We start from the raw sequence: 144,179 nt of genomic DNA on the forward strand, positions 1-144,179 counted from the left end.
TGAAAGAGAACCTTACTTTTAATAATTGACTTATCTTGGCTTTTCTTTCTATTTGTGACAGATGGGAAAAGACAATTCCTACCTGTTTGTTCTCTCCCTAAATTTCCACATTGTCTGGGGGCAGGGCTCAAGCCAAACCCAGGAGCCAGGAACACAATCCACATATTTCAACTAGATGACAAGGACCCAACTAAGCAAGCCATCATCTGCTGCACCCCAGGCAGCTGGAATTCAGAACCTATGCATTCTGGTAAGAGAGAACAGCATCTTAGCTTATAGGCCCAATGTTGTTCTCAGTCTTTGAACTAATTGCAAACCACTTTCCTCAAACATCAAAGTGTGCTATTAGTAATAACCTTGCAAAACGAAACAGGAAAGTGCTGACAAATACCAAATCTACTGTCCAGTATTTCTTAAGGAAAAAATAGGTTTAAGAAAAATGCAAGGATTGGGGCCAGCACCTTGGCGCAGTAGGTTGATCTTCTGCCTGTGGTGCCAGCATCCCATATGCACGCCAGGTTCGAGTCCCGGCTGCTCCATTTCCAATCCAGCTCTCTGCTGTGGCCTGGGAAAGCAGCAGAAGATGGCTCAAGTGCTTGGGCCCCTGCACCCGCATGGGAGACCAGGAAGAAGCACCTGGCTCCTGACTTTGGATCAGCGCAGCTCTGGCTATAGTGGCCATCTGGGGAGTTAACCAGCAGAAGGAAGACCTTTCTCTCTGTCTCTCCCTTTCATTGTCTGTAACACTACCTCTCAAATAAATAAATAAAATCTTTTAAAAAAAATGCAAGGATAGACTTTTTCCATTGAAACCATCAAGAACCCTCAATATTCTAAAGAGTATTAGACCACTTTTATTATCTTTGACCAATTACTTTACACTAATTAAAGTTATTTTATTTTCATGTTTAGAATATGGACTAATTAACCCCAAAAAAATTGTTTTCCAGAAACATGAATACAGGGTTTCAGATTCTATCTCCTGACATAACCAGGCCCACTTTCTCTGTAAACTCCTCCTTTGACTTTCTATTTTATTTCCAAGTAATAGTCACTGGGGAGAAGGGGCAACTTTCTTATGTCATGAGCTGCAATTTCTATGACATTCAGTCAGGCTCACACCAATAATTCACTGACGTAAGAACTGACCTCAAATCAGATTTACTGTAGAGGAACCAGCATGTTTTTTCAACAAGCGAGCATTTACTGTGTCCATTCTATGGAAAGTACTGTATGGGCTTGTGAGCCCGGGTAAGGAAGAATGACAGAAAGCTTGTCTTCACAGATGCTACCAGAAGGGACAGGGACATAGACACGCATGTGGTTAAAGAAGGGGGAAAATTAACTGTCAGGAAAAGGACATTCTCAATGCAGCCTAAGAGCACGGGTAGGGCCCTTAACTTCTGTTCCAACAATATGGCAGAGTGAAAGAGCTGGAGTAAAAGGAATGTTCTTATTTAAATTTGATACTAACACAAATTATTGTGATTTAAATACTGAAAATGTCTTGTTATTACTCAGGGGGAAAAGTGCTAAAAAAAGAAGAGCTGTATTTTCCAACATAATCTTTCTTAATTTTCAAACAGTATCATAGTCATCCAACAAATATTGAATGTTTATTGACTAGTTTTTCTAATCTTCAATTTACCATTTGTTGTCTCCTTTAACGCTTGGGCAGAATTAGTGAAGACATGGGATGCTAGATACATGATAATAAAATCTTTCTCAGTATTAAAAGTCATATTAAGTAAGTCTAGAAGCAAGAAACTCCATGCATAAATATGTCACATTTAGTTCATCATTAGAAAATGTGCTAAAAATATTATCTCCTCACCCCAACAAAATAATGAGATGACATAAAATTTACTTGAACCTTTTAACCTTAGCTAAGATCTGACACAAAATGCAAAGTTGGAGGTGACCTAATGGCTTTTTCAAGCTTATTAAATTGCCAACAAGCATCACAAAGTTCAGTAGCTAATTTCTTACTTATATTTTTAAGACCAAAAGTCTGAATCTCAGTGGAGAATCAAGGACAAATATTGGAGGGAATAGTATGCCCTGGGTATAGACACTGTCTGTAAAAGAATAAAACCAGAAAGAAAATCAACTTAAAGTCAATGTACTTGTCATTTTCCACATGCTGGTGACTGTACACAGTTATTCAAAGTGGAGATGACCACTTCTCTCCAACTCATCACCCTACCCATCCACCCACTAAATGTGCCTCTTAGCTATAAAATCCACTGTTGACTGAAAAGGAAAATCCAGCCTTTATAAAATACATTCACCCATACGATCTCTCACAGAGAATCATCAACTGCTTTAATTAAGACAGAAAATATCATTTCAAGCAAACAAATACAACCAAATAATGCTAGATCAGTTATTCAATGTGCTGACTGCTATTCCCTGCGGTACTTAGAGCTGTTTAAAGGACTGAAGTAAAAGCTTCTTTGTATCGTGACAAAAGTAACTTCTGATGGCCTGCACTCACCAAGATAAAAAGAAACCATAAGTTCCATGATAGCTTTGTTGCAATCCACTAACTTCAAACAAATGATCTCTGAAGTGAATTTATTCACTGTAGAATATGCAAACTTAAACCCATAGACTCTCACAGTTTATGTGTGAAAAATGTAAGAAATATACAACATGCCAGGAATGCCATCTTGGCCCAAATGAGAAGCAGTTGAGGAAAACAGGCCAAAGGGAAGTACTTCCAATTAGCCTCTGCAGAAAACTCAAGTGGAATGTACCAGTCATGTGGCAGTTTGCACATATCCATGTAAACAGTTGGTGCTTAACATGTGTATATAGGGAGTCTAAACATTGTGTGTTGAGATCATGGCTTTGGTAAACCACATGCAAAACCCACAAAAAAACTGAGATAGGGACCAGCTTGTGAAGAGTGGTAACTAGCTTGTTTTTGTTGATGGTGCTGTTCTGTTTATTTTGTTTCAGTCTTATTTATTTTCATTTTATTTCAAAAAGCTGAGAGAGACAGATGGAGAGGGTTCTTTTGTCCAGTGATTCACTTTCCAAATGCCCTCAACAAACAGGGCTGAGCAAGGCTGACTTCTACCCAGATTTCCCACATGGGTGACAGGAATCCAAGTACTTAAGCTATCACTTGCTGCTTCCCAGGGTGTGCATGATCCAGAAGCTGGATTAGAAGCAGAGTAGCCAGGATTCCACCCAGGCATTCTTGATATGGGATGTGGGTGTTGCCAGCACTCACTGAACTGCTGCACCACACGCCTGCCCCAACTGCTGTTGTTTAGGAAACAAGAGAGAAGACATAAAAACAGGGATGGCCTAAGCCTGCAAAACTCTCACAATAATTAATCTGATGCTCTGAGGTACTTCAAAAAATTTATGGAAAATGGAATTAAAATATGAGTTTAATTTTGGTGCAAAAAATTGAAATCCACACATAGGTGGGTATTAAAAAGTTCATAGGAAATATGTTACAAAAACCTATGCATATATTTCAGAACGTTTTACCCCAAAATAAATTCACTTTTTTATTCCAATTTTCTGCACATTTTTTGAAGCACCTTTGTGCTAAAGATCCCTTCATCCTATATCAAGCACTGTTCCCTTTTCTAGGGCAAAAGTATGTCAAAACACAAAGAAAGGAAGTAGCCCATAGAGCAAAGGTCTTCTAAGTATGGGTGTCATATATACCTCCTTTGTACACACACACCTATACGCTGAATTGACTTTGAACTTGACTTCATACTGCCACTCTCTCATTCAAATATTTAAAGAATATCTACCATGCAGTGAACTGGAGAGAGGGCAAAACAGACAGGGCCTTGTAAAAATAGACATCCCCACGCCCGACCATGAGTCACGGCAACAGAGGACACAAAAAAGCCCACACGAGAATTCAGTGGAATGAAGAGTTCCAGCTGACATTAATGATAAACTCAAATTATTCAAGGTCATTTAAAACATGATGATTTGATTGGTGAGACAGACAGATGCTCCGGACCAGTTATTCTCAAAGTATGTGGCTCAGCTAAGGGACAGTTCAGAGTTTTTTTGATTTCGTACTTGTGTTTCAATTTTTTTAGCTGATAATTTTGTCAAATATAGTGAAAATGAACCACTAAAAATGAAATTACTAAAAATGAATTTCCACACAACGTACAAGCCAATCTCTTTTTTTTATTGGACATAACATTCACCAACATAAAATTACTCTGTCAAATTGCCCTGAAACTCTCTGAAAGGTCACTTTCAATTTCTGTGCTCAGCATGTCAGAAACCAATAACAAAAAGTCCACAGACAACCATCAGCCCGTGGATCACACACCTGGGCAACCAGCCCTACTCCAGACTGCACATCGGGATGTGAGCAAAGAGGAAGAAACACAGGCAGAACTGTCTTTCACAGAGGAAGGATCAAAACTAGCTTGGAGCTGTCCCAAGAGAGAATTGATTTGTGGATCAATATAAGTCTAAAAACAAGGTAGTAGGAAAACTTAATTTTCATTGCCAGCCATAAAGTAGAAGAGTTCCTGGCGCAGAAGAAGCACTTAACAAAAACATGCTGGCTGAATGAGGAAATGCGTTGGCTGACAGCTCCAGCCTTTGTTGAGAACACAGAGGTGGAGGAAGGCCCCTTGGAGAAGTCAGTGGGGGGATTATGACGCTTCTTGCATGCCTGGGAAATGGGAGCAGTGGCACAGACGTTATCTGATAAAGTGGAGATGCAAAAGTTGTGAATGTTGATGAGTAAAGCAAACGAGATAAAACACAGATGTAGATTCAGTGCTTCTAGAAAAAGTGAAACACACACTGAATCAACCACATGAAAAAGAAAAATATCTGATGGCCTTCGTTGGTGGCAAGCTCAAAAGTGAGATGAAGCTGCCCAGGATTAAGTCTCATTGATAAAAGCACTGTGCCCATAAGGGGAAATGTCGAAACCCTGAAATACCCAGCTCACGTTGTCATCTTACAAGAGGTTCTGATAGATTAGAGAATAAATATCTAAGCATGTTTTTAGGATTCCGATTTATGGATTCACTACTTAATGAGGAAGAGTTAGCCTTCCAGATACAGTGCATTTGGCTTTTAATTGTCATTTTTTGCATTAGTTATTTTTAAAATTTTATTTAGGCTATACAATTTTCATATCGCTCCTGTATTTAGCAACATAGTGATACTTTACACCCTACCCTCCCTCTCACTCATGCTTCAACTCTCTTTCCTCTTTCCTTTCCCACTCCCACTCTTAATTTTTGCAAAGATCTATTTTCAGTTTACTTTATGCTCATAAGGTTGACCCTACACCAGAATGGCAATGTATTTGCAAAGGAACTGACTTGGAGGTCAGTGAAGAACTAGTGACATTGAGTCTGTTGGGGGTTAGTCTTGACTGGGATGGAGAGAAGCTGGTAAGGCAGTTCTCCTCACATACTTCATGTTCTGTCACATGGAGAAATAAGATTATTTTTTTCATGGTAGAGGGAGAAGGGAAGGTTGGACCTAGCTATGTTGTATGGTGATTTTAATGCCAATAGCAGGAAAGAATTTGTTGTAATAAAACTGGTTCATAACTAAAGTAAAATTTCCTTTTCAGAGTGGTGAGTTCCTTGCCACACAGGGATTTTCAAGCACACCCTGAGCGAGTATGCATCAGAATGTTATCGAGAGGAGTCCTGAGCTGGGTGGAAAACCTGTTGAAAATGGTACCTGTACCTATTGCCTGGGAAGCTCTCCATGACAGAGACCATTCTTTCATTTAAGAAACACTTCCTGTGGCTGGCGCTATTACACAGCAGGCTAAGGCTCCACCTGCCGCTGGCTTCCCATAGGAGCGGCAGTTTGTGTCCCAGCTGCTCCACTTTCCATCCAGCTCTCTGCTAATGTGCCTGGGAAAGCAGTGGATGATGGCCTGACTGCTTGAGTCCCGCACTTGCATGGGAGACCCGGAAGAAGCTCCTAGCTCCTGGCTCCTGGCTTCAGGTCAGCCCAGCTCCAGCCATTGCAGACATTTGAGGAGTGAACCAGCAGATGGAAGACCTCTCTCTCTGTCTCTCCCTCTCTCTGTCTGTAACTCTACCTCTCAAATAAATAAATAAAATCTTTTTTTTTAAAGAAACTTATTGAGCAATTTGTTTGTGGCAGCATTGTTCTGGGCACTTGAGATATGGTGGGGAAAAAAAAACAAAAAAAGCTTATACCTCTCTGAGCTCACTTTCTACCAGGCAAATTATAAACCCATACCTACATAGAAATTATATTTTGAGAATTATATCCAACTTTTTATTAGTAGCAAGACTATTTTTTTAAGATTTATTTTATTTATTTGAAGAATTACAGAGAGAGGTAGAGACAGAGAGAGGTCTTCCATCCACTGGTTCCTTCCCCAAATGGCTGCAATGGCCAGAGCCAAGCCAATCCGAAGCCAGGAGCCAGGAGCCAGGAGCCCCTTCTGGGTCTCCCAAGTGGGTGCAGGGGCCCAAGGACATTCCCAGGCACATTAGCAGGGAAGTGGATCAGAATTAGAGCAGACAGGTCTAGAACTAGTACCCAAATGGGATGCCAGCACTGCAGGCCAGGGACTTCAACCCACTGTGCCACAGGACCGGCCCAAGAATATTTTTAAAAACTAGGATTTGTGGGGCCGGCATTGTGATGTAGCGAGTAAAGCAGTGCTGGCATCCATCCCATATGGGTGCCTGTTCGAGTCCTGGCTGCTCCACTTCCAATTCAGCTCTCTACTATGCCCTGGGAGGGCAGTAAAAGATGGTCCAAGTCCTTGCGCCCCTGCACCAGCATGGGAGACCCGGAAGAAGCTCCTGGCTCCTGGCTTTGGATCAGCACAGCTCCGGCCGTTGTGGCCAACTGGAGACTGAACCAGAGGATGGAAGACACCTCTCTCTCTCTCTCTCTCTCTCTCTGCCTCTCTTTCTTTCTGTATGTAACTCTTTCAAAAAAATAAATAAGCCAGGATTTGTGGGAAATTGCAAAGCCCTTCCATTAATGTGTTTGAGAGTGGGTCCAGCAATGTAGATTGTATAGCTATTCACAGTGGTGGGAATCCTTCCACACAGGAAGAAGAAAGAAGACGGCTCTCTTCTTCTTGCCTCAAGGCATTGTGGGAAGGTCAAGGGAGATAGAGAATTAGTTGATGCCAAATTCTCAGCTGATCCTTGCTCTTAGTAACAAGCAAAAGTGGCTGTAGACATGTTCAGGGAAGGATGGGCATGGATAAGTCACATGCTTTCTCAGGGGGCCACACAGTAGGGTAACTGCAGTGCAATGTGACCTTCAAGACTGGACCTCAGGCTACGTTACTGTGCTGTCCACACACACATCAAGATTCTAGAATGAAGGAGAGAATTGGGAGGAGGTGAAGGTTGGGAGGTGATAAGAGTGAAGGGTCAAACATTTAACTGATGACCGAATCACCTGAAATAATTTAGAAATTTGAACAGAAAATCAGGTCAGCAAGAATATTTCCAAAAAGTAATCACAAGCAATTTAATTTTTTGAAATGATAAATTTTTAGAAATCTAAATACTTCAGAAAAGTAGAAGTTTTTTTTTTAAGTTAATGAATTAACGGATGTGTTCCTAATTCTAGTTTTTTTTTAAAGATTTATTTATTTATTTGAAAGTCAGAGTTACACAGAGAGAGAAGGAGAAGCAGAGAGGGAGAGAGGTCTTCCTTCCACTGGTTCACTCCCCAATTGGTTGCAACAGCCAGGACTGTTCTGATCCGAAGCTAGGATTAGGAGCTTCTTCCACATCTCCCACGCAGGTACAAGGGCCCAAGCATTTGGGCCATCTTTCACTGCTTTCCCAGGTCATAGCAGAGAGGTGGATGGGAAGTGGGGCAGCCAGGACTCGAACCAGCACCCATATGGGATGCTGGCATTGCAGGCAGCAGCTTTACCGGACGTACCACAGGGCTGGCACCCTCAATTCAACTTCTTGGCCAGATTCTCAAAACACTTTTACCTAATGTAATACCAGTAAACACAAAGGAAACAGGGCAGAGAAAACCAAAGAACAAAATTCATGGTCCTTATCCGTTTCTTAAAAATGTGTTAGCTTTGTAGGTTGTAAACAGGGGTCTATGCTAATATGTAACCTTGAATCTTTTAACTCCACATAAACCCACTTTACCTAGATAGAAAATTGAGGGCTGGCGCCGTGGCTCACTTGGCTAATCCTCCACCTGCAGTGTTAGCACCCCGAGTTCTAGTCCCGGTTGGGGCGCCGGGTACTCCCTTCCAGTCCAGCTCTCTGCTGTGGCTCGGGAGGGCAGAGGAGGATGGCCCAAGTGCTTGGGTCCCTGCACCCGCATGGGAGACCGGGAGGAAGCACCTGGCTCCTGGCTTTGGATAGGTGCAGTGCCAGCCATACTGGCCATTAGGGGAGTGAACCAATGGAAGGAAGACCTTTATCTCTGTCTCTCTCTCACCGTCTAACTCTGCCTGGCCAAAAAAAAAAAAAAAAAAAAATTGAGACATTCACAGTTAATGATTTTATTTGCTTTTTTAAAGGTTTTTTTTTTTAACTGCTTTTTATTTTATTTGAAAGCATACAGACAGACAGATGCACAGACAGAAAACTCCTGCCTGTCCATCATTGCCCAAATGCCCTTAACAATCAAGGGCTAGGCCAGGCGAATGTCAGGAGTCGAGGATTCAGTCCGGGTCTCACACATGAGTGGCACAGACCCATGTGTGGCAGCATCGCCCACTGCTTCCCAGGGTGTCCGTTAGCAGGAATCTGGAATTGGGATAGCTATCTCAGCACAGTCTTAAATACTGCACAAATGCCTGGCCTATTTGCTTTCCCTTTTCCTGCTTTGGGTAAGGATAAAACATCCTGACTGTTATTCATAATCATTTTTCCTTAATGTAATATAAAGCTAGCATTTCATCCCTAATATTTAACTGTTAGTTCAAGAAGTGTTTTAATCAGCCATGGTCTGCAAGGCAATCATCCCACATGAGTACCAGTTCTAGTCCCGGCTTCCACTTTCAATCCAGCTCCTTGCTAATGTGCCTGGGAAGGCAGGGAAAGATGGCCCAAGGCTTGGCCCCTGGCAAGCCCTGGGAGACCGGGACGGAGTTCCTGGCTCCTGACTTCAGCCTGGCTGAGCCCAAAATGTTGTGGTCATTTGGGAGTGAACCAGCAAATGGAAGATATTCTCATTCTCTCTCTCCCTCCCTCCCTCCCTCCCTCTCTCTCTCTCCTTCTCCTCCTTCTCCCCCCATCCTCCCTCTCTGTCTTTCTCATTCTTCCTTGCAGAAATAAAGAAGTATTTTAATCAAATATGGGTGCTCAATCTCATAAACATGTTTGGTAATGAAATTTTTTATTAATACTTCCCAAAGCCCTTTTTAAAACTTTTGTGGAGGCAAGTGTGTGGGCTAGAATTAAGATGCTGGTTAGAATGCCTGTGTCCCACGTTAATGTGCCTAGGTTCAATTCCCAACTGTAGTTCCAGACTCAAGCTTCCTAACAATACAGACCTTATGAGACACAGGGAATGGCTCAAGCCATTGGGTGTCTGTCATCCTTGTGAGAGACCTGGATTATCCTGGCTTCCAAATTCCATGTCCTGCCCACCCTACTGGCATCTAGGAAGTGAGGCAGTGAAGGGAGACTATCTCTGTCTCTCTACCTCTGAGGTAAATAAATGATTAAATAAAATAAACATTTTTTTTTTAACCCTGCCATGGAAATCCACTTCAGAAATGTCCTTCTAGATGCTTCTAGAAACATATAATACTTTTGATACTTTCCCTCACAATTATCATATCTCCCATGGAACCCAGTACTTTGCATTCTTGTTCCTGTACGTCAGCAACATTAAATGATGTCTAGCTCTTTTCTGTCGGAACCTAGAGACTGGATTAAAGAGCTGGAATGAAACTGGTTGTCTCATTTGTTCTCAGAAGCAATGGAAAAGTTTGAAATGAATGTGTACTGCACGTTGTGTCTTTTAAATTTGTCTTAAATTTCAAAGATGAGAGCACTGGGTTAAGTCATTTCTTATTCCACACTTAGATGATTTGGCTTCCTGTGCTACAGCGAGTCAAGGATGACTTTGGCTATAAGAATGCCTGTTGGCTGTTGTTTCTGATAGGACAAATCAGCAGTGGGTGATGAACAGTAACAGTGATACCACTTAGCCTCTCTGGAACACTTACAGGAAGGGATGATGTCCTGTGCTCTCTGCTCGCGTCCAGCTCCCAGAACTGCCCTTTGTGCCTGAATCCTTGCCTAGGAGGTGCTCTCACCCTAAGGATTTGCCTCACCCAAGATTTATGCCCTCTCCCTAAGGATCACTGAATCTGATCTCCGGGAGAGGCAGCAAAGGCCCAGGAACCTTGCCTCAACTCTCGAGTCCCCAGAAGGTCCGTGCACAGCTGCACACGCAGCAGCATCTAGCTCAGCTTCTCCCTCTGCCCATTTCCCCCTCACTCCTTTCCCTGTATTTTCCCCAGAACATCTGCATCTCAGCATTGCCTATCAAGAGCCTAGCCTACGACACTTGCTGTAAGCCAAGAACGTGCTGATCCCTTCACATGTACCTGTTGTCTTCTCTGTGTAAACAGGTTACATGGCTGCGTGTCATTGTCTCAACACAAATATTGCTGTATCCATTTGAGAGATGAGGAGCAGAATGAGACTCAAATATCATTATAAACAAACGTCAGGGTGAAGATTCAAAATTGTGCCCACCCACAGTTTGTACCACGTCACAGCAGCTGCCCTCTCAGTCTCCAGGATTTCTTTCAGAGTCTTTTTGAAGTTTGGCAAACACACAAAAAGATCAGTTCCAAATCCTACAGAATTCTTATATTTTAAAAAAATCATCATTGCCCACTTAAATAAAGGGAAGCATCCGCAGATGGAACAGCGGATCCTGGTGAAAGATCATCTCTAACTTTCCCTCCCTGGGTTCATTGATCCCCTGTACAATGCACCCCCAAGTGAGCAGAATTCTCGGAGGCTCTGGCGTCATCCCCAAAGATCAGGTTTGGAAGCTCCGGAATGTGAGTTTTCCACATCAGCACCATTGCTCGAGAGTCGGAGCAATGTCGGGGAAAGAGATTGAGTCTCAGGTCAGTCTGAATGGGCTCCTGCTCAAAAATGTGGCCTCCTTAACAAGACCCTTAAAATTCTAAGTCTCAGCTTTGGGACCTGTCTTTGTGATCTACTCCTTTGTGCTGTAGTAGGGATTAGGTGGCGAATGTATTAGTCTTTCACTAAAGAGGTTCATTACCTGCTATGTTTAACTAATGATTCAAATTCATATAAAAATAAGATCTTGGCCACCTACAACAATTTCTACAATAAATAGAAATTAAAATGTTGATGTGTGCTGTGATCAGTCTTTTAATATGCTTATTGAAATAAACCAGGCCCAAAAGGACAAATATCATGATTTCTCTGATTTATTGTATCACACATATTTAAAAAAAACTGAATGTCTAACAGTGAAATTAGCATCCTATGGTTTCATTATTATTTATAGCCCTTGTCTGTGTTCCTGTGGAAGAGTGGTCTGTCCTCAGAAGTCTAAATCAGAAACGGTAGGAAGAGTACACAAATGGAGCTTAAATTAGAATACTGTCCTCAAAAGCAAGAACATACATTTGAAGAATAAGAACAAAGTCTGGATTTGTGCAGAGTAGCAAACAATGTCTGTTTGAACTGAAGCAGATTAGTAGTTCTTGCTCGATAACCCTGGAAATGTAAATAGTACTTTGTTCTGAAGAATTCTCAATAATAGCACAGGTATTTAGGGGTAAGGGAGCGGTAAAAATTCACCAGCTGGAGATAGAGGATAGAGAGAAGATTGAGTGAGTAAGACAGGTTGTGGAGGTAGGTGTTTGAGCACAGAGGTTAAAACACTGTTTGGAACACCTGTATCTCAAATCAAAATGCCTCAGTCCAAGTCTCAGCTCTGCTTCTGGTTCCAGCTTCTTGGTAATGCGCACCGTGGGAGACAGTAAGTAATGGCTCGTAAATGCATCTCAACTGCCCACATGGGAGACCAGGATGGCATTCTGGCTTCCTGGCTTTGCCCAGCTTGGACCTGGTGACTGTGAGCATCTGGGGAGTGATCCAGCGGATGAAACATCTGTCTCTGTCTCAGTGTGTGTGTGTGTGTGTGTGTGTGTGCATGTCTGCCTTTGAAATAAATAAATAGAATCAGACAGGCTGTGTATTTGTTGGACATTTCTCTTTTGTGATCCTTGTAATGGCGCAGGAGGTATTCTTAGAGCCCTTTCTTAAAGTAGAGGGGGCAGAAAACTCATCAACTCTCTTCCTAGAAATAATTTTAGGCAACTAGAACTATTTTTATCTGAAATTCAGGAGGTAATGTTAATATAATGACCAAAAAGAAATGAAAACCTAAGTAAAAACAGAAATGTCCATTGTGTGTTTTCATTGTATTGAATTCTCTCTCCAGAGGCAAGATTTGCTTAGTCATAGCACAGATGCCAAAGATGTTCTCTTAAGAGGAGTTTACAGCCACAATAGACCCGTATTAAGTAAAGCGTAAACCCAGTGTCACATGGAAATACAACCCACTATGATAAAATTGAAGTTAACGTTTAAGAAATGGAAGCCAGATGCAACCTAGCCAAGTGCCATCTGTAAAATCTTTGGGGCGTAAAAGGCCGCACTAAATGTTTCAACCATTATCATGCAAACGTTCTGCAGAATTCCAGATGGCCTTAGGTTCCTATGGGCTGAGTCTGGAAGGAGATGATTCCCACATGAGGTTTCTGACAACGGAGCAGGTCAACACAGGAGCCTGCGTGCCCTGGGGACAGACTGAATACCAGAGACTTCTGCAGCTCTGCTCTGCACTCACCGAATCAAGCTGCCTCTCTAGGGAGAAGAGGAGTAGTGATGAGCATTCCTTCCGTGTCCTCCCAGCTTCACGTGTGCTCGCACACCCAAGGGCACGAGCTGGACTCTCTGCAGGCGGCAACAACGTGGTGGCAACTTTGCAATTTCCGTTTACACAGAAATCGAATCAACACATAATGAAATCCCCTAGGAAGGTATTGTTTTTCCTTCCATCTCTCTTTCTTTTTCCTTTTCTGAGCGCATCATTCCATCTGACTTCCACGGTCAGCTGTGTAGCAGTGGAGTGGGGAACAGTGAGGGAAGGAAAGACAAATGGTTTACAAATATTTTCCTTTGGTTTTTGGTTGCCACACAAATTGCTCTCCAAAAAGCATTATGGGAAGCAAAAAGATGTGACTGCTTTTGCAGTATCCTTTGTTAAATAAACTAGACCCAAGAATAATCTGTATTAATATCAAATGCAGCATTTTTTTCCTTTTCTTCCCACTACAGATAAATTAGATCCTTAGTATGTTAGTGCATTTTGTTTTGCTGTAAGAATACCATCTAGTAGTTTATAAAGAAAAGAACTTTTTTTTTTTTTTTTTTTTTTTTTTTTTACAGTCTGGAGCCTGGGAAATTCAAGACCAAGGGGCCCACACTGGATAGGAACTTCTTGCTGCCTCATCCCATGGTGGAAAACAGAAAGAAAAGATGGCACATTGAGAGGCAGAGCGCAAACTCAGAGCCCTGAGTTCTTTCATTACCGGCATTACTGCATTCATAAGAAAGCTACCCTCATGGCCTCATTACCTCCCATTAGGCCCCATCTCTCAAAACTGTTGCATTGGGAATTCATTTTCTTTTCTTTTTTAATCTTCACTTATTCATTTTATTTGAAAAGCAGAGCAACTGAGAGAGGGAGAGAAAGTGAGAGTAAGAAAGAGAGAGATCTATCTATAGGTTCGCTTCACAAGTAACCACACCAGCCAGGGCTGGCCCAGGATGAAACCAGGAACCAGGAATTCCATTTGAATAGTTCACATGGGTGGCAGGGGCACAAGTATGTGGGCCATGTTCTGCTGCCTTCCCAGGGATATTAACAGGGAACTAGATTGGAAGCAGAGAAGCCAGGATTCAAACTGGCCCTCTGATATGGGATGCCAGTGTCCCAAGCAGCAGCTTAACCCACTGAAACACAACTCTAGCCCAGAAATTAAGTTTTCAACCTATTTTTTGAGGGGTACACATTCAAACCATGCACTTAACATCTAGTGCAGCAATTGAAACAATAAAATTCCTAAGAAGTTCCTTTCAAATGACACAAGGTATCTAGTAGCATATTTATGAAAAAGAAATTCCTCTTTTTCTAAAAGTAAAATGGGTGCAATTCCTATTGAAAGAATCTATTTTTCTTTGTTTGTTTTTAGTTTATCTACTTGACCTGCAATTGTTATGTTCTGCACTTAAAATAAGACAAAAATCACCAGCATTCCTGATCAGATTTGGATGGCCACAAGATTCCAGCTCTGCCATCCTGGATTAGGAAAAACTAACATGGATAAATTCCCTGTTTTTAACTTATTTATGCTTCATTTTTCATTTTTGTGTATTTTTGTTATGAGTAAAATATCAGTAACTCCTGCAGTCCAAAGAATTGAAAAGGAATCTGATTTCACAAAAAATTAGACTATATTTAAGAAATACAAATATCATCTTGCTATTTTGATTTGTTCCCTGTTGCTTAATCATATCCTAAAAACTTTTGCATAAGTAGTCTATTAACTACATACATAGAGATCAACCTTGTACAAAAATATGCCTCAGTATACCAGGGTATTTCAAAGTGTTCTTGAAAAAAAAGAAATTAAAGGATAATTTTATTTTGGTGAAAATTTTCTAATCCACACATTGTTTTTTCATAATAAGCATTTTCCATAAATTTCTTTTAAGTTTTATTTTCATTTTTTTATTTATTTGAGAGGCAGAGGTAGAGAGAGAGAAAGAGAGGGAGAGACAGAGAGAGAGGGAGAGAGATCTTCCATCCACTGGTACACTCCCCAAATGGCCCCAGTGGCCAGAGCTATGCCAATCCAAAGCCAGGATCAGGAGCTTCTTCCAGGTCTCCCACAAGCACTTGGGTCATCTTCCACTGCTTTCCCACGCCATAGCACAGAGCTGGATCAGAAGAGAAACAGCTGAGACTCAAACCAGTGTCCATTTGGGATTCTGGCACTGCAATCAGCAGCTTTGCATACTACACCACGCACTGGCCCCTCCATAAATCTTTTGGTTATTCCTCATTTGTTTTCGAAATCTCCCTGGGGAATATAATTTGTAATAGAATGGTGTTCCCCTTGAATTTGAACAGAATAGTCCCATGTTAATAGAGCGGCGCCTTTATTCTTTAGAATGATGAGCATGTGTTTCTCCCAGCGAAGCTATGACTGCCCCTAGGGTGACCAGGATGAAGTTTTGGTCTTTGGTTTCCATCCCATGGTATGCATTCACTTCTCTATGGAACTGTATACTTGTACACTTACGCTTAGTCCAGGGGCAGGTCTTTCTCAAGATGTATTAAGTACAGAATTGACTTTTGAACACTGGCCCCAAATAAGTCTTAGAGTCTGAATGGAATATTGTTTGTCCTGTGGTATCCGTTTAGAGGGTGGAACATATATTTTCAAAGATTTTAATGCAAAATTACCTTAACATATTGAGACAAGAATTTGCAAGGGGCCAGATCATATGTCAGAATTAAATTGTTATCAAGAAAAAGGTCAAATAAATTGGTCTGTTCTCCAGTAACACTGGCTTGGCCTCACTTAGAGTTCTCATGCATTTGATTTTGATCACTAGCTGCTCAGGGAAAGCACCACTTTTGTGTGTGTGTTTCCTGGTTTAGAAGTTTCTTTGGATATTTCCTATTGCTTATACATAATAATAATTTTCAGAGAATATTATTTGCGACAGCTGTTCGTGTTTTTTGATTGGGTGTAATCATTTTTAAGTAGAATGCAGATATATTAAACTCCTTTATCCCAATGACTATTTGAGCCAAAAATAAAATCTAGCTATGGGAATTTAAAACTGGATTCCCCAGAATTTAAATCTGGAAACATACAATTAATAATTTATTTGCTTTGAGTAAAGCTACAGTTTAAAATAATATAGCAATGTACTCTTCTGTCCCTTTCCTATCCCAACAAGGTGCAGAAGGCACACTGGAAAAATGTTTGAATTAAAGGCTGAGTTACTGGGGCTGGCGTTGTGGCGTGGTGGGTTAGGTTACTGCCTGTGACAGTGGCATCCCTTAAGGGAGCCAGTCTGTGTCCTGGCACCTCTGATCCAGCTCCCTGCTAATGGCCTGGGAAAAGCAGCAGAAGATGGCCCCATGGCTCAGGCTCCTGTCACCCATGTGAGAGACCCAGATGAAGCTTCTGACTCCTGGCTTGAGCCATTGTAGCCATCTGAGCAGGGAACCAGAGGATGGAAGATCTCTCTCTCTCTTTCTGCCTCTGCCCCTCTCTCTCTCTGTCACTCTTTCAAATAAATAAATGTATAAATCTTTTTTTTTTCTTTTTAAGGCCAAGTTACTAAGTCACTGACTGACCTGTGCTTTCCTGACAAAAGTCCCTCTCAGAGGACAAGGAAACATTATTCATTTGGGTTCCATACATTGTACACTGTTGTTGTAGGTCATGGTTGTAGCTTACTAAGAAATACCATAAAATCCTATTGAGATTTTGACAGAAATTCCCCTTTTTAGCAAAATGACCTTAACTTTTATTTTATTTTATTTTATTTTACTCTTTTATATACTGGAGAGGCAGAGAAATTTCCATCTGCTTGTTCACTCCCCAAAATGTCCACCAGACCAGGCCAAAGCCAGGAGCCAGGAACTCCACCTGGGTCTCCCATATGGTTTTCAGGGGTCCACATATTGGACCCTTTTCTGCTGCGTTCTTTTTTTTTTTTTTTTTTTTTGACAGGCAGAGTTAGTTTTTTTGTTTGTTTTTTTTTTGTTTGTTTTTGTTTGTTTTTTTTTTCCCCAGGAGAAAGAGAGAGAGACAGAGAGAAAGGTCTTCCTTCCGTTGGTTCACCCCCCAAATGGCTGCTACAGCTGGCACGCTGCGTCGATCCAAAGCCAGGAGCCAGGTGCTTCCTCCTGGTTTCCCATGCAGGTGCAGAGCCCAAGCACTTGGGCCATCCTCCACTGCACTCTCGGGGCACAGCAGAGAGCTGGCCTGGAAGAGGAGCAACAGGGACAGAATCCAGCGCCCTGACCGGGACTAGAACCCGGGGTGCCGCAAGGCGGAGGATTAGCCTAGTGAGCCGCGGCGCCGGCCTCTGCTGCCTTCTCAGACACATTTGCAGGAAGCTAGATTGGAAGCAGAGCACCCAGGACTCAAACCAGCGCTCATATAGGATATAGGCATGGCAGGCAGCAATTTAACCCACTGCTCAGGGGACACAGGAACTCCAAGAGCAGAGAAAGGTGTCTTAACCATTAGGCTGCATGCCTGCCCCAGTTGACAAGAATGTCAGTAAAAGCCTTGGATGACTGTTGATAAAACCAAAGGAGAGCAGAAGAAATACTTAGATAGTTCTTTCATCATTCAGATGACATTTCAGCTCTTAAGTAAATTGCCATTCTAATGAGCACAATACTGTAGCAGGAAGGGGGGAGGTGTGAGATAAAAATAAAAATAATTTTTAAATTTCTGGGTCCTTGGCCGGCGCCGCGGCTCACTAGACTAATCCTCCGCCTTGCGGCGCCGGCACACCGGGTTCTAGTCCCGGTCGGGGTGCCCGATTCTGAGCCGGTTGCCCCTCTTCCAGGCCAGCTCTCTGCTGTGGCCAGGGAGTGCAGTGGAGGATGGCCCAGGTGCTTGGGCCCTGCACCCCATGGGAGACCAGGAGAAGTACCTGGCTCCTGCCATCAGATCAACGCGGTGCACCGGCTGCAGCGTGCCGGCCGTGGCGGCCATTGGAGGGTGAACCAACAGCAAAGGAAGACCTTTCTCTCTGTCTCTCTCTCTCTCACTGTCCACTCTGCCTGTCAAAAAATTTAAAAAAAAAGAAAAAAAGAAAAAAAAATGTCTGTGTCCTTGCTTTTGGGAGTAGGGAGGGGAAAGCCTTAGGTAGACTTGTAGAACAAGTGTACCCTGTGGGTATTACGACTGGGCTACACTACACACACACACACACACACACACACACAGAGCAGGAAGTGTTGAAAGAGTCCCTCACTCGTTCTCCACCATGCTTCTGCCAGCCTATTCCCGAAAATTCACCCAGCAGGTGCTCAGAGCACACAGTTGAGCACTCACACTTGACTGCCTTGCTTCACTCCCGTGGGACAGAACCCATCCCAGAAAGCAAGCTCACTTTTGGCTAAACACCCACGATGCAGCAGATGTAAGATGACAGATTTTCACGAAATGAAACAGAACTCATTCCTTGACCAGAAAATTTCCCAGTGAGAGGATGTTTAATCAGACAAAAGGACATTGCGGACAGAGGCCATCAACCAAGGGGCTACGTGACGGGTGGTCAGTTTGCTGTTGATCTCTGCCTACCAGATTTCAAAGTCAGGGAATGAGCTAGAGACTTTCTAAGACTTCTTGTATATTTACATTTTATGCATTGCAGAGAGATGCAGCTTACAGGTAAGTAACGTGCTTAATAAGCATTCTTGTACACTTGTGTTGAGTTTGTGGGTACAAAAGTTTTTGACTCTCTTATTTGCTTATAACATGAAACTAAAAAGAAGACGACATCTTTCAGGATGATTGATTATTTTGTTTCTACTGGGGACTTTCATTCAGCTCCTGAAATGCAGACCAAGGAATGCTGAATATTATGCTGACATCTAAAGAGGGCCAGAAAGAAGTTTCACTGTTTCATGATAAACCATCTTCTATTGAACATGCCACCAACCTCTGTTCACCACTGCAGCACGTCTGTAACCATGACCTTCTCTCCTAAGAAAGATCCACTGGGCCAGGCATTTGGCCTAGCCATCAAGACCCCTGTATCCCATATCAGAATATGTGAGTTCAATTCCTTGCCCTGGGCTCTTGCTTCCAGCTTCCTGCTAATGCCATCTCCAACAGACAAAAGGTGACGGCTCAGAAGGTTCCATCCCTACCACCCACCAGGTGGTGGGAGCACAAAGACTTCACCTGAAATTCCCTCGCTAACTTGACCACCTGTCTTCATTCACATGAGACAGAGCTGACCCTAGGGACGTTTGCTTTCGGGGAGGCCTGGATTGAGGTCCCAACTCCTGGGTCTAGCCCAGGCCTTTGCAAAGCATTTCATGAGTGAACCAGCAGATGGGACCTCTTTCTGTCTATCTGTCAAATTTTAAGAAACAAGTCATATTTGCACACATGAAGATAAAACTGTGTGGGCCACAGAGTGGTTAAGAACATGGGCTCTAGCCGGCACCTCGCCAGGTTCTAGTCCCGGTTGGGGCACCTGATGATTCTGTCCTGGTTGCCCCTCTTCCAGTCCAGCTCTCTGCTGTGGCCCGGGAAGGCAGTGGAGGATAGGCCAACTGCTTGGCCACAGCTGCCATTTCGGGGGTGAACCAACGGAAAAGGTTCTCTCTCTCTCTCTCTCTCTCTCACTGCCTAACTCTGCCTGTCAAAAGAAAGAAAGAAAGAAAGAAAGAAAGAAAGAAAGAAAGAAAGAAAGAAAGAAAGAACGAACATGCATGGTGGGACATCAACTGAATGAAACTGTACTTCATTCTCAGGCTTAATACTGTCTCTCATCTCAGCTTCCTCATGCATGAAGCACTGCCAATCATCACAGTTTCCCACTTTGTAGGCTTGTTATATGGATGAAGCAAGAATGTTTTTCTTCCCTTAGGACAAGGCCCCAAAAGCTAGATGAATGTCAGTCCCTAGGGGACACAAATATACTCACCTATGGACTCTCTAAGTTAAGACCAATTATAATTGTTCTTATTGCTTTGGGATTAAGTATCTTGAAAAGGAGTGCGGGCTGCAGTAAGTTCCACAAGCAACTGGAATTCCATTGAATCACTAAAAACCCACGTTTTGTTTTCCTGCAGATTTAAATTTTTTTTAATTTTGCAGCAATTACTTTTGTGTACTATGTGACTTTTTTTAATTTAATTTTAATTTTTTTATTTTTTTAATTTTTAATTTAATTTAATTTTTTTAATTTTAATTTAATTTTTATTTATTTTAAAGTTGGAGTTACAGAGAGAGAGGAAAAGACAGAGAAAAAGAGAGATCTTCCATTCTCTGTTTCACTCCCCCAGATGGCCACAGTGGCCAGGGCTGGTCTAGGAGAAAGCCAGGAGCCAGGAGCTTCATCTGGTTCTCCCATGTGGGAGATCGGCTCCCAGACACTTGGACCATCTTCTGCTGCTTTTTTTCCAGGCCATTAGCAGGGAGCTGGATCAGAAGTGGAGCAGCTGGATCTTAAACTGTTGCCCATTTGGGATGCAGGCATCTCAGGTGGAGACTTAACCTGTTACACCACAATGCTGGCCCCATTGTTCATTTACTCTTTAAATTATTTACAGAAATCACAGAGACACGAAACATTCTCCAAATATTATCCAACTCTGGGATACAGTTCCACAGTGAGGGAGAAGTATATTTTTATCAAATTTGTATAATATATTCATAGAATTGCATTGGTTTAATTAAATTTTATCACAGAAAACTAGATATCTTGTTATTACAAAAATACTTTCAGAGCATAAATATCAATATAAAATTTTTACTGAGTTTCCAAGGCTGAGTAATATTATAGAGCATACTTCATAAATAGGAAATCATTAAACTTTTGTTATAAATCCACTAATAATTTCTAGGAAAAGGTGAAACTGCCTCAGACTGGACAGTGAAAGTGAGGAAAGCGATGTTAATTGTCTTATTACCCTTCGCTTGGAGAAAAATCTGAGACTAAGTCCCTGAGAAAATACATTGCCCCTATTATGGGGTGATTATTCAGTCTGTACCAACTCAGGTAGCTATAACCACCGCTTTCCGCAAGCAGAGTGGAGCCGAGAGGCTCAGCTCGGCAGTTGGAAGAGAAGGGAGAGGGCTTTCCCACTCTTACACGGGGCTGCTGCTAATTCCCTGTGTCCCTGAGCAACGGGCTAAGGCATCTTTGTCTTCATTTATGGATTCATAAAATCAGAAATAAAACACGCTCCTGAAATTACTTAAAGACCCCCAATAGAAAGGTGAAGAATTCCGCTGGCGTCTTTATGGAGCCGTACATCAAAGGAATAAAGACTGTAGAGAAAAAGGGCATTGCTTGAGAATAAATGGTTTCAAAGGCAATACCAAATTAAATGTAAATTAAAACTAAATGTAATCTCCTTCTGTCAGGTCCTCCTAAAAGCCATTTCCTTGGATGTTTCAAACTGAAGGATACATTTACTTTGAGGGTATATAATTAAAAGCTAGTTATTTATAAATTATTTATCTTTATAAATTAGTAGTTGAAAATGTTGCAAGTTAAACTGAATGGGTTAAGTCATGGAACACAAAGCTGTTGGAATAATGTGGCTAAGTCACGTTCAAGGTGTCTACACTTTTATCATTCTTTTCTGTTGTTAATAAAATAATGCCACAGACTGAGTAAGTCATCTGGAAGGAGGTTCATTGCGACTCATAGTCGTAGAGCTGCAAGGTTGAGGGTCCACAGATAGTAATGGTGTTCTTGCTGCTGAATGCCAAAGTGACATCAGATATTACAGAGCCAGTGACAGAAGTGCAGTTGTGTACCTATGTCTCTTTGGGACAGTCTCTTATAAGTGTACTAGCACTCAATCCTGGGGAACCCACCTTACAGCGTTAGCATATTATCACTGTCAAAATTTCCCTCCTGTTAGCACTTCATATCAGAGATTAAATTTCAACACAAGTGTGTGGAGGGACACACACAAACCACAGTCAAGCCATAGCAAAAGGCACGTAGAATCTATTCTGTTTGTGTGTTAAACTTGAGAAAACAAGTTTGTGAAGCTGTTCCCTAACGTGGGTGAAAGCTTTTAAGTTTCTATGTCTATAAAGTAGTCCACTGCTATAGAACAGGGTGTTAATATATGGTTTAGTTGACTTAACTTTCTAATTGTTGATGTATACTGTTTCCTATGAAAGGGATAATATAACTGAAAGTGATTTTTATTGAGTGTTCAGAAATTTCCCTGTTCTCTGGCTTCCATAGCCTTGGAAACTCATGACTGGTGCATAGGGAGATTACTGATGCCATAAACAGGAGTGTCAATTTGTAAAGTCAACAACAGGAGTCACTGTGCACTTACTCCTCATGTAGGATCTCTGTCCTTAATGTGCTGTACACTGAGGCTTAATGCTATAACGAGTACTCAAACAGTATATTTCACTTTGTGTTTCTATGGGGGTGCAAACGATTGAAATCTTTACTTAATGTACACTAAACTGATCTTCTGTTAAAAAAAAAAAAAAAAGAAATTATCAATTCCCAACTTGACTCTCACTGGGATTAAACATGACAATAAGTCTGATCTGATTTCATCATCATTTAAAAAAAAATCATTTATTATTTTTCACTTTATGTTTCTGTGTGGGAGCAAACTGTTGAAATCCTTACTTACGGTATACTAAGCTGATCTTCTGTATATTAAGATAATCGAAAATGAATCTTGATGTGAATGGAAGGGGAGAGGGAGTGGGAAAGGGGAGGGTTGTGGGTGGGAGGGACGGTATGGGGGGGGGGAAGCCATTGTAACCCATGAGTCGTACTTTGGAAATTTATATTCATTAAATAAAAGATAAAAAAAAAAAAGAAATTTCCCTGTTCTCGGCCATATTGTTGAATGTGGCTTTTAAGATTTTTTTTAATGTTTTAAAATTATGTTGGTTTTATAACATAGGTCTCAAATTTCTTAACACATCTCCTTTCAAGAATTAGGGTTTGTGTCCCAGATCCTTGAACATAAGATCCGAGACTACCTGAATGATAGAATATGATGGCTGGGATGCTGCCCCACTTTGGGTTCAGGTGCTGAGAATTATCATCATTTATTCCTTCTTTCTTTGGAAAGTCCAAGTAACTCAGAGACCCAAGAAGAAAGAAATCAAAACCCTCAGCCCCCAGCTACAGTGGAGTTCACAGCCAACAACCACTCTGAACCCACTGGCCATCTTAGCATGCCGTCTTAGAAGAGAGTCTCACAGTTCACACAGCTGGTACTCTGTAGAGCTGATGAGGCCTCGCTCAGACTGCAGAGTCCCCAAGCAAAATAAATTACTATTCTTGCTTTAAACCATTAAGTTGTGAGGTGATTCGTTATGCAGTTGTGAATAAGTAGAACAGAATTTTGCATCTGGAGGCAGGGTGCTGCCATAATAAATGACTACAGTATGGGACATTAGTTTTTGGATAGTGTTAGGTAGAGCTACAAGGGTTTTGAGAAGAGATTTAGTAGACTCCTAAAAAGCCTCAGTATGTGCAACAACAAAAATATAAAGATCCTCCAGGATAGTGTTAGTGATAGTCTAAGACCTTGGGGCAGCTCTCTGTGGCAACTTCAAGAAAGTGAGAGGGGCCAGCACTCTGGCGCAGTGGGTTAAAGCCCCAGCCTGCAGCGCCAGTATCCCATATGGGCACTGGTTCAAGACCAGCTGCTCCACTTCCAATCCAGCTCTCTGCTATGGCCTGGAAAAGCTGTAGAAGATGGCCCAAGTCCTTGGGCCCCTGCACCCATGTGGGAGACCTGGAAGAAGCTCCTGGCTTTGGATCTGCTCAGCTCTGGCTGTTGCAGTCATTTGGGGAGTGAACCAGCGGTTGGAAGACCTCTCTCTCTGTCTCTCTGCCTCTCCTCTCTCTGTGTAACTCTGACTTTCAAATAAATAAAATAAATAAATCTTAAAAAAAAGAATCTTAAGCATGTCAGATCTACAGGTCTTACTCAGGGAAGAGAAGAGCTCATTGCAGAGATATTTGTCATTTGACCTTTGTCTAATGGTGTAAATTGAAATAAAATTTGTAGAGATCCCATTATGTTACTAAAAATATTTTTACTAGTGGAAGCACCCCTACTTTAGACTAAAATGGGACACACATAATTTTAGTATATGAGGCCTTTTGATCCTCAGCATTTTATGGGCAGAAACAGGCTGAGGAGGTCACAAGGTTGCAAATGCAACTTAAAAAGAATGATGATCCAGAGGAGTGACTCTAAAAGCCCAAAAATTAGAACCATGAGTGGTGGAAAAACACACCCTGGGACTATAGCTAATCCTCATCAGGGAAAAGGCAGAGCCTAAATGCATTTCAGCACCATTACAGAACAGTGGCTGCGTACCTTTTCCTCTGAACAGGAGGTTCTGTAGAAGGCACCCTTTGCCTCTCCTATAATTGTTTGTCAACTATGCTGGGGCAGATGAGTTGTGTTTTGGGTTCATAAGTCTTCCGATCAAGAGGAGCTATAACTCAGAACTGAATTTAAAAAACTGCATTTGAGGAGCTTCATCCAAGCAAGGACGTGAGTTTTGAAATAAATTCTGAACCTCAAGACTCAGTCAGATGTGGTGGGAGAATGAAATTCTTGGAGCCACATATTTTGTGTGTAGAGGAATGCAGAAGATGTATGTTTGCCATGTACCAAAATGGTTTGTTTTACCTGTAATAATGTTTGTAATAATAAAATTTAGCTTCTCAAAAAATTATGACTAGATGGGAAACTAGAGATTTAAGTAATCCCAAATAGTACCTTTACTGAGAGGTGAGGTCTAGGCCCTTTCTCCTTGGCGAGGGGTCCTAGGACGATGTGACCCATAGAATATGGTGGAAGTGACCATGTTTCGGTTTCTGGTCCAGTTTCTTGAGAAACTAGCAGCTTTCATTTCCTCTCTGGGAAGCTTGTTTGTGAAACTGGGAAAAAGCCAGAGTAGCTTCTGAAGAACACAATATGAAGAACTGAGGCTTCAGCCTCTGTTCCGTGCTTCCTGAGTTCCCAGGCAGCAGCCAGCTGCACCTGTCTGTCATGTGAGTGTGCCATCTTGGAAGTGGACTCTCCAGCCCCACACCACCATCCCATTTTATACCACATGGAAGAGGGGAGTCTTCCACTCTGAGCCTTGCTCCAACTGCAGATTCAAGAGCAATATACTCACAAATGTGAATGTAGCTTTTTTAAATCTTTTTAATATTCTGTCTTCATGTGTTTTATTATTTTATTTAAGCATTTCATATATACAGACTTAGGAGCATAGTAACTACATTTTGGGGTGTTCACTTGCATGACAGTAGATAATCAGAATTTTTTTTTTTTTAATGAAACAATGATTCATTCTGAGGTTTGACATTTTCCTTTTCCTCGATTCTTTTCTGTGGCCATGTTTTCCAGTTTATCATACGTGCATAATAATCCTCCCATTTATTACATTGTCTCCTAATAGTTCCCCAATGAAAATCATAGAATTGAGAACTTTAAACAAAATAGAGGGAAATGTAGTTACTATTTAAATCATGAAGCACTGATACAGAGCCCTGATACAGATAATCACTCAATGCTTAATCTTTAAAGAGAGAATAGGCATACTATGTGTATTTATTGAATACATATCAATCATATGATACCTGTTCTTTACAACTTATAGCAAGATAGAATGCTACAATAATGACATCAGTGATTCAGTCAATTAGAATTGACTGGAATTGAGTCTGGAATTATCGATGTGGATTCCACGATCAATATTCACATCCAGTTGTGATATTATTTGCATGAGTTGCATTTGCTTTCTAAGGAGTTTGGCTTTTTTATTACCAAAAGTCAGCTTCTCTAGGTAAATATTTTTTAGAATCTTATACAAGGATGGTTCTCAAACTCTTCTGAGCAAAATTGTTATTGCTGCCAATGGATCTAATTTGGCCCTCGTGGTGTTGTCAGTAGGGAATCAAACCTGTGGATTTTTCCAACTGTGCCATGTGAGTAACACAAAATCAATTCATGCAAATTAGCCTCAGCGTTTCATGTATGTACAACTTGATTCAAGTGTTGTTATTATTTGCAAGTTTTTTTTTTTTCTGTAACTTTTGTTTGAAGGGCAGAGAGGGAGAGAGAGAGATCTCCTATGTACTGATTCACTCCTCTAAATGCCTACAACAGCTGTCACTTGGTAGAGAACAAAGCTGGGAGTTGGGAACTGAATCCCAGTTTTCCTTGTGGATAGCAGGAGCACAATTACTTGTACTGCTGCATCTAAGGGTCTGCATTAGCACGAAGCCAGAGTGAGGAACTAGAGCCAGTAATCAAACCCAGGCACTCAGATGTGGGATGCAATGTCTTAACCTGTAGGCCAAACACCTGCCCATCAAATATTTTCTCCACTACAAAGAACAATGATAGGGTAACTCATTAACATCAACAATAATAGTAAGAACAACCTCCACAACAAAAGTCATTGACTTAAAGTTTACAAACACTGTGCTAGGGACGCAGGCAAGAATCCAAGCAGTTTTTCTTTATTAACTAACTCAACTCTTATAACAAACTATGAGTTGTCTTTTCTTAAAGATTTATTTGTTTATTTAAAAGAAAGTGACACAAAGGGAGGAAAAGGTAGAGAGAAACATCATCTGTTCCCACACCAAATGCCCGCGTCATCCAGAGTTGGCCAGGCTAAAGGCAGGAGTCAAAAACGCCATTCAGATATTCCACGTGGGTGGCAGAAACCAACGTGTTTGGGCCATCCATCTGCTGACTCAAAGATGTGTTATTTGGATCAGCCACATTTGAACCCAAGCAGCGGCTTACCTCACTGCTCACAATACCTCTCCATGTTATGACCCACGTTTTACGATACTTAAACTGAGGCACAGAGTTTAAGTATCCTGATTGTGTGTGTGAACCCTGTAGATGATTGAGCCACAATTTAAACCACTCTAAAAGTTAAGAGTATCCCATTTAGGCCGGTGCCGTGGCTCACTAGGTTAATCCTCCGCCTGTGGCGCTGGCACCCCGGGTTCTAGTCTCAGTGGGGTGCCGGTTCTGTCCTGGTTGCTCCTCTTCCAGTCCAGCTCTCTGCTGTGGCCCGAGAGTGCAGTGGAGGATGGCCCAAGTCCTTGGGCCCTGCATCCACATGGGAGACCAGGAGAAGCACCTGGCTCCTGGCTTTGGATCAGCGTAACGTGCTGGCCGTAGTGGCCACTTGGGGAGTGAACAAATGAAAAAGGAAGACCTTTCTCTCTGTCTCTCTCTCTCTCACTATCTAACTCTGCCTGTCAAAAACAAACAAACAAACAAACAAAAAACAACAACAACAAAAATATCCCATTTAAGAAAACAAGATACTTAGAGAGGCACAAATCTACTACTCAACTGATATTGTCAGCTTAAGTTAATAATAGAAAAATTGTGCTTCAAACTCCTCTTACGTGAAAAACAGGAGATATTTAAGTCATACTTTGTGGCTGCATTGCTTTATAAATATCTTCATTAGCATTTATGATATTTCATTACAAGCCCTGTGTGCCTGTGTTTCTGTCTTATCGATATGTCACCTATGGCAAGAATAAGACATTCAAAGTTAGTTTCATGAGTGTGTAGTATGGTAACTGAAATGCTGATAGTTCTGAAATCTATTCAAAGATTCAGAAAATAAGAGGTTAAGCTAATATTCCACAGGCTAAATTAAACATTGCAGTTGGGTCAATTTAAAGCTAGATGTTTGTGAACAACTGTGCGTGTGTGTGTGTGTGTGTGTGTGTGGCAGAGTAGAGTTCTTCTTGCTACCTTATGGAGGGATGGCACACACCTAAGTCCATTTTTAAAGGTTGATTTCTGAGATTAGGGCATTTGTAATAAAACTAAAGACTGATAAAGAGAAGGAACTTTACTTTCAGCCAAAAAAAAAAAAGAAAGAAATTACTAAAAGAGATATCTTAAGATCATCCACGTTGCCTGATACATATTGTCTTTCCCTGTCACAATCCACACCAGTCCACATCTCAAAAATGGGGCCAGACAACTGGGTCCCAGTTGGTAGAGACATCCATGAGGAATGAGAGGAGATCCAGGGGAGAGAGAAAACAAAGCTGAACAGAGAAAAGAATGGAGCCCTTAAGAAGTTCGGATCTCTGTGGGTCTGCAGTGCTGTCGCAGGGCAGGCAGCAAGTGCTGAACAGATGCAGGGGTGATAAGAAGGGGTCAGGAGGCCCTCGCCTAGACTGTGGACACTGCCTAGACAGGAAGATGCCACCAGACCCTGGGCTGTAGGACTCGTTGCACATGTTCTAGAATCTTCTGCATTCATGCTTTGCTAAATGCTGTCTAATAAACAGCACCATTCACCTCCTCTACAAAGTCCACAAGGGTTGCAGGTGCAGTCAGACAGCGGGCAGCCCGGTGTCTCGATTTCATAGCACAGCTGCAATTTCTTTGCTTGCACTGGTAAAAGTTTTCGCTCTTCATGCTGTTCCTATCTTCTCAAAATATAACCACACGAAGTTGCTTTCAAAAATCAGTGAAAAGAGAAGCATAAACCTTTTACCTTGTCTTGTCTGCTTCACTGATCTTTTCTTGGTACCTAGATTTCTTGATCTTGTCCCAGGCCCACTCCCCAGGGATTTGCTACAGCTTCCTGGGAAGCTTCCCTCAAGAGTTCAAAAGCAAGGGCAGAAAACCTCATGCAGGACCCTACTGGAGGGTGAGTTCTGATAACACACACAGCCTATGAGATCTCACCCACCAGTCAGTACCACTGGAGGCTCAGTACCGCCAGAGCTTGAGCCCTCGTTCCCCAAAACTCCAGCGTGAGGTGGGAGACTTCACACACCGCACTGCTGAAGGAATAAAAGAAACGTTTTCTCCCTGGTCTGGTCTGATTTTGGATTTCTCTGTTAAAACCGGAGTGCGGTGTCCTGGCAGGCAGCTAACCCTTTTTCCTTTTTCAAGAAGTACAAATGGATACAGGAAAAAGGGGAATCTGAAAATAGAAACCAGTCATCTCATCAGAAAGAAATCCCACCAGCCTGACAGAGTTCATGTGTGTAGAGTTGGCTTACAATGCTTAAAAAAGTTTTTTTTTTTTTAATTCTGTGTTTGGTTCATTTTTTTTTCTGAAGATCAATTCCTAAAGCATTAAAAAGAGATGCTATTTTGTGTGTCTGAACTTTCAAAAATCAGCCCCATATTGCCTGAGAGAGAAAGCAAATGGAAGGTTATCCTGCAAAAAGGTGTCTAATTTTATACCCCAGCAGCAGCAACAGCAATTACAAAAGTAACCACCACTCCATGAAGAAACCATGATAAACCAAGTCGTTTTCCAATGATTCCAAACACAGGCTGAGTTCGCTGAGTCTCCCTTAACTGCCAAAGTGCCTTTCAGCACTGAGGATCAATCTGAAATGTGTTTTCCTTATTAAAATGGTAAGTTCATTAAGTATTTATGGCAAGTTTCCCCTCTGTGTCTTTTCTGAATTATATTCATATTTTATGGGAGTTTTGAATTGTTTTACTCTGTGTGTGTGTGTGTGTGTGTTTAGTAAACAGATGATAGTGAAAACATCATCGGTCAATCTTGTAATAATGAAAGGTAGTGGAGCCTGCACTGTGATGAAGTGGGTGAAGTCTCCGTCTGCAGTGCTGGAATCTCGTATGGGTGCTGCTTCGTGTGCCGGCTGCTCCACTTACGATCCGGTTCCCTGCTAATGGCCTGGGAAAGCAGTAGAAGATGGCTCACGTGCTTGGGCTCCTGCACTCCTGCGGGAGACCTGAGAAAAGGCTCCTGGCTCCTGGCTTTGGATTGGCTGAGCTGCGGCTCTAGTGGCCATTTGGGGAGTGAACCAGTGGTTGGAAGACCTCTCTGTATGTGTCTCCGTCTCTTTGTAACTCTGCCTCTCAAATAAATAAATAAATCTTTAAAAAAATAGTGAAAGGTAATGTTTGGAGACTACTTGTTATATAGTCCAAAATACATCTATCAATCAACCAATTCATCTTTCACAGCAAAACAGCCAGAGGGGGTGACATTAGGACATCCTCATTTTCTCATTGCAAAAGTTAAGGCACAGAGGGTTTACATAACTCCCTCCAGATCACAGAACTGGTAAGGGACAGGGCAAGGATTCGCACTCAGGGTCCCAGGCTGTGGGGAGTTTGTTCTTAAGGGGCATACCTGCTTTTTCTGAATCAAGTCCTCCCTTACATAAAGGAAGATCATTCCTCTAGCTCATGGCCTAAGTGTCTGGCTTCTCTTCAGACTGTATTCCATCGGGAAGCCAAAACAACCCTTTCAGAAGGAAGACTTGTGCTTCAGAATGATGGCCGCACTATCCACAGGCTGTGTGTGGTACTTTTGCATGCACACTTGTCTTGAGAGTCATCATGGTGCTGCCGACCTCCACAGTGTGTTCTCCAGATAAAGTCTGTCTATGGTGGGAAAAGTCAGATCATCAGCTAACACAGCAGAGCAGTGCAGCGATCAGCTAAACACAAAGGGGTGGGAAGACTATTCTCAATCTAATGCCAAAGTTGCACAGATTGAATAGGTCAAAACTTACTGACCTGTGCATTTCACTGAAAGTTCTACCTCCGTCAATAAAACACTGTGCAAGAAACTATTTAAAAGAAGTCAATGTTCTCATAGCACTTACTTGTTTAAAAAGCTTAAATAATCTACGGCTGTTCTCACGCAATCCAGCCCCACCTCCTGTCCAGCCTCACCACCTCCAGGGCTTTCCCTACTTTCTGAAGCCCAGCCACACCCACTCAAGGACTCATGGTCACCTCCATATGTGCCAAACCCTACTCTCTCCTACCGTTGGCCTCTGGCTAGATATCTCATGTGGTGGCAAAGATCCAGGTTTGGGGGCCATCTACTGTCTTTCCAGGCATATTAGCAGGAAGTTGTTTTAGAAGCAGAGCAGCCAGGAGGCAAACTGATGCTCATATAAGATTTTGGTGTTGCAGACAACAGCTTAACTAATTGTACTACAATTTTAGTCCCTCAAGTTCAATTCCTAATCCAATTTATTTTGCAGATCAATACATTTTATTCCATCAGCTATTTTTAGAGGTATGAAAATAAAATTTTATTTTACTCTTGGGAGAAGGGATATAGTGATGAAAGGATTTTTTTTTAAAAAGTGGGTCAGGAGTGAGTGTTTCGTCAAGGTGGTAGAACCCAAAACCAAGAAATCAGAAGCTTTGAGGTTTAGAATTTATTCTTCATAGTCAAATGAAAGAAGTTTATGTGATATTGTTATTTCCTCTCTTCCAAAAGATCACACAATTTCTTTAGGATTGTGAGATAAAAATGTGATGAATTTTCTATTCTATGTATATCTAGAATCAGAGGTTCAGTTTGTCAGTGACTCATCATCATGGAGGGAGGAAAGAAAGAAGGAATGGAAGGAGGAAGGGGGAAGAAGACAGGAAGGTGAGAGGGGGAGGCGTGAAGAAGAGAGAGGATAAACAAGAATGAAAGTAAAAATCAAAAAATGAAGAAGATAGGGAAAAAAGGACAGTCTCTCCCCTGCCAATTAAGGAAACAAAAGAATGATATATGATATATAACTACTCCCTCCAGCACCACCCTGGTCCCCAGCTGCTTAGAACATTGACTCTCCACATCATTGCATAAAATAAGACTGACTGCCTACCCTTACTGCAAGTCCTGTTCTCTATTTTATTCTATTCTATGCAATTAAAATATAATTCATGATATTTTAATCTATTATCTTCTCACTTCAACATTAAAACTCTTGGTAACCCCTAAATTAACTTAACAATATGACAAGCCTTTTCAAACAACCCGCAAGATGCTAAAATCAGTGTTCCTGAAGTAGAACTAACTCAAACAGAACAAAACAAAAATCTGGTCAAATTGGTTTGCAGCCACAGTGGAAATCAAGCAACCTGATTTTAATTGGCTGCATTTCCATTCTTTAGTGACTTGTTTTGTTGAAATGCCTTTTCCTCCCCAGAGATATGAACTACAATGGTTGTAGAAGCTTAGCATAAATCTCATAAATAAATACAGAAGAAACCTTTCTGAAAGTTTCCCTGAAGTTTGATGCTAATCAGAGAAGCACATGGTCGCAAACATCTGTTCAGTGACGAGAAGTCCTTTTCCAGTTGAGAGCTGTTCAGAAACTTTAACCTAAATTATGCACCAGCTTAAAAGCTCTGCACTGAGTCAAACACCATACAAATCAATTGTCAGATGAAAACCACATATCCATCTGTTCCATCCTGTGACTCGGAGTTAGAGCCACACAACCACCACCAGTCAACACTGTGCCAGCAAGGCACAAGGACATTGGAGTGACTTGATCAGTTAGTAAAAGGGATAGACACATTTATGTAAGATGTTTCCTATGGATGGCTGGAGGAATTGACTGAATGTTTCATTTTAAAGCCAATTGTTATGGCAACCACTGTAAACAACAGCTTTGACTACTGCAACAGAACAAGGCTGAATCCATCTGTTTGGTGCTATCTCTGAACAAGGACAGGTGAAGACTCTCATGTTAACTGATTTCTAGAGCTCAACAGAGTGTGTTGCACTCAATAACTCACCGCTGAGTAAATTACCGCATGCATGGTTAAAGGTTTTTTTTTGAATATCTGGCTAGATGTCAATGGAGATGAATCCAAAATTCCTTTAACTCTAATATCCAGGAGTAATTCTGAGAAAAGATTCTTTCAGCACTATCTCTTTTCTGGCCTCACAGCAAGTCCTGTCAAGGTGCATGGGTCTCCTGACCAATAATGACTTCTCTTCTCTGGTTTAAAATGCTCCAATCAGATTATCAACTTCATGGGATCCAACCTTGTCCATTGCATTCTGTTCTGCTTGGAAACTTTTTTTAGCTTTTTTTTTTTAAAGATTTATTTATTTATTTGAAAGTCAGAGTTACACAGAGAGAGGAGAGGCAGAGAGAGAGAGAAAGAGAGAGAGAGAGGTCTTTCATCCGATGGTTCACTCCCCAGATGGCTGCAATAGCCGGAGTTGCGCTGATCTGAAGCCAGGAGCCAGGAGCTTCTTCTGGGTCTCCAATGCGGGTGCAGGGGTCCAAGGACTTGGGCCATCTTCTACTGCTTTCCCAGGCCATAGCAGAGAGCTGGATTAGAAGTGGAGCAGCCGGGTCTTGAACCGGTGCCCATATGGGTTGCTGGCGCTTCAGGCCAGGACATTAACCTGCTGTGCCACAGCACTGGCCCCCTGCCTGGAATCTTGTATACCGGAACTAGCTAATCTCTGAACTCACAGAGGTCCTGTCCATCAGCTTTGAACATTGGCCACCTAACGTCTTCTTCCTACAGAGGTGGATGGGTATCTCCTTATGTCCTTTCTTTTTTTTTTTTTTTTTTTTTTTTTTTTTTGACAGGCAGAGTGGACAGTGAGAGAGACAGAGACAGAGAGAAAGGTCTTCCTTTGCCGTTGGTTCACTCTCCAATGGCCGCCGCAGCCAGCGCACTGCAGCCGGCACACCGCGCCAATCCGATGGCAGGAGCCAGGTACTTATCCTGGTCTCCCATGGGGTGCAGGGTCCAAGCACTTGGGCCATCCTCCACTGCACTTCCTGGCCATAGCAGAGAGCTGGCCTGGAAGAGGGGCAACCGGGACAGAATATGGTGCCCTGACCGGGACTAGAACCCTGTGTGCCGGCGCCGCTAGGAGGAGGATTAGCCTAGTGAGCTGCAGCGCCGGCCTCCTTATGTCCTTTCTCTTAAGCTTCATAGAACTAGAATCCTTGGATTTTATCTTGACACGTGATTGCTCAGAATGGATTCTGTATATGGCAACAAAATATGAAAGCAAGCATCATGTAGCAGCTTCCAGGAGCATTCTTTAAAAGATGTGGTCCTTTCCACTTTATTCTGTATCTCCTCTTACGCTGCTGGCTTGGAACGTGAATGTGATGACAGTTCAAGTTGCCTCTTTGGACTATGTTACACCCTAGAAATGGCAGAGTCTGGGTATCTCAGGGCTTCATGGAACCGAGCTTCCTTACTAGGTCTTGGTGACATACTTCCTTACTGCTTTTTATGTGAAAAAAACACAACAGCAAGGCAGCCTCCAATCTTGTTCAAGCTTTTCTGCTTCTGGTCCTTTCTACTCAAAGCAAAACTTCGTCCTAGCTCATACATTATACATATTGACTTCCCCATCTCTGTTTTGCTGAATTCACCTGACAAATCTCATTTCTCATTCTCCACACCAGCCACTCAGCAGAGGAATTAGGTCCAAGGAACCAAGCAACCCTGATGACCGGCCTCACTTTGAATTTATGGCCACAAATCTCAGGTGAGAACACAACATTACACACAATTTTTCGTTCATCGCTGTCTACAATTCCAAATATTCTCTTTTCTTCTGCAAGTATATCCAAGGGCTTCTCCCTGAAACATACGCATATGCTCAGTCAACAAACATGCCTTCAACTTCATTGAAAAATAGAAATATAAGTTCAGGGACATCCTAGTTTGCCAAGAATTGAATTTACCAGTCCATTGCTTCACTGCAGTACTGTGGGACTACTTTCATTCCCGTGAGTGAAAAAGCGAGGCTCTATCAAATATCAAGTCCCAAATGTACTCTGAATCCATCCAGCCCTCCTCACCTTCCCAAGAATTCTGCTGAAAATATTCCTCCCCTTTTCACATGATAAGTTTCTCTCTCCCCATCTTCTGCATCATCATGACATCAACAGAAACATGATTCGGTACCACCTACCAATGAAACAGAGCAGGTGATCTCTCCCTTACTCCGCATTCACCATTTTCTCAGTCCCACATATCTGCTATACTTTCCACAGGCACTTTTTCCAGAAATCATCTGTATTTGTTTTCTCCAGCTGCTCACCTCACATTCTTCATCAGTCCACACACTGTCTCCATCCACTCATGGAAATTGCTCCTTTCAGCCCAAGACCCGAAACACCTTGTCTACTGAGAACCATTCTCAAGGTTGAACTCACTTGACTTCTCAGAATTAAACTCAGTTGGCTTAACGTTCTCTCTCTTGAAACACATTTATCTCTTTCAGATTTTATGTTACTTGGGGGCACTCCTTAGCTGCCTTGTCCCCTTCTTGGGTGTGATATCTACAGAAAGATCAGCCTAGATTGTCTTTTTCTTCTCTGGTCTCACACTCAGCCTCAGCGGTCACACTAAATCACTTGACACTAAACACTTCTTTCTCTAGATTTCAATGCTATCCATAGAGTTCTGTCTCCCCAGAATTCGACCCCTGTCCATCCTTCCACCTTCTTGGCATCTCCATGTCTTGATTTCTCCCCAACTGTCTTCTCTCAATTCCAATTTAATAGGCTAGTTGATAATTTAGTGCCTTCAATCCCTCTGCTTTTCTCTTAGTCTCACTACTTAATCTTTTAGTAATCTTAACAACTCTAAAATCATACAGTAAGCTTCACACATGTCTTTAATCTCTAAAACTGTGCCTGGCTCTGAGTCACCAACATCTCACTGTCCTGTACTACAGTTTATTTTTCATCACTGTTTCTGTCTTATCTTTTTATTATTTTCCTATTTGCTCTTTCCCATATTGTTTTCCAGGATTATCAACTGTACAACAGGCAACGTGCATGTGGTTCCCCTCAGAGTCCTCCATATCCCCACCATCTTGAGACACTCTGAGGCACTTAGTAGACCCTCAGTTTTTATTGAAAGCATGGATGGCACATTGTGCATTTGCAAAATGCACTGGCTCTGTTTAAGTCTTGAATCCTGCACAGTTCCTACCATGCCTGCATTTCTGGTCTGCAAAAGGAAGGTTGTTGGGTGGTTCAAAGTGCTAAGCTAGAGGAGAGCACTGGGCTGTGGGATTGTCTGGTCTTCAGGCGAAGCACAAGAGGGAGAAAACAGCCGCTCTAAGGATCAAGGGCAGAAGATGGCGAACTGTGTACGTGTCAAATGCAGTATGTGTTACACAGTGCAGGGCTTCAGAGACTTAAATTTATTATTTTCCTCTTTTATAGTCTTTTTTCTTTATTTCACATTTAGAATTTGTCAGCATTCATTCATTCATTATTACATGCAGCACCCTTGTAAATGCACTCTTAGTTCTATCTTTAGCATCTGAAGCTTTCAAGTATGTGTTGGGCCTCTTTACTGCTGTGAACTCCCTTTTCAAAGTCAATATTCAAAGAAAAATCAGTGCCAGTTAATCAAATTGTCTTTCTTATTTAACTTGTATTTGATGTATGAAATCTTCCCAGATGAATGGTAACATTTTGTTTTATTACAGATTAGCTCCCATTACTGCTTCCAGAGAACTTTCCGGCTTCTTTCCTCAGGAACTTGCTTTTAAATAGGTCTCAGAGACTTCAAACTCAAAAACTCTTAGCAAAGGGCATGTGAAGCAGCTTCTGGTTTGCTGCCTCCAGAGTAAGAGCTCCCCTTTTATGTCTTCCAGTTCCTGAATGCGTGCATCAGCTCCCCCAATATTTCGACGCCTAAGACCCACAGAGCAGAATCATTCTGTGAGAAACAGTGGAGAAACATAAATCACTCCTGGACAAACAATGGACAGCAGCATCCTCTTTCTAGAGTATTAGTCGTGCTTTTTGGCTGCCCTTCCCTGGGTCCTATCCAGACAAAAGCTCCTAGCTCTCTTGTACTTCCACTGGCTTAACAGAAATGATTTCTGTTTGTTCCAAGTTTACTGAGGTATAATTGACAAATAAGCATTGTATGTATTCAATATATATATATATATATATATATATAGTAGGGTACTTTAAGAGAAATACATATTGCAAAATGATTATGACAATCAAGCTAAGCAACACATCCGTCACCTTGAATAGTTACTGCTGTGTGTGTATGTGTGTGTGTGATGAGACTACTTAAAATCTATTCTCTTAAGAACTTTCAAGTATGCATTAAACCGTTTTAGAATCCACATATGAGTGAGATAACACAGGGTTTGTCTTTCTGTTTCTGGCTTATTTCACTTAGCATAATGTCCTTCAGTTCCATCCAAGTTGATACGAATAGCAGGACTCCCTTCCTTTTCTAGGCCAAATAATATTCCACTTCATATATTTTATGAAGTTCCATTTTATGTATAGATATAACATCTCATTGTGTGTGTGTGTATATATATATATATATACACACACACATGCCACAACTAGAAAGTTTTTGTATCAGCAAAATGGCAAGAAAGAGTGTTCTCCAATATTTTCACAGCTTTCATATTTAAGAACTGGAATTGTTTTCACATTTTTAATGAATGGTGATGATGAAAGACATTCAACTTCATGAGATGATCCAGCATGCAAAGTTTGACAAATGCTGTGTGAAGGTCGTGCACACGTGTTGTCTAATTGAGCAGGGGAAGAGTTCCCAGGAAATGGCTGCTACAGTTGACACACTTTCCTAACTCCTTAGAAGCCAACAGCCAATGTTATCATAAGCCTTGCTGATCGACTCTCTCTGTGGCAATGAGGAAACTGGGTCTCCATGAGGGAGTCCAGAGCCACCTCCCTTCATTCCTGCAAAGAGGACAGCTCTAGGTTTCTGGGATCTTGTTCCTGTTTAGGTGGCCAGCATGCCAGGGCTGTAGATCTCTTTGCTTCTTCACTCAATTGCTATCAGTCAAGTGGCTCCCAGAATCTGTCACCAAAGATAGACGGGTCCCAAACTCTAAAACATGGATTAAGGACACACAAACCCAGCTGTGATGAAAAGGGACTTGGCTCCCTCTGCGCCCGGACCCCTTGGGCTCAAGGACAGTCAAGGTGACTTCAACAGCAATGCCAACCAAGGAAGGGAAGCTCTGGCTCAGTAGGTCCGTTATTCAGTATTTGCTTTTATTGTAGGGTCCTGTGTTTAACAACACAGGAGACTACTCTGACTGCAGAGGTACCCACTTCCTGTGGGGTGTGGCTGGGCTCCAGCTCCTACCAGAATAACAGCAGCTGCACGAGAACGGATATCTTCCAGCAAAAAATGACAACGGGATAGTTTGGGCGAAAAGGTGAAAGGCAAAGCTACATTCCGAAAGGAATTTTTGTGTGGTGAGGAAACACATTACTAAGCCATCTTTTCCACACAGATCTACTGAAGGCTACATACCTGGCTTTATGGCAGATATTTGGAGGTATGGGATGGCGAAGGCTACACCTTCAGGGTGATGGGGCCAACGATAGCCCTGGAATGGAGCTGAAAGCATTCATTGCTCAGGTTGCTGTGGGTGGAATTTGCCCAAATAGCCATCTAACTGCCATAAGGTACACAGGTGCAGGTGCAGAAAAGACCTGGGGGGACTGGGAGGGCCAAGCTCAACATTATAGTGCCCAGGACCCAGAACGTGGGATGCAGGAAAGAGACAGGGATGGGCACGGAGCTCTCTTCCCTACAGATCTTACAGAAGGCTCCACCCTGAAGGAGTTAACACAGAAGATGAGGCTGCTGAAGTCAGAGAGTTTGACCTCAGAAACTAAAACTGAATGGAGCGTGGTGGAGTCAGCTAATTTTGGAACTTGCAGACTCACCTGTTACATTACTTGCCCTGCAGCAGGAATACTCTTGGGAAATGCAATGAGCAGCGTTTAGCCAACAGCTCTGCTACTTTGTCAGTCCTGTGATTGGAGAGATAACTATTAGTGCCCCGAACCTGAGACCCATCACACATAAAACAGGTAATAGCAGAGCCCCTGCACGGGATGCAAGTCAGAAATAAATGAAGTAACATGTGGGATGCAGGGAACAGAGGAAATCTTCAACAAATAATTGTACTACATATTCCAAAAAATTACATATATATAATATAATATATATGTTAATATATTACATATAAAATAAATAATATATTACAGAAATATATATATATATGCCTATGAGTATGATAAGAAGAAAATTTGTTGGGAAGGTGACTACTGAATTATCCTACAGGGGAATTAGATGCCACTTGATCTTAGCCAAAAGGCCGAGAAACAATGGAATTAGACTCAACTATGATAATTAGGCAGTGTATCTGTCTTTATGACTATTTTGTTCAACACTGATACTTGACCATTATATAAAAGCAATTATCTCTATCACATTTTTCTTCATTTAGACTGCCTTAATATGTGAGCCCATGTAAGTCATATTCTAGCTATGGTACTGTGATATCCAGGGTGGTGGGAAGGTGTCTTCCATTTGAGCTGTGATAATAAACACAGTGGCTTAAACAATGCACTCTTACTTTTCACAGTTCTGACGCTGGAAGTTCAAAATGCTTATACCAGTAGATCTGAGGTCTGATGAGGGCTTACTTCCTGGTTCATTACATCACCTGTTCTAGTGACTTCATAAAGTATAAGAGGCAAGGGATCTCTCTGGGGCCTTTTATAAACACTAATCCCAACTGAAAGAATTGTACCCTCATGAGCTAATAATCTCCCAAAGGACCCACCTCTTACCACCTCTATCTTGTGGGTTAAAATATCAATACATGCATTTCAGGAGGATACAAACATTCAGCCTACGGCAGGTGGTATGCAGAATAAGATTCCTGAATTCAGTATAATAAATACCTCTATTGTCAATCATTCACCACAGCAATAACTGAAGTGATTTCTTTTTCAAAATTTATATTTATTGATTTATTTGTTTTTATTTCAAAGGCAAAGAATGAGAAAGAGAGAGAGAGAGAGAGAGAGAGAGAATCTTCCATCTACCAGTTCATTTCTCAAATGCCCACAACAGCCAGCGTTGGACGAGGCCAAAGTCAGGGCCCCAGAGCTCCATCTAGGTAGTCTACGTGGGCGGCAGGGACCCAGCTATTTCAGACATCACTGGAACCTCCCAGGGTGCTCGTTAGCAGGGAAGTACATGATGATCCAAGAAGTTGTGTCCCTGCCACTCATGTGGAAGACCCGGATGGAGTTCCGTGCTTCTGGCTTTGGCCCCACCAGCCCTAGCTATAGCAGACAACTAGAGGGTGAACTAGCAGAGGCAAGGTCATTCTCTCTCTCCTTTTCAAATAATAAATAATTTTTTAAAAATCAGGGCCTGGATTCAAGCTGAGGTACTCCAGTATGGGAGGGGATGTGTGTATTACATGTGATATGTTAACCGCTGTCCCAAAGGCCCCAGCATTCTTTCTTTTGATATTTGGATGCCTTTTTACTTTGGCTCTGATGTTCTTGAGAGTATCCAAGGAAATCAACCATACAAGAAGTCCTGGATTTCATCCTACATCATAAGAAGTACTTTTTAAAGTTTTCTTTCTGGTAATTAAGGTATCCCAAAGCAAATTACTTTCTCTGATTTTTCTAGCAGCCCAAACTCTTTCATCTCTTAACACAAAACAAAACTGCTAGTTCTCATCTCGGCATAATTGCTACCTGGAAGTAATAGGATACCATCTCCAGGGCTCAGTAGAATCACTAGGGTAGCATGAACTCTCCCTGAGAACAGAGAGTCCCATATGTGCAAGAAACATGGCAGCATTTGGCACCAACACCACCCTAAGGCAGAGGGTCTCCTCATCTTGCACCTTGCTCAACTGCTCAACATTCATTCCTCCCTCAGCACCTGCAGAGATACCCACCAGGAGTTCATGCCTTGGTCTCTGTGGCCCTGTGCCTCATAGTCATGGCCTGACTTGGTCCCCTGTGAACATGCACAAATTATTCAGCTGTACAGGTCTTTTTGATAGCATTGACTGTTTTGCATCCATTGTTAGCTCTCAACATTGGCAATTTTAGCCTACAAATATGTGATGTGGGTCTAATAAGCACATTTTATTCACCAAGTATCTTGAGTATATTTATGTACTCCGGTGCTAAGAATACAGCTAAGAAACTGTAGAAAACATCCAGGCTCTTATAAAATTGAACTCTAATTCCATTTACATTCTACTCAGTACAGAAGTAGATAAAGAAGCAAGGGGGTAATTGTAGATTCATTGTGAAGAAAAACCACACAACTGTGTGACAGATGATGATACAAGGACATAGGTTTGGGGGACAGCGGTTATGTTTTGCATATTTTTGGAGGTTTTGGGAGAGTTTGCTTTCACAACATTTAATTGGGAAGCAAACGTTTGGAGCAGCAGTGAAGGCAGCACTTGGGATGCCTGTATCCCATATCACAACAGCCAGGTTCAAATCCTGCTCCGCTTCCAATTCCAGCTTCCTGCTAGTGTGCACCCTCCAAGGCAGCAGATGATGGCTCAAGTACCCGGGTCCCTGCCACCCCGGTAAGGCTCCTAGATTCAGCCTGGTGTAGCCCCTTACCATTTAGGAAGTGAACCAGCAGACTGAAAATTAATCTCATTCTTGCCGGCGCCGTGGCTCAATAGGCTAATCCTCCACCTAGCGGCACCGGCACACCGGGTTCTAGTCCCGGTCGGGGCACCGGATTCTGTCCCGGTTGCCCCTCTTCCAGGCCAGCTCTCTGCTGTGGTCAGGGAGTGCAGTGGAGGATGGTCCAAGTGCTTGGGCCCTGCACCCCATGGGAGACCAGGAGAAGCACCTGGCTCCTGCCTTCGGATCAGCGCGGTGCGCCGGCCGAAGCGCGCTGGCCTCAGCGGCCATTAGAGGGTGAACCAATGGCAAAAGGAAGACCTTTCTCTCTGTCTCTCTCTCTCACTGTCCACTCTGCTTGCCTGTCCAAAAAAAAAAAAAAAAAAAAAAAGTACCTAATCTCATTCTTTTTAAAAAATTTTAAAGTTTTTATTTTTTAATGTTAATTTTAATAGACTCAATTGATTTGTAGATACAATTCTAAGACCCTAACAATTGTCCCTCCCTTCTCCCTCCCACCCTCCTTCCTTCCCCTTTCTTTTTTTTTAGTTTTTGAGATAACTTATTTTAAAATTAAATTACAGTAAAAAGGTATAATACTTCACTGAATAAGCAAAAAGACCCTAGTTTAGTGGGAATAAAAACAGCTATTAACAATAATTGAATGGAAAAAATACCATTTCACCCATTAGCAGTGAATTTTAAAATAGTCACAGATCATTAAAACTATAGTAGTATAATATTCTTAACCATTTGTTTCACAAAGGTTTAAAATAAAGTTTAACAAAGCTATATTTGCAGCTATACTATTATATCCAGACATTTCTTTTTCTCTCTTTTTTGTTTGGTTTTTAAGTTTTAACTCACACATATAAGGGAGAACATGTGATATTTATACTCGCACATATAAGGGAGAACATGTGATATTTATACTCGCACATATAAGGAGAACATGTGATATTCATACTCGCACATACAAGGGGGAACATGTGATATTTATACTCGCACATATAAGGGAGAATATGTGATATTTATACTCGCACATATAAGGGAGAACATGTGATATTCATACTCGCACATATGAGGGAGAACATGTGATATTTGACTTTCTGGATCTGGCTTATTTCACTCAACAGGATGTTCTACAGTTGTGTCAGTTTTGCTGCAAATGGTAGACTGTCTTTCTTTTTCATAGCTGAATAATATTCCTTTGTGAAAATATAACATGGTTTCTTTATCTAGTCATCTGATCATGGACACCTTGGTTGGTTCCAAATTTTAGCTATTGTGAACAGTGCTGCTATAAACGTGGTGGCACAGGTATCTCTTTGATACATTGCATTCCAGACTTTTGGCTATAGACCTAGTAGTGGGATTGCTGGATCACACGGCAAGTGTATTTCTTGTTTTCTAAGAAATCTCCACACTGCTCTTCCACAGTGGCTGCACTAATTTACATTCCCACCCACAGTGTTTAAGTGTTCCTCATTCTCCACATCCTGGCCAGCATTTGCTACTCCCTGTGTTTTGAATTTTAGCAATCTGACAGAGGTGAGGTGATACCTCATTGTGGTTTTGACTTGCATTTCCTTGATGATTATTGATATTGAATATGTTTACATATATTTGTTGCCATTTGTATTTCTTCTTTTGAGAGCTTCTGTTGAAGTCCTTTACCCATTCCTCAACTGGACTAGTTGGTGTTTTGTTGTTGCTGAGTTTTTTTAAGTTGGTGATATATTGGAGATATTAATCTTTTACATTGGTGATTTGTAAATATTTTTCCCATTCTACTGGATGTTTCTTCACTCTATTGATAATTTCCTTTTCTGTGAAAAGCTTCTGAGTTGTACATAGTGTCATTTGTTTAGTTTTGCTTTTGTTGCCTGTGTTCTAGGGATCTTATCTAAGAATCACTCCCCACACCAATGTCTTAGAGTGTTTCACCTGTGTTTTCTTCCAGCAACTTCAGTCTTAGGTCTTATATTTAGATCTTTGATCCATCTTGAGTTTATTTTTGTGTATAGTAAGAGGTATGGATCGAATTTAATTCTTCTACATGTGTACCTTCAGTTTTGCCAGAATCATTTGTTGAAAATATTATCCTTATTCCATTGTATGCTCTGGACACTTCTGTCAAAAATCAGTTGGCTATATTTCCATAGATTAATTAATTAATTTCTGGGCTTTCTATCCTGTTCCATTGATTTATGTGTCAGTTTTTATGCCAGGACCAAGCTGTTTTAATTACTATAACTTTGAAGTATGCTTTGAAATCAGGTATTGTGATGTATCTGGCTTGGTTATTCTTGCCCAGGGGGTGAGCAACTGATGATGGAATACTTTGGGAGATGTTTCTTGGAGCAAGTACAATCTGAAATGAGATATGAGCAGAGAGAAGGAGCCAGCCACATATGAGATAAGAAAGGATTTTCCCAGCAGAGGGAAACAGTAGAAGTTCTGAGTTGAGAAGTAACTTGAAACATTGCAGGAACAAAAAGAGTATTGGTATCTCTTGGGTCTGATAGCTTGACTGAGAAGTAGAGGGAGGAGATAATATTTAGGCAGAGGCAATGGCATCTACTGGTTCTTGATGCGCACAGTGAGAAATCTGAATTTTATTCCAAGGAAATGAGTTATATTATGTAATAAAAGAGAGATATGATCTCCTTTAGATTTTACAAATAACACACAGGACACAGAGAATATTGATGTGGCTGGATATGTTTAAATTGATTTTTAAAAGAATATGTAGGTCTCCTATGTACTTATAACAGTGCATATGAACACATCACCAAAATTTAATAACTTCAAAATAACTCAAAAAAAAAAAAAAACCCTCAAAATTCCAAGGCTCCCTCCCCGTCCCAGTTGGGGAATAAGTTCTGGAAGAGCCACTGTGTGACAATAAGGCAGCCACTTCGAATTGGGTATGGCACTACTGAGCAGCAATGGCAAGGGAAATACATAAAATGCTAAATGCATCTGATGGGATTTCAGTAATCAAATATCATCGTTTGTACAGCCCTGCATTACAGAAGGGATACTTGATAGCTAGCCCGTTGCCCCTCCTGTTCCTGCAAGAGTTTTGTTCTTAGAGTAAATTTACATCCAGCCCCCTGGGGCCAGGTCCAGGCTTGTGTTTCACTTTTCATTATAAGCCATGTTTACCAAAGGTTTACAACTTGGCTGTAAGAAACCATTGGCACTGAAATTGGAAACTTGGCATGAACAGTTTGGCATAAACATTGCCCGGAAGCAGTTTTTCTATCTAAATCTGAGAAAAACAGGCTAGGTCATTTTCAAGTTATTTGTGTTATTCATGCATAAATAAAATGAAGTCTGACAGCTTCAAGCAGTTGTTTGCTTTTGCACTCCTCAAAAATAGAACTGATCCAAGAAAAGTAACATTTGGTAAACAAATACTCCATGACAAACTGAAAAAAAATGAAGAAAAAAAGGAAGAGTGGAGTATCTTATTAAATAGAAAGGGAAAATGGAAGTATGTAACCAGTCACTTCATTTCAGAAAATAGGAATCAGGAAAGGTATTATTAGATGATTATACAAATTCCAGAGGAAAATTTAGAGAATCCCATGCATTCTGAATTAAAAGTGTGTAAACATGTGAAAGATACACTTTCACATGAAATATTCTCTTAAAAACTCTGAGGTACACTTAACCAAACACACCAAGTAAGTAAATATACTATGTTAGGGCAAAAAAATAAACAAATTATTGTTAAAGATATGTTCTATGAGGAATGGGCTGGGGGAGAGAGAGAGAGAGAGAGGAGAGAGGAGAGAGGAGAGAGGAGGGGAGAGCAGGGGAGAAGAGGGGAGAGGAGAGGAGAGGGGAGGGGAGGGGAGGGGAGGGGAGGGGAGGGGAGGGGAGGAGAGAGAAGAAAATCTGTGTCCTGAAATGAGTTTGGAAATTCAATTTGTGGGCTTTGAATTCCAACAGCCAGTAGCAGCTCTCTAAAGAGGGAAAGTGATGGTGTTGACTGCTCCCCCAAAGAACGCCTTTCTGGCAAATTTAAAAGTCAGTCTTGACGTCAAGTGACTCTTGACAACCCTCCTCATTGAGTCCTGTGAAGCGTGGGCAGAATGGACTTTCACTCTCGCAGCCCTATCGGGATGACTCAAGAGACGGGTTAGGGAGAAATAAAACCAAGCCAATGCAAACAGAAAGTAAAAATAAGTCAGAGAGGAAAGAATGTAGGATGTAGCACAATGCGGCAAGTCCGATAGGCTTGTATTCTAAAAACAAGCGCTGTTTATGGAAGGAATCATTTTCCTAGGCTTGTTGTTCAGTTGATGCTTTCAAATAGACTTCTAGCTGCTGTTTTTTTCTCCAATAAGATGCAGCTAGATTCATATGGTTGTTCTTGGCAAAAGTACTCTAGTCCTCTATTTATAAAGTATGTTTCGCCAGACTGGATGCAGATTAATAGAATTCTATCGTTTGACAAGTGGAAGAATTTTCCACCTGAGGATTCTATCGAATGACACCCTTTGGTCGTTATTGGTCCCAAAGGATCAGCTTGGTTCAATCCCAGGTAGCAATTCACGTTAAAAAGAGTCCCCTGACACAGTTCAAAGCGAGTGGCTCTCTGGAACAATCCATGTCACTTTCTTCAGGAACGGAGAGCCCTGGCATTTGCAGCTGCAGAGAGAGTCTGACATCATTTGTTTACCCTAATATCAAGATTGTTCCCATAGCGATGTCATGGCATTTAGAATTCCAGTTTATTGCGTGATTTATAGATAAGTTTTTACATCAGAGAGAGATCATCCTCCACATTGAGAAATATTAATAAACATACAGAGTAATTTAATTGAGATGATTCTTTGCATAAGCAGAAGTAAAAGATCTAGGGAGCATTATTTGTAACTCATAAGCCAAATATAGCCTAGAATTGATTCTGTTATATTCATAAGTATTTATAACAAGTAGTGTAGACAGAGAGAACAGTCTTCTGTTTGTTGTTTTTAATAGACTGGGGGAAAATGTTTGCAGGGTAAAATAAAATTTATGCCATTGAGTATACACACATGAGTTATTTTGAAATACTATATGCTGGTCCCCTATCTATTTGGCATGTTCCCAATGAAAAAGGACTATTTGGAGACCATGATTAGAAAAAGTGGAAAACTTCAGAAGCAACTACTTACAGACTTTGGGTTTTGTGGGGGCTAATAGAGCAGTCCAATGGGGAGGGCGGCCCTGAGGCGGAAGCACAGCTTATAAAATTATTCCAACTTCTAGTACACAACCTTATTATACAACTGGGGAAGAGTACTATACTTGTGTTTGTCATTTCGACTCAGAGAAAAACAGAAAGGGCTGAAGCATGACATCTGTGAAAACAGCATGTACAACTTCAGCTCGTTCTACTTCCCACCGAAGGTGTGGCGCCGACGGTCCTTTGCCACCTTGTCGTTGTGCAACTGTGCATCGTTTGTGCTGAAATCCAGAGTATGGGAACCACAGATTTGACAGAAAATTGGGCTGGCCCAGTGATCCATGTTCCAAAGGGACTCGGTGGATCATTTCTTATTTCTTTAGTGCTACATAGTACCTCGTGGGAAATGAAAGAGAAAGCTAACCGTTGTGTTAATTCTTGGAACTGTGAAGAGAACGCGGAGGAGAAGTGGGACAGTGGAAGTTGCTTAGGTTTCAGAATTAGAAAACTCTGGGTTCATTTTCAGCCTTTGTACTTACAAGATTTGTGATCTGGGGCAACTGACTTAACCCATCAGACCCCGCAAGAAGCTCCACCAAAAAATAAGGCCACCCTGTCTACCTCTGCACATGTCATGCAATGCCTGGAGCCTAGAAGAAATTAGCCATGATTCTCTTTTCTCTTTCAGCACATGTATAATTATACTCCTTCAGCAAAATCAGCAGCCTCTACCTCTAAATTTATCCTGACTCTGCCCTGCACTGTTCACGTCTTCTTCCCAGTCACAGTCATAGTTTTCCTGATCTATGTTCACCCACTCCTAAGTATTCTCCCTGCTTCCTGTCTTCCCTACCATCCACTCTGCACATCATCCGCGTGATCCTACAGAAGCAACCTATCACTTTACTCTCTGCTTACGGCCTTGCAATGGCTTTATAACATTCTTTAAATAGGAGTTAGCAAATGCCTAAGTCACACCTGACCCCCACCTGGTTCTGACCTCTTGTCACATCCTCTCTGCTCTTTCCCCTCCACCCATTCTGTCTCCATCCTCACCCCAAGATTATCATTCATACATATTCCCCTGTCTGGAGCACTTGCCACAAAACTTCCATTGCTTTACACTTTCTGATCTTCCTCATTGTGTAAAATCTCTCCTCTTTGGAAATTTCCTGGTTCTGAAAAGTGAAAAAGCCTTCCCAATCCCTCATTCATTTCCTTTCTAGCGTTCATCTGAGTTCTGTTGTTCTGCATGTCTGTCTGTTTGTCCATTCCCCCAGAATGAAAGTGCAGGAACGCTACACAATCTTAGAGGGCAGAGCCTCCTGGAGGTGTGTGGAGCCTGAGCCACACAGGCAGATGGAACTGCCTGAATCCTTGTACCTGGTGCAGTTCTGGGTGCCAAGGAGTTGCTGAATGACTACTGTGTAACTGAACTTGTTATTATAGAAATCACATTTTTCTGCTATAAATTTATAATATCCTGTTTAAAATAGAATAAAGAGAATCAGAAGAAGTGAAGCAGTAGAATCTTGAGTTCAGCAGTGGCTCCCACACATGCTGTAGATCGCTGCACCACAAGCTATCCACAGGAAAAAAAAAGTGATGGTGATTTGTGAATAGTTTTGGCCGAGGCTCCTGCTGGATCGTATTTTCACAGGTTTATAAATTACTTTATTACTTGTGTGTAAGAACTTTAATGATGTGAAGAGGTCAGTTACAGTTTCAGTGCTACTTTATTGCGTTTTAAGGGACAATTATGTGTTACAGTAGATTTTGCAAAGTTGGGTATTTTCAAAGGTCATGGGCTATATGTCTCACAGATGCAAAGGCACATTATGTTTTACTAGCTGTCTGAGGAATTACCCACTTTTGATTTAATCCCCAAACTTCCTAACCAGTCTGCTTCACGTTCTCTTATTGTGTATGTGGTCAGTGGGCCATTTTTGGAGATGAATATTAAAGTAGTATTGTCTAAGCTACCAAATATTCTGCAATTTTGGCACAAGCCAGGGATAGGAGTGGTTAGCAGGAGTGGGTCATGCATGGGTTGCAGGAATGACCTTGTGAGATAACTCCTTTTCCATGTCTCACAATAGATGAGAAAAAGATGTGCTCTGAGCTAGCACCAATTTTCAAGGGGTTCAGGCTGCTCAATGTAGATTGCTTTGAGCACTGACAAAAGGGTCAACTCCAACTTTGAGTGTCTACTATGAACCATGTACTGGTCACCTTGCTAAGTTCTTAAAATTTATACACACTGGTCCACCCGATAATCTATGAGGGCACTATTTTCTTTTAATGGATAAGAAATCACCAACACAGAGCATGAGACGAAGATAAAGAGTGGCAATAATCAGACTGAATACCAGGCCTGTAATTAGAGAGAGTCAGCAAATAGTGGTATCTCCCCAGAGCCCCAAATAACAAATCCAAACAGCAGATTTCACAGAACCACAGCACTGGCCCCAGCTTAGTCCTCCAGGAAGCTTAAAACACCACACATGTCCCAGGGTTGGCGGCAAGCACAACCGGAGCCTTCTCTGACCTGACACAAAATTTACTATGCGCTTGGTACATGTGCACAAAGAAAGGCCAAGGACGATCCGTATTCCTCCTCTCTCACTGAGAGTCAGAACAAAGAAGAATGGAGAAGGTGAGCAGTATAACCAAGTGCTCTGTTGCGGAGGCGTCTACAGAACTGAACCCAGCACCTTCCCTGTCTCAGCTCTAACACACAGCCCAGCTCCTCCGAGCCTTCTAGGTGTCATGATCTTGCCTCAGTTCCCTTCAGTCTGTTCCTTTGAGCTCTAATGCCTCTCTCCTCCTGTTAGAAACACTGAAATACTACTCCATCTTCAAGGCTCAAGCCAATGCTACAGTGGTGGGGGCGGGGAGTGCTTCCTGAACCCACCCTGGAATGAAGGACTTCCTTTAGTCTCTAAGGCATTCTGCTGTCCGTTTTATGACAACACAACACTTACTTTTATTCTTATCTCTTCTTACCCACCCTTGCTGCTCCCAGGCCCTTTTTGCATATGGGATTAGGAAAGGCAAGTCTACTCATTGAGCCTAGTCCTTGTAGCTGTCAAATGATCTCCCCAACCACAGTGCTCTTCATTCTTTGAACGTTTTCCCCACAATCACTTCCTCCCGCACACCGGATACTGTTCGTTGTTTACACTTTTCTTTCTGCTCAATTGTAAATCCACCGAGCACAACAGCAGAACTTACTCATTCCATTCCTTAGGGTATCTAGCCTGATGTTTAGTTCATAATTGTGTTCAACAAAAAATTAGCTAAGAACATAAGAAATGAGGTGTGGGAAAAGCTCATTCTCTCCAGGACTAAGGAAATATGTATTTCCTGCCCCCAAGAAGGGAGTATGCTTGGGAAACTATTTCAACACCAATCAAACTGTAATTCAGAGTTAATGCAGCTCTTCCTAGATAGATCAAATCAAATCATATCAAAAAGTCTTTTTGTTTCAAAAAAAAATCTAGCAAAGCATAGTTGTTACCAATGTTCTGAAACCTGAGGCAAAGCCCCATAAGAGAATATCTATACAAACCCGAAGTCTGAAAAGTATCTTGTGTTGTTCATCCTTCCTTTCCATTCCCTTCTCATCCCAGCGCCCTCCCACCCAGCGGCCTGACATACTACCAAGCAATCTGGGAACCCTGAAGTCACTTGAAAGGAAGCAGGATTTCCACATTTGTGTAGGAATCTACAGACCATGAAAATCCCTTTATTTTGACAGAGAGGAAGGCATTTGCCATATTTGCATGGCAAAATTGCTATTCTTTTTTTCTATTTAGATTAAATTTTGAGACACCCCATGTCTTCTCTTTGTGTTATCCTGAGCACCACCGAATAGAAAGAGTATGGTCAATAGGTGAGAAACTTATATTCCTGTATTTAGAACATCATTGAGATATATTTTCCAAGATATGTATAGAATCTTGCTACAGCCAAGTTTACACTCTGTCATGAGGATATTTAATTATTAAAATATATTAATACTTAGTAATCCTCCCTTTTGTTGCTGTGCACTCCAATACTTTCTCTTAGGCTTTTCCTACATGGTAAGTAGTTGTTGAGCCTGAAATGAGTTTTCTATGTATTTATCTATATATTTCCATTTGTTCCACTATAAACTCACTTTTAAAAGAATAAAGAAATCAGTGCTAAAGTAAGACAGAACTTTCTCTGTTGAAGTGCAAATAAGTGGGTAATGGGAACCCAAGACCCAAATATACTTTATGAACTATTATGTGCATAAATAAGAATGCTTGGGCATAAAGTGCAACAGCCAAGTGCTGAGTCATCTACATAAGAATGATCTCTTGAAGTCAAGTATTGCTAACCTTAATATATGATATTGTGTGTACCATAACTGTGCATACACACACAGAGGTATGCATTAACTTTTCTAGAAAGATAACCAAGAAAAAGAAAATAGCTGTTACCTTTTGAAGGGTTGCTTAATAAAGAGAATACCTTATTTTATTTTACACTGATCTATTCTGTTAGATGTTCTATATGAAGGCTACTTATTTTTAAGTATTAGCCTTGTCAGTGGAAGTTTTCTTGGTGCAATGAATATTTTATTTTATCTCCAAGTTTCACATATTTGGTGATGGGACAGGACCACTTTCCTTCCATCCAACAAATCTCTCTATTAAAAATAACTAAAACAAATTGCTTTCAAGTAAGTAAGGTAGCACCTATTTGGGGCTTTGATTAGTATAATACATAATTGTAGAGAATTTACTCTGTTCCAGCACATTCTCTGTATTTCAGAAAGTTTAAACCACATTTCAACTCCTTCCTTAGACTTTCTAGATTGGCATCACTGTTATTCCCACTGACTTGCAAAACCTTATGCTATGTGAAGGAGAGAGTTCACTCTTGAATGCTCAGTTTTGGTGGTGGATGTCCTTGTTTCTTCAGCTCACTGAGGTAGCAAAGAGGCTGTGACAAGCTCTAAATTTTCATGACAATGAGTCAGTCCTACCTCTTATGAAGATCACAGGGAGACCAAAATCACTTTAATAGGTTTCTGGCAGCTTTTCACCTAAGAGTTTTATAGTTTGTGTGCTAGCTGCACACTGCAGCTTATAATCATTTTTATAGTCACCTACCACTTTACACATGCATGAAGGAAAATATGAGGCTGAACACCGCTGGGTCAGGGAGACCTCTTTGCCATTACCATTAGGGAAGCAACTGCAGCTTTTCCAGTCAAATTTTCATCTCCCCACAAGAATTTGAAAAAAGCAAACGGAGAGATGCCCAAGTAGAGGAAAAGAGGTTGTTGACGTATTTAGGGATTTTAATGAGGAATTAGTTTTGTTGAGAAATACCTGCCTACAGGGCACATCGTCTACACTCCAAGAACTGAAATATTTGAGAATTTTCCTCTAGTTTTGGGTCCAAGAATATAATGTATCACTTGCTGAAAACAAAGACCCAAATGTAGGGACAATTCACAGCAAAACAACAGAGGGAGAGAGGGATGTGGTTGGGAGGTTTGCTGTTTGGTTAACACATCAATTCTTTGAAAATGAAAGATATTTGACACAATTATAGCAAAATATCAGTATTTTTAATTCTCTTCAGCTTCAGTTTGCTCATGGTGCTTCTGATTCTCTTTCTTTGTTGGGAGGATGAGAAACAGCCCTGTCTCATTACCACAAATATAAAACCTTGAGATAAAACCACCAATGTCCTCTTCTCTTCGCCATGGTGATCATACTCATCCCCTGGTGAAACTAAGCACTGATATCAAGGAATCCATGCAAATACGTAGACCTGTAGGCAGCCGTAAAGGGCAGTTACTACAAAGAACAACAGCAATAAAGATGGTCTCTGAAGGGTCTAATCTGAAATTTGAAAAAACTTGTGCAAAAATAGTGTGTGGAGAGAGCAATAGGTAATTCAAAATATTCTTTGCTCTCACTTTCTTCTTTGTGTGTCCATTTTTATGATTATTGCATAATGTATTTCAGGTTTCTCCATTCACAAAGCTCTGTAGAGTGCACCCCTCATACACGGGAAATACAGGAGGAGAACCAGGAGACTGTACATCAAAAAAATAAAATAAGGAATGAGTAATCAGAATATGTAAAAGAAATCCACTCCCTTAAGCTAAATACTAGCATAAATCCAGGTTTGTTGCTTGCTGGTATCACTGTTGTTGGCACTAAAACAAGCTTCTGAATCAATATAAACTAATTCAGAGTTAAGTCTTGCTTCTTTCCTCAGTAGATTTCTTCTCCATCTTTCCCTTCCTATCATCGCTCACATTGCCACTTTCTCTGTGTCGCCAGACCACACAGGGAGGCCCAGGGCATTCCAGGCACCCTAGTGAATCATGACTCAGCCAGGATTTCAGTTCTTTGTGACTCCTGAACTGTTCCTAGCTGAGTCTACACCACTCCACACTGAGAGTCTTATAATCCTTTTTGCTCATCTTCTTGTTCATTCTCCAAACACCCAGGAGCCGGGAATTCCATCCAAGTCTCTGGTGTGGCAGGCAGGGACCCAACAACTTGAGCCATCACTGCAGCCGCTGAGAGTATGCATTAGCAGGAAGCCGGAATCAGAAGAACTGGGACTCAAAGCCAAGTATGCTATTTCAATCAGCTTCTTAATCACGACGCCTAATTCCCATTCCTTGTTTGTTATTTAAATCCTGCTTCAGAGGCAATAATGTATATTCCTGTATATTCACAACACTAGTTTTATCTGACATATGACATTAAGAATGTAATATAGTATAATTCTGCCATGTACAGTAGCCTGGGAATCTGTATACCATGCATAACTTGGGAACTTGGGAAGCATTTCTTTATAGGAACATAAATATATTTATAAACTAATTTTAATGTACCATCAAGCTGTGCAATGATAACTGATGCTACACGACTAGTTTTCTGCTAACCCACAAGTCAGAAGAGACACTGTCCTCTCCCAAAGGCAAGCCACTGGACAATTCACCTCAGCTGGGCTGGAGTAGCTGAGCCACTGCTTTTCCAAACAGTAACGTTCCCCACATGCTTCTGTAAGTCCTTTCTCCTGTCACCACTCCCCATGTTACTTATTTCATCCTTTTCCATTCCTGATTTGGTTTCTTTGCATGGCTTCATCCAATTTCTAAACAGAACTTTGTCATCTTGTTCTACTTTTCCACTTCATGAAGATGAACAGCGATATGGGATGATTACAAAAATTAATTACAGATTTCATAATATTAGATATCACAGCTTTGGGAAGAGGAAAATAATAAGCTTAAATTGAGAAAATGGCCATTCTTTGTCTTCTCCACCCTCACAAAATTCTTATCAACTTCTAATGTTTAATGCTTGCAAGACCAAGAACAAAATGTCTGGAAGAAGGCTCCAAGGCAGAATAAAGGGATATAAATGTTCACCTGAACACCAAGCCAGCTCCTCAAAGGAGGGAATTGGGTTTCAGTCCAGAACTCTCAACAGAAATAAGCAGAATTCATTTCTGGAGTAGCCTTTTCCCATATGTCCCTCAAGAACCTACAGCAGGTGATCAGCTAGGGTATCCTAGATCCTGGCCAATTCTCTTGGCTTCTTTTCTTAACTTTAGCTAAGACTAAAAGATCCTAATGTAGCAGCAGTCAGTGTCAAATCCTTAGTAAACAAACACACAAAACACTACAACTCAGGGACACAGGATCTGTGTATACTGAGTCCATACTGTGGCACGTTTTGGGATAACAGTGCCAAGTCTCTCTCAAAAACAAACAGCAGAAATAAGATAAACACGGAGTTCCCATGATCTTTAAAAACAATCACCTCTTTGATGTTTCCCAAGGACAAGGAGGGATGTCTCCTCAAAGCCATGAGGATTCTCCTGTGTTCCAGGGCAGACAGTTGAGGGTCACAAGTCAGCCTGTGACCCCACTAGATGACATGGAGCCCTCAGGTTGGGGAAGGTTAACAAGAAAGCTGGAAATGTCTCTTTCTGAGATCCTGGAACCCTAAGGAAGTCATCCTTTCCACCAGATGGAGAAAAGATGTCTAAAAATGAAGCCAGCATGATGTGCAGCCGAATTGCCAGATACATACAGAGAAACAGAGTTCCAATAGTATTATTGAGCTCTTAGACCCAGCTGTCCCTAGGAGCAGCCCACTCCTGAAGTTCCCACTTTACATAAGCCTACATGTTTCCTTTTTGTTGTAAACTACACTGAATTCCATTTTAACTTGGAAATTCCTGACTGGTGCCCCATAATTTTTTTAAGCAGTTCATTTTAGAAATCGTATAGAAACAAAAAATGTAGGCTATTTTCACAAAAAGCCAATAATAATAATGTAAAATGCTTCTTATCCATTTATCACTCCTTAAATTCATGCTACAGAAAGTTAGTGCCCTATTTTTGAGATAGCTTTCAGTTCTTGTAGAGATCTTCTAATTAAATAATTATATGGATTAATTCAAATACCAAAAACATGTTGATTTGACAAGTCAGTGCATGTTTTTGTAGCACTAATTTTTAATCAGAGTGATACTCTGGGTAGTTTTCTTTTTCATGCAAAAATAGATGAGATCCTTGCATTTATTTATTTTTAATAATTATTTTATTTTGAAAAGCAGGGAGGCAGACATACAGATGGACAAAGATCTCCCATCCTCTGGTTCAGTCTCCAAATGCCCACAGCCACCAGAGATGTGCCAGGCCAAAGCCAGGAGCCAGGACATTCAATCCAGGTCTCCCACACAGTTGGCAGGACCCAAGTACTGGAGCTATCACGTCTGCCTCTAAGAGTGCACATTAGCAGGAAGCTGGAAGTGCTCGTGAAGCTGAGACCCAGACCTAGACACTCCAGTATGCTCTGTGGGTGTTCTCAGAAGTGTCTTAACTGCTGTGCCAAACACTTGCCCCTATTTCTGCATTCACATGCTGAAACTATCATATTAGCTGCTAATCGCAGGTGGCATCCATACCCTTGGACTCCTCAAGTCCCAGAGTATTAGATACCTAATTCAAGTGATACTTCATTCCCTTGCAGAGACGGGGAAGTCCACTCTACAGAGAAAGGAAGATTTCCCATCTGTCCCAGTGTGTCCTTTTCTAGATTGACAGGAGAAGATAACATTAATTTGAAAGCAACTGGGAAGCATCATTTTAGGAGGGAGGGGCTGTGCACAAAGATAAAAGTGCCTTCATAAGGCAGCCAATACAATAGGAATGTGAGTTCATGAAATCCAAGAGTCAGTACTTTCTAAGAAGAGACAAGGAAGATCTCATCTGGATAATAAAGAAGGAAAGAGGGAAGAAATATCTGGCAATGCTAGTAAAAAAATAAAAGAGATTAAAGGTAGATTTCCTCTGTGAGTTTTTTAATTATTTATTTTCCACCAAAGCACAATGCAATCACCCCAACAGACGATATAACATGTTACTCAAATGCCAAGGAGGGAAAGTGAATTGAGGGAAAGAAAGACTTTGATGTGTAAAAAGCTGATATGATAAGGTGAACTGTCCAACACTCAGGGGAAAAAAAGGAGAGAACCTTACAATGACAACATTAATTTTGTTGTATACAGAGACCCAGATAACATTTTTGAAAATGTTTTAGTAATTTTGCTTAATATTAAGATAAAGTAAAATACTGTTCAGTGCAGTTCCGTTTCAGTGGGCCTATGCTTCACTTTTTGAACACAGTTCATTTCACTGCCTCCTGTACTCAGAAATTCTTTTAGATAAGAAACCATCAGTGAAATTTGCTTGCAGCAAAATGGGAGATCTCAACCAACTTTCTATCCTCTGCTAATGCCAGGTAGTTTATTGTAACACATGCTTTCTTTCTACCATTTTATATATATATATATATATATATATATAATATCTATATATGTATATGTATACACACACACTCTTGCAAATATAGCTCTTAAAAATTTGGGAGGTGCATAATTTATGCGTAGCATTTCAAAAGAGAAATCTTAGTAACATTTTGATTAAGAAATACTATTTTTTTATCCTAACACTTTAACAGTAGAGGAACTGAATTATGGATTTTTTCCCATTTATAAATAGAGATGGTGGTATCCACATCTATGTGGAAAGTCCCTGTTTTGCATTTATGCAGAGCAGATAGAAGAGCAGAGTTACTACAAATGCAATTTGCATATGCTGTGTGTAGCTCCACTTTGGCAGCCTAATAATAGCAGAGTTTCTGAAGCTTAGGTATATTCTTAGAGTGACCCAATTCACTCAATCACTTCCCAGATACAATGAGAGGCTACTGAAGGGTCCAGGACCCTGGTGGATTTGAAGCCTTTGTCCTTATTTCAGGATATCTTTGTTCCAATAACAATAGGTGACATCCCACATAATACAGTGCCATTTGTACAACTGCCTGCTGAAACTTCCTGTTTAGAATGAGACAGAGGGATTTCTGAAAAGCCTGGATGGGTTAGTGAGAAAGGAAGCCAAACAATACTGGGATTTTTAGGATTTTCTCTTGTTGAACATGAAACCAAATGTGCAGAGGTCAAGGAAAATAATGATAATCCAAAGGGTCAACCACCATCATTAGTACTGGGTTTACACACATTTGTGAACTAACCAAAACTACTCAGAAGGTAGGCAGGCATTCTAAAGCGTGTGGATCTAAGCAGTGTTCAGAGCTCAAAAGCTCCCTGCTAATTTTCTTGATATTCAAAACTAGGCACTGAATCAGTCATTTTTCAAAGATCATTGTAAAAACTAAACAGATATTTTCCTCACATTGTTGAAAATGTACTTTTCCCATTGAATTATTTTTGGCATTTAAAACCTGTCAAATAGAAAGGAAAACATGGTATCTTAATAACATATCACTAAAGAATAATGCAAATTCTTGGGATTTGTTATTGGACTCTAAAGAGAGACATAACAGGGGCTGGTGCTGTGGTGTAGTGGGTATAGCCCCAGCCTGCAGTGCCGTCATCCTATATGGGCGTTGGTTCGGGTCCCAGCAGCTCCACTTCTGATCCAGCTCTCTGCTATGGCCTGGGAAAGCAGTAGAGGATGGCTCAAGTCCTTGGGCCCCTGCACCCACGTGGGAGATCCAGAGGAAGCTCCTGGCTCCTGGGATCGGCGCAGCTCCAGCTGTTGCAACCATCTGGGGAGTGAATCAGTGGATGGAAGACACTCTCTCTCTCTCTCTCTCTCTCTCTCTGCCTATGCCTATGCCTCTCTGTAGCCCTGCCTTTCAAATAAATAAATAAATTCTGAGAGAGAGAGAGAGAGAGAGAGAACAATGGTCCTTCAGTCTTTCAATGGCCGACCAAGTATGGACTCAACAGAAGCACTTTGCCAAAGGAAGTTGGGGTCTAAGCAAAAGCTACAAGTGGTCATAAGTCACAGCTTCTTTGTTATTCTATACCAGGAGCTGCTGAACAAATCATTTCACGTCACTGAGCCTGTGTTCCCTCATTGGTGGAATGGAACTAAAAATGGTGCCTTGTAATTTAAATTGTAGAGAGAATCAATATGTAGAGTACAAAATGGTCTTACCCATTGAAAATGGGCAGGAGAATTCCCCACACTGATATTCTTTAGAATCTGGGTTTGGGTGGCATTTGACTTTCCAAAATGCATCTAAATTTTTATAAAGGGAGGAGAGAGAATGAATCATCTGCTTGTTCACTCTCCAAATGACCAAGAAGCCAGGAGCCTGGGACTCCCTTAAGGCCTCCCATAGGAGAGGCAGAGGCACAGGGACATCGGCCATCTTCCCTGCTTTCCAAGACACATTAGCAGGAAGCTGGATTAAAAGTGGAGCTGCTGGGATTTTGCTATGGGATACAAGTGTCGCAAGTGGTGGCTTATCCCACTGCACCACATGCTGATCCAACACCATTTTTACACTTAGAGATAGGTCCATATGCAAGTCAAAAAGACTTCATCCACTATATTTTAATGGAAAGTGATAAGTTGTAAAAAAGTAAGTCAATCAACATGCAAATTTCAATTGCATTGAAAGTTAAGAAGCCAATAAAGAAAGTGATAGTGTAAGTCAGGGAGAAGAGATCATTACTCCTGTGGGTTTATGAACTGAAGATCTTTTGAGGAAGTGACATCGAGTGAAAGTAGAGGGTGACAAGGTGGTAGTTGAGGTAAGAAACTTCCAGGAAGCAGGCACAATGCATACAATACCATTGAGGCAACAGTGGATGTAGCATAGCTCAGAAATGAAGCCAGTACACTAAAGAAATATGAACACAACACATAACTGCATTGTGATGTGGTGAGACAGGAACAAGAGCCAACGCTGCATGGGCCTTGTAAGCCACACTTAACAAGGCGTGTGAACCCCACCTGACTTCATCTAAGTGGAAGGCTGTGGCTACACTGAGGATGTGCTGAAAAATCAGGGGCTCCTTAGCGTGTTCCTTATCTGAAACTATACTCTCAACCAACAGAAACCTCACTCTGGTCTTAGTCTTTCTAATTCCAGAGTATTGCAGGCACTTCTCCAGGTAACACACCAATAAAGACGTCCAGGCAGCCAAATAATGTAGAAACTAAATTAAATGAGCCAATAGACAATTGATCTTGGACATAGGAGAAGAGAAGTTAGTGTATCTATTACAAGTAGGCACTCTGATAAAAATATTTTGATTATGAAGTAATATTATACTAATATCAATTTCCCTAACCTGATGGGTGAGAAGTGAGTCACTTGGGTATAAGTTTTACACAGCTACACTTTGGTACATGGGTTTATGGAAGCCTAACTGTATCCAATGATTTGTGACAGAATTTTGTTTCCTTCTTGACTCCAATTGTATCGGCACTTTGTTTCAGAAGTTTGTATAATACTCACAGTGATGTGCCAGCAAAGAAACTCTGGGCACATGATTTAATCTTGCTGTTCTTCAGATACTTCATGTAAAAGTGAGCTAATACTAGCACTCACTGGAGCAGGTATTATGTGGATTGGATTAGTTAAACTGATGCTTTTAACTCCTTTGAGCAATAGCTGGCAATAGTTAACATATTACTATGTCTCCTTCACCTGTTTTTTATGGAAGGGTTATCTAGGTTTAGCAATCACAGAATTCAAGAGCTTGAATAAACAGTATACTATTATTTAATTCAACCTCAGCCCTTCAGGAATTGACTGGCTAACCTCTCTATGGGAGAGATGATTAGGAATTTCATCAGGAGGCTCTCTAAATGCTTCATGCTGCTCTTACATCCTCCTGCTTGGTTGTCTACAGAGGAGGAAAAGCTGACCAAAGCAAACTCCTTCTGCTAAGGGCAGGCTATTCTTGTTCTGTAGTTACAGAGCGCTAGCTCTCATGGCCTACTGGTCAACTGTTATTCAACACTTTTTCCACTTTTCCTGAAAAATCTTGGGTTTCTTTGCATCATCATTCAAATATAGCAAAGAGAAATGAGCATCATACATCCCTTCCTGAAGAAGGTGCCCTGTCCAGAAGGGCCCACTTTTGGATACCGGCTGGCTAGAGTCCTCTGGGTCATCTCCATGTGTCACTGCTGTCCCGGCTGTCCCTGTAGGGCATTGCATTCCCAGCTCACCTGTCTAGGTTTGTCTTTTCTCTCCAACCCCAGCAACTTGCTTCCAATATTTGCACCTAGAAGATTCTTTACTTTCTTGCAATTGCACTGTTTTGATTTTAATCCAGAGAATATTTCCACTTGTTCCAGTAGCATTTACTCCCCTTTTTCATTTTAGAGAACGTGTGCTCTAAACACTGTAAGTACTAAATGTCAGACAGTATGCTGGGGGCTGTGGATACAAAGGAAAGTGTGGTTTCTGTGTGGTCGAGGAAACAGATATGTGAAGAGACCTTTGAACTCAAATGAAACCTGTGAAGGCAAAAAAAAAATGTCCAGGAGACCAAGGGAGATGCCTTTAAGAGGTGCCACCCATTTGTAGATTTTCACACGATTGTTCTGCCACGACTCATGTGAACAGGAGGGGATGGAGTTGAGGCTGCCCTTCCTTTCCCTTCCATCATTCTGAGAATTCTGTGACAGACTGGGAAAGCTCAACGTTGAAGAGATTTGAAGAGGGAAATGGGAAATAATGAACTGCTTTCCTTCTCCTACTCTTTTTAAAGTCTTAAATCATTATTTTCCAAGGGGAAGTTGATTGGAGGGATAATAACAGCTCCTTCCTGAGTCTATGTCCATCTTACATAAACCTCAGCAGTGGTTTTGCTATCGTGCCTCCCTCTACTGTACGTCGAGAAATAGGAGTAAGGACTGAAAAGTTTCAGGTAAGAGAATTCCATACAGGAGGGCCCCTGCACCTGTGCCTGTCAGATCACACCCACAATCTCAGCTGCTCATCTGCACCTGGAGCAACTGCACTACCGAAACTCCCTATCGGAAGACACCGAAATCCATAGGAAAAAATAGAAAAGATAATAAGGTCCCCACCTAGGCTTGTCTTCTTGCTCAAGAAAAGGACACGCAATGACTTGCTGTGGCTTATCTCCTCTGATGACAAATAGTTCTCATAGTCGGCTGAACGAGAAGAGACCGACTATCCATAATAACATCTATAAAATCCAGTCTTAGAATTGTATCTTCAAAGCACATTAGATCTGTCAAAAACTAATTAGAAATTACAATTTAAATTTTCCAGCATTTCTCCCATGACTACTCTGCATCAGGAATAAACAGAGAAGGTAACATGAATGCTCCCCAAAAGACCAATAATTATATTTTCCCATTAAAGAGTTCACTGTGGACATAGAAATGCAGGTCAAGCCTACACACCACAGAAAGAGGGGAGGAAGGAAGGAAGGAAGAGAGGGAGGGAGGGAGGGAGGAGGGCAGGAGGGAGGGAGGGAGGGAAAGAGGGAGGGAGGGAGGGAGGGAAGCAGGGAGGGGAGAAGGAAAAGAGGAAGAAAAAAAGGAAGACAGGAAAAAAGTCAGCTAGATTTTTAGGCCAGAAGAGTAAATTACTCAGATGGATGTGGCAACCATTCCTAGTGCCTTTTGAGCTAGTCAATATTAACTTCAATTGCTGGGGATTAGAAACAACTTGCTTTAGATCCTTAAAGGCACACAAGGCTCATCATCACTTAAGGGTGTCTCTCACCCCACCGATAAACTACCCATTTGGCATTACCCAAGTGAGATTCCATCAGGATGTGGAGAGCGTGTGATACGCAGCGTATCCACAGGGGAAGAATTATCTTTTACTGGCAATCTGTGAGCACCACTGAAAATGCTCTTCTGTGATCAAATTATGAGTGCTTACACATCAAACAAAAATTTCTTACCTAAATCCTGGGTGAATATTGGATGCAATTTTTTTCTGTTTGGCATTTTGATATAAGCATGCAATAATGTCCAAATAATTCCATGTTTACATATGCCCTGTGACAAGCTACATATGTGGAATTATGGCACTTAGTAAGGGATATTAGAGGCTTCTAATGCATAATGAAAACTGTATATTGAAGTATAATTTTTCTCCTACAGTTTTATGTGTAGTTGACAGAAAGCAGACAAGAGAAATTCTTCCAATAATGGAAGCACCCTCAAATTCAATTCTTTCATAATAACTCACATATTATGCAAGAAATCAAAGATGGTAGAAATCACTGGAGCATTATCTAAGGGAAAGCACAGTTTTAAAATTATTGTAAACAATGCTGTTGAAATAATGTTTGTAAGTGCAAAAACTGTACACATGTACATTAAAATATATTGGATAATCATTTAAGGTCAAGATTAGCTCTCAAGGGCAAACTGATTACCATTATGAACAAAAATAATATACCACATGGCATAATATGTGTTCAGCCTTTGTCTAAGAAAGAAAAAAGTATATAAATAATTATTTGATTGACCCTTCTCAACATCATTGATCATTTAGACCCAAAAAAAATTGTTTCCTAAATATCAGATTTTCTGTCTTAAACATACACCTCGGATTTCCAAAACAGTTTGTTAGTCATATATCCCCTAATGAAATATATCTAATCAAACAAAAAAAAATGCTATTTGGTTGATTAGCTCCCTTCTTCAACAAGTCTAATTTAATTTAAGTATTTATTCAATGTCTATGCTGTGCCAACTACTAAAGAAAGCCGTTGGATAATGAGGCATGCTGGTGTACAACGTAAGATTTCTGAAGAGGCACAGCAAACCTCCTGCAACAGGGTCTCATACCACCATTCAGGCCCTATCTCCTCTGCCCAGTTCAACCCAAACACAGACCACCTTTTTCACCCCATAGCTTTCCTGAGGTCACTAAAACTTGCAATGCTGTTAGTGCTTTGTAAGAAGCAACACTTGCCAAATTCCTTCAAGCCTCAGTTAGAATACCACCTCTTTTATGAGTTCTTCTCTGACATGGTTCATCTATGGTTAACCTTCGAGAGCAGCTTCAAAGAATGATGTGCGTCCTCATGTGCGGAAATGGAAAAGTGCCCAAAATACATTAACATTAGAAGAAATCAGCGTAAGGTCATGCCAGTTATTCAGTTATTCTCTAGGCATAACTGTCCATATCCATTCTCTGCCCTCTTACCCTGTGAGCCCTGGCAGATGCCAGCTGTTGGGGCTTGTCTGTGGGAAGGCACAGAAGTGTCAGGGAGGGGGGAGAGACATCTGGTGTGTCTCCTCTGCTGCCTCCCTGCTTTGATAAAACCCTCTGGCGATAGAAGGGCTCCTCCTGAGCTACAGTTTATTCCAGCGGTCTTCCTCCATGATTTGACCTCTTACTGGGCTTTTTCAGTCAAGCTTGTTCTAGCTCACCTGCTCTGCCTGGGGTAGGAATAGCTCCCTGCCATTGCTGGCCTCTGAGAGTCTTCTGCCTTTTCTGCATTCACCACCTGGAGTCCTTGGGGCCAGCTTAAGTTCTTTATGGCTCTTAAAATGGCTGAGATATCTCTTGGTGTTTATGGATTCTATGAATTTTATAAAGTATAAAATATCTTTAATATGGTGATGATCATATGGAACCCCTGGATTTTTATAAATTCAAGGTATGAGATGTTAGTATTCTTATTTTTCTGTATCTTAAAATGATGTGTTCTATCACAGTTCCAGGGATTATATCATCATCACTCATCATTGCTCATTGATGTTCACAAAAGACTAAAATAGTGAGAAAGAGAAGGCCCTAGAATGTGATGTAATTGAGATGAGGTATCAGTTTCCGCTTCCGTAGTGCATTGCTCCATTGTTTGGTCTTCCCAGAAACTTTGGAGGAAGGATGATAGCAGCACCTTTATGGATTGCTATGGCTCTTGTTGACCATAGCTGAGAATTCAGACCTTGCATTTTTCTGTCCCTAATTAATGGCGAAGAGGAGAACTGCTTACATGAATCAGTCAGAAGATGGATGCAAAGACACAATGATTAGGCTCTGAGATTCCAGTGTTGACAGAAAATTGATATACCAGTGAAATCTCCAACTATAACTCTTCAGATTTTTCCAAATCAAGAATCCTGGTTCTACCAGGTGATTATGAATGTTTATGCTACATATGCCTTTGAAACAAATTACACACATTTTATTAAACTTTTCATTTGAAGGATATATCAACAAAATTTAAATTATTACCTATTATTCATAAAAATTACCATAAAACATAGTTGCTTACAACACCAGTTCTTTATAACCTCAGTTTCTTTGTGTCTAACCTGTGGACGAAGCTTAGCCGGACCCTCTCCTACTGAGCCTCTCACAGGCTGTACTCCAGTGGTGGCCAGTCTGTGGACATCATTAAGCTCAGTTGGGAAAGAGGCCACTGCCAAGCCCCACAGCTGTTAACCACACACTGTTTCTCACAAGCTATCACTCTCTGTTCCTTGCCTCTCCATGGTGGGTGTCTCCACTACCGCAACTTGCTTCATCAAGTCTCATCCCAAGAAGGCAGGAGAGGTCACAGCATTTGGAACATCATAGAAAGGAGACTCCCTCATCTTTGCTGGATTTTATGAATGAGAAAGCAGTCCTAAGCCCCTCCCACCCTCCAGGGTCAGTGCTACATTCAGGTGTAAATACTAGGGGCTGGTACTTACGTGCAGCTGTTTAGATGTCTGCTCACCACATTTCTAAGGACAACTAGGGATAGTGTTATTTCTACATGACAATTCTCTCATTTTCATATAAAGGTGTGTAATGGCATTCTTTATAATAGCTATTTCTGTCTTTTTTAATTTTTATTTTGTCTATATTATTTTTCTACTCCTGTAAATTATTTTTTTAAAAAAAAAACTTCAAGATATGTAAAATGAAAACAAACAAACAAAAAAAAAAAAACAGCTAATGGTGACAACCGTTTTCCCAGGTGTATCCGAGGGTTAATTCTGCTCACACTTCTGCACCTTGCCCTGGCACTAAGAACTGCTCATTCCCATAATCCAGCTTTTTTTTGTTATTTTTTTAAAGATTTATTTATTTGTTTATTTGAAAGTCAGAGTTACACAGAGAGGAAAAGCAGAGAGAGAGATCTTGCATCCACCGGTTCACTCCCTAATTGGCCGTAACAGCTGGAGCTGTGCCGATCCAAAGCCAGGAGCCAGGAGCTTCTTCCGGGTTTCCCACAAGGGTGCAGGGGCCCAAGGACTTGGGCCATCTTCTACTGCATTAGCCATAGCAGAGAGCTGGATTGGAAGTGCAGCATCCTGTACTAGAACCGGTGTCCATATGGGATACCGGCGCTTCAGGCTAGGGTGTTAACCCTCTGTGCCACGGCGCCAGCCCCCAGCTTGAGCTTTTTTTCCTTCACGGACCCTGATGGATTTAAGTAATGTGGACAATGGGAGCATTTTGTGAGAAGATAAAATGCCTCATAATTTGGAAAATACCAAAAATACCCAAGACTCACAGTGAGCAATGGGTGCAATGGAATCCCCTGAGAGGGTGAACATGTAAGGGACCCAGCAAGGTGCACACAGGCTGTGCATGGTTATGGAAGTGCCAAGGGACTCCCTTAGGAGAATGAGAGTTATTGCCCCTATCAGGGTGCTCCTGCTGTGGTTCATTCACTTCTTTCCAAATAAAAGGGGCTGGCATCTGCGGCTCACTAGGATAATCCTCCGTCTGCGGCGCCGGCACACTGGGTTCTAGTCCCGGTCAGAGCACCGGATTCTGTCCTGGTTGCCCTTCTTCCAGGCCAGCTCTCTGCTGTGGCCCTGGAAGGCAGTGGAGGATGGCCCAAGTGCTTGGGCCCTGCACCCCATGGGAGACCAGGAGAAGCACCTGGCTCCTGCCTTCGGATCAGTGCAGTGCACCGGCCGCAGCAAGCTGGCTGCAGTGGCCATTGGAGGGTGAACCAACGGAAAAGGAAGACCTTTCTCTCTGTCTCTCTCACTGTCCACTCTGCCTGTCAAAAAAATTAAAAAAAAAAAATAAAATCAGGAAAACAGAATATACATTTTGATGATCAAAAATGGTGAAAACCTAGAGTCCAAACGCTCTTTCTCTCTGGAAATGGACACTTTCAAAAAGGACACGCTGCTTCCCCACGTTCACTCTGCCAGCAACCCCAGGCATCTTTTCTCCCACAAACACTAAGCCTTGACCTGCGAGGTCCTCATCCCCTACCTAAAATTCCACCCACTGCATACGGGACTCAGATTCCTCTGTTACTCTTCTCTGTGACTCCGCTGGGACACCATCATCACAGTCATGACTCATAAATACCTTGGGAGGTTGTTTATTCATAATGAAAGCATTGTTTTAAGATAGGTAAAGAGAAAGGCAGCCTGAACATGCAAGAAATCTTACCTTAAACTCTAGTTTTTCATGAGTCATTTGGACTTCCCAGAGGGTGAAATCCTGTAAAATCTCTGAATATTAAGTTTCAGGGCTGCCCCTTATTACAGGGAGTTCCAAGACCCCCAGAAGATGCTGGAAACCATAGATAGTAGTGGACACTATCTGCACCATGTTTTATTCTACACGTACAGACTTCAGATAAGTTCAATTTATAAGTTACTATCGGTGTGACCACCTCTCACTTGCAGTCCCTTTTTAAGGAATCTCTCACTGACCCTTTTGTAGAGGCTCAATGGTTTCTGGTACAACATGCTTCTGTCAATCAAATGTTTTCTGTTCATGTCTTCAATCCACCAATTTAATGCCTTTTCAATCCTAACTGTGTACTTTCCACGTGCTGTTAATAATTTTTGCAGTTTGAAAGGCAACTACAAAGCTAGTATGAATTTCTGTTTCCTTATATATACTTATATATATAGTTATTCATTTATTTGAAAGGCAGAGTTACAGAGAGAGAGGAAGAGACAGACAGAGAGAGGGAGGGAGAGATCTTCTATCCACAGGTTCATTCCCCAAATGGCCACAATGGCCACTGCTAGGCCAGGCTGAAGCCAGGAGTGAGGAGCTTCAAGGAGTCTCCCAGGTGGGTTCCAGGGCCCAAGCACTTGGGCCATCTTCCACTGCTTTCCCAGGCATATTCACAGGGAGCTGGACTGGAAGCGGAACATCCAGGACACAAATCAGAGCCCACATAGAATGCCAGTGCTACAGGCAGCAGCTTAACCTGCTACACCACAATGCTGACCCCTCTTTATTCCTGTTTTACAGCTTCATATACAGAAGAGGCAATCTTACTGTGCACCTTAGCCAGCTCACCATATGATTTATTTCCTTCCTTCTTGAGAACTTTTACCTTTTCACTTACGATAAGAACCTTATGGATTTTCCTTGTCATATCCACATTGCCAGTACCACCCTGGGTCTTTTGTTAAGTGAAACAAGGATTACTTGAACACAAACCTATAATATCACCCTATTCTATTTGATAACTGAGTCACCTATTAAGCAACTTACAGGTGGGTAATATGTACAGTGTGGATGACTCACCTGCATGACTGGATTTATTAGGATGGCAAAAGATTTTATCATGCTGCTCAGAACAGTGTACAATTTAAAACTTACAGATTTTACTTCTGGAATTTTCCATTTATAGTCTCAGACAACAGTTGATCTCAGAAGACAAAACCTTGGAAAAGGAAGTACCACTATAAATTATATCATTCTTCAAATATAGAGGGGATTCTTAAAGCCATTCCTACATTTTATAAGAAGATCCAAGGGATGAATTAGGTTGACATAGGAAAATCTATATAGAGATGACTTTCTAACCATGGTTTGCAATGATCTCAGACTCACTCCCCAAACACTAATTAGCCGCGACTCAGACAAATTCTTGTCTTCGATGAACATCAGTCCCCTTCTTCAAATTCCCTGTGGTGTCTACTTGATGGGTTTTTAAAAAGACTAAGCCAGAAGTCACTGCATCCTGCTGCCTGCTTTTGCTCTTCTCTCCCCTCCTTTTTCTGAATTAGCCTGAGAGAATTAGGTTCATTAAAGAAGAGTAAAAGGGAAATTATTCTGTTGTGGCCATTTTGGCCAAAGCTAAACAGCTCTAAGGGCTACAAGGTTCCCATAAAAATTTCTATTTTCAAGGTATGTGGCTGTCTAATCACTGCAGTCCTCATAGGGGCTGTAAGAGAAGATTATCATTTGGTTAATTTCACAGATACAAAATCTGAAGAGAAACTAAGGCTGACAATTTAGAAACACAGCAGTCAGTACAAAATTGAGCCTATTTATATGTTAAAGAAACTACTTCCAATGCTTAGCCTCAAAAAAAAAAAAAGGTAGATATAAGCATGATTGCATAGAGAAATATCATGACTCATAAAGTTCTGTCAAAATAATTTTGGAAAAAGAATTTAAAAAATGATGTTCCCCTTCCTTTAGGGTTCTCCAGGGAAGCTTTCTTTTTAAATTTAGTTATTTAAGAGAATATGTGGTTTAAATTGTGTTGTGGTATTGTCATACTTTTCTTTGTCCAACAGTAGGCAAGATGGATGGGAACTTTGATTTATGGTCACTGCACCCTGAAAACACTTGTTTTCCAACCTACCCAATTCAGAGAATTATAGTCTCTTTGTTTCATGAGATTTCTTCCATTCCCCTTGCCACAGCCCAGGACATCAGCGTTAGCTACTTCTGGATCCTTTGAATCCCCTCACCCTCTGTGCTTCATGGCAACTCTCAATTAGAAAGTCTTCTACTATCTTCCATCTTTCCTCTTTATAGATCATCCAGAATCACATAAAGCTATAGAATCTCTCACTTTTGAACCACAATACTGAGTACAAATGACCCAGGTGTGAGGAATAGACCATCATTTCCAGAGTATTCAACACAATGGCCAATTTTCTGAATTTCTTGAAACAATATCTGTTCATGGGAACCGCCACAGTCATAAAGCTCATTATATACAGAATTAAATCCAAAGTCCGTCTCTGACATCAAAGCACGCAGCAATGTGCTTTGTGTCTCCCTATTCTGTCTTCTCCATCACTGAAAACCCTCTGAGCTCTATATTGTTCTCTGTAATTTTTATCAATTTATTTTCATTTCTTTGAAAAGTAGAGAGACAGAGCACAGACATATAGACAGAGAGTACACTGCTGCAATAGCTGGGGCTGGGCCAGGCTAAATCCAGAAATGCAGACTCAATCTGAGACCCCCATGTGAATGACAAGGATCCAAGAACTTGAGCTATCACCTGCTTCCTCCTAGGGTATGCATTAGCAGGAAGCTGAACCTGTAAACACAGGCACTGTAGTCTGACCATACCAATCTAGTTGTCCTTCCTGAAGCATGTCCCCAAGCTGCACTAAAGTGACTTCTTCACTTGAACTTGAATCTCCTGAGTTATTTGGCTTCTCTCAAATCCTACCTCAGATCTTTACAATCCCAATACTTCTCTCTCTCTCTCTCTCTCTCTCTCTCTCATCTATACTGATAGAACTTGCTTTATTATTATAAAATGTATTGATGGACACCTGGCATCAGAGTTCTTTTCATATGCGTCTTTCTCCAGGTAGATTTGCTAGGGATGTCTGATTTATTCCCAGGTGCTTAACAGATTTTTTGGGAGATGACAGGATACTGATGAAAAATTATGGCCATCCTGCTATCTCATGACTCTGAATGGGCCACTCTGGACTTCAGTTTTTTCATCTGAGTTCAGGTCCATTCTTGCACACACGCTTTATTTCACCCAACATTCAACATGCGTTATTTACTTGTATTCAAATGCTACAAGTCATCTTTGCTTGGTTATCGAATGGAGAGTTAAAATAACACTTATCTGTGACCAAACTCTTGCTATCTCTCTTTTTCAGTCTTCAGGAAGTAGTCTAACCATTTACCTAGTTGCTCAGGACAGAAAGTAAGAGGCATATTTGACCGTTATCCCTTTTTTCACATCTACAAGTCCTAGAAAATCCTAGTAATCTTGTCTTCAGACTACACCTATGCCAAATTCAACTGCTTTTCACTGCCCCTTCTATCATCCTATATAGACAATCCCCCATTGTTGCTTGTCTGGGATTCTGCTTACCCTCATGCCCTATCCCACAAGACAGCCATGGAGCTCTTAAAATGTGAGTAGACAAGTCTCCCTCACTCTATCCTTTCTAACTCAATATGATTACTTCTCCATCTCTCTGCCTCTTGTTACAGATGTTCCCCAATTTACAATGGGGTCACATCCCAATGAATCCACTACAAATCAAAATACATTTAATATATCTATTGAACATGATAGTTTATCCTCATTTTGCTTAAACACATCTAGAACATTTTACTTATCCTACAGATGGGAAAAAGCATCTAACTCAAAAAAAGTCTACTATATAATAAAGTGTTGAGTATCTCATATACACACACAGATGGGCACTTTATAGACAAGGTGGGATACAAAAACACAAAATACAATATCCAAAAAGTACAGTGTACTGTATTAGCTAGTTCTCCTTGTGATTAGGTGCTTCCTGGGAGCTGTGGCCACTGCTACAATGCAGCATCTCCACGCATTAGTAGTCCGGGAAAAGACCAGATTTCACATTTTGAAGTACGGCTTCTACTGAATGAGTATTGCTTTCACATCATAAAGTCAAAAATCATAAATCAAGCCAACATAAGTTATGGATTGAGTGTATTTAGTTTTTCATGTTTTGTTTGTTTTCAGCAGCACTTTACTGCTTTCAGTATTATATATGAAGGCAATAACATTTATCTGAATTACTCACCACTATTTTCCCAGTCATCACATAGTAACCACTTGATGAATATTTGTTGAGTAAATAAATGGATTTCAAGCCCTCTAGACAGGCTCATCTTTGTGACCCAGGAAAGACCATCCACCCCCACCAGCACCCAGTTGGCACCTGCTTCACATTACAGTGCTGTGGACGAGTGGGGCGGCTGATACTCCAGCTGCCTTTCTACCTGTTTGTGTCACAACAGATATGGTTTTTCCCCTTCTCTCCAGACATTCAGTTTCTCTCCCTTCCTTCTAGACTCAAGTACAATTCCACTTCTACAGGAAAACCTGAATCACAGTCATCTCTGAATCCCCTTTATGAAAATCCCTTTCCTTCTGCTTATGAGTTGCATGCCATTTAATTTCATTGTTCCTTAGAAGTCATTTTCTACTAAGCTACAATGGTCAGTAAAAGCTGAATCAGGGGTTGGAACCCATTCATCCATTGATAAGAGATCCAGGAGAAAAACATTTACTGTGAAGTGTTATTAATGATTGTAAACTAGCAGAAATTCATGCTCTGCCTTTCAAATGCTGGGAATTTAACTAGTGACGAGGGGCCTATCATCACAAAAAGTCTGTGAAGCAGCATGTCATTGCCGTCATGAGAGTCTTTCTTTCTACTTCTGTTTTTCTAGGAAACAAAAGGGCAAAGAGGAATCAAGGGAAATGAGCAGGGAAGGGACTTTCCATACAATGTATTTTTAGAAAAGGCTCGAGGAAGCCCCCTTAACCTTGTTAAATGAGCCTTAATAGCTCATTATCCCCTTAACGGAACTTGCTGTAAAGTATATGGAAAACCTTACAAAATCTGGCTTGTGAGATATACATGTGCTTATAATGATGTCAAATATGTAAATTAATAAGCCAAAAAAAAAGGGCTCAATTATTCTCAGGATAGCCATTGGATATCTTAATACAATCTCACATTAAAAGAAAACAATACAACCAAACAATAGCAAAAATAACATTTCTATGTATTGCTATCAATTAATTCCCAATCAGTGCAGATTCTGTCTGACCATGTTATTCAGGACTCTGATGCTCAGAGGAGGGGAAGAATTTGGAGCAGCATCCTAATAAAATGACACATCAACTTTTCATTTGCTCTAGGGATGGAGTATTTACACAACTTTAAAAGTTGCCTAAATTGTTCACAACTCATAACTAATTTATGTGTAAAAATTAGTGAATTGAGAAAAAAAAACTAATAGAATTGAGACAGGGGCCAGCGCTGTGGCATAGCAGGTAAAGCTGCTGCCTGCATTGCCAGCATCCCATATGGGCGCCATTTCCAGTCCCGGCTACTCCATTTCCGATCCAGCGCTCTACTATGGAAAGCAGCAGAAGATGGCCCAAGTCCTTGGGCCCCTGCACCCATGTGGGAAACCCAGGAGAAGCTCCTGGCTTCTGGCTTCAGATCAGCACAGCTCTCGCTGTTGCAGCCATCTGGGGAGTGGGCTGACGGAAGGAAGACCTCTCTCTCTCTCTCTCTTTCTCTCTCTCTCTCTCTCTTTCTGCCTCTGTCTCTCTGTAGCTCTGCCTTTCAAATAAATAAATAAATCTTAATCCAAATCAAGATGCTACTTGGTAGTAGCATACCTGAGTTTTGTGGTCCCAGCTGTACAATTAAACTAAAACTGTGGTGCTAAACTCATAAATCTAAGTGAACACAAAAGAGCTGATGGCCCAATTTTATTTATTTATTAGGCAGAGAGAGAGAGAGAGCAAGCTACCATCTTTCATTCACTGCCCAAATGCCCTCAATGGCAGTGGCTTGGTTGGGGCTAACTCCAGGAGTCTGGAAGTCAGTTCAGGTCTCCCACATGGATGGCAGGAGACAAATTAATTGAGCCTTTAACACTCCTTCCAGGGTTTGCATTAGCAAGAATCCACAGTCAGGAACCAGAGCTGGCAACCAAATGCGGGTACTCCAACATTGAACTTGGGCATCTTAAGTGGTGTCTTAACCATTGGGCTAAATGTTCACCTCAATAGCTCAATTTTAGAAATTTATATTCACTTTAACAGACATATGCTAAATGCTGACTGGATTAATAAAAAATACAAAAAATTTGTATTTCTCATGTTTTTTATTTAAATTATTTTAAACATTCTTTTATAGTTGATTATTAGTGTTCTTAGAGGGAGAATTCTGTATGTACATTTCTTTGTTTCTCAACAGAACTAGCACAGTGTTACTAAAATAATTACATATTCATTTATTTACTAATAACAGGCTCTATATAATTTTGTCATTAAATGTATTTTGCAAATCTTATGTATTTGACATAGCTGGATTTGAAATATATTCATTTAATCACTTTAATGTTTAGAGTGATTTGAGGTTCAGCTTTTCATGTGAAACCACAGTATTTCCAATAGTCAGATCAGAAATATTTTATAATCATGTAGTAATAAAATTTACAATGTTCTTTTTCCACACTATTTTCTCATGTAGTCACATTTAAAAATATATTTATTTATTTATTTTAAGATTTATTTATTTATTTATTTGAAAGTTACAGAGGCAGAGAGAGATAGTCAGAGAGACAGAGGAACAGATCTTCCATCCAACGGCTTACTCCCCAAATGGCCACAATGTCCAAAACTGAGCCAATCCTAAGTCAGGAGCCAGGAGCTTCTTCCGAGTCTCCCACATGGGTGCTGGGGCCCAAGGACTTGGACCCACTGCTGCTTTCCCAGGCACAATTGCAGGGAGTTGCATGTGACGTGGAGCAGCCAGGACTCAAACCAGCGCCTATATGGGATGCCAGCACTTCAGGCCTCAGCTTTACCCACGAAGCCACAGTGCCTACCCCAAAATAAATTTATTTTTATTTGAAAGGCAGAGAAACAAAGATAGACAGACTGATAGTTCTCCCAAACACTGATTCATGTCTCAAATACCTGCAACAAGTTAGAGCCAAGAAGAAGTGAGGAGACTGAAACTCAACATGTGTCTGTCATATAGGTGGCAAGAACCCATGTGCACTTGCCATCAGCTGCTGCCTACCAAACTGCAAAATAACAGGAAGCTGGATTTGAAGTGGAGGAGCCAGGACTCAAATAAGGCAATCCATTATGGAATGTGGGCATCCCAAGTGACTTCTTAACCACTGCATCAAAAACCCACCCCATATAAACACACAAAGTAGATATTTTTAATCTCATTTTATAAGTAAGGAATCCAGGGCTAAACTGAGGTTATTATAATCTTCAGTGAAGGAGTATGTCACAACATTACCATCTTCTTGATCCACTGACCTTTTTTTTAATTTTTTAAAATTTTTATTTATTTATTTATTTTGACAGGCAGAGTTAGACAGTGAGAGAGAGAGAGACAGAGAGAAAGGTCTTCCTTTTCTGTTGGTTCACCCCTCAAATGGCCTCTACGGCCGGTGTGCTGCGCCCAGTGTGCTGCGCCGATCCGAAGCCAGGAGCCAGGTGCTTCTCCTGGTCTCCTATGGGGTACAGGGCCCAAGCACTTGGGCCATCCTCCACTGCCTTCCCAGGCCACAGCAGAGAGCTGGACTGGAAGAGGAGCAACCGGGACAGAATCCGGCGCCCCGACCGGGACTAGAACCCGGAGTGCTGGCGCCACAGGCGGAGGATTAACCTAGTGAGCCGCAGCACCAGCCGATCCACTGACCTTTTAAAATATTTATTTATTTATTTAAAAGACAGAATACAGGGCCGGCGCCGCAGCTCACTAGGCTAATCCTCCACCTTGCGGCGCTGGCACACCAGGTTCTAGTCCTGGTCAGGGCGCCAGATTCTGTCCCCGTTGCCCCTCTTCCAGGCCAGCTCTCTGCTGTGGCCCGGGAAGGCAGTGGAGGATGGCCCAAGTGCTTGGGCCCTGCACCCCATGGGAGACCAGGAGAAGCACCTGGCTCCTGCCTTCGGATCAGCGCAGCGCGCCGGCCGCGGCAGTCATTGGAGGGTGAACCAATGGCAAAGGAAGACCTTTCTCTCTCTCTCTCTCTCTCTGTCCACTCTGCCTGAAAAAAAAAAAAAAGACAGAATACAGAGAGAGAAAGAGAGATGTCATCCATCTGCTGATTCACTCTCCAAATGGCCACATGAACTGGGGCTCATCCAGGCCAGAGCCAGGAGCCTGAAACTCCATTTGAGTCTCCAATTTGGGTGGCAGGGGCCAAAGGACTTGGATCATCTTCCACTGCTTTCTCAGGCACATTAGTAGGGAATTAGATTGGAAATGGAGCAACTGGGAATCAAACCAGGGCTCATATGGGATGCCAGCATTGCGAACCAGGGCTTAAATTCTGTGCCACAATGCCAGTTCCTTCCTTTATCCTTCCTAAAAGCTGTTCCAGCAAGAAGGAACATGTTACAGAAGGAACATGGTTTGAACCGTGTTCCAGCTTCCCCGCTGACTTTACTGCCACTCTATTATGCCAACTTCACTTAAATGATCTGAGCCTCAGTTTCCTCACATGCCCCAGGAAAACAGAATAATAAAGAACTGACTTCACAAGGTTACAAAGATGAGGGGGAAAAAACAACCATGCATAAAAGCTGCCTAAAATTTATGGGTCTACATAGTTAGCAAATTGAACCAAATTCAAGAGCTCTACAGGAAGCCAAGATGGAATATGCCTGGTAATGAAAAATTTTAAGAACAAAAATGTATTGAGCGCTTTTCCTGTGCCAGGCCCTGAACAAGCAGCAAATGAGACAGACAAATATCCCTGCCTTCGTGGAGGTCACATTGTCATTAATAAGCAAAGCATATAGGATGTCCTATGGTGTCATCTATCTCCTACTAAATGCCATGGATGCAAATAAAGCACGGAGAGCTATAGAGGAGAAGTGTGCAAGATAATGGAGGGGACATGAATAAAGACATGGAGGGAACTTTAGGGAAGGATTTTCCAGGCAATAACAAAGTCCCTGAGGCATAAAACTTTGAGGAGAGTGAAGTGAGAGAGAAGTAATGAGGGTAGGACAAGTGGGGACGAATGGCACAGGACTCTTAGGTAGCACAGGATTTGTATAAAAGCTGACAACCTTGAATTATTTGGAGCTAGAGGAAATATGATTTCCATTTTACTGCAATGGTTGACCTACCCAGAATACATTATAAGGGAAAGTGGCACAAAGCCTCTGAGATGGCCCTCAGTGAACCCCATCTGGAGGTGTTCATGGCCAAGAGCGATACCCTCTCCTTGAGTGTGTAAGGAATTTATGGACTTGCTCTTAATAAGTACAATACTGTGGAAGTGTTGGAAGGTCACTTCCAAGATTATGATGCCCAAAGATTGCTGTTTCCACATTGGATGTTCTCTCATTCCAAGGGAAGACAATTGCATGGAACTGAGTATGATCACCCAACATCCAGCAAGAAACTGAGACCCCCCATCCACCAACCTGTGAGGGCCAGAGTCCAGGCACCACCCATGTGAGTGAACCTGGAATCAAATTATCTCAAGTGCACCTGCAGATGAGACTGTAGCCTTAGTGTTCAACCTCACAATGACCTTGCTGATGAAAACTGCTTTTGAAGGAAATCTTCTAGGTCCTTTCAATCCAGGATTCCTTTCTGTTGAGAAGGCAGACAGATGAGTGATAGTATGTTCTGACACTAATTCTTTGTTAATGCTATTGGCCACCCAGTTGAGTCAATATTCAAGGTCCCATTTAATATATGCATTATTTTAAATACATGCCAACCCAATTTCCACACGTTATAATTTTTCTTTTTTCCTTGATCAGTGCTGTCTTCTAAAGGAAGTTTAGTCAACATGAATAAAAATGGAAATCTCCTTTAGAAAAGAGATGAAAGATTTTTCACACAGGCTTTAATGAAAATTAACAATTAATTAACCAGAGACTTGCAGTGATGTGAAGTCTCTCAAGTTCATGAATATTAGACAATGCACTGAAAGTACAGACATCAGAAATCTGAAATAGGTCACACACATAAAATAATCATATATGGGGTAGAGCCAGGATTTGTGGGGTCTGAGGCTTATATAGCTGAGAGGGTCCCACATTATGACCAACAACACAACATACAAATATAAAAGTCAAATTTATTGAGAAAGGGAAACCAAAATAAGCTATCAATGTTAAACAGCTGATAAATACCACAAGCATTATAAATTCCACAAGTACATAATATTTGATTAATCGACCATCTGATATGTTTCTAACATAAACCTCCTACATTTTTCAGTTACCTATTCTAGTCAGCTAGTTTTTCATAGCTTAAGAAAGTTCCAGAAAGAAAGGAAGAAAGAAAAAGAGGAAGGGAAGGGGACCGGTGCTGTGGGGTAGCAGGTAAAGCCACCACCTGTGATGCCAGCAGCCCATCTGGGTGCTAGTTCGTGTCCTAGCTATCCACTTCCCATCCAGCTCCCTGCTAATATGCCTAGGAAATAGCAGAAGATGATTCCCAAGTGCTTGGGCCCTTGCACCCGCATGGGAGACCTGGATGTAGCTCCTGACTCCTGGCTTCAGCCTGTCCCAGCCCCGGCTGTTATGGCCGTTTGGGATGTGAACCAGCTCATGGAAGATCTCTCTCTGTGTATTTTCCTGTCTCTCTGCCTTTCAAATAAATAAATAATTTTTTTTAAAAGGAAGAAGATAAATAAGAAAGAAGGAAAGAAAGAAGAAAGTTCCTTTTAACTTCACGTTTCCCTGTCAATAATAGTAGGTAATATTTTGTAGATTTCTTTACAAATTTGGGAAGATATCTATCAAGCACTTTCCTGTATGAACATTAGAAATGTGAGAACATTTAATGTTTTCTTGTAACTAACTGTAAATCACATATATTTAATACTTCTGTTGGAAACTTATCTCTTCCTTTTCTGTAAGTTAAGGCTTTTTGCATGTCTGAAATGTCTGTACAACCTACTTTTCTATATGAGAATAATTTCTGTTGACGTCAGTGCTCAATTTTGCTTTTGTTTCAAGTTCTGTTGATATTTATCTGATTTTTCTCTCAGGTTTTTTTTTTTTTTTGGAAATAGTTGTAAAGATGATGAGATAAGGTACCAATTTATACACACAAAATCACAAGTCTGGAAATTCTCACTTTATCGGAACATTCCAAAATGGCTTTTCAAATTGCTATTAAAGTGGCATAGCCCCAATTTAACTTCCTCTTAGACAAGCCTCAAAAATTCCTGTAGCTGCCACCACCAGCTGACACAGGAGAGATCCAACGTGTGGATGTTGACGTGAAAAGGAACTGTGGTCTGCATCAGTGTGGTTATGTCCATTTGAAAAACAAAAATCCACAATGTGCCACCATGTGAACTCTGACAGGGAGCCTCCAAAACATCTTTAGCTTCATGGAAAATCCACCTCTTATTAAATACATCAGTTGCCTTCCCCAAAACACACAAAAAAAATTTAAATTACAATTATCAGATTCTGCTGCCTCAATAGGAAGAAGGTTAGAAACAAGCCACAAATCTTTCCATTCAAATCCCAGACCATTGCAACTTCTTTTTGAAACCTATGGCAAATCCAGTAAACTTCCACATTAGTCATCAGAAAAGGGTAATTTATGTGGCATAGAAGTAGTTTCAGAACCATTTGGCCTCTAACACTTTCCAAATTTGCATTATTTGTGGTTTAAAGCAAATGTATAATTCACTCATTCACTGATTCATCTGATTTCTTTCATTCTCCATAATGGCCTGTATTAGGCACTCTATGCTGGTAGATGGAAATAAATACTGTACAAGAGATGGTCTATTCCCAGTTGCAGCAAGAGAGTAATGAGAGTCAACAGCAGCCATCAACACACTGGAATAAAGTGACATTAAAGGCATAAGCATAGCAGTGGACAGACAGAGATACCTGCCTCTGGGTTAGTCAGGCAAAGGGTAAGATGTTTGAGCCATGTGCTACATGACAAAAAAAAAAAAAAAAGTAATGTGGTCACAGAACATGGTGTGAGCTTGGGCAAAGGACAACATACAGGAGGAATGACAGTGTCATAGTTAGTATCTATTACAACTCAGATTTATTAGGTAATTTGCCCAACACGTTATGCTGGTAAAAGATCAGCCAGGATAAAAGTGAGATAGGCTGGCTGCAGAGCCCTTTTATTGTTCCCCAGTAACCATGAGAATAACAAAGAAAATAATAATACAATTATAGATAAACAAGATCAATGTAGACACAAGTTAAAATACCATGCTCCTTCCTATCCCATGGCCCCCAATTTATTTTTGTTCAGATCTCTCCTAGAATCAGTTACCTAAAAACTCCTATTTCATTCGGTTCTCTCTTCTGTAGAAACTGTGAAATACTGGTTTATTACCTAAAGACTCTTTTTCTCAGAGGTGCACTGTTGATTTGAAATAAATCATCGCAATCCTGTATGAAGATATAGCAATGAATTTTGTGATCTGCTTATAAATAAGAAATAAAACACAGGGCAAGAGAAAAGCATCTCAGGGAAACCACACACAGCTCCCTGAGTGCCTCGATTCTTAGTCAAGACATCAACTTCATTGATTTGACTATCTACTTCTGTGTAACAAATCACCCCAATTTTCAGCCCCTGAAAGCAGCCACTTGATATTGTGCACTTGTTTTGGGTGGTCAGGAATTTGAAAAGGACTTGCATGATCAATTCCAGCTTGGAGTCCCCCAAGGGCCTCAGCTGGCAAAAGATGGAGCTAGAATACCTAGAAGCTTTGTGACTTCTCCATAGTTTTTTTTTTTTTTAGATGTGTTAGTTTGGGCTTCTTCCCCACCACCAATATGACAGTGTCAACAGAGAGACCGTTTACATTTACATAACTACCAGAGTATTCCAGAGTGCAAGGTGAAACTCCCTTGGCATTTCTCTCCTAGCCTCAGAAGCCGCTCAGCATCACTTGGGCCATCTTCTATTTGTTATAAAAGAGACACACAATTGCTTCTTGGCCTTTTGGCTAAGCTCAAGTGTAAAAGAGACACATTCTCTGAGAGCAAATAAGAGAGGGCCTGGCCCCCACCTCTCAGTGGCAACAGTGTTGAGGTCACACTGGAAGAAGAGCATAGTTGGGGGCCAGAGCTGTGGTGTAGTGGATAAAGCTGCCACCTGCAGTGCCAGCATCCCATATGGGCACCAGTTCTAGTCCTGGCTGCTCCATTTCTGATCCAGCTCTCTGCTGTGGCCTGCAGTGGAAGTTTGCCCAAGTCTTGGGCTCCTGCACCCTCATGGGAGACCCCGAAGAAGCCCCAGGCTCCTGGCTTTGGATCAGCACAGCTCCAGCCATTGCAGCCATTTGGAGAGTGAACCAATGGGTAGAAAATCTCTCTCTCTCTCTGCCTCTGCCTCTCTGTAACTCTGCCCTTCAAGTAAAAATAAATAAATCTTTCTTAAAAAGAAGAAGAGCATAGTGGGTGGGAGATGATGCTGTGGCCATCTTTTGAAAGCACATTTTCCCTGTTCATTCTCTTACTGATTTCCTGTTATCATAAGGACTACTCTCTCCATTTACCAAGATGGCCATTAAATTGGAAGCACAATTCTTTTTTAAAAAAAAATCTAATGTGTTTATTTTAATTTTATTTGAGAGAGAAAGGGAGAGACAGAGACAGAGAAAGAAAGAGAGGTCTTCCATGTGTTAGCCCACTCCCCAAATATCCACAATAGCCAGGATTGAGATAGGCCAACACAGGGAGACTGGAGCTTAATCCAAGTCTTCCACATGCTGGCAGGAACCCTAGTACTTCTTGAAACCTTATCTGCTGACTCCCAGGGTGCACATGTGCACATTAGCTGCAAGCTGGAATCAGAAGTAAAATACTCAAGTACTCAAGCAATGACTTAACTGTCACTCCAGGTGCCCACCCCTGTAAGCAAAGCCCTTGGTTCAAAGCTATTTAGTTTTTTTTTATTTTTTTCCTTGAAATAAATAAAAGAAGAAAATGAGCCTCCTTCTACAGATAGGTGAGGGAGTTAATAGTTTCAAGTACAGCCTACCTGGGTTTCAACGAAAGCAGAGCTGCTTCCTAAGGCTGAGGACGTGGGCAGTTTGCTCAACCATCAGCTTCCTCATGTAGAAAATAGTATGCTTCCCAATGGTTACAAGGAAATGAAGTGAGTCAATAATATATGCACAGATCTCAGAGCTGGTCACGACAAACGTTAAGTCTGAAGAGAAAGAGAGCTCTCATTTAACATGGCTGCTTTGTCTCACCTCGCACTGCCCTCCGCTACGCCCTGATGCAGTACGAAAGCCCTCACCAGAAGCCAACCTGATGCCAGCACTATGCTTGTGGAGTTTCCAGCCTCCAGAACCCTGAGCTAAATAAGCACATCTCTCTCTTCTCGGTCAGTTACCTAGTTTGTGGTATCCAGTTCTATGGTGGCATGTCACAGTCATTTCACCATGTAAGTGGAAATCCCTGGAAAAATGGCAAAGAAACACACCTCTCACAAACTGCTTACTGCCAGTTAACATATCGAATATCATTTCTGAAATGTCAGAAAGAAGGGAGAAATCTCTTGACCAAAGGAAGTGAGAAATAACAGCACAGCAGAAGGTTCACCGCAGAGGCAGCTGAAGCCATCCTGAACTGGGGAGGGCGTGGATGTTGCTGGGTGAATTCAAGGCATCAAGCCTGCTTCGGTGGGGTAGAGGGAGATGACGCTGGAGGGCTGGTGGTAAGAGCGCTCCACACTGGGAAGGGAGGCAGCTCCTGCTCATTAGGATCCTAGGCAGAGCATTTGCGCACAGCAGGTAACAAGCAGTTAAAAGCAAATTAACAGCATCTGGCTTCCCTTGGAAACCTTAAGCCTTCTCACAGGTGTAAGAAGTTGGGCAACTAAAAGGGTCTCGGACAAATACGCACATTGATTAAGCACTCCCATCATTAAGCTCCTCATCATTATTTTAAGCTGGCTAAAGCAAAGTATTACCATGGGGCCCAACATCGTGGCATAGTGGGTAAAGTCACCGCTTATGATTTCAGCATGCCATATGGGTACCAGTTTGAGTCCTGGCTGCTCCACTTCTGATCCAGCTCCTTGCTAATGGCCTAGAAAAGCAATGGAAGATGGCCCAAGGGCTTAGGCCCCTGTACCCACTTGCGAGCCCTGGAAGAAGCTCATGGCCCAGCCACGGCTATTGCAGCCATCTGGGAAGTGAACCACCAGGTGGAAGACCTCTCTCTGTCTTTCCCTCTCTCTCTGTGACTCAGCATTTCAAATAAATAAATAAATAAATCTTTAATGAAAAGTAATAAATTAGAATCTGTTTGTTTTCACCATCAGTTAGCGACCAATTACAGAGCTAATCAGAAAAAAATTGGTTAAAGGACAATTTCTGTTATGCATACCAAACCTGAAACCTAAAAAGTAAGCAAATAATAATTTACCAATCAAAATGTACATGGGTAACATATTAGACATAGGGGTATTAATGTATTTTAGATAGTATTAAAAATTGGTCACTTGCCGGCACCACAGCTCACTAGGCTAATCCTCCGCCTGCAGCACCAGATTCTGTCCCAGTTGCTCCTCTTCCAGTCCAGCTCTCTGCCGTGGCCCGGGAAGGCAGTGGAGGATGGCCCAGGTCCTTGGGCCCTGCACCCCATGGGAGATCAGGAGAAGCACCTGGCTCCTGGCTTCGGATCAGCACAGTGTGCCGGCCGGAGCAGCCATTGGTGGGGTGAACCAACGGAAAAGGAAGACCTTTCTCTCTGTCTCTCTCTCTCACTGTCCACTCTGACCGTCAAAAAAAAAAAAAAAAAAAAAAAAATAGGTCACTTATTTGAAAAACTAATGCAAAAAAATCTCCAAACCCAAAAAGCATTGATGATAGTCATTTTTCTCTTTGCCTTGTTAGGAAACAGTCTTTTGTCTTTATCAACATCTAGCAGAACAATGCTAGCAGGCAGGTTAGGTGTCTGTTTGTTTATTTGACTTGACAGAAAGACACAAAGAAATTTTCAACTGTTAAGATCAGATTTATCAAAGAGGCAACATCTTCTTGAGGAAAGAGCCCTCACATAGAGTTTGGGCTCCACACAGAGTTTGGACCTTGTGCTAGTTAGTTGTCCTAATTCAGTTTTCCATCCTTCAACTAGAGATGATAAAAACCTCCCTTTCTGGCCGGTGCCGCGGCTCACTAGGTTAATCCTCCGCCTTGCGGCGCCGGCACACCGGGTTCTAGTCCCGGACGGGGCGCCGGATTCTGTCCCGGTTGCCCCTCTTCCAGGCCAGCTCTCTGCTGTGGCCAGGGAGTGCAGTGGAGGATGGCCCAGGTGCTTGGACCCTGCACCCCATGGGAGACCAGGAGAAGCACCTGGCTCCTGGCTCCTGCCATCAGATCAGCGCGGTGCGCTGGCCGCAGCGCGCCGGCCGCGGCGGCCATTGGAGGGTGAACCAACGGCAAAGGAAGACCTTTCTCTCTGTCTCTCTCACTGTCCACTCTGCCTGTCAAAAAATAAAAAATAAAAAAATAAAAAAAAACCTCCCTTTCTAAGATATTTATAAGTTCATATGTCTATAAAGTGCGCTATAAAATATAAAGCACCAATTAAATATCATTTGGCTAATGTTGATGGACAGATGCTTGTGGACCAGGTCCTCTATGAAGTGTCAGGCATAACATCAATGACACCAGGTTGCTAAGAAAAGACAGGGAAGAGAATGAAGTCTTACTGTAATGTAGGCTATGAGAAAGCGAAACAATGTAAGGGAATTATCTCTACAAAACCTCCCAAAGCCAGGAAATACTATGAGTCTGGAGGTTCCAAGCTCCAATGCCTACCTGGGCCAAGAAGGTTAAGTAATGAAAAATCACAAACTGGAAATAAGCAAACACGTACATAAATACCATAATGATAGCAAGAGACAATTGCTCGGTGAGGGGAGTGCTGAAAACTATAGAAAAGCAAAAAGCACAGTGGAGACTCACCCACAGCCAATTACCACACTGGGGAAATTTGCAACTAGAGTTGCTAGACTTCTAATATTCACCAGGAGAAGAAAATCTAGATATGTATCAAAACCCTTCCATTTTTGAATGTGGCTTCATATTTTTCCCCTAAAACACCATGTGACTCAGTCTTGGTGTCCAGAAAAAAACATGTAGATTGGGGTCTACTTGTGGGTCCCTACTCTCTGGAAGTGAGAAGGTGTGCCGGCGCCACAAGGTGGAGGATTAGCCTAGTGAGCTGTGGTGCCAGCCACTCCTCAATCTCTTGTTTCTCACAAGTTGGGGCGCCAATTCTGTCCTGGTTGCCCCTCTTCCAGGCCAGCTCTCTGCTATGGCCCGGGAGTGCTGTGGAGGATGGCCCAAGTGCACCCTCATCGGAGACCAGGAGAAGCACCTGGCTCCTGGCATTGGATTGGCGCAGTGCGCCGGCTGTGGCAGCCATTTGGGGGGTGAACCAATATAAAAGGGAGACCTTTCTCTCTGTCTCTCTCTCACTAACTCTGCTTGTCAAAAAAATAAAAAATAAAAGAGAGAGAGAGATTGAGGAGCTATCTTACTGATATCAAAATTCACAAAAAGTGTTGATCAGATCTCATGGAATATGTGACTATTCTGTTGCTATCAACAAAGGCAGATACAAGCTAAGAGAAAGTTGAAGTCAAAACTTAGCTACTTGTGGGAAAGGACCTCTGAGATCATCTAGCCGCATGTGAAACCAATCTTTTCTTTTATTCCCCCTCTTGCTAAACATTCCTGAGGTCAACATGCTTCATTCAGGATGAAACTGAAATATTTTCCCTCTGGCCAGAGTCTGTGACAGCAAAGGGGGGGACGTGATGGATGGGTGCAGGGCAGTGTGGGCTGGTGGTGATGGCTCATCCTAATTAGATCAGCTGAGCCCGAGAAATTGCACTGGGCTGTTCAGGACACAGACTTCCTAAAGACATGTGAAGTCAAAGGAGTTCAACTCAGTGTCACAGTTTTTATTCTACAGCAATATTTTTATAATATCTGCAACAACAAACAGAGTTTGTAATATGTATCAAACAAATATCACCATGTAAGAAAAAGCGACATTTGTTGAAAAAGAATTGGCCTTGTTCTTAGAAATTTTCATTAATTTATTCATTTAATGAGTGTCTCGATTCCTTATGCCAGGAGCTCTGAAATAACACAGGAATTTAGAGCTAAATAAATTACTGAAAATTGAATTTATCAACCTGTTTCATGTAACTTGTCCACAGGATGAGGGCGGGGACATGGGGAGAGGAAGTTGCTAACAATTCATTAGAAGCTGTTATTCTCAGCTTTCTATTAAGATTTAGAATCATTGGTATTTTCTTCTTATTAAAAATATATACATTTCAATGCATTCAAAATAAGATTCCATTGAAACTTCTAGTAAGATGGGGAAGTTTTTCTTATGCAGTTTCAGCAAGAAGAATAGAGAATTTAGGGAACTAAATAGGAAATTCAGATATTTACTTCTGATGTCCAGGAAACAGGTTTTCAGATTGCAACTACAAAATTACAATTACAGAAGTAATGTGAACTTTAGGGGGAAATACGTATATTTTCCACCCATATTTTCCTAAAAATCAACCCACGGGCTACCACATTGCCAGGTTTATCAATGTCACAACAGACATCAGGTGTATCTTACAATACCTTTGACTTCACATCGGGGTAACTATGACATGCAGTAAATGCTCCCTCTCTTGTTGCTTTAATTCATGCTCTTATTTAAGTCACAAGTACTTATGGAGAGGGTAATGTACCAGGCACAATGATAAGCACAGAACCAACCAAACTAGGCTCTCCACAACCTTGCCTGTCTGCAGAGAACTGTCTCCCAGCCTTGCCATCTAACTGTATATAAATACTTGCTTATTGGGGCCGGCACTGTGGCGTACTAGGTTAATCCTCTGCCTGTAGCGCCAGCATCCCATATGGGTGCCGGTTCTAGTCCCGGCTGCTCCTCTTCCAATCCAGCTCTCTGCTGTGGCCTGGGAAAGCAGTAGAAGATGGCCCAAGTCCTTGGACCTCTGCACCCACATGGGAGACCCAGAAGAAGCTCCTGGCTCCTGGCTTTAGATCGGCGCTGCTCCGGCCGTTGTGGCCATTTGGGGAGTAAACCAATAGACGGAAGACCTTTCTCTCTGTCTCTTCCTATCACTGTCTGTAACTCTACCTCTCAAATAAATAGATAAAATCTTTAAATAAATAAATAAATAAGTACCTGCTTATTTTGTTAATCCCTTGTGGACTGACCTTGAAATTAAGGACAATGATTTTCCTGGCTATATCTTCAGTGACCAGAAAATGCCAGTGTGCTGGACGTGGATTGATGAATAAATGCATTAGCAGCCCCAGGAACCAGAGAGAAGGAGGACTGGAAACAACTTGAAGAATTTGAGGAGGTCGGGGCTGGCGCTGTGGTGTGGAGGGTAAAGCTGCCGCCTGCAGTGCCAGCATCCCATATGAGCGCCGGTTCGAGTCCCAGCTGCTCCACTTCTGATCCAGCTCTCTGCTATGGCCTAGGAAAGCAGTAGAAGATGACTCAATTCCTTTGACCCCTGCACCCATGTGGGAGACCTGGAAGAAGCTCCTGGCTCCTGGCTTCGGATCGGCCCAGTTCTGGCTGTTGAGGCCAACTGGGGAGTGAACCAGCAGATGGAAGACCTCTCTCTCTCTCTCTCTCTCTGCCTCTCCTCCTTTCTGTGTGTAACTCTGACTTTCAAATAAATAAATATTTTTAAAAAAAGAGTTTGAGGAGATCAGCTCATGACTGGGGCAACCTTAAACCTTGGAGATTCATCCAACACAATCCTTGAACTGTAGTAATGGTAACTAACTCCAGAAGCTAATGTACAAGGCTCAATTTCGCCAGGAAATTCTCCTTAGTAAGAAAGATGAATTTGTCCTAATTTATTATTTTCCCACACTCACAGGAGCCACAGGAAATGTCTGGACACTTGACACTATGGAAAGCAAATAAAATAAAATGTGAAACACAGCAAAGGCTTTTGAGGATGTGATAATGAACTGGTGATAATGGCTACTCATAAAGTAAAGTAAGATATTTCACAGTTTGTCTGGCTTAACCAGTTCGGTTAGGGGAAGAGAACACCCGACAAACAGGAGAGGCATCCTGGAATTAGGGCTGGGATTTATAGATAAGCAGAGGGAACCTGAACTCCTCTGCTCCCATAGGGATCATTATTCATTAGCTAGAAAAAACAAGTCATTTTATTCCCTGATTATGCGGCTCAAAGAGGAACTCTTAGGACGCAGTTTCATTCCTCATCTGTCGCTGGATTTTCCCGTGAAAATGAGCTACTTCTACTTGTAGCTTTCCTCACACTGCTGTGTAGCTTGCTTTTCAAGCTCTGTAAAAGTTAACGTGAGGCCTGGAGTTCCCTATGACGTCAGTAATAACTGACCTATTTATCCCTGCCCCAGGCTGCCGATCTGAAAGTAGAGGTTGAAGAGAAAGAACATCAGAAACTCATTACCTCCTTGCATGCGTAATTAGTAATAGGAAACACTGGCTAAGAGACAGAGAGGGAAGGAGCACTCCTGTGGGAACCCTGTGTGTGTAGGGCTGAGCGCTTCTAAGCAGAAGTCCCTAGGAAACTTAGAAAAAGCCTCCTTTAAGACCAGAGCACAGTCTCTGCTTGTAATCAGGAAATCTCTCCTGTGCGAACAGAGAATGACCTTCAGCTAAAACCTCCCCAGCAAGTCATCTAAGGAGAACAGGTCTGACCTATGAGTTAACCAAAACATTACCTCATCTGGAAACAACTCCATTAACCATTCAGGCTCTGAGGTCAAAAACGCTTTTCCTCCCTGCCCCCGTGCTCCGCCTCCATGTCTTGAGAGTAGGCAACTCAAGGTGGCACCATCCTCATCAGCATGAGGGAGTTCTAGAAGCGCTTTGCTGCTTTGTCAACAAGTCAGGAACTTCAATTGAGAAACAAAGCAAGGGGCCGGCGCGTGTTGAAGCAGGTTAAGCCACCCGTCTGCAGGGCTGGCATCCTATATGGCTGTTCTGCTTCAGATCCAGCTCTATACAAATGCGCCTGGGAAAGCAGTGGAAGATGAACCCTGCACCCAGGTGGGAGACTCGGATGAAGCTCCTGGCTCCTGGATTCAGCTTGGCACAGCCCTAGCCATTTGGGGAGTGAAACCGCAGAGTCCTTTCTCTCTCTCTCTCTCTCTCTAATTCTGACTTTCAAATAAATAAATAAACCTTTTAAAAAAAAGGCAAAACAAAACACCATCAAGTTACAAGGAGATACATGTGAAAGAACTGAAAGCAAAACAATAAGTATTTCACAGAAAAAGGAAGCCTGTGAAGGCTGTTCCTCAAAGAGTTGGTGGTTTAAAGATAATGGAAATGATTGAGTTTTCACCTCCAGCAGAAGCTGACAAACAGCTCAGGAGCAACAGGGGACTTTGCGTGGTCCATTGACACGCACATGACAACCTTAGTCTCCAAGCAGAGCCTCAAACTTCGTCCTTGGCAAAGGAAGTGGGGAAGGCTTTAAGTCAACCATGGCAGAAAAATCAGGCCCTGTCATCCACTGGTCCAGCCGGGTGAGAATTCCTGGAGACTTCAGGTCTAGAGGACGCTGCTCCCTGGAAAGCAAGCCGTCCTCCAACGAAGCCGGCAAACGTGCTTGAAAATGCTAATAGAGGTGACAGTCTGTAGCTCTTCCTGCTCACGAGGGAGGGAAACTGTGTTCCATGTTGGCTTCAAGTAAAGGAAACAGGGGAGTGATTAACTGTGGCATCTCGATTGTGCAGGTTTTCTGGACGCAGTCAAGTAAAGAGAGGAATAATCTACAGGAAAGATTACTTTGAGCTGCAAAAGATCTCGAAGAAAGTGACTTTTGGATGATCAGCCGGCTGAGTCCAGCCCACAGATCACGCAGGGAATGCATCAGTGGTGCTGGTGAGGCCATGGAGCCTGACCTCAGAGTTGAGTGTTTCCTTAAATAGAACCACAAGAGTCAATGTTATTCTAATGTCACTCTGTCAGCTTGAGCAAAATAAAAGCTTTACCCTTAAAAAACTAAATGCCTAAAATAATTCAGGAAGGTTGCATGCAAATATTATTTCAATAAAGATAATTTAATAACATTAGGCCATATTAATATTGTATTTGAAAGGTATGGTTATGGGGTTGGGGGAGAGATACAAAGAGAGAGAGAGAGAAAAAGAGAGAGAGAGATCTTCCATCTACTGGTTCACTCTCCAGATAGCTACAATGGCCAAGGCTAGGCCAGACCAAATCCAGGAGCCATGGAAGAAATATCAGACCTCCCAGGTAAGTGCAGGGGCCCAAGAACTTGAGTCATTTTCTGCTGCTTTCCCAGGCACATTAGCAGGGAGCTGGATCAAAAGTGGAGCAGCTGGGACATAAACAGGCACCCATATGAGATGCCAGCATGGCACATGGTGGCTTGACCAGCCACACCACTGTGTCAGCCCCACCATATTAACTTTAAAGGTAGCAGCTTGATGGTGAGATTAATTAATTAATTGGTTATTTGAAAGGCAGAGTGATAGAGAGAGAGAGAGAGCCAAGTCTTGGCCAGGAAACCAGGACCTGCAACTATGTCTCCCATGTGGGTGGCAGGGACCCGAGAACTTGGGCCATTTTCTACTGCCTGCCCAGGTGCATGAGCAGGAAGCTGGACTGGAGGCAGAACAGCTGAGACTTGACCTGGCACTTAGATATGGGTGCCAGCAAGTGTGGCGAGCAGCAGCCTAATCTGCTGTGTCACAATGCTGCCCAGAGAAATCTTTCTGTTTTGCACACATTTGCTTCTCTGCGTGAGATTATCCATATCATTTTTTCCAAGTCCTAGAGTCTCAAGATACTTGACATGAAAACTTACTCTACCTGTGATTATAAATGGTTGTGGCTTTAAAAGTGATTTTGGTTTCCTGTTTTATTTTCCTTTTCTCATTCATGCACGGCTGCACCAGTTTCAATCTGTACTTACCATTCTTTAAAAATGATTCCTCAGCTTATTCCCCGAATATTATCCCCTTCTTTTCTCCACAGACTGTTTCGTTTTGTTCAATTTTTTCCTCATTTCCCATGACTTCAATTTATTCTATCCCTCTTGGCTTTCTTTCTCCTTTCCTTGAAATTGGAACCAACATCATCTTGGAGCTGAAAGATAGCATTAGCCTTGGCTACCTTAACTTTATCACACTAAAGTTTTGTTTGTTTTTCCTTAAGTTAGTATTGGGCTATTTGCTTCTACCATTTCTCAATTACTCAATCCCATTAACCAAGCACAATATGATCTTATGGCTTCTCCTCCAGGAAGCCACCTGAGAGAACAACTTTGTCAATGTCCATCACCACTGTCTTTCCTACGTCCCTGAGCACTCGCTCTGTACCACTGGGCTTCCCAGCTCTGTGGTGTGACATTGCTGTTAGAGTCACTCTGCTTCTCTGGTTGCTCCTCATCTACTCCTTCCTAAACCCCAATTATTAGGCGTTCTCCTACATTCTGATGGCCCTTGGTTCTCTTTCTGATGTACATGCATGTGAGAACTACGTTTCAAGACAAAACTGTTTTTCTTAAGGGATATGGAGGATGTCCTAGCAAGACACACATCTTATAAAGCAAAATACTTAGTGTGGATGAAAGAACATTGACTTAAAATAATGCTTTACATCATCAGTGCAAACCACCTTTTCAATTCTTCTGAACCCTTAGCCCAGACCCCTGGTTCAAAACACTGTAAATAAGCTCCAAATTAACACGCAAAAAATAGAATTATACATTTCATTTAACATCAGAGGGATCTAAAACATCGTCCATCATTTTGTCAGTAACTAGTTACAGGTTTCAAAGTACAAAATATGATTGATCTTTAGGATTTTACTAAAAGAAAACGCATCGATGTGTGTGCGGATTTTGTTCCTCACTAAAATGTTCACTACTGTACCAGTAGTCAACTAATTGTCTCAGCTCCACACCCTCCCTCTGTAATGCTGAAGCTGGGGCCCTGTAAGTTGCAACCAAGAGAACCCATGCCAAGAGGAGACATGATGTGGAACCTGCATATGGAAAGAGGAAGAACACGTCCTTTTCTTCCTGTTTGCTGCCTATGGCCCTCTTGTTGGATTTCTCCTTCTGTGGCCATTGTTAGCAACCCTGCTGTTCCACCCAGACAGCACAGATTCTTCCTTCTAGCAGCAACTGACTCCAGAGTGGAGATTTTCCAGCACTTCCAAGTCATGACAAAAGCTCCACTTCCGGGGACCCCATTTCCAAGCCCTGGGTCCTGGGGCTTGGCGTTGTGCTGTAGCAGAGGAAGCCTCCACCGGCAATGCTGGCATCCCCCTATGGGTGTCAGTTTGTGTCCTGCTCTACTTCTGATCCAGTTCCCTGCTCACAGCCTGGGAAAAGCAGCAGAAGATGGCCCAAGTGTTTGGGCCTCTGCCACTGACATGGGAGACCTGAAAAAAGGTTCTAGCTCCTGGCTTCAGCCTGACCCAGCTCCGGCCATTGCGGCCATCTGGGGAGTGCACCAGTGGATGGAAGATCTCTTTCTTTCTGTCTCTCCCTCTCTCTCTAAAACTGACTTTCAAATAAATAAATAAATCTTTAAAAAAAATCTGAATCCTGGCTATATGATGCCCTACTCAGAGTCAGAGCAAGCAAGCTGCACTCCCTCCTAGTGTTCTGTTTTCAGCTCTGCAGGGTCCATTGTTCAGATCTATGAGCTTCAGTCATTTGAAACTCTTCCTTTTGTTCCCCGGCTCCTGGGGGTGGGAGCTACTTTCTTGAAATTCTTACTTCCACAGGACCTTTGAGTTCTCTTTTTGCCCTCTCAGTAAACAGCTTTATCAATGGCTAGCAATTATTCATTGTAAATGCTCTCCATCACAATAACTGGAAATTTTTTTGTCTCCTGCTTGACTCTATCAAACTTGTCTTAAAACCAGTTGTTTCAAATCAGAGAAGCCATTGCTTGAGAAATGGCCATCACACTGCATGCATAAGATTTTCTCTCATTAATTGTTCTTACTTGCTCAATCAACAACTTAACAAAATACATCGCCAAATATGTTATAATTGATTACTAAATTCTAGAGCAGGATTTTTTTTTAAGATTTATTTTTTATTTACTTATTTGAAAAGCAGAGTTACAGAGAGAGAAGGGGAGACACAGACAACGGATCTTTTATTTGATGGTTCACTCCCTAAATGGTAGCAAAGGCCAGGCCTAGCTCACACTGAAGCCAGGAGCCCAGAACTCTCAGGGGCTCTTACCTGGGTAGCAGGGGCCTAAGTACTTGTGCCTTCTTCCACTGCTTTCTCAGGTGCATTAGTAAGGAGTTGGATCAGCAGTGGAGCAGCCTGGACTCAAACTCAAGCTCATATGGGAAGTGGGAGTTGTGCTTTAACCCACTGTGCCACCATGCCAGCCCAGGATTTTTATGACTGCCAAATCACACTCGTGTGCTGAGTCATCTGATATTCACCAGACTCATTTATTAAAATCCTAATTCCCAAAATGGCTGTTTCTGGAGATAGGGTCTCTATAGGAGTAATTAAGTCTGTACAAGGTCATAAGGGTGACCCAGATACAATAAGAACAGTGTTTCTAGAAGAAAAGAGAGGAAAGAGCTTGTGTTGTCTCCACAATATAAGGACACACACAAAAAGTGGTTGTGTGTAAGCAAGGAAGAAAAAAACCTTCGGCAGAAATCAAATCAACCTTGACTTTGGACTTTCAGCTTCCAGAATTGTGGGAAAAAAAAAAAAAAATTGTGTGGTTTAAGCTGTCTAGTCTGTGTTGTTTTGTTATGGCAGCTTGAACAGATTAAGACAGTTAGTTAAATAATTACTATTGTAAGTCTGAGTACATAGTGAAACCCAGAGTTTAAGAAGTACTTAGTATCTAAGCCATCTGGGTAAATTTCTGATCTGCCCAGCCTTTCCTGACCTGAAGGTACCTGCTGTGATTATGAAGTTTCCTATAGAATTTGAGATCTTAATGTGAGCAGAGACTTTAGGCTGGCTGAATGCTTACCAGGATTACAGAATAAACCATGATAAATTTATAGTCAGGGCCAGCGAAGTGGTGTGGTGGGTAAAGCCACACCTTCAGCACCAGCATCCCATATGGGCACCGGTTCGAGTCCCGGCTGCTCCACTTCTGATCCAGCTCTCTGATATGGCCTGGGAAAGCAGTGGAAGATGGCCAAGACCTTGGGCCCCTGCACCCACGTAGGAGACCTGGAAGAAACTCCTGGCTCCTGGCTTCAGATGATCTCAGCTCCAGCTTTTATGGCCATTTAGGGAGTGAACCAGTGGATGGAAAACCTCTCTCCCTCTCTCTCTCTGCCTCTGCCTCTACCTCTCTGCAACTCTGCCTTTCAAACAAATAAATAAATCTTTTTTAAAAATAAGTTTATAATAAACTTTGGCAAAATGAGAAGCATTGATCTTAATAGCATTTACAGGAACATTTGCTATTATAAATAAGGAAATGCTCTAATAACTTACATGCATTATTATGTTTATTTTTACAATAGCTTTTGAAATAGGAACTATAATAGCTCCATTACAATGATGAATAAATAACCCAAGGCATAGAGAAGTTAGGGAACTTCCTCAAGGTCAAACAGGTAATCAAGGGTAAAGCTTGAATTTGAACCCAGTGGTCTGATAGTGATGTCAGCACACTTGGCCCTCATCCTACCATGCCCACCTATGGCTATTATCTATCTATGGATAATGATTTATTTATATATCTATAGACCCAGGGAGAGAGTCATGTTGCAGCAGCCTGGCTTGCTATAAACCTCCAGATGACAGAGTCAGAAATAAAATACCCAATGAACTATTTGTTACGTGCCAGGCACTGTCCTAAGTGCTTTGTTCTCATTAGTTCTGTGCTCCTTAGTATGTGAGGATGGGACTCCTTTTGTCCACACTTTTGATATGTTTCTATGAGTTTTCTATTAACAGTTGCGGGTACCTTCCATGTCAATCAAGCCACTATTAGAGGACTGGCTGCTTCCTTTCCCAAAGGGAATTGATTCATTACTTTATTTTTGAGAAGGACAAATAGACTCATCATGATTCATTATGAAGTCAGTGCCAGTTGAGTAAAGATATTCAGCATAAAAATAAAAATGAAAATACTTCTTTGTTTGCATGTATTTATTAGAAACCACAATCCTCTTGATTCCTAGAACATTATACAATCCTCTCCACAATGAGATCATAAACAAGGAAAACCCATGGGGAAAAAATCCCCTGGAAAGCCCTAAATTTCTTTTTTAGAACTTTCAAAAATATTTTCTTTTAAAAATATCTCAGAAGAGAGTGAACTGCCATTAAAAGGTTTCCATGTAAGAAACATTGCTATTATTAGTAAAAAGTACCAACAGGACTCTAAAGTGTGAGAACAGAAAATCAAACACAATTTCGCCTAAGAAAACGTAACTGCATTTGTTATATGTCAACACACCATTACATTACACTACATTAGAGAATTCTGAAGTGTTCATTGCATTCTCCATCTCAATGACGACTCCACACAGGCAGCTCCTAAACTCATTCACAAACCAGTCACTGTTTTTTCACATTTCAGCATTAACTTATTTCTGATCATCTTTTTAATTTTTTACACATTTTCCTAATACAGTTGAATCATTTTGATTCTATGCCTATTAGAAGATTCAAGCCAGCTGACCAGAATGTGGTTAACGTCAACTTTAATTGATATAGTTTTACATCTTCCCTAATGTGTGCTATATCTAAAAGAAAAAAAGAAAAAATGGGCCACATTTCATCACTGAAAATAACCCAAGAGACTGAGGCCAACGCAATCTCTTCACCATAGGAGGAAGCCATGTTCAACCAGAGTACATGGTTTTTGGATTTTATTCTAGAATAAGAATTCCAAATAGCCCAAAGCTAAGTAGTCTGGCAACACAACGTTATGGGCAGTGGCCACTAATTAATGTCTCAATAAATTTGAAAAAATAGGTGGCTGGGTGAGTTTCAATCCTTCCCACTCAAGGTGAGATGCCTAACTCAGCTGGTTTGGCTTTTCCCAAGAACTTGTCAGCTAAGCAGAAACTCAGCACCCACCCAGACCTGCTCAACCCAAATCCGCCTTTCAACCAAGTCCCCGGATGATTCCTATGCAAATCAAAGGTTGAGAAAAACTGGTTTAGACTATGCTGCCAGGATGGCAATCAGAAAAGGATCAGTTTACCCTGGAATTTTCCCCGTGACAACTCAGCTGACCAGGCAAAGGGAGCCACAGGGATGCTACACAGCTCTTCAGAAACCTGAGTGTTTACCTCTCACTGAGTCCGTAGACACAAAGGGGAGGGGGCAGAGAGCTGAGGAAAATGTATGGGCAGGTGTAGTATCTCCACAGACTTCTACAGAGCTATCAGTCTGTTTCTAACTCCCAAAGATCAAACAAATAACGAGAGGAAGGAAACTCAGTAAAGTGTAACAGTGGCTACCACTTAGCAGGTGGTATCACGCTGGTTATTTAGAACATCTCTAATCTTCCAACCATGCTACACAAGAGGCTGTGTTTTCCTTATCTTAACAGATGAGAAAAGCTCAAAGGAGTCCAGGCAGGGGTCCCCAGTCACGCAGGTAGCCTGAGCTGAGCTAAGATGCACAAATTCAGACTCCATCAACTTTGCTCCTTGTAGGTTCTCTCCCTAAAGTAACACAATAGCTATACAATTGCAAATTATTGTATCTGCATGCGAGCCCCTTTTAGTGCTAAACTTAGGAAGGGACATCTCTTAAAATGTATTAATAAAGGAAGACAGATTTAAAAGGAAGGTGAAGAAAAAGGCTCCTGCAATGGCCTGTTAAATGGAACACAGTTTGGAGAACAAAGACCCAGCCTGGCACAGCTGAGCAGGTCCTCTCCAAGCCACTTGCAGAAAGTGGCAATGCCACAGAATTGTTCTCAGAGCTCCTCTTTACTTCTCTCGAGTACAAGCAATGGTCACACTTCTGCTATCCTGTCCCTTGCCTGTCTTCCTCCCCCGTGTGAGCTAGCATTCACCTGTAGGAATCAAATATATTCAATGCAAATATATTCAATTCAATTCAAAACAATAATTGCACCAGACAGGTGTCCCCAGCTGGGAGTAAGGCTCAGTCCCCCTCTGACAGAGTCCAAAGGACCTGCCCCTGAAGGAAGAAATGATAGGTAATGATAAGCAAATCTAAAGACGAAAATCACAAACCAACCAAAGTTACTTTCTCCTTCGTTTTGTTCAGGGCAGGAGGGTTGGGTGCAGTTAGTAATAAAGATTCCTTGAGGTCTATTTCACAACTGTTCCTGTGAGACTGTAAAATAAAAGAAAAACTGGTGGAAATTACTTAAAATGTAAAACTGGCAAAGGCAGCTATTGCTGTGAGGAGTTGTAAATGACTCCGGAGATTTGGGAAAGACTAAATCAGCCAGGCCAGCTGAACAACAGTCATTTTAATCTGGAGATGGTAAACTTCTCCCCGTATATTGTTCATGTATTGGAACATCCCCTTATTAAATTATGGTGTTTTATAACTAGTGGATAAGATTGGTATCACTTTTACTATGCAAAATCTCTGCTATTTTTCAAATGGATATATATTTTAATATGAAATTGAAATTTAATATCTAAAGTAGCAAGCAATAAAACCAACCCACCTAGTTTCAAACCCTGCTTAAATTATTTTTTGAATTTTGTATCTAATAACAGAGTACAATAACACTGAAACAAGATTAACACTATGATACTATTTGTTTAGGAAACGGAGAGTGTTGCTATGGAAACAGACTTTCTGCATATCTATGCAAACAGCAGCAGTGTTGTAAATAATGATACTGAAAAAGCGGAACCTAGAAAACTTAGCATATGAATTCTAAGAAAAAGAATAGATGAGGCTTGCAGTGAGGAAAATTATATTTTCTTGTAAAAGAAGCACTGTTGAATGTTTCCTGTCTCATGATAAGACTTTTAAGCTAAGCCCTTTGAAAGTCTTGCTGCGTCTTCCATAGTTTGCTGTTAGTTTTTGTCTCCTCATTAACTGTCCAAATCCTAATCTATTTGCACTTAAAAAGTCATTGAATGCTATTTTTGACTCAGCTTTGTTTTGATAGCATTTCATAGGCCAAATCACTGCACCTAAAAATGTTAAAATGGAAAAAAAAAATTGCACATACTATATTTAACTTAATTACATTTCAGGGTTTTAGAGTAATGCGTTTTAAAAAATTTAATATTTATTAGACAGAATTTTAAAGTGAACTATTAAAAGGAAATGAATTTTTTTTAATGTCATGATCAATGGAAATCGTTATTGGAGTACACATGACTTTGTTCTGTTTTTTTTCCTCTCTGAATTTAATGAGTTTACATCCATGTACTGGTTTGTAACTTTGATTCTCATGCTGTACTGTGTTCTGCTACAATAAAATTGCCATGTGTCATTCACCTTTCCAGCCTCTGATAGCTATAAGGTTTTTGCATATATAGGAGATAGTTAAACATTGTGGAATGAATGATAAAGTCATAAAAAGCAATAGAATATGATGAAACACTACAATACATAAAGAACAACGGAATGAAATACAATGCCAACTCCCTGGAAATAATTACATGAGTTTGCTTGGTTATGAATATGTGGAAACTGATCTCGTATCAAAAGGTAAGTAATGACGATAACTTGAACACTGTGAAATGAATGGAGCAAATTAGAGGACGAGAAGAAAGTTGGAGCGTGGCCATGCAACACAGATGAGATGCCCAGGCATGTTTCATCTGGCAAAACTCCAGCATCCCAAGCTCTCCCTTTTTTCATTCTCTCTTGTTTCTCACCATTATTAAAGGAGATGGACATCATAGGAGTCCTTTTGGAAATTAGAGTCATGTGGGTTATTATTACTAGCACACTAACTTCACTTAGAAGATCTGGACAGTAAGGATTTTATTTGAAAACCATGATGTATCATTATTTCTGTATATCATGTTAAATCAAGTATTAGTGCTAATGTTACCAATATTTGAATCGAGATATCAAAATTTAATAACCTTTAAAAATAAAACTGTGCTCACATTTACAAAAAAAATCATGTGTCCTGGTATTGGTTAAAACTCCATGATAATGCTCTTTTTCTCTTATTTTTGATTTGGAATATTGGCTTTTTAGTATTTGCTTTCATCTATTTGAAAGGCAGAGTGACAGACATAGAGATAGAGTGTGTGTATTCTGTCCACTAGTTTACTTCTTAAATGTCTCCCTTAGCCAGACCTGGGCCAAACTGAAGCCAGGATCCTAGAACTCCAACCGAGTCTCCCACATGGGTGACAGTGGCCCACTCATCATCTGTTGCCTCCTATGATGGATGCATCAGCAAGAAACTGGATCAGAACTAGAGTAGCTGGGACTCAGATATGGGACACAGGCATCCCTAGCAGTGGCTTAATATTTGCTTCACCTAAACAAAGGGTCTGCATCAAATATTTTCTTTGAAGTATGGGATCTGCTGCTAACAAAAACAAAAACCTGCAAAACCACAAGACAGGAGACTCCTTCCAGCTTTCTCTATCTGTGATTCTGTTTACTTTTCAATAAGTATTGAATCATAAAATGCCCACTGAGAAAATGTTCCCACCCAGTGAACATTTTTCCCTGTTACACGTGTAACTGAGTTACTTACAAACCATGCCATATTTAACAGCAGGTTTGTTGAACGCCTGTCACGTACCAGGAGCTCATCTCTGCAGAAGCAAATCGTATGTGAGACCTGTGTGCCAAGGCCAGGGAGAGAGGAGCTGTCCAGAGTTGGGTCTGGTTTCCTGCCCGAGTGCCTTGTGACATCACAGGGGCCCATCCTGCTCACAGGACGGAATCACGTGCTTGATTTCATGCTTCGCGATCACTGCCTTGAGATTCTTAATTTTTTTTTTATCACAGATCTTTTTTTTAAAAAAAGATTTTTTTTTTTTTTTTGACAGGCAGAGTGGACAGTGAGAGAGAGAGACAGAGAGAAAGGTCTTCCTTTTTGCCGTTGGTTCACCCTCCAATGGCCGCCGCGGCCGGCGCGCTGCGGCCAGCGCACCGCGCTGATCCGATGGCAGGAGCCAGGAGCCAGGTACTTATCCTGGTCTCCTGTGGGGTGCAGGGCCCAAGCACTTGGGCCATCCTCCACTGCACTCCCTGGCCACAGCAGAGGGCTGGCCTGGAAGAGGGGCAACCGGGACAGAATCCGGCGCCCCGACCGGGACTAGAACCCGGTGTGCCGGCGCCGCTAGGCAGAGGATTAGCCTAGTGAGCCGCGGCGCCGGCCCTTAAAAAAAGATTTTATTTATTTTATTTGAGAGTTAGAGTTACAGACAGTGAGATGGAGAGACAGAGAGAAAGGTCTTCCTTCCGTTGGTTCACTCCCCAAATGGCCACAATGGCCAGAGCTGCGCCGATCCAAAGCCAAGGAGCTAGGAGCCTCTTTCAGGTACCCCATGTGGGTGAAGGGGCCCAAGGAGTTGGGCCATCTTCTACTGCTTTTCCAGACCATAGCAGAGAGCTGGACTGGAAGAGGGGCAGCCAGAACTAGAACCAGCGCCCATATGGGATGCCAGCGCCACAGGCGGAGAATTAACCTACTGTGCCACAGCACTGGTCCCAATGTATCATGGATCTTGTGTTGAATGTGAAGTCCAAGGCATAAAGAAGCATAAGCATAAACAGAGCAGCAAGTAGAGGGGTGAGAGATGCAGGAGAGAGCTTTTAACACAGAGGTGTCGTGGAGGCAGCTCAGACTATCATAACCAAACATCACAGATTTGGGCAACTTCCAAGGAAGAAATGTATTCGTCACAGGATGGACATCAATCGCCACAGTCAATTCTGTTTCTGGTGAGGGTTCTCTTCTTGGCTTGCAAGTGATGACTTTCTTCTGTGTTCTCACATGGTGGACAGGATGGAGAGCGAGAGAGAAAACTTCCATCTGCTGGTTCACTCCCCAAATGGCCACAACAGCCAGAGCTGGGCCAGGACATAAACAGGATCCTGGAGTCTCTTCTAGGTCTCCAAAGTGGGTGGCAGGGGCCCAAGAACTTGGCCATCCTCCACTGCTTTTCCCAGGCACATCAGCAGGGAGCTGGGTCAGAAGTCGAGAAGCCAGAACTTGAACTTGGCCCATATGGATGAAGGTGCTGCGGGAGACAGTTTTACTTTCTAGGCCACAACAGCAGCCCCAGGAGTCTTTCTCACAAGCACAGATTGTCCTGGGTCAGAGCCTTACCTTTATGATCGCTTTTAACTTCAATTCTTTCCTTTCCCCAAATACATCACCACAAGGGGTTAAGGCTTCAACATATGGATTTCTGAAGCGCACTCTTCAACACAGTATGATCCCAGTTTTGTTTACTATGGTAAATATAAATGGCAACATGAAAAGTGATTTTTAAGCTTTGGAATAGCCTCTTAACAGAAGCTTAGACGATTATTCAATACTATATTTTCCAAGGTTCTTCTATTACATGGAGGAGACCTTGGGTTTATGATACAAGAACAAAGTTACTTATCAGTGTTTATTGACAATTAGGTAAAGAGACATTTGGTGAAAGAAAAAGACTGAATGTAAGACATAAAATTCTGACAAAGGTAGTCTTTAGATGGTAGGTATATCTGACAATATTGTCTTTCTGCTGCTCTGTATTTTCTAGCATTCTTTCATGAATATTCATTCATTTTTATAAAAATGTAGATTTAATTATCCTATTAAATTCATTGTCAGAATTTTTAAGACTAAAATAAATATAAAGCTAAACACTTTCTACATTACTAAATTAATCTGATTCTTTGATTGTGTTATAAATTTTAATTGAACCAAAATATTAAAATTCAAACTTGAAATTCTAAATTGAAGTTATTATCTGAGCATCAGTTCTCAAATGTAATTTGAATGCTAGCATGCATCATTGACTACAAAAATAAATATCTATTACAAATGAATAAATGAGTTGTTTCAAGCTTGCTTTAACAAGTTTTTGTCTTTTATCAAATAGGATCATATTTAGTTTTCCAATATACAATCCAGATGGAAGTAAAGACCAGAAGGTAGATGGTGATTTGGGTCTTAGCTACTCCTCTTCCAATCCAGCTCTCTGCTATGGCCTGGGAAAGCAGTGGAAGATGGCCCAAGTGTTTGGGCCCCTGCACCTGCATGGGAGACCTGGAAGAAGCTCCTGGCTCCTGGCTTTGGATGGGCCCAGCTCTAGCAGTTGTGGCCATCTGGGGAGTGACTCAGTGGATGGAAGACCTTTCTCTTTGTCTCTCCCTCTCTCACTCTGTATCTAGCTCTACCTCTCAAATAAGTAAATACAAATCTAAAAAATAAAGAAGGACATAACCATATCTCCATGCTGTTAACGGACTACATGATCTCCAGGACCTGCTCCAATTTTGTGAATCTCCAAAGCTATCTCCCTTGGATTAACCCTGACAGTGTGTGCTTTTCAATGATCAAATATGAATCTGAACTATTATAATAGGAATTAAGGAAAATCACCCCCTTTGATTTAGAAATACTGTCAAAGGATGAACCCTCATAATTGAACACACAACTTAATATGAAATATAAACTGCACCTTCAGCCTAATGCCTTTCATAGTAATTTAATTTCCAGTGTTTACAATTAAAGAAGACAGCTATACCACAACATAATATTGAAGTTTACATGTGCCTGTGGCTGAGTCACGGTGCCTGGATATGTGGTCAGACATTATTCTGGATATTTCTGCAAGGATGGTTTTGCATGAGACTTTCCTAAAGCAAATTGTCTTCCACAATGTGGATGGGCCTTATCCAGTCAGTTGAAGGCCCAAATAGGATCAAAGATTGGTTGGTCTTTCTCCTAGCAAGAGGGAATTCTGCAGCAGGTGGACTTAACTTCATCTGCAGCATCAATTCTTCCTCGCTCTGCGCTAAGTTGTCAACTCAAATTGTAACTCAGTGTCCAGCTTGCCAGTCTCTCTCATCAGATTTTGGATTCAACAAGCCTCCACAACCCAATGAGACAACTTCTTAAGATAAATATCTTTACTCTACATATACATCAGACCTTTCTCAGCTTTTTACAGTTTATATCAATTATTTGCAAGACTCTATATCCAAAAATTTGTCCAATACATTGTGTGTTGGTTTGGCAATCTTCTTGTCATATAGTGAGTTTTAATTTTGCTCTGCTGTGTGAGCTGGAGCTGGTGACTCATTTCTACCAAAAAGAATGTGGCAGAAAGGACAGCACGTGGCTTCTGAGGCTGTCTAACCAGCCTCAGAGCATCCTCTTCCCTCACCTTGGGTCCCTCTCCACTTTCTCAAAGAAGCTGCTGCCATGCCTGTAGTCATCCTGGAAGAGAATCCTCCAGCCCCAGACAAACCTCAAGAGACTGAACATCAACCAACACCTTGACAGCAATCTAAGAAATCTTAAGCACGAACCACACAGTGGATCCATATCCATATCCTGAAATAAAGATATGTGAAATAATAAAGATGCATTCAGATTTTAAGTCACAAAGTTTTGAGAGTAATTGTACAAGAGAGTACAATTGAGAGTATTGTAGCAAGAGATAGCTAATACAGATCACATACAACCTAATGCTGCAATGAATCCATTCTCCTAGAGGATCTTGGAAATGAAATATGCAAAAACCCCTAATCACACAGGACAAATAAACGTATGCAGGTACTTAGCTTTAAAGATGAGTGTTGTCCAGGAATTATGAACTCTCTGTCTGCTGTAGGACAACAAAGGACACATAAATCATTCATATAAATATCTACTGCTATTGTTCATAAAACGTGAAAAAATTAGGAGGGGAAGTCTCTTGTCTCTGGTCTTGTTACATGAGCAATGCATAGTAATAGGAAAAATAGCAACAAAACCTCTAAAACTTTAGCTATGGTAAGGTCATTAGGGCTCTCTGGTTTTTAGGGGACTTTTCAGTGAATAATGAAAATAGCAACACCTAGTTTGGGGGAGTCATCTGATTATTAAATGAGAAGCATAATAATAGCATTTTCTATGTATTAGGTATAAGAGGATTTGAGTTATGAGTCCATAACTGTAACTCTTTAATGTACTTAAAACATCTAGAATTGTGACAGTCCATGGTCAGTCACCTGCAAACCTTAGTCCTGTTTGTGCAGCTCAGGAGACTTATGGTTGATCCTAAGTCCATTATCTTGGTTTATACCCTAAAATAAAATCCATGGATCTCCCCACTCTGTGTTAAGAAAAACATCTTGGCTGGCACCGCTGCTCACTAGGCTAATCCTCTGCCTGCAGTGCTGGCACACTGGGTTCTAGACCCGGCTGGGGCGCGATTCTGTCCCGGTTGCTCCTCTTCCTGTCCAGCTCTCTGCTGTGGCCGGGGAGTGCAGTGGAGGATGGCCCAGGTCCTTGGGCCCCTGCACCCCATGGGAGACCAGGAGGAAGCACCTGGCTCCTGGCTTCAGATCAGCACAGCGTGCCGGCCGCAATGTGCCAGCGGTAGCAGCCACTTGGGGGGTGAACCAACGGAAGGAAGACCTTTCTCTCTCTCTCTCTCTCTCTCACTGGCTAACTCTGCCTGTCAAAAAAAAGAAGAAAGAAAGAAAGAAAGAAAGAAAGAAAGAAAGAAAGAAAGAAAGAAAGAGAGAGAGAGAAAGAAAGAGAAAGAAAGTAAGAGAAAGAAAGAAAGAAAGAAAGAGAAAGAAAGAAAGAAAGAAAGAAAGAAAACAAACATCTTCTTGTAACTGCTCTACCTAGAAGAAAATAATTCATGTTTGGTGATTACAGAGCAATAACCATTAAAATGGATCACACTAATGAATATTGGTCAAACGTGACTTTATTTCCACGATAGAGGAGACACCCTCACATACCTGGGGTCATGGAAAGAACAACAATTCGTTCTTCCCTGAGCGTCCTGTGGAAACATGCAGCGTCTCAGTTTAGCTCAAGGACCTCAAAAGTAAGGCACACACATCACAAAATCGGCATGAAGTGGGTGATTAGAACACTGGAGAAAGAGTAGAACTTCTACCTATATAATTTTTTATCTGCTTTATTTAAAAAAAATTTATGTTGCCATGTATCTCATAATCCTTCAAATGTAATGGAAGACTTACGTATCTGTAATTATAAAATTAATAAATGTTAACATACTTAGATGTTTATAATCAAATATTTTTAATGGATCGGGTATATCTCTCCAAAACATTTGAAAATCTCTGTTGTAATTCATCAGTAAAATTAGAGTTGCAACTGACATTTAGCATTTATATGGACTTAGACTAATTGTGTCACCTAATTTAGGACTATCGTGTTTCACTAATACAAAATGGCTAGATTTAAGAACTATTTTAAAGCTATAAATAAGGTTATTATGGGGGCTGGTGCTGTGGCTTAGCGGGTAAAGCCACCACCTGTAGTGCCAGAATCCCATATGGGTGCCGGTTCGTGTCCTAGCTGCTCCACTTCCCATCCAGCTCTCTGCTGTGGCCTAGGAAAGCAGTAGAAGATGGCCCAAGTGCTTGGGCCCCTGCACCCATGTGGGAGACCCAGAGGAAGATCCTGGCTACTGACTTCAGATCAGCACAGCTCCAGCCAGCTGTTGTGGCCATTTGGGGAGTGAACCAACAGATGGAAGACCTTTCTCTCTGTCTCTCCCTCTCTTTGTCTGCAGCTCTACTTCTCAAATAAATAAAGAAATAAATAATATTTTTAAAAGGGGTTTCCAGGTAAAGATCACCAAGCATGAAGGCAAGAGGTAATAACAAAATGACAACTGTCTTACAGCAAGAGACACATTTGGAAACTGTTGTAACAAGTGACACAGTGTTCATATTATGATTTGGGATATTTCCTGTCCCGTTGTTCATGAAGAAGAGATTTTTGCACTTCCTGCATGAATCAGGACTTGGTCTTTAAAATATGCTAGATATTTCTGAGACAAATGATAAATAATAGTATGGTACTCACCCTGAAAAATGGTACCACTTTTTCTCTTGTCTCAAGACACGTATTTCCACTGAACTACAATCACGTATTGACAGATTGAGTGTATATTTCCAAAATAGTGAACTACATCACAGGGGAAAACAATTTGGAACAGCTGATAGTAGGCTGCTGGCCCACTAGGCAGTTCAGGACGCCTCATACAGACTGCTGCTTGTTTCATTAATTTGAAGGTCTACATGAAAGTTTGAGATTGCCATTTTATCAGATCCTATTCAGTCATTCCAATGATCATTTTCCACTTGACATAAACTTTTCTGTTTGTGTTTTTATCTGTTGCAACAAAATACTAGAATTAGTTGGTCATTTTAACTCCATCTATGAACATACAAAAGGACTATTCTTGTAAGCACAATGGCCTATAAAAAGCTCTTCTATTCTTACTGGTGCAAAGAAGTATGGGTAAGATCCTCTGCCCAGTATGATTCCACACAGCAGCTGCAGAACGACACCCCATGTAGCATTTGGTCATGGCAAATGAGGGAATTTAAGGAATGGTGAATTATTTGAAGAATTATTCACAATTATAGAACATCCAAGAAAAAATCATGCAAAGCATTAGAGATCACTATTTTTACTGGCCCATGGCACATTTTAAGATTTCAGAATGAGTCAAATTTCCATTGTGGTTCCGCCCTCTTGCCTTGTCTCTCTATCTTTGATATTTTGACTTACATATTGGGAAATTCCTCTGAGTGACAAAAAAAAATAAAACTACAACGACACTGTGTGCACATGGTAAATTTACAGTTGAATGAGCAGTTGAAAGAATGAGATACACTATAACTCATTGTAGTGCAAACTAATCAATTAAAAACGTTCTCAAAAGCAGGCGGAAACTATGGGACAGGTGATTGGTATAGCAGTTAAGATGCTACCTGGTACACCCACATCCCATGTCAGAATGCCTGGGTTTGAGTCTGGGTCTCTTTTTGATTCCAGTTTCCTGCTACTGTGTACCCTGGGAGGCAGAAGGTGATGGTTCAAGTAGTTGGGTCCTGCCACCCAAGTGGGAGATCTGGACTGGGTTCCCAGTTCCCAGCTTCTGCCTGACTCAGCCCCACCTATTGCAGGCATTTAGAGAGTGAACCAGTAACTAAGAGCCCTTTTTCTATCCATCTCTCTCACTCCCTCTCTCTCTCACTGCCTTTCAAATAAAATACATAAATAAAATTAGAAGGAAAAAAAAAACCAGGTAGAAGCTATATTCAGAGAAAAATCTAATCCAGCTAATAATTAAATACAATTTTAACATTATTTGTAATTGAATATTGAAAATGTATCTGAGCTTAAACTCTACAAATGTAATAAATGCTTCTATCTTTGTGAGTAAAATGCAATTTGCTTTAATGACTTTAAATGATAGTCATTACCACACAATAAGCATGTTCCTGTATTTCATGCATGATACTTTGACATTTTTTCACTAATTATGGAGTTATATGGAAGTCATCAGATAAAGTTTTGCCTGTTGCTTTTCTATTGTAGTTTGATTAGTTTATGAAGTTAGACAGATGTGCGTACTGCTGGAAATGTTAAACATCCTAAGTGGTTTTCTCCTCCTCCACAGTACGCGAGCATTCTGCCTGTGCAGCCTAACCTGATGCTACCTGCCAGTGAGTGTCTTCGTGTGGCTCCACTCCCTTGCCGCCAATGAGAACATGTGATGGGCTTTTTCCCTGAGGTGGGGCCTTGGCCCGTATCCCCATCTTCTTTCTACCTCCGAAATCATAGCTTTCCTCCCTTGGGTCCTCACACATCCACACTTGAGGCCCTTGGGCTCTTCTAGGAGACTTCAGACTCTATTTCTCTCATCGTCGTCTGAGTTCTAATAGTGTCTACTGTTTGAATTATTGTTGAGATAGTCAGCGAATGATGTGTTATTTCTCATAGGAATCCCTCACTAAATATAACGTAAGCTCTAGTCTTACAATGTGTATTTGTATTGTTTGGCTTAACTAAGAGATTAGGAGTGTTTCTGTGCTTTCATTTTAAAATCAGGCAGCCTATTTCAGCAGGCCCATCCACAAAAGTGAATGCTGAGTTTGAAATCAAGAGGACACGCTTCCACTTGTACTTCTTCCTCAAAGTCATCGTATTAAGAATAATAAAATAAGTCCTTTTCCTCCTTTTAATTCCAATTTCTTTTATCTATGAGTTAATGAGTTCACCTGGGTTTAAGGAGATTTGTAATGGATTTTTAAATCCTTACTATTATTATTTTTATTATAATGTTGGGTTATTAATACGAAACTAAAAATGTCACTCAATATGCAAAATGAAGTGATAAGTACCATTTAGCTCTTAAGAAGTCCCTTATATATGAAGTCCATTATGAAAATAATCTCAGGTTATAGCCTGTTCTCAAAAGACTTAGGAAATAAGATTTTAAGACCAAGATATTGCAGGCCATTATGACAAATAAATTTGTAAAACATACTAAAATCCTAGGATAATAAGTGCTCCTTAGAGAGTAGTTACAAATCGTACTAATATTGTAATTTCAAAAACATAAAGACTCTGTCACCCGATGTTGAAATTACTAATATTCAACCATCCTAATACAAAAGTCTGCAAGATCTTCGTTTACTATAACCTACTATGCTGCTGGGGACACCCTTGAGGGTCACCTGATGGCCATTCACTGCCTGTCCTAACAAGTGGTGATGGTGTCCTATCCTCACTTAGGGCTCTCCTCCCTGCACCGTGAGAGTACAAGGGAGCCGCTCTCCTATCAGCAAAACTACAGGCTCCAATTATCAGCCTTGGTCAGTGAGATAGTGGGGAAAGGCAAGTAAAACTGAAGACAGAAGAAATGCAGAGGGGAATTGAGGAGGGGTAATTGAGGTCACCACTGCCCCCACAGCACTGTCTCCCAGAAACATGTGGTCAACCCCACTCAGACTGAATGTGGATAGTGGAAGGTGAGAAGCTTAGACAGACAGAAGGAATCGCAGGACTCACCGTAAGGCCAATGGCACCGATGACTGGGATACAGCTGCTCGGGACAGTGTGAACCCGGAACATACTATGATGTAGAATGCTCATGGCAGTGTGGGGAATTCTGCTCTGCATTAAGTGAAAGTTAATGTCCATCTCCAGATGTGGGCATGGGCTTGGTGTGTGTGAATGCCTAGCTGGTAAGGTAGCAAGGGTGTTGTTAAAAAGCAATAATAAGGATGTTAACCTTTTTTTTTTTTTTTTTTTTTTTGCATTCAGATGTATGTTTCTCTAACAGAAACACAAGGAAACCCCTCTGCACATGTGTGTGAATCCAGGGTGGGGGGTCATGGAGAGAAAAATCTATAGGTTATGTATAGAATCAGAAAAATATACTTTGGCTTTTCTTACATGTTTTAATTGGATAAGACCTAACAATCACACAGTTTAAAATGTAAAAGATATATCGAAAAGGGGTCAGGAAATTCCTATTGTAGAAATGCTTTCAAGTTGAATTCATTGTACAAGATGGTCAGGGTCATCCCTTTACCCAGAGTCAACATTCCCCCAGATAAATCACTGGCTACCACAAAGAATAATCCGAAGATTGTGCTTAAACAGGTAATTAATTTACAGACTCTGAAGGTTAAATGGACTTTGTAGGGCATCCAACAAAGACTCCAAACTAGCTCGAGCAAGGACACATCCTTAACCCAGGATTCAAATTTGCTGGAATCTTCTCACTGCGTTTGAAGATTCAAGTTGCCATGAGACCTATGTACAAATTTAGCCTCTGGCAAAGGGGATCACACCCTTAATTTAATCAATCACATTTTGTCATTGTGTTGTCCACCAAATTGTTAATTTTTTGAATGACTGTTTGACTCCTTACATAAAAGTAGAAAATACTCCATGGCCTGTGTATCCTCAGGGAAAATGAAGTGCTCAACCAATTATTCAGACAATTAGTACTAAAATAAGAGTTTAATCTGTTGTTTATTTTACCATGGCATGCAACAGTGGAAAATTCTGGCAAATATTCTCTTGAGTTAATTTGTAAAATTTTGCTCTTCCCTGTGTGTAATGTGACAGATAGAGTGGTTTATTTATTAGATGCTTAGTTTGCCTTATTTCTCTGTACTTTGTGAAGCCACCAAGGGAAAAAGTTATCTTTAAGTATCATTGGGGAGCATTCTTTAACTCAAAAGCAAGGCAGCCAGAAATTTACACATGCATACAATGTGTATATATATGAACTCTTTAAAACAGGAAATAAGGAATTCATCTTAAATAGTTTCAGGAAGGATCAAGTAAAAATGTATGAGTTTTTAAGTACTTGAAACATACTAGGTTATATCATTCTCTTTCATTTCTGCTATAATTTTTTGGCAAAACTTGTGACAAATTTGCAGAGGGAATTTTTCTTGCTATCCAAGCTATATTATATTTTGAAACTTTTTAAAGAACAGGAATTATAAGACTAGAAGTAACCTTAAAGGCTGTCTCCGTCTCTATAACTTTATGCTTCAGATAATTTGGCATTAACTGAGTCTAAACTCAGACTCTGTTCTTTCAATATAACATTAAATGGGATTCTTCACATATCTGAGCTTCAGTAAAATGAGACTGATAATATTCAGTTTCCTATGAAAACTGAATTAAATAAGATAATGGGGTATGGGCATTCAGTGCAGCACGTGGGACGCCCACTTCACATGCTGGAGTGCCTTGGCTCAAGTCTCAGCTCTATTTCTGAGCCTGGCTTCCTGTTAATACATGCCCTGGGAGGAAGCCAGTGATGGCTCAAGTCCTTGGGTCCCTGTTGTCCATGTGAGAAACTTGGACTGAATTTTTGACTCCCAGACTCTGCTATTGCAAACATTTGAGAAGAAAACCAAAGGATGGGAGGTCTCTCTCTCTCTCTCTCTCTCCCTTTCTCTGTTTTCCCATCCCCCTCCTTTGTCTGTGTCTCTCTGCTTTTCAAATAAAATGAAATACATAATAAATAATTTCCTTAAAAAGCAGTAGTCTCCTTTCTAAAAAAAGATAATAGGATTAAATGTGATAAAGGAATTTAATAAAAATGGGAATAATTCCTACTTTAGTTGAAGGATTAAATTAAATAATAAATGTGAAGTGCTAAGCTCATTTTCTGGCATTAGTAGTTGCTGAAAAGGAGATAAGTCACAAAAAGGGGAGCATTTAAATTTAAAATTTTTAAAATGTATATAAGGTGAACAAATCTCATGTATTTCATATACACAGATTTAAGAACATATACTTACCACTCTATCCTCCCTTTCCACCCAGGCTTCTACCCTCCCTCCGCCTTCCTTTCTTATTTTCTCTTTTAATTTTTTAAAAAGATTTATTTATTTATTCGCAAGTCAGTGTTACACAGAGAGAGGAGAGGCAGAGAGAGGGAGAGAGACAGAGAGGTCTTCCATTGGATGGTTCGCTCCCCATTGGCTGCAACAGCTGGAGCTGCACCGATCCGAAGCCAGGAGCCAGGAGGAGCCTCTTCTGGGTCTCCCATGTGGGTGCAGGGGCCCAAGAACTTGGGCCATCTTCTATTGCTGTTCCAGGCCACAGCAGAGAGCTGGATCGGAAGTGGAGCAGCCGGGACTAGAACAGGCGCCCGTATGGGATGCTGGCGCTTCAGGCCAGGGCATTAACCTGCTGCTCCACAGCGCCAGCCCCACTCTCTTTTAATTTTTACAATGACATATTTTCAGTTTATTTTGTAATCACAAGCTTAACCCTCGACCAAACACAGAATTCAACAAGTAGTAAGTAGGAAAAACCATTGTTTTGCAAGAGTATAGACAAGCACTATAAACAATAATCAAATCTCAAAATGTCAACTTCATTCGTATACATTACAGTTTTTGTGCTCTGCATATTAATTACCACATATCAGAGAACACATATGATATTTGTCTTTGGGACTGGTTTATTTCACTAAGCATAATGGTTTCCAGTTGCATCCATTTTGTTGCAAAAGACAGAAATCCATTCTTTTTTACAGCTGAGTAGTATTCCATATTGTGTGCTCGTGTGTGTGTGTATGTGTGTGTGTGCATGTGTGTGTGTATATGTACACATTTTCTCAATCCAGTCATCAGATGACGAATGTCTGGGTTGATTAAATACCTTAGTTGTTGTAAAGTGAGCCAAATAAACATAGGGGTACAGATAGCTCTTTAACATGCTGATTTTATTTCCAAAAAGGGAACTTTTGACAAATTATAATGCAATAGTTTTCAATTTTATGTTTTCTGACCAACTGAGTAAGGTTGAGCTAGGTTATGCTGCACTAAGAACCTCATCAGTGTGCAATTTCTAAACAGTGTGCACACAAAGGATATCTTAACATCTTCCAGTGCGATAAAACAAATTTTCTCTGAAAGACTGAAATCAATGTGGTTACTGACTTCATAACTTTAGAACATAGAAAACCGTGGAGCAATGTTTTCGAATAGGAATTCTGTGCCCAGTCAACTCGCTGCGATGTGGAAGTGTATTAAAGACCTCAAGATCTGAACCTGCTTACCCCTCATGAACCCTCTCACAGGAAGAAAGTCAAACCTTGGTGGGAGCCATGGAGCACATATACACGCAGATGTCCTGCACAGAGCCTCAGCCGCGAGCCCAGCACCACTCTCTAAACTCCATCATCAGGTTCTCCCCGAGGGCCTCCTCTCCCCCAGCAGCTTCCAGCCAGGCATTCCGTGAGGCTGGTCGTCTTGCCCTCCTTTGACTTCTCTTCCCTTTTCCCTATCTTCCTTCCTTCCTTCCTCCTTGTCTCCGTGCCTTCTTTTCTCCCCTCTCCCTCCCTTTCATATGAGATCACACATGTCTCGCACCTTGCTCTCTCTCTTGGTCTCTCAGATTCTTTCCCTGTTTTCTCCTACAGGTGTTTCCTTAGTAAATATCTTGGATTCTGCTTCTTTAAAAACCCAGAGTGACAGACATGCCCAACCAGACTGAGGGAATCCAGAACAGGGCAGCCTAAAACCAAGAGATAGAGACGCAACTCAAAGCAAGGTAAAGGCTGTTCCCAAGATGATGGTAAACCAAAACTCCAGCCAGAGCTTCTAGAGGAGGCCTAGGAAGCATCCCAGGCAGAATGGAGGAAGTGAGATCCCTGCCAGAGAGCCGTTCCCAGGAAGGTGAGCAACAGTAGGGACTTTGGTGTGTGTGAACATTTTAAGACCGTACTTATCAACTAGAGGAAAGTTTAGGTGTCACTTGGTAATAAATATATAAAAAGGTAAGCACAGTAGAAATACTAGTATTAATTGGAGTGAAAACAATTAGCATAAAAGGAAAATCATATTATGGAAGACAGGGAGGAAATGAATTCTCGTCTTCTGCTCTAAAAGTTCAACAGGTGACTCCTGGATTGGAAAATTTTAACAATGGCAATGACAGGATGTTTTCTACCACTGCCAGAAATATCAACAGAATCAATTCAAATGTTTGAAAATAGCAGCTCCTGGAAGAAGGAAATATTAGGAAATGATTCTACATGATAAATCCAATAGAGTAATTTCTTTTTCAAAGTATATTCACATAGGACTATTACGAAATATCAGTGGTGTAAAAAGCTCTACCCTCCTCCCTCCCCCCCCCCAAAAAAAAGATCACCAGGATGAGTTGTCCAGTGTGTTAGAATGTCTTGTTGCAATTCCTAGCTCCCTCATTGAATAGAATCCCAATCACTGGTTCTCTGGACTTCAACATCCTTATCTTTGAAGGGAATAATAGCAGTGTCTACAACACAGAAATGCTGTAAGGATTTAGTGAGAAAACTTACTGCACAGCACATGAGAAAAACAGGCAAAGATTATTTATCAACCTGAGTACACTTTTCATCTCTTGGATATTTGAGTTACTATTTTGGAAGAACCCAGGCCAAGCTGTGGAGCTTTTGTACTCAGTGGATTAGGACACAGCCTTTGGAACTGGAGCACCTGCGTTTCAGTCTCTGTCCCAGTGTTTTTTCAGGTCTGTGACCTCGGAAGTTGGTTTGACCTTGCTGTAGCTGGTTGTAGTCTCTGTGAAGTGGGGAAAATCATGGAACTTGGCCTCCTATGGCTGTTGGGAGAGAAAATACAAGCACAAAATGCATAGCACACTAAGATCAGTGTCTCGCAGATAATAAATATCACGCAGGTGCTGGCTATTTTTATTCTTTAGCTGTAGAACAATGTGGTGTGTCTCTAATCATTAAAACAGCTCTTTGTTCATATGTTTACTTAGGAACTTCTAGAAAACAGGTTAGATTAAACTGGTGACAATGGCCAGAGTTAACTCTCCCCTACACTTCAGCAGGAGTTTTCCCAGGACAAATGTCCGTTTAGCTTCTCTGCCAGTCTCTGTGAAGCAGAGTGCTGGCAGCTCAGGATCAAATCCCAGCTCTATGACTGACCAGTAGCATAACACTGAACAGGTATTAGAAATGTATTGAAATGCCTCACATTACTTTTCCTCATCTGCATTGTGAGTATAACAAAACATACCTTGGGGCGGGCGTTGTGATGTAGCAGGCAAAGCCTCCTCTTAAAATGTTGGCATCCCGTATGGGCATTTCTGGGTGCTCCACCTCTGATCTAGCATCTAGCTCCCTACTAATGTGCCTGCAACCATGTTACAGACCCAGATAAAGTTCATAGCGCCTGGCTTCAGTCTGGCCCAGCTCTGGCCATTGCAACCATTTGGGGAGTGAACCAGCAGATGGTCTCTCTCTGTCTCTCCCTCTTTCTCTGTAACTCTGCCTTTCAAAATATTTTTTTAAAAAGTCATTTGTGTGTGTGTGTGTGTGTGTGCACACGTGCATTTACACACAGACATACCTAATAAGGCCATGGTAAGGATCAAATTGGACATTGCATCTAAAGTGCTAATTGCCATGAATGGCATGTGGTAAGTTCTCAATAAGTGTTGTCAATAGCATTATTAGCATTATTGAATTATTTCCATTTATTTGAGATCTTAATCAAGGGATATGTTTTGGAGTTATTGTGATGTAGCAAGTTCAGCCACTTGCATCTCACATGGGTGCTGGTTCAAGACCCAGCTACTCCACTTCCAATCTAGCTCCCTGCTAATGTTCTGGGAAAGCAGTGGAACATGGCCAAAGTGTTTGAACCCCTAACAGCCAAGTGAGAGACCTGGAAGAAGCTCCAGGCTCCTGGCTTCAGCCTGGCACAGCCCCAGCTGTTGTTTTGGTTTTTTGGAGAGTGAACCAGCACATGGTCTCTCTATATGTCTCTCCCTCTCTCTTTCTGTAATTCTGCTTTTCAAATACATTTTTTAACAAAATCTTTAAAAAAAGAGAGATACGTTTTGTGTGAATTTTTTTTCCAAGAGCTTATATTTATCTGGCTCTTGGAATCTTAACTTATTTGATATGTTTCAGAGACTTGTGTCCCTTGTTTATGTACAGCTCATGGCAAGAAATGAATTGTGAAGGGTAATAGACAGAATGCGATTTTCTCACTAGAATACTGGATTCTGCACAGATCATGGCTACTAAGCAAGTACCTGCTGTTTTGTTTTGCATTTTTCCTGATTGACAAACCTTTGCCATAGATCTCCATTGCACAACGAGGAACAACAACAGCAATAATCACTCAGGTTTTTGAGCGCTTGATTTCTGCCAGAGACCTTTATCCTGGCGACAACGCTGGAAAGATGATGGGAAGATCACCTCTCTTTGGTGCCCTCAATATTAGCGTATTAAGTTAACAATGTTGATTGTTTTCCCTGTTTTGGCACGTTTTCTGCTTAGATTTTCTGTGGGTGCAACCTGGGGTCACACAGGCAGTGTCCATAACAAATAGGAGCGCTGTTCCTCCCTCTGCACCAGAACTTTCCATCCACGCTTCTTCACGGAATACAGGCTCATAGCTGCTCTCCAGTGGGTCAAGCTCCAGTGGTTGTGTTCTTTCCCTTGGACAACACTTGCCTCTTGCTTGTTGCATTGTGTTTCCGTGCAATGTGTGTTTTCATATCCATGTCCAGGTTCCATATGGAAAAAAAAACTCCCAAAACCAGAGTTTCATCGGGATTATTCCTGTAGTGTCTGTGTCCCCTCAGGCTGCTGTAACAAAATACTTTAACCTAGGTAATTCATAAATAATAGAAATTTATTGCTCACAGTTCTGGAGACTGAACAAATCAAGGAGCCAATAAATTTGGTGTCTAATGAAGGTTTGTTCCTACAGAATCTGCCTTCCCTGGGCGCTCACATGGCAAGAGGGGCAACAGGCTCCTTCAAGTCCTTTAACAAGGGCATTAATCCAAGCCATGACCCGATCACCACCCAAAGGCTCCATCTAACACCATCACCTTTGAGCTAAACGAACATGTGAACTCCAGTGGGAAACAAACCATCAGTACCTAGCTTGTCGCAATCTATCAAAAGTGTAGTCTCATTTGTACAAAGAAGGAAACTAGTTCATAGGCATGAGTCTTGAATCTTGCCAGGTCCTAAGATAGCAGCAGAACTTGACCCCAACATGGGTAATTCCATTTTACTTTCAGATCTAGTAAATTAGTCAGTACTAATTTGGAATTTTTTCTATTGGAATTTTTGTGTCAAGTCAACAAGATCGTAAGATAAGCCTGACTTGACTGCTCCTTATGCCTCCCACAGCACATACATGAAAGCTCAATGTGGCAGATCTTATGGGTTTGTTACCCACAAACCATTCTCACCTCACTGTACTTTTTTCCCTTTACCATAGATTTAAAAGTCAATTCCAGACAGCCTTTATAGCAGGACATACCAGGTACCACTGTTCTGGACTGTGAGAAGTAGGCAGTATTCCAAGGAGGACTACACTGTCTGGATTTGAAAAATTCATCATGAGAAATCTTGAGCTCTTATTTCTTTTGCTTTTTTTTTTAAACAATTTTATTGAGGCATAATTGGTACCCAAAGAAAGTGGATGTGTTTGGCCAGCGCCGTGGCTCACTTGGTTAATCCTCTGCCTGTATCACCGGCACCCCAGGTTCTAGTCCCGGTTGCTCCTCTTCCAGGCCAGCTCTCTGCTGTGGCCCGGGAGTGCAGTGGAGGATGGCCCAAGTGCCTGGGCCCTGCACCTGCATGGGAGACCAAAAGAAGCACCCAGCTTCTGGCTTTGGATCAGCTTAGTGCGCCGGCCGCAGTGCGCTGGCCGCAGCAGCCATTAGGGGGTGAACCAACGGAAAAGGAAAACCTTTCTCTCTATCTCTCTCTCTCACTGTCTAACTCTGCCTGTCAAAGAAATAAAAATTAAAAAATAAAAAAGAAAGAAAGTGTATGTGTTTAACATACACATTTTGATGAGTTTGGACATAGGCCTACGCCCATGGAACCATCACCAAAATCAAGGTAGTAAACGTATCTGTCACCTTCAAAAGTTTCCTCTTATCCCTGTGTTATTTGCTTTTCTGTAGAAGAACATTTAACAAGAGATCTACTGTCTGTACAAATTTTGCTATGTTACAGTCTGGTGTTGTTGACTGTAGGTAGAACCTGAGACTTTTAACAAATTGAACAAACATCTTCCCACTTTTTTCTAAATCTGAACATGGAACTACCTGGAAGAAGGATCAGGCATTTCAGAACCATGAGAGTAAAAACTACAAGAAAAGGGTGATAGATCAGACATCAAACAAGAGACTTGTATCCTTGACTATGTGACTGAGATACTGCATTTGCCAAAGACTCCTCTTCTGCCCTTAATGTTGTACAACTACAACCTTGACCATACATGTTTGAATTCTGTGCTCTGCACCTTGCAGCTCAACGTACTCTCAACGATGACAGAGTCATTTTCAGAGAATGAAATCATTATGGCAAAAGTCACTTCAGCAATTAGCAAAATTAACAGTCCATGCAAAACTTTCGCAGTGTCAGTTATATTTATCATGTTTCAAATGCCAACTTCATTTTGCTGAGGAAAGGAACAATTTCCAAAACTATGCAAGTAAATTGGTTTCTTTCCCTCCTTTTTGTTTCCAAAGATTCAATCAATAGCAACAGTGCAGTGGTGCTCACACATGTCATATGGCTCAACTAGGATGTCATCTGACTTTTTCACTCAGGAGTTAGAACTTAGAGAAATGGTGACAGAAATAGCATTTCAAATATATTTCAAAAATTCAGATAGAAGCAGATAATATTGTGAATAATAAACCTCTGAATTCGTGTTGAATCACTATAAGATGTCCCAAATACACAGTGTGAGCTAAAATTTATTTTATTTTTTTTAAAGATTTATTTATTTTACTTGAAAGTTAGAACTACACAGAGAGAAGGAGAGGCAGAAAGAGAAGTCTTCCATCAGATGGTTCACACCCCAATTGGCCACAACGGCTGGAGCTGCGCCAATTCGAAGCCAGGAGCCAGATGCTTCTTCCAGGTCTCCCATGCTGGTGCAGGGACCCAAGGACTTGGGCCATCTTCTACTGATTTCCCAGGCCATAGCAGAGAGCTGGATTGGAAGTGGAGCAGCCGGGTCTTGAACCAGTGCCCATATGGGATGCCAGTACTTCAGTCCAGGGTGTTAACCCTCTGTGCCATAGCACTGGCCCCCTCAAATTTATTTTCATAATTTCACTTAAAGATCACATTAAGCTATGAATGCAAAAGAAAAATCTTTTCATGTTACTTCACTACAGACATACTTCTAGAAGAACAAATAGAAATGTTAATCTCTTGTGGCTTCACTTCATAGGAATTTTATTTTCTGATCAATTCCAGGATGTTGGCATTAATTGAAAATTGCACCACTAAACTAAATTGCATTGCTGTTCTTCCTTTTAAAATTTATTCCATCCAGAGTGAAACAAGGGGCACTGTAAAAGTAGAGCAGAATCATTTCTGGCTCAACAGTTTTGTTGTTTTCTTTTTTTTTATTAAGAAAAGATTAAACTATTATAATGAAAGAGAAGCGTATGAAGAATCCTGGTCAAGTATCAGATAATTTAGTGGGACTTGAATTCTGGGCTCATAAAAAAACATCTTGTGTTCAAGGAAAATTAGGAGAGCTTTTTGTAGAATTTGGAGGTCAGTCATCCACTTGATCTTTCTACGCAAGTTGAAGGGCACAACTGAGATAATTAACTCGATCATTCCAAGGAAAAATAAATAACACTCTCATATCTCAAAATAGCAAGGATGTTATGCATAGTTATCTGAATTCTTTGTCTATAGATCTTGATACCAGAGTAAAAAAAAAAAACTATCTCGGCATGTCAGGTGCAGCTTGCCTAGTTATCTCTCACATTAGTGATATGTCTTGTACATGGAAGAGGTAGAAATTATACAACGCCAATCCTAGCTACAAAGAGCTGTGGGTCAGCTCACGCAGGTAAACAGCTGTGTGTTCTCTACAATAACCCAAAGTGCCACGGTGTAACAGAGAAGCAGGGACATCACTTGCATGGACCCCGTGGATTGAAATGAACTTCCTTGACTGTCATGGGCAGGTGGTTGAAGAGGCCCTGTCTTAGTCTGTTGGGATTGCCAGAGCAGAACATCCCAGATTGGGTGCCTCAAGTAATCTAAGTTCACTTGCTCACAGTTTCAGAGACTGGAGTCCCAGATGGTGGTACCCACGGGTCCAGCATCTGAGAAGGCCCTTAGTTGTGAGTGGCAGATGACCACCTTCTCACTGTGTCCTCACACGCCTTTTCCTCTGTGCACATGTCAAAGTGAGCTCTCTGCCATCTCTGCCTCTTCTTATAAAGACCCCAGTCCTATTGGAGGGGGACCCATCCTTTGGCCTTAATCATTAGGAAGTGGTTAAGGTGAGCTCCACCTCCAAATACAGTCACATTGAGGGTTTGGCTTCCATGTAGGCATTTTGGGGGAGACAGAATGAAATCCTGACATAGCACATTGAGGGTTTGGCTTCCATGTAGGCATTTTGGGGGAGACAGAATGAAATCCTGACATAGCACATTGAGGGTTTGGCTTCCATGTAGGCATTTTGGGGGAGACAGAATGAAATCCTGACATAGGTCCTATTGCCTGGAGGAAGCTAGGACGGTGGTTCCAGGATCACTTGGGCTGTGTAAATGGGCAGAGAAGGGCAGGCCATCTGCAAAGGGCGTATGAATTCCAAATCCTCCTGGCGCTGCTGCTCAGACTCTGAAGGGAGCAACACTTTCATAGTCTGACTTCCAGCTGCCCCACTCCCAGAATTTGTTCTATAGGCCCTTGCTTTTCATCTAAACAATTAAAAATGACAAAAAAAAAGCCAACAGGGAACTAAAATCTCTTAGACTTGGAAACACAAAAACATACACACAAGATTTCCAAAGATGGCTTTGTCAATCAAGAGCACTCGATAGAAATGACAATTTCTGATGTTATTTATTTTTAAACTGCTCTACATAAATGTTCTTATATGTAAATAGGATATACAAAGGAAAAAAAGAAAAGGCTTTATTCCTCTCAGTTTCCATTGAAAATCTAAGCTAATAAGAGCAGGGATTTGTATATGTGTATTCATGAGGTAACCCAAGTGCCTGGGATAGTCACATAGTGTCTGGCCTATGGTAGAGCCCTGCTAACTATTGTGTGGCTGAAGAATGAATGGGTATAGGGACGAACACGTGTTTCTAAGTACTTTCTGCTTCAATGTTACTTAGAAAGCTGTATTTTGTTCTTATGTATTTAAAGTGGCTTGGTATGTGGAATGACTTATGCAGGCAGACGTATGCCCACCTTGTTTAGTAATCGAACAGCAGAGTCTAAACAAGCTCCCCAATATTTGTCAGGTAAAATAATAGGTGAAATAGTCAAGGACATTGGAAGATAAGTTGGGAGATTTTCACCAAGTGACGTTTTCAAAGCAGTCTTTTTTATAAAGATTTATTTATTTATTTGAATGTCAGAGTTACACACAGAGAGAGAGAGAGAGAGAGAGAGAGGTCTTCCGTCCGCTGGTTCACCCCTCAATTGGCCACAATGGCTGGAGCTGTGCCAATGCAAAGCCAGGAGCCAGATGCTTCCAGGTCTCCCACACGGGTGCACGGGCCCAAGGATTACAAAGCAGACTTTTCAGTCTGACCTAGTCATCAGGGCAGAAGTCCTGAGAGCTGGAGAGGGCAGAACATGACTTGAGGGAAAATAAGTGGGAAGCATTGAGGGCAGTCCAGCCTGATACAACAGGGCCAGGTGCAGGACCACAGCCTGTGACTAGGAGACAGAATGTAGGTAACTGGGGGTCCCCAAGACAAGAGGGAGATGTCTCCTTAGCTCTTCAGAAGGAGAAGGTTGGATGTGGAGGAGAAGAGAATGAAGGCAGAGATCTCAAGTGTGAAGGCCCCAGCAAGGGAAGAAGTTGCCAATAACAGGGTGGTAGAACTGGGAAACAGTGGCTAAGCGTCTTGCCTTCCCACAGCGGGAAGCTGCACTGGCCTCATGGTGGCGTTGATCACACCATACTGAGATTTTTATTCTATTTTGAGCAAAGCAGTGAAACTCTTTGGTTAAAGCGTGGAATTGGAAAACCCAGTGTTATTGACTGAATATGCTCCCCTAAAATGCGTATGTTGAAGCCCTAACTCCTAACATAGTGGTATTTGGGGTAGGCCTTTAGCAGATAATTAGGTTGGATGAAGTCATGAGGGAGCCCCTCTAACAGGATTAGGGCCTTTCTTAAAAGATACTCAAGGGGCCAGCAGTCCCAGCTGCTCCACTTCCAATCCAGCTCTCTGCTATGGCCTGGGAAAGCAGTGGAAGATGACCCAAGTCCTTGGGCTCCTGCACCTGCATTGGAGACCCAGAGGAAGCTCCTGGCTCCTGGCTTCAGATCAGCCCAGCTCTCGCTGTTGCGGCCATCAGGGGAGTAAACCAATGGATGGAAGACCTCCTCTCTCTCTCTGCCTCTGCCTCTCTGTAACTCTACCTTTCAAATAAATAAATATTTAAAAAGAAAAAAAAAAGAGTGCTTGCTCTTCTCTCTGTGTTCCATGTGAGAATGCAGTAAGAAGGTGCTATCCACGGCCAGCGCCGCGGCTCACTAGGCTAATCCTCCGCCTAGCAGCGCCGGCACACGGGGTTCTAGTCCCGGTAGGGGCGCTGGATTCTGTCCCAGTTGCCCCTCTTCCAGGCCAGCCCTCTGCTGTGGCCAGGGAGTGCAGTGGAGGATGGCCCAGGTGCTTGGGCCCTGCACCCCATGGGAGACCAGGAAAAGCACCTGGCTCCTGGCTCCTGCCATTGGATCAGCACAGTGCGCCGGCCGCGGCGGCCATTGGAGGGTGAACCAATGGCAAAGGAAGACCTTTCTCTCTGTCTCTCTCTCTCACTGTCCACTCTGCCTGTAAAAAAAAAAAAAAAAAAAAAAAAAAAAAAAAAAAAAAAAAAAAAAAGAAGGTGCTATCCACAAACCAGGAAGAGAGAAGTCACTGAAAGCCGACCACAAACGGCACCCTGGCCTCTGACTTCTAGCCTCCAGAGCTGCGAGATATAAATGTCTGCTGTTTAAGCTACAGGTCTATAGTTGTTTTTTTTTTTTTTAACTTTTATTTAATGAATATAAATTTCCAAAGTACGGCTTATGAATTACAATGGCTTCCCCCCATAACGTCCCTCCCACCGGCAACCCTCCCCTTTCCCACTCTCTCTCCCCTTCCATTCACATGAGGATTCATTTTCGATTCTCTTAATATACAGAAGATCAGTTTAGCATACATTAAGTAAAGATTTCAACAGTTTGCTCCCACACAGAAACATAAAGTGAAAAATAATAGATGATTTTTTAAATGATGATGAAATCAGATCAGACCTATTGTCATGTTTAATCCCAGTGAGAGTCAAGTTGGGAATTGATAATTTCTTTTTTCTATAGTTTTATGTTATGGCGGCAAAAGTTAACTAAGACACTGAGACCCAGTAGACAAGGCTCTGCCTTTACAGTGTGCAGTGAATCCAACTGACTCACTCTAGTTCACTAATCTATCAGGGAACAAAGACTTTCTGAATCTCAGAGTTGTTGTAAGAACTCAAGGAGATAATTTTTTAATTGTGTAGCACATCATAAAAATGAGTTATTGTTATCAGCCTCTTAGACATTGGATTTAAATAAAATTCTGAAGAAAGAAGTCACAATGTCATCATCAAACCAATAATCTGAATACTAGATCCCAACCAACTAGCTAAAGCCATGTAGTATGCAACTGTGTACTGGATGCAAGTGGGTACAAAGGCAATACACTTTTTTTGAAAGATTCATTTATTTGTTTGAAAGGCAGAGTGACAGAAAGGCAGAAAGAGACATCCTCCATCCACTAGTTCACTTCCCAGATGGCCGCAACAGCCGGAAATGTACGGATCAGAAGCCAGGAGCCAGGAACTTCTTCCAGGTTTCTCACATGGGTACAGCGGCCCAAGGACCTGGGCCATCCTCTATTGTTCCCCCCAAGCCACAGCAGAGAGCTGGATTGGAAGAGGAGCAGCCGGGACTCGAATTGGCACCCACAGGGGATGCCGGCACTGCAGGTGGCAGTTTTACCCGCTACATCACAGCGCTGGCCCCAGAAAGACAATTGATCAGGAGCAATCTATGCTGTCTCGTGGGCCAGATCCTGGGACCTCATGCATATGACCTGTGCATGGCCTACTGTGTCTCTGCTGAGCGCCCAGGTCAGGTAAGGCCACATAAGCTTCCTCTTCCACGTTTCCATCTAAACAACTTTTATACAATGTGTCTTTGTTTTCAAATGAAATCTCACCTTGTTAAGCAGGCCCAAGTAGAACTGAATAATTTATAATCAGATCGGTGAGGGGTGGGGAGGGTGGGAAGGGAAGACGCCCACCTACAGCCCCAATACTGTCCTCACTGGTGAGCCTGAGAAAAGCTCTGGTGTTCAGATTTCAGAAATTGAACTATGTCTTTGGGTCTCTGATTTATTAGAGGGGAAGGTCAGAAATACAGCATGACAAGCATATTCTGGTTGCCTAATGTATCTGCAATCGCCTCCCAATGACTGCCCTGCGATGGAGAGTTCAGAGTGAAGTTCACTGGGAGATTGATGGAGAAGGATAGAAATTCTATTGTAACAAAGGCGGAGGTCCACCGATTTCCAGTGGCCTTTTATCAGGCATCCATAAGGAGGCAGGAACCACTGATAACGCTTGTTCAGTAGACACGCTGCAATAAGCTCTCTCTCCCAGTCACAGTGCTTTTCCAGGCGTGGTAGACGATGGCGCTAGGACCCAGCTGGACACATCTGCAAAGTGAGTGTCTGATGTTCTGGAATGCAGTCCGTGGCCAGTCAATGATTTTTTTTCTTCTCTGAGCAAACAAGCTGGCTCTGGAGGTGATCACACTTGGTCACTTATTCCCATTAGCAACCCTAAACTAGCAAGCCGACTTACCCAAACAGCAGAAAAGCCTAGGTTATTTTAAAAATATCCTCAGGTTAGCATGTCTCACACTTGGTGATTTCCCAAGAATGAGAAGAATTGTACAATTATTAAAATTATGAGAGAATTCAGAAACAGACAAAGCAAGTAGGCAAAGAGGTGAATAGGGGCAACGCGTACCTAATAAATGGAAGAAAAGAAGTAAATACCATTTAGAGGAATCCACTTCTTTTATTTATTTATTTATTTTTCTTTTGTAAAGTCCTATTAAAGTCACGTCCAGAAGAGAACACGATAAGACTTTGGTGATAACCAAGGGAATGTACCAGACTGTTTTTCCCCCAACATGTTTGGCTTCTTGTATTTTTAGAAATAAACATGTCCCAAACTAGTTTTGAGGAATGCGTGTGTAAAAGCAGCCAGATTTGAAACCCCGGAGATTATAAGCAGGCAGGGAGGCGGGGTTTCTTGGTTTCCCATCATGTTCCTGTGGAGGCTTCAGTGAACAGGAACCGTCTTTTTTCCCCCGGGACAGCTCCTGCTGAGTCAGTTCAAGTCAACATGACATGGATGGAAATCCCACAGCCTTGTACAACTGTGCCACCCACAGACATGCGTGGTGGGTGTGCAGCACACCCCTACAAGCTTCCTCCACCCTAGCCTTGCCAAGGAACACAGCCCCCACTTCCCACTGACCTGGGAGGAGGTAGGGGCATGGGAATTTTCTATAGAAGCACTACGGGAAAAAAATTTGCGGCATTCCCAGTAGAACTTGCCTGGCTGAAAGCGAAAAGGAAAGTGTACAATAATCCATTTCAACAAACTGGAAAATTCTCATCATCTGAACGTTGGATTATGCAACAGGAGCTTTGGCTTCTGAGTGACATCTGAAATCAGCCCTGCTCACAAAGTTAAAGGGTTGAAAATGGGCCTGACTTTCAATGGAAGATATGACTTCATAATTAAATCTGTTTTTTCAATGTACCTGACAACTGGCAAACTAATGTAAGAGTCAAACGGGCTTTTAGAAGACTCACGTAATTACCTGAAGGAAAGATTGTTTCCCTGTGAGGTAGTCATTTCTTGGACAACTCCTTTCATCTGTAAATGAGGAAATGAGTCAGCTTTACTAAGTGTTATCTCATCACTGGTGTTTTGTTTTGCAGCAGGGACAAATTTTGTTGCCTACAAAGCCAGGTATTACCAAGGTACAGGTCACTGTTGAAATCTCCTCTTCAAACAACTACAGGTTCTGTTGTCAAAGATCTTAACAGTCTCTCTGATTGGAAAAGTGCCTGGCTGGTCACAAGACTCCATGACTCAGTGCACTGCTCAGCCTTAGCTAAACACAAGGCTAAAGAACAGAATCAGCTCTGTGATGTCATTTCTTTTCTATGTACCTTTAGCATAGTTTAGATACAGAGGTTGTTGAGTAACACTCTAAGCTTTCAAATAAGAAGAATGTGTCTGAAATACTTAGGGAAAGAAAACACTTCAGAGTTCTGGATGAACACAAACATAATACATGCTCCAGGAATTCAGAGTGTGTGTGATTTGCTGATACAAAGTATCCCTCATGTTTTATGGAATGTAAATGCTTCAGCTGGGCTGGTTAAAGTTTAACGTAACTGAAATGTTTGGATCTTAAATAACTATTTATGAATTCATGTTCTCAGAACCCATTGAAAAAAAAAAGTGCTCATGTTACAGTTACTTAAATGCTACAAAAACAAGGTGCACAAAGATCCAAAGTGTTTCAAAATCAAAGTATAAATAGTGTTTGAATATAGGTGAGATAATTAGTAATTTCCTATCTTCTTTCTCCTCTTCTAACATTTATTGAAGTAGCAGACATAGCTTTCACTGCGTAAATGAAGTGGGAATAAAATAGATGTTTCAAATGTTCTCAGAGTTCATACCAATAAGGCAAAAAAACACAAAAGCCGACACAGACTAAGTAAATGACAGCTACCTTAAATCTGTGTTGATACTTTTCATGATAATGTCAGTGAAACTGCATGACCAAAGATGAGATCACTGTTTACCCAACTATGCCATTGGTCCCGAAAGAGCAAAGGGAAAGGAGATTCCCATATACATGAGTGGGTGTGACTCTAGTCCTAGTCTCTTCTGGGAAACAAAATCACTCATTCTGGCCAAACCCAGCGAAAGATGAAGAAAATGTAATTAAACTACTTCTTTAGGATAGATTCAGTCGGAGAATTGGAGAACGGAGCAGGGTAAGCAGTAGTTTATTAGGGAAAGGTTTGGGATCATGTGAAAAAGTTGTGTTTCCTTCAAATAGAGGAAATCATTGTTTAACTTCCCTTTTCCAACATTGTCCGTTTGCTTCTGGAAACTCTTAAGAAAATACAGAAGCTTTGTCAGACTCAAAAGAGGAAGTCAAGAATTTGTAATGAGATGGCACATGCTGTTCCCTCACCTGCAACGAATATAGGTTGTTTATGAAGAAACTGCTTCCACACTCATTGTCTAACTTGTTCCACTTACACTTTGTTGTAGGGCTCAAATAATGTATGTCCGACACTGAATGTTCCTTTTGTTGAAATACAGCAGGAGCAAGACCTTGTAAGCACGCAGCCCTCCTGATCAGACAGGGTTCCGGGTCTCCTGTAGTCCCCTGAGTACACTATTTGAGAGTCTCTCTCTCTCTCTCTCTGAAACTCCACTGTTTCCCTTACGGCCCATGCTTCATGTACTGGTTTGATACCTGTTCCCAACTTAGAGCTGTCATGGTCTTTGATTCATATACCATGCCCTATGTCCGTAGAGTAATACGGATTACTGTAATTCTGAGTAATTAACGAGGCTTTCTCAGGGTTAGAGTGTTACTCTTCATGACTGCTGAGTTATTCTTGGATGTCCCAGTCTCCTATCTGTGCTGCCAGATTCCATCATGTAGGTGTCCCCGTGCTTACTCCTCAAAGGCTACCGTGTACACAAAGTGTTGTTCCATATTAAGACCGCCTGTCAGTAAAACAGCTAATAAACTCACTCAAGCTAAAGTGTCTGTGACTCTTACCCCTGCCCAAGCACATTAACATTTAAACTCAAGAGGCAGATCTCTTTGGCTCAAACAAAAAAGTAAATGGTCCTTACAAATGGAAGCATGAGCATCCTCCCACAGTCCCAGACGTTTAAACACAGTTATCCAACCGCTTCTGCCACTTGAATAATCACATAACTATTTGTTGAATCAAAATATGTCTAAAAATTGGATCAATGGGTTTTTTCAGATTAGCAATTATACATGTCTCGCAGATTTAAATCATTTAAATCAAATGTAGTACACATTCTGTAATTTTCTTCCACCAAATGGTGTAAAATCACCCAAAAAATCAGTTTTCTCATGAAAAACATGAACATGTTAGTAGCCATGCCAACCAGTAAAACTGGACAGGCGAGAAAAGAGAATGTGACCATTATGAGCATTTTTCTGGCTTTATTGCCCCTCAGTAAAACTATACTGTAAACAACCTTAACTGATATATTGCCCTCTGTGTCAAAGCAAACTTCAGTCTCTTTGTAACCACTCCCACAGATGCTTTTTCTCTGATCCATGCTTCTGTTTTTCATTGTTTAATTAAATTATGTATGTATTTAAATCTTCATTATCTTGCTTTTGTTGACATCTTGTATCACATTCCCAAAATATTTAGCATGCCAATTACATGAGAAGGCGAGAAAGAGAGCGAGAGTGAGACCGAGAGCAAGAGGGAGAGTTTTAAACTATTCTGAGTTAGAGACAGTAGTATAGTCATCATTCCATGTTTCAAGAATAACAGTTCTGTCATGCAGTGATGCCAGTCAAATATTGTGTAACTATTCTTTTAGTGGATTGGAGACATTCTATAATTATTGATCTTTTTCCAAATATCTTAAAATCCAGACCAAACAAAGCTGTTGAGAGACGATAATCCATATAAGCCTTACTTTTCTCTGTCCGTCTGTCTATTCCTCTCCTAAAGCACAAGGAAAAAAATCCTTGAGTCTCAGCAGGCTTGTAGGTTGCTGTCAATGGACCCCATATAAATAAGGATAGTAAACTTTAAATAGACCAGAATCTACATTGAAACAATAACCAAGGCAGGAAATAGTTAATGTCTACAGGGTTCTACTTCCCTGTAGTATATTCATGCAATTTCATATCCTGAGGACATAATCAGATTTCGTCAATCAGTCAGGAGTTATCACGAGTTAAATCACAGAAAGTATACTTATTACCAGCTCGTTTTCTTATGAAATCACATTTTCTTAATAGACTTAAAAATCCTTGATATTAAAAAATGAGGTAGCTTTATCAGGGATCCCATAACATTTAAGGAGCAGACACTACAATTATCACAAGCATGTTGTTGCCTTTTACAAGTATTAACTCATATTGGAGATAACACATTCATTATGTCCCATTTTTAGTTTGTTTTGTAAAAACAAGACAATGTATATTTGATCATTTCTAAAGACTAAATCTTGGAGGGCCAGCGCTGTGGTGTAGCAGGTAAAGCCGCCACCTGCCATGCCAGCATCCCACACGGATGCCAGTTTGAGTCCTGGCTGCTCCACTTCTGATCCAGCTCTCTGCTATGGCCTGGGAGAGCAGTGGAGGATGGCCTAAGTCCTTGGACCCTTGCACCCACGTGGGAAGACTGGGAGGAAGATCCTGGCTCTTGGCTTCGGATCAGCGCAGCTTCAGCTGTTGCCACCATCCAGGGAGTGAACCAGTGGATGGAAGACTCTCTCTCTCTCTGCCTCTGCCTCTCTGTAACTCTGCCTTTCAAATAAATAAATATATCTTAAAAAAAAAAAGACTAAATCTTGGAAAATTTAACGTAGCAGTTAAGACATCACTTGGGATCCCTGTGTCCCATATCTGGCTGCCTGATTCAAGTCCTAGCTCTGCTTCCAATGCCGGCTTTATGCTAACATGCACTTGGGATACAGCAGATGATGGTTCAAGTACTGGAGTCCCTGTCACTGTCTCTGTTCTCTGTCTTTGTCTTTCTATTATAAATAAATTAATAAATAGACAAAATACATAATGACAGTCTTATTAGGATAACATCACATTGCTGAATAACTTTATTACTGTTGTTTTTATTTGAAAGTCAAAGTGACAGAGGGAAAGGAAGACACACACACACACACACACACAGAGGGGTGGCGAGGGGGAGATCCATCCATTGGTTCATTCCCAAATGATGGCTTAACCCACTATGCAACAACACGGGCTCCCACCATTTCATGTCTTAAAACAATATAATATTCCATACTCGAGGTATAGCTCTGAATTTAAAATTCTTTGTTTCGTGAAGAATTAGCACTTTAAAAGAAGAAAACAAGCCGGCGCCGTGGCTCAATAGGCTAATCCTCCACCTTGCGGCGCCGGCACACCGGGTTCTAGTCCCGGTTGGGGTGCCGGATTCTGTCCCGGTTGCCCCTCTTCCAGGCCAGCTCTCTGCTATGGCCAGGGAGTGCAGTGGAGGTTGGCCCAGGTGCTTGGGCCCTGCACCCCATGGGAGACCAGGAAAAGCACCTGGCTCCTGGCTCCTGCCATCGGATCAGCGCGGTGCGCCGGCTGCAGCGGTGGCCATTGGAGGGTGATCCAACGGCAAAGGAAGACCTTTCTCTCTCTGTCTCTCTCTCTCACTGTCCACTCTGCCTGTCAAAAAATAAAAAAAAATAAAAAAAAAATAAAAGAAGAAAACAGAGTTATAGTCTACTTGTACAATCTACTTAATTAAATATACAATCCCATGAAAAATACTGAAGGGAAAGCCAGGGTTACTGAAAAAGAACAGAGTACACTTATGCTAAATGCCAGAGACAGGAGCAAACCTATAACGCTGTGAGCTTGTTCAGAAAAATATTCTCAAACACCTTATAATGCACAGTACTTAAATGTACTTAACATCTGATACAGTACTCAGTCTCTGAATTCAAGTTCAATGGGAAATAAGCATTTTTGATTTAGGTGAGTACACTTCTCCACATGAACTGACTGAAAAAGAAAGTCCCAGTTGTTTCAAGTTACGACCATATTTATTGACTCAAGTTAAAAATGTTGTATAATATAAAAAGTTATATGAACAGATAAATCAATCTATCTCACAAGTATTATTTCATGAAATAATGAACTTAGAATCATAGTTTCTGGCTGTAGCATTCACTATATTCAAAAGCCATACTAATTAACAAGAAAATAATGTAACCTATAGGGAGGAAGAAACTTTCTTAGTGATGAGAAGATCATCTAAAATTTCTAGTTTATTGATATTTATAGAATAACTTGTATCACTATTAAATTTGTATCTCTATTCCCAAAGGCAGGTGGGCAAGAAGAAAATAGTTTAATGATCACACACAGTCTTTGGCACATTCTCTCAAACGCACTCTTATTTCAACACTTAGGAGTTCCTACTGATTTCCAGTAAACAGTGATATCTGATAATCCAACATTTTATAAGCCAGAAATCACAGTAATTAGTTATTTGGCACATCTAAAATAATACCCAGGAATTCAGCAAACACAGCAGCACACATGGGTAATTCCAAGATTGATTATTCTAATGTGCTTAATTAACCCAGAGATGTCTCAAGAAATGAAAGAAGAAAAAGAGTCCAACAGGAAGTAACCCTCAAGAGACTGATTAGACAACAAACTTGGCTAAAATTTCTGAGTAAAACAGCTATTACAGTACTACAAACATAATAAATCTGCCTAATGCAGTGAATAGTTCTACTTATTTTTTAAAAAAAGTAGCAATAAGAACATAGATTACTTTTAAAATGACATAAAAATATTTTCCTTGGGGTGGATGCTTGGTAAAGCTGTTAAGATGTTGCCTGGGATGCGTACATCCCATATCAGAGTATCTGGGTTTGAATCCTGGCTCTGCTTCTGATTCCAGCATCCTGCTAACTCACACCCTGGGAGACAGTAGGTGATGGCTCAGGAAGTTGGATTCCTGACACCCAAATTGAATTCCTGGCTCCTGGCTTCAGTCTGTCTAAGTCTCAGCTATCGTGGGCAATTGAGGAGTGGGCCAGAAGATGGGAGATTGATCTCTCTCTCTTTCCTACCTCCACCCATTCTTTTTTCCTCTCTCTCTCGTTTGTTCTGTATGCATGGAGGTCATTCAGCTTCATTTTGTGAGCGTTTAGGTTGGAAATATCCACTGACAATTCTGAAAGGAAGCCATTCTAAAGAAACAATATTGGCAAACAAAATTTAAAATGTAGATTCTGTAGCATCTTCAACAAAATCATCTAGGGAGCTTATCAAAGACCATATTTCTATACTCCTTCTCAAAATTTAATCAAGACTATCACTGTAAGAACCAAACACCCCCAACACAGAGAATCAGGAGTTGGAGAAACATTATAAGGAAGTTTCATCAGCTCTGAGTTCATGTGCTTCTTCTTTTGATATTAAAGCATGTGTGTGCCCACTTGCACATGTATGATTATTTAGTCTCTAGAAATGTTATACATGCAATGCCGGAAAATAGTATTCATCTTAACTATTCTTTCTAAAATGTTAAATAATTACGTATTGTTTTAACTCAAATAATTGTTTTAACTCAAATAATGTCATGATGACTTTATACACATGCAAGTATGGATTTATAGAGGTAATGATAATTTATCACCCTGTTTCCTGCATCTAGCCTAATGACCAACATGTGGTCAATAATCAATAACTGTTTTGAGGTGAATTAAATATATATGGTACTCATGCATATTTGAAATTCTCTCACAGTGAAGATAAAGTTGCATTAGCATCACAACAGAGCAGTATCTAAGAATGCTATGCCCAGTGTGTGCCTGGGCTGCACCTTCCATCCAGTGTAGGTCCTAGTCAGTGAAGGCACCAGGAATTCTGCAAGGCTGTGGTTGGGAAGAGTGCTTCCTGCTATCTTCTTTGAGATCCCAGCTCCTCTGAACTGTAAGTCTGAGAATGGCAACATTGATCTCATGTCTTCATTTCCTTTTGCACAGAATCAGATTGGCACGGAGTCAGTCTCAGTCGTTGCTGCCTGACTGGCTGGGAAGATGACCGAGAACCACACATCTCCCTTTGGCCCAGTGAGCTTTTGCAGAGAGCAGTTTCAGATTGTGTCAAACATGATTAGGAGCAGAGGGTAATTTTAAATCAGAAAATCAGCTGACAAGTGGCTCCCGGAAAATTTGAGACTAAATGGCGGAGGACTGTGATTAAAGAGCTAAAAGCCTAAATCTTGATACTAGACAAACCAGTGGGATACTTCGATTTATTTCTCAAAACTCAAAAGGATTTTTCCCAGCAACTATTCAATCCTTTGTCACTTTTGATGAACAATTATTTTTTTACTAGTCTGCTGCAGGCACTCTAAGCCTCATGAATATCATCATTGCCAAGACACACCTCCTGTCTCCACAGACGGCATGTGAATTCAAGATCTGCAAACTAGGGGCCTCAAGAAAATTCCAGTCCATTGCCTGCTTTTGTATGATTATGATCTAAAAATTTTTTAAAGAGTTATTTATTTTATTTGAAAGGCAGAGTTACAGAGAGTCTGAGGCAGAGAGAGAGAGAGAGAGAGAGAAAGAGAGGTCTTCCATCCGCTGGTTCACTCCCCAGGTGGCCACAACAGCCGGAGCTGCACAGATCTGAAGCCAGGAGCTTCTTCCAGGTCTCCCACATGGGTGCAGGGGCTTAAGGGCTTGGGCCTTTTGCTTTCGCAGGCCATAGCAGAGAGCTGGTCCAGCAGGGGAGCAACTGGGACTCGAACTGGCACCTATATGGGATGCCGGCACTGCCGGTGGCAGCTTTACCCGCTACATCACAGCACCGGCCCCAGCATTTTTACATTTTTAGATGGTTGAAAAAAATGTCAAAAAGTGGATAGGATTGTATTACTTGTGGATATTTTATGAAATTCAAATTACTATGCTCTAATAGAATAAAATTCAAGGCACATTTGTTTACGTATTGTCCATGCACATTCTGTTATAATGACCCAGCTGAGTAGTTGAAATAGAGACAGGGTGGTCCCAAAAGCCAAAAGCATTTACTATCTGGCATTTTACAAAAGCAGTTTGGCGACCTCTGGTAAGCTTGTACATGATTGCAAAACATTTGGTATTTCTTTAAATTTATATCAGCAAAGGACAGCCAATGAGTATGCAAGATTCTACCTCAGCCTCACAAAACTGGAATGTTACAATAGGCCTGCATATTTTCAGAAAACACCTGCTAACCTGATTGTTTTACTTACTCTTGATAGTCAGGGATAGTCTCGCAGGGCCTCCAACTTTCTTCAGCAGTCATTGTTAGAACCCCCAGAGTTCACCACGTGTTTTAACCAGTGATTTGGTGAATGACCAGCAACCAGGTAACTGCAAACAACAAATAATTATGTTAAAAACAAAATATCATCACAGTGACACAATGTTGTGTACAGTTGATTGAAACAACACAGATAGTAAATGATGAAAACATTGAATGAATCCATTGTGAAGAATACAATTACTGATTATAGGATGAAGTAAGCTTTATGTTACTGATTTATAGGTAATAGGGTAGAAAGAGGTCAGAGTACAGTGTCAGAATGACCAAGGGTGGAATCCCATGCTCTTATGTAGCAGCTGTATGACTTTGGATAAGTTACTTATTCATTTTGATACCTCATTTCTTTATCAGTGGAGAGGAAAAACAACTCGACATTAAAGACTGTTTTAAGGATCAGAAATCACTTATATAAAAATCTCTAGTACAGTGCCTGACCCATACAAGGGCATTGGTAAATAGCCATGATGGAGATGGTGATGGTGATGACAACGATGATGGCAATCATGGGAATGGTGATGATGATGGTGAAATTAACTACACACAACGTTTTCTCATAAAAACTTAGGTATGGAAAGGAGAAAAGAAAAAATGGATTATAGCAAAAAGTTTCAAAATGTGGAATTAACTATAAAATAAATATTGAAAACATAGGTAAGCTGTGCACACAGAAATTGACCCAAACAACCCGCTGGGGAAATTCAAGATCTAATATCAGTAACTGTTGATGCCTAACCAAATATAATTTCAAACATTGCTACAGAGTACAATAAAAAACACAATATCCTCTGAAATTACCATACAATTCCAAGAAGAAAGTAGAGAAAGTTAAAAAGTCTTTCATTAAAATGAAAAAGTAAAAATGGGACTGGCATTGTGACAAAGCAGATAAAGCCACCACTTGCAGTGCCGGCAGCCAGATGGGCATTCCATATGGATGTCAGTTCAAGTCTTGGCTGCTCCACTTCCAATCAAGCTCCATACGATGCACCTGGGAAAGCAATAGCAGATGGCCCAAGTGCTTGGGGCCCTCCACCTATGTGAGAGACCCTGGAGAAGCTCCTGGTTCCTGGCTTCAGCTTGGCTGTTGTAGCCAGCTGGGGAGTGAACCAGCAGGTGGAAGATCTCTGTCTTTCCGTCTCTCTCTCTGTATCTCAGTCTTTCAAATAGATAAAAAAATATTTTTTCAAAGATTAAAAAACACTTTTTTCAGAAAAGTTTATTAAGAAAACTTTTCCTCTAAACTAAGAAAATTTTTTGAAACTTTAATGAACACAGTCTGTTTTCTCATATTTTGGTCCCTCTGCTTTAATTATAGCTGGTTATTTTTAACTTGCTTCCCTGTTTCATATTTTTGAACATTTAGATCTATCCTATAAATTATTATTACATTGAATTTTACAAAATTCTACCTCTTTATGTGACTATTCCACTTAAGAATTTCCATGAGTTTTATTTTGCTTCCTGCATTCTGTTAACTTCCTCTTTTGCATTTAAGAATTGTCCTATAGCAACTTAATTATCCATTTAAAATTATTTACTATTTTTTAACTTTCCCATTAAACTCTTTTATCTCAGCTATTCCTTCTTTTTTTAATATTTGTTTATTTATTTGAAAGGCAGAGTTGCACAGAGAGAGGAGAGGCAAAGAGAGAGAGAAAGAGAGAGAGAGAGAGAGAGAGGTCTTCCATCTGCTGGTTCACTCCCTAGATGGCCAATCCAAAGCCAGGAGCCAGGAACTTCTTTTGGGTGTCCTATATGGGTGCAGGGGCCCAAGGACTTGGGCCACCTTCTATTGCTTTCCCAGGCCATAGCAGAGAGCTGGATGGTAAATAGAGCAGCCGGGACTTGAACCAGCACCCATATAGGATGCTGGCTCTGCAGGTGGCAGCTTTACCCACCTGCAATGCCACAGTGCCGGTCCCTCAGCTATTCCTTCTACACAGCAGTCTCTCTTCTGTATCCAAGTGTTGCTTTCTGTCTTTTTCCTCCTGGGGCATCTCACCACCATTCTCCTCTTCTGAGTCATTCTCCTAAGCCATGTCCTCCACAACATGACTCTATCAATCCTGCTGGTTTTAGAATGTATTTTCTCAGTCATTTCTGAATGTTATTTCCAGTGATTGGCTCACCTGGGAGTAACCTTAACAGAAACTCAACATTGAAACTTCATAATGACTTAATATTATTTATTCTATCTAAATGTGTGCTAGCAGTCTCTAACACTTTTATCTTTTGAAGATCTAGTTATGTATGTATTTATTTAAAAGGCAAAGTGATAGAGAGGGAGAGACAAGTCTTCTGTTTGCTGGTTCACTCACCAAATGCCTGCAACAGCTGGGGCTGGGCCAGGCTGAAGCCAGGAGGGAGGGACTCCAGCTGGGTCTCCTGTGTAGGTGACAGGGACTGTGTCACACTTGGGCTATCATCCTCTCCCTTCCTAGATGCATGAGCTGGAAGCAGTATGGGAAGAGGAGGGGCTGGGTCACTGAACTCCAAAATGGGTTGTAGGCATCCCAACCCGTGACTTAAATTGCTCAGCCAGAATGCCCCCCTACCAATACTTTTTTAAATGATGATTTCAACAATCATCACATTTAGTTCTCAAAGTAATTACTTTTGCATGTGGTTTGTCTTGGAGGGGACTAATGAGGCATGATTGCACATTCTCTGGGTGTGTTATTGAGGGATCTTGTTTGTGTTTTTGGAAAGCAGAGGAGATGTCAGGTGATGGTTGGGTCCCTGTCACTCATGTGGGAGAAACAGAGTTAGTTCCCAGCTCCTGGTTTTGTCCTGGCCTAGCCCCAGTTGTTGTGCACATTTGGGGAGTGAATTAGCAGAAGAAAATCCCTCTTCTTTTCTTCCCTCCCTCCCACATTCTCCCTCCATTTCCTTCCTTTCTCTCCCTTTCTCTTTCACTTTCTCTTTCTCTCTGTCTCCAGCTCAAATAAAAAGGAATAAATACATTTTTAAGGAAAGAAAAACTTTATGCCATTTCATTGCTTGACTGTTGGGTTCTTAGACATAGTCTGAAACTGGGCCCAGTCATGATCCTATCTGCAGTTTCTCTTTCTTCCCCTTCAAATATTAAATGGCCTTCTATTTAGACATATCCAGTCAGTTTCTTCATTTTCATAAAAAAGCATCAATCTTATCCTCCTTTTTGATTAATATAAAATACATTGAGTTCTTATTAACCAAAAAAATGTGTGCACATTGATTACTGTCAAATAACATAACCACTATTTCCCTGCTAGTGGTTATTAAAAAGGAGATGCATTGGGAATTCCAGAATGAAATGAGATCTATTCAGCCCTCCAGATATTCCAAATGATTTTCTGGATAAAGACTATCAGAAAGCTATAGCTTTAAGCAATTCTGTAACTAAATCATGCTTGATATTATTTCTTTGCCTATAATGATACATAAGAAATAGTCTCTTATTTATTGATTGGAGAATGAGGAATAAAATGTACTATGCTCTATACCAAAATACCACATGACAGTCATACACAGTCACGTAAGTAAATACCAAAAAATTAATACTGAACAAATAAAGTAACAGAAGAAATAGACCAATTCCATGTGAACGAAATTCAGTAAAAATTCACAAAGTGGATAATATAATATTTAAAGGAGCCCATCAGAGATAAAAATAAACAGAAAAGTAAGCAAACAGTAAGCACAGCATTTTAGAAAACATGAGGATGCTTCAGAAAGCTTGTGGAAGAATGAAATTCAAAGATAATTTTATTTTGATGCAAATAAAGCACTTGAAATCCATGAATAGTTGTCTTACAATTCCATGACATTTTTCTCCTGTAAAGGGACATACCATCAGTCATGAAAAACAGAAGGTCTCAAAATTATTGGTCATATGCAAGTTTTAATGATATATAGGAAGATACTTTGTTTATGCCTTTATGTCATTCATATACCATGTATTCATCTATATATGTTTGGTATATAATTTCTACAGATGTGGTGTATTACAATAAGCAGAAAAACTCAGGTGCCTCTTACAGTCTGTTACATCATTGCCCATGGGATGTGTTTTGTTCCACATCTGCTTTTGGAGAGTTGTTAAGATACTGGGTCTTATAACCAGGAAATGTTACTGACTCGACTGGGCAACTGCTTAGTTTTACATTTTTGAACTCTTGTAATGAAACGTATTCCTTCACTGCTTTTGTCAAGAAAAAAAAAAGCACTTCAGAAATGAATTGATCATCCTCAGGATCATTCTGTGTGCTTTTGCCATGCTGACTTTATTTCTTTTGTCTGAAGGAAAGTCACCTGCTCCCGGGCCCTGTTTAGCAATCTTTAGGGACCTGTGCCCCAGCTTTGCACCCCAAGCCGCTTCCCTAGCACTTTCTCTTCCTCATCTTCAAAGGCAGATTGCATACAATTCTTTGAAACTCTGGTTTTGAGGTCAGAGACAATAGGGAGAGACTACAGATGCCACCACTTGTTCTGCGCATGCTTCATCCACAGATGCCGCCACGTGTTGTGGGCGTGCTTTGTCTGTGGTACTCAACCTTAGTGGGCATCAGTTTCTTCGTCTGTGAAATAGGAAGAATTCTCTTGCCACTTCCTCAGACAGCTATTACGGGAATTAAAATGAGGCAATTTAGGGAAAACTGAACAGTATCCTATAAAAAACTGAACAGTATCCCAGTTTACAGCTGTCATGCCTGTGTTGCTGCCTTGTATTAAGCCCCCGTTACCCCACTACTTTTCATCTGGGTTAAGCAGTAAGTTCTCAGGGTCTCGTTCGCATTCACAAAGCTGCTGTTGGCATCGCATTGCCATCTTTTCCACTCGTGCTGTACTTTTTGTAAAATGCCGTGGCTCTGCTGCTGCTTTGTCTCTACTCCTGTAGAGGTTCCCCACGGCCTTTAAGAGACAACCTGCCTTTCTTTGCGACCCTCCTGTCCTTCCCAATCAGCCGCATCCAACCTTTCAGGTCCTGTCGTGGACTGCGTCTGTCTCACGCTTGATCTCATGTTTGAACCCCCATCAACAAAACACACAGAGCCCTGACCACGCCGAGCCTTGTCCATTTCCCACCTGGACAGTTCCATACCCAGTTCTTCCTGGGCAGCCTCGTCTCCTCCCTGGAAACCCCGCACCAACATCCACACATCTCCAGGAGAGGAACTCAGTTATCCTAGCCCCTAGCACCAGGCCAGTGCTTCCAATGTAGTCCTCATTGTTTCATGTTGCCACTGACTGTTTGCATTTTATCTCTCCTGGACTAATCTTGTTTTGTTTGCATTTCAAAGGGTCAGGCCATTTTAAGCCCATATATCCTTGCTGAATGAAGGAATATACTGAAAAGCACCATATCGTTATAAAAGCCGTGCATCTTTGCAGTAGTTGAATTTTCTCAGTCCATTAGGGTAAACGCTGACAAAATTGTAATAATGCAGTTTAGGCATTTTGGCTACTCTAGAAGCTCAATGCATTTTCCTTAGACTAATGTCACCATTACGCTCCATCTAATGGGAATTATCTGCCCTCTCACTCCTAATAATCAGTGTGGAGGATTTGTGGTACATTGCATTTAGAAAAAAACAATTTTTAAAGCAAGACACTAGGGGCCAGCGCTGTGGCACAGCAGGTTAAAGCCGCCACCTGCAGTGCCAGCGTCCCATATGGAAGCCTGTTCGAGTTCGGTTGCTCCACTTCCCATCCAGCTGTCTTCTATGGCCTGGGAAGGCAGCGGAAGATGGCCCAAGTCCTTGGGCCCCTGCACCCACATGAGAAGACTTGGAGGAAGATCCTGACTCCTGGCTTCAGATCGGCTCAGCGCCAGCCGTTGTGGCCAATTGGAGGGTGAACCAGCAGATAGAAGACTCCTCTCTCTCTCTCTCTCTGCTTCTGCCTTTCAGTAACTCTGCCTTTTATATAAATAAATAAATCTTCAAAAAAAAAAAAAAAAAGGACTAACACAGGAAGGCCTGTGATACACACAGACTCAAAAATTCTAGAGAGGAGTGTCGTACCAGAATTGGATCCTGAATTCCTCTTGCCCAATTTAAGGCAAGAGAATGAGCGCCTCTGGGGAATTCTGAAGCTATTATACTTGTGGCTCTGCTGTCTGAAAGCCAGAAACCAACAGAAACTTCCCAGAGAATGCTAAGGTTTGATCATCGGCATGAAACCTCTATGGAGCACCATTTATCTAGTGGGGATGATTGAAACCACTCACAGATGTTAGAAAGATACTGTCAGTCACAAATTCTGTTGTCACTGAATAAATGAAGCTGATGCATTGCAGGAAAAAAAATGCTCAAGGGGTGGAGAGCTGGCCCAATGTTTAAGACACCACTTGGGATGCTGCGTGCCATTTCTGAGTGCCTAGGTTGGAATCACAGCCCTGCTTCCCATTCCAGCGTACTGCTAATGTGCACCAAGGGAGGCAGAGAGAATGAATGGTTCAAATATTTGGGCCCTTGCCCTCATGTGGAAGCCCCAGATTAAGTTTCAAAGCCCTGCTTTCAGTAGGGCCCAACTCTGGCTGTTTCAGGCATTTTGGCAATAAACCAGAAGATGGTTCTTTCTCTCTCTCTCTCTCTCTCTCTCTCTCTCTCTCTGTGTGTGTGTGTGTTTCTCTCCCTTGAAAATAAAATGAATGCAAATGAATTAATTCATATGACTTCAATTTAATCTTTAAGGCATTTTGACAGAGTGTATTTTGTATCATCATTATCATTATTTGGAGGATGAATAGCCAATACAAGTACAACATTTACTATATGCTAGCACTGTTCTAATTGTTTTAAATGTGCTAACTCATTTTATCCTTGCAAGAAGCCATTTCAAGATGAGTGCCGTTTCCTGGGCCAAGTAAACTGAGGCACAACGAGATTAAGTAAGAAAATGACAAAGCAGGACTCTGATAAAGTTCTTCTCTTGAGTGCTCTTCCCTTTTCAATGGAAGGTTGGTTTTCAACAAATACTAGAAATATTTGCAGTAAGTAGCATATCACTTTAGTTAACTCCTTGTGGCTAAAGCAAAGCTGGTGATATTTCAAAAAAGGTAGGAAAATGTTTGGTTCTGTTGGATTTGTGCTTATGTGTGTCTGTGTGTCCTGTATTCATGTATTTCAGAAACAAAAGAGTACCAAACGGTTTAGCTTGATCACTGAAAAACACAAAGAATATGAACAAATAACTTAGCACAGCTCTTTACAATGTTAGAATCAAACTAAAATCTTTGTAGGCATCTGTGAAAGGGGCTTTAACTATTTGCAGCCAATCAGGTTTTGTTCCAATTAGAAGCAAGAGAGGGAACCCATGCCTGTGTGTGTGTGTGTGTGCGTGCGTGCGTGTGTAAGGCTACCTCCACATGGAAATTCTGCCTCAATGCGAATACAAGCACTATGAGAGTGCTGCATCATGAGGTTCTCATTTGGCCCAGGTGAGACTGAGGAGCTCTTTGTTAGAGTGGCACTTTCCCAGAGTAATTATAAATTATTATTTCCAATAATAAGATCATTGGCAGACTTGACAAGTTGAGCGGCTCCCATTTTCAATTTCAAATATTTGGATTAAGCTCAGAAAAACATAGAAAAGCTATTTGTCATGAAGCAAAGATTAAAGACAAACCTACACATGCAGTTTTAAAACACAATGAAAAAATATTAAATAATTTCAATTTTATTCTGTTGCTAGACACTTTCCAATAAAAACTATGGATATATAAACTGATAAACATACATAAACATAGAGGCCATAAAATAAGTATGAATTTTCTAGATGGTATCTTGGTATACAGAGAATGCAAGAAAAAAATTCAATGCTGCATTGTAACTTATATTAATTGCTAAGAAAAAATGGTGTTATATTATTATTTACATAAATCAATAAGAAGGTAGCTGGCAATTTAGAATTCCATGATCTAGATGTAAAAATCTGTAAGTCAGGTAACTGTGTTTAGAGATCTATTTATTTATCTATTTATTCATTTGAAAGGCAAAGTGACTGGAGAGCAGAGACAAAGAGATAGAGATCTTCCATATGCTGATTCACTACCCAAATAGGCCAGACCAGGTGAAAGCCAGGAGTGAGGAACTCCATCCAGGTCGCCCACATGGTGGCAGGGGCCCAAGCACTTGAGTCATCTTCTGCTGCTTTACTAGGTGCATTGGAAGGGAGCTGGATCAGAAGAGGAGCAGCCAGGACTGAAATGGACACTCTGATATCAAATGTCAGTGGCTTAACCCACGGAGCCCACCACAGGTCCCATATTTGTATAACCCACGACAATGCCCTCAGAGAGCATTAAGGAAATGCTGTGTCTTAATCAACAGCATGGACACAAAGCAGTAACTAGGTAAAACCAAATTAGGGTACAATTGTTTCCAGCAGGGAAGTCCTGACCAGAAGTGGAGTTGTATCTTTGTTCTCCTGCGATTATCTACTCACTATCATCTTGAGGCTGCTTCTCTGTAAACTTACTTTCGCTGACTGCAGTTTTCTGTAGAATCGCTTCCTGCTGGGAATGGCCCATGGTGACTTCTGCCAAGCTCTGGCAAGCAACAGAGTAATAAGTGCCTAGTTTTATTTTAACTAAAAATTATTATTCAATAACTACACATTTTCAAAAGTGACTTTGAAATTCAGAAAGTTGTTTGATTAAAACAACAGCTTTGGAGGGGGAGAGGGAGTGTGGCTCAGCGGTTAAGATGCTGGTGCCTACGTTAGAGACTTGGGTTCAATGCGCAGCTCCAGCCGCTGACTCCAGCTTCCAGCCGAGGCAGACCCAGGGCGGCAGCAGTGACGACTCAAGTGGTTGGGTCGCTACCACTCCTGCGGGAGACAAAGGATTGAGTTCCTGGCTCCTGGCTGTGATCCTGACTCACTCCCCAGCATTTAGGGAGTGAACCCACAAATAGCAGTTCTGTGTGCATGTGTGTCTCCCTCCCAAATAAGTAAATAATTAAAAAAAAAAAGGCAAACAAACGAATAACAACTTTGGGGTGGGTTTTGTGACACAGTGGGTAAAGTCACCAGTTGGGACATGGGCATCCATTTCAGAGGGCCTAGTCTGAATCCTCTATAATCCATTTCAGAGCCAAATTCCTGCTAATGTGATTCTTGGAGACTGCAGATGATGGCTGTAGTGGTTGAGTGCCCACCATTCCCCACATGGGCTACCTGGATGAAATTTCTGCTTCTGGCTTCTGATTAGTCCAGCCCCAGCTATTGTGTAAACTTGGGAAGTGAACCAGAGAACAGAAGCTCTCTCTTCCTCTCCTCTCTCTTTCACTGTCACTCTGCCTTTCAAATACATAAAAATAAATAAGCTCAAAAAGATAAAAAGTAAGATTTAAAAAAACCAACTCTGAATATTACTTTCACTGAAAGAATGAGGGGGAATTATTTATTATTTAAATGGTCGCAATTAAGGCAATGTATCTCAATTCAAATATCAAATAGAGAAAAAAATCAACTGTTTTGTCTGTTTTTCTAGTTGAGCTCTTTTCTTTCCTTTTTTTTTTTTTCAAAGACATACTTATTTGAGAGAATGATAGCCAGAGAGAGGAAGAAACAGAGAGATCTTCCATTCACTGGTTCACTCCTCAAATGCCCACAACCATGGGGGCTGGGCCAGGACAAAGCCAAGAGCTATGAACTACTACATCAGGGTCTCCCAGGGTGGCAGGAATGCAAGTACTTGGGTAGTACGTGTTGCCTCCCAGGCGGATCAGCAGGATGCAGGGTTGAAAGCAGAGGGAGAACTTCATCCTGAACGTTCTGATACGGGATGCAGGCTTCCCAAGCAGCAGCTTAACACACTGCATGACAGTGCCTACTCCAGAGGAAAAAGGTGACAAACGGTTTAACGTTACTCCACAGGTCAATATATTCACATAGTTACCAACGCTTATTAACAGACTTAATACATCGATTAAGAGATTCAGTACATGATTAGAAACTTTATTTATTGAATTAAACAATATTTAAAATTAATTTTACAGATGTATAAGTCATGTTGGAATAACTAACAAAGACTCTTATACATGCATAGGACTTCCTGCAATAAAATATTCTTAAGTATGTAGAACATGTACAAGAGAAAAACATTCAATTGCTATGTCCATGTCATGCACAATTGTCAGCAAAATATTACAGATTTTTAAGATGGATTTAACTCAAATTTTATTTGTTAAAATAAAAGAATTTCTAGGGCTGGCGCTGTGGCTCAATAGGCTAATCCTCCGCCTGCTGTGCCGGCATCCCGGGTTCTAGTCCCGGTCAGGGTGCCAGATTCTGTTCTGGTTGCTCCTCTTCCAGGCCAGCTCTCTGCTGTGGCCCCAGAGGGCAGTGGAGGATGGCCCAAGTGCTTGGACCCTGCACCCACATGGGAGACCAGGAGAAGCACCCGGCCCCTAGCTTCGGATCAGCGCGGTGCGCCGGCCACAGTGGCCATTGGGGGGTGAACCAATGGAAAAGGAAGACCTTTCTCTCTGTCTCTCTCACTGTCCACTCTGCCTGTCAATAAATAAATAAATAAATAAAATAAAAGAATTTCTTAAAAAGTGTTTAATGCTGAATTACCTGATTAATTCAGTCCAGTCTGTGCATATTGTTGAAAATCCTTGACTAGCTATGTCATTTTGTGGTTCTATACAACCTCAGAGAGATCTTAAATTTTTATGAATATTCTTTTCAAATATTACCAACTTTAACTCTTTGTCATTGTGTATTTTAAAATTTTTATATACCCCTTTTTATTGTAAAGTCAATCTGATATCAGGAATATTTTCTGATGGCCCATATAGAAAGGAAATGTGTGATACATGTGTTCAGTGAAACAAAAATGAATAAGCCCGATGTCTCACTACATAGATCCTAAGCTAGTCTGCAGTAATTCATACCTCTAATTTGCAATCTATTTGTTTCTTCTTGGATGACAAAGATTTCGATCTTTTGCTAATACCTACCATTAATTATAAGCATTTTTTAAACATGGTTAAGGGGTAGTTAGATATAGTTTTAGAAACTGTCTTTTACATGTCAAAAGTTGCCTCTGGATTAGGCATATAGATATGGTCACAGACAAGCTTGATCCTACCACATGGGATTGAAGGTTAACGGAAATGAAAGATAAAGATCATCACCAATATTTCAACACCATGCATTTCCTCCTCTGCCCCAACGGAAGAAGCAGTGACTCGACCTTCTTCCCAGGAATCTCATCTCTATGTCTCAGACAGAAGAAAAAAGAATTTTGCAGAAAAGTGTGTAGAATTGAAAGCTGAAACATTTGCGTCTGTTTCAAACCCTCTTCAACCTGTGAGTTCCCACAGTGTGATAGCTCCCTGCCAACCTGTACTGTTGCTGGTTCACTTCAACACTACTCCGAAAGCCATCTTCCCATCTCAGAAGTCACCAGCTCTCCATCCAGCCCTGATCCTCAAGCAGAAGCATGTCCTCGGATTACACACTGAGTTTGCTTTGCCTTGAGGATGAAGTAATACTGACCTCATCCAGTGTAACTGATGATTTGCTAATACAACCTCCACAACAGAAGGCACTACAGTGAACACTCACTCATCTCGGGAGGAGAGCTATGCACTTTACATGGCTTGTCTCCTTTTGCTGTCCCCCTGATCCAGGAGGTAGGCGGTACTACCACCTTCATTGTAAATTGGCAGCTGTTGGGTAGATGGATTAGACAATATGTCCTCTACTACACAAAGGGTCAGTGACAGACACAATTTCCACCCAGGCAGCCTGTTTCCAGACCTTGACATATCGTGTTGTCATTCAGGGTCTACAGGGGAAGCCCTGGCAGAGTATTTTGGAGCATAATAACCGCTCAGAAAAATCCTGCAGATCACATCCTCTTTGAAGCAGCAATTGCTGGCATTATTTGAGACAACTGTAAACCCTCCCAATCCCTTGAAACATTTCGGGCACATTCTGGAATATTTGAGAGCGCCCGCTCTACTGTGCCCTTAACCTACCATCACTGGCCAGACTGCAGTCAACCCCAAGAAAGGAAGAAATCTGCCCTGCTATGGAAATGAGGGGCTTCATTTGCATCTGCAAGCTTCATGATCCTCTGGTTTTCCAGGAATACTGGCCTCTC

At 41.4% G+C, this 144,179-nt stretch overlaps 1 long non-coding RNA gene across 3 annotated transcripts; it reads right to left on the bottom strand.

Annotated features, from left to right (window-relative positions):
- Window positions 1-28,993: 28,993 nt before the first annotated feature.
- Window positions 28,994-82,104, bottom strand: LOC149122752 (uncharacterized). Of its 3 annotated transcripts, none has more exons than XR_016219386.1 (5): window positions 81,846-82,104; window positions 80,729-80,793; window positions 80,369-80,539; window positions 38,364-38,450; window positions 28,994-30,264 (listed from the first exon to the last, which is right to left on the bottom strand). It is a non-coding gene; the product is annotated as an uncharacterized LOC149122752 (long non-coding RNA). The 3 variants fall into 3 exon arrangements; XR_016219387.1 differs by lacking the exon at window positions 28,994-30,264 and adding an exon at window positions 36,110-36,342; XR_016219388.1 differs by lacking the exons at window positions 80,729-80,793; window positions 81,846-82,104 and adding an exon at window positions 80,819-81,596.
- Window positions 82,105-144,179: the final 62,075 nt, after the last annotated feature.

Source organism: Oryctolagus cuniculus, chromosome 13 (assembly GCF_051225735.1).
Source record: "Oryctolagus cuniculus isolate XC-2025 breed Fujian yellow rabbit chromosome 13, ASM5122573v1, whole genome shotgun sequence".
Lineage (NCBI taxonomy): Eukaryota > Metazoa > Chordata > Mammalia > Lagomorpha > Leporidae > Oryctolagus > Oryctolagus cuniculus.